General features: G+C 44.3%; 2 protein-coding genes across 2 annotated transcripts; one reads left to right on the top strand and one right to left on the bottom strand.

Annotated features, from left to right (window-relative positions):
* Positions 1 to 6,187: 6,187 nt before the first annotated feature.
* Positions 6,188 to 84,142, top strand: LOC121867494 (filaggrin-2-like). The gene is made up of 15 exons (XM_042367489.1): positions 6,188 to 6,212; positions 60,319 to 60,489; positions 63,167 to 63,261; positions 69,942 to 70,199; positions 74,414 to 74,521; positions 74,791 to 75,090; positions 75,437 to 76,586; positions 76,727 to 76,937; positions 77,189 to 77,344; positions 77,579 to 77,724; positions 78,196 to 78,377; positions 78,937 to 79,152; positions 81,086 to 81,190; positions 81,554 to 81,769; positions 82,527 to 84,142. The coding sequence occupies exons 1-15, from the start codon at positions 6,188 to 6,190 to the stop codon at positions 82,695 to 82,697; spliced, it is 3,510 nt and encodes a 1,169-aa protein (XP_042223423.1). The 3' UTR covers positions 82,698 to 84,142.
* Positions 84,143 to 89,147: 5,005 nt separating this feature from the next.
* On the bottom strand, positions 89,148 to 99,584 carry LOC121867562. The gene is made up of 8 exons (XM_042367604.1): positions 99,538 to 99,584; positions 95,654 to 97,224; positions 94,761 to 94,974; positions 94,388 to 94,466; positions 93,664 to 93,851; positions 91,961 to 92,135; positions 91,511 to 91,606; positions 89,148 to 91,047 (listed from the first exon to the last, which is right to left on the bottom strand). The coding sequence occupies exons 2-8, from the start codon at positions 97,178 to 97,180 to the stop codon at positions 90,309 to 90,311; spliced, it is 3,018 nt and encodes a 1,005-aa protein (XP_042223538.1). The 5' UTR covers positions 97,181 to 97,224; positions 99,538 to 99,584; the 3' UTR covers positions 89,148 to 90,308.
* Between the last annotated feature and the right edge of the window lie 6,834 nt (positions 99,585 to 106,418).

The raw sequence follows: 106,418 nt of genomic DNA on the forward strand, positions 1-106,418 counted from the left end.
GGTTGACAGTATGGAGTCGGTCTATTGTTATTATTTCATACCATCAATCACCTTGGCACTATAACATTCTATACCTTAGTGGTTGACAGTATCTCCTCAGTCTGTTATTGTTTCGTTATTGTTTACACCTTTGAGCAACTTAACAATAGACTGGAGTCCTCAAAAACAACAAACTGAAATAACCCCCCATAATGACGCCTTCATGTGTGATTTACCTGTAGTGTTTTGACTTTTGTTTTTCCTGTTCAGTTATTATCAATTTTTAGGATTCCTCAAGGTTAGGTACTGGTGTCCAAGCTCTTATTTATTGAGCTTTATTGATTTTATTTAACCCTTTGAGTCCTGGGGGTTAAATTACCGTCCTAAAGGGTTTAAATAATTGTCCTCAAAGGTTTAAATAATGGTTCTCATAGGGTTAAACCAATCGTCTTCAAAGGGTTAAACCAATCGCCTTCAAAAGGGTTGGTGATTCTATTACCCCTTTAGGGTGTTTATTTAACCTATAATGAAGCCTTTCAATCTCTCTCCCATAGTTTCGAAAGATGTTTTTTTAAATGGATATGCGGGGATGTGTTTCAGTGCTATTAAAACATGAATACGTAATAATAACAGGCGTATTATTTCACAGTTGGACATCAGTGTTGACAAGATTACCACGATACAACTGTAGTATTTGTTAACCATGGTCTTCACTTCCAATGTCTTATACCAGGATACACGTCATTAAGTCTGCTTGTAGCTTAAATACCTTCCCTGATGTTCGGAGTAATGTTCAGAGCCAGACTTTATTGTACCGACGGACAATTGACGACTATGTTCGTTCCTGGGTGACTATACGCCTGTTACCTGTGGTCCGGGTGTGGACCTTATCACCATTGTACATTCTCAGTAACATCTCTTCCGTTTACTTATTCAATTCTGTATCAGATTAGTGGAAAAAAAAGAATATACAGGTAGTCTGAAATTTGTAAAGTGATGATGAAGTCAACTACACAATATAAGAATTTCTTTTAACCAGTTTTACACACACACACACACCCCACAACACCCATAAGCAACACAACACGTTCTCCCTCCTCGTATATTTTTTCCCTCGTGACATAGAGAGGGACTGTGTGTCGGCTGATTATACGAATTCACCTCAAATGCTCAAGGAGTGTTACCACAGTTTGTGTACAGTCCGGCCAAGCACCATCATCAGGGGCCGGTCTTGGAGGCGAATCTTGAAGCCGCTCGACCACATAAACGATGATATTTTCCCCTTAGCGTGGACATGGGGGCGGTGTTAGTTAAGTGTGTTTACGTTTGTGTGTGTGTGTGTGTGTGTGTGTGTGTGTGTGTGTGTTTTGTAGTGGAATATACCTTCAAGGACACGGATACGTACATCGTGTAATCAAGCACTTATCACGTACAGCACAGTCGGTTGAATTATATGCGTGACACACACACACACACACACACACACACAAGCACACACTGGGGTGACATAGGTGACGCCCAGTACTTGACAGGATAGTGACCGGGTGGTAATCTCTAGTTACTTGCCAGTACAACCTTCCGTAGATGGCAGGGAGTGACCAGGTGATTCCCCCCCCCCCCCACCCCAGTACATCACCTCTGGTCCCTCCCGGATGTGCTCTTCCTCCCTCTCACCTCCTCCTTCTCTTCCCCACACATCTCTACCCCCCATTCACACCCTCACACTTGCCCCTTCCTCCTCCTCCCCCCACCCCCTGCTCACAGTGGTGGTGGTAGTTATGGTAGAAGAAGTAGTGGTAGTGGTGGTAGAAACAGTAGTAGTAGTAGTAGTGGTGGTAATAAATATAATATCGTTGGTAATACGGCAGGAGACTGTGGCGGTGCTACGAGTGTTAGGACTAATGGTGAGGGTGAGAGGAATGGAGGGAAAGAGGGACGGAGGAGGAAAGGGGGAGATAGGAGGGACAGGCGGAGGGAGGGAGGAGGGAAGGGAAGGAGTCTTTACAGCATTAACTCTTAAGCCATATTATTCCCTTTTTCCGCTAATCTGTTAACGAGTTTTTGTAATGCCTCTTAATAATTATTGATGTCAAGAATTTTATTGTTTATTTAGTAATGTTATATTATTGTGTTTTTTTGAAATTGATGATTATTAGTATTTTTGGTGTACTGATGTAGATGTTTTATTATTATTATTATTATTATTATTATTATATTATTATTATTATTATTATTATTATTATTATTATTATTATTAAACTTTCACCTGATGTACATTATCGTTTTTTACAGGTATGTGATGACCGGGATAGTAATCACTGTACCAGTGAGTCTTGATGTTTGGGTACGATAGTTAAGTCTCTGTTAGGCTTACGACATACGAAGAAGTTAAGTTAGGTTAGGTTGTGGTAGGTAAGGTTAGGTTAGGTTAGGATGTGGTAGGTTAGGTTAGCGTAGGGTAGGGTAGGTTAGGTAGGGTTGGGTTAGGGTAGGGTAGGGTAGGTTAAGGTAGGGTGGGGTAGGTTAAGGTAGGGTGGGGTGGGTCCTTTATTTCTTCTCTATTTTAATTATTCTTTTATTTCATCGTATTTATTTCTTCCTCTATTTCTTGACTTATATAGACACTTCTTTATCCAATTACACTTATTCTTAACTGTCGATACTCTTTCTTGCGTGTGTGTGTGTGTGTGTGTGTGTACTTTATGTGCGTTTGTTCTCACACACACACACACACCCTATATGTTGGCTCTCAGGTACCATCATTAAGGCTCAAAACTCCGCAAAAATATAAATCACCAAGTTTATACACCTAAATTTTATTTCACCCTAACCTAACCAAATCTAACCTAACCTAACCCGTACACATCCTAACCTAACCAACAACAACCTAACCTAACCTAACCTACCACAACCTAACCCAACCTAACCTTACCTACCACAACCTAACCTAACCTACCACATCCTAACCTAACCTACCACAACCTAACCTAACCTTACCTACCTACCTAACCTAACACCTGACCTACACATCCCTAACCAAACACTTCTACATCCCTAGCCTAACCTAGCCTACAACCTAACCTAACTTGACCTACCACATCCCTAACTAACTGCCTTACCTACACAACCTAGCCCTAACCTACCACAACCTAGCACAACCTCCATCCCTACTGCCTGCCTACCACCTTGCCTACCTACGCCAACCTACCCTACCCCTACCTACTAACCTGCCTACCTACCTAACCTACCTAACCTACCTACCACACCTACCCTACCCTAACCTAACCTGCCCCTACCTAACACCCTAACCTACCCCTACCCAATGCCTACCTACACTCTACCCTACCTACCTACCTAACCTACCCTACCCTCCCTACCTCCTTCCCTATCCTAACCTACCTTCCATGACCTACCTAACCTACCTACCTACCCCTAACCTACCTCCTACCTACCCCTACCTACCTACCTTAACCTACTCTACCTAACCTACCCCTACCCTAACCTACCTTACCCTACCTTAACCTACCCTACCCCTACCCCTGCCTACCTACCCTAACCTACCTACCCCTACCTACTACCTAACCTACTACCCTACCTACCTACCCCTACCCCTACCTTCCTGCCTTTCCTTAACCCTAACCTATCTCCCCAGGTAGCAGTAAGTGATCACCAGGTGAAATACGGTATACTGAAGTGTCTAATCTTCAGGTGATCCGAATAATTTACATATGACATGAACAAAACTGTAAAGAAATCCTGCTAGTTTAATATTGGAGTCCTCCCATAACAGTAGTGAGGGTGGAGTGTGTGTGTGTCAGAAAGGGTGTGTCGCAGTGTATATGTGTGTGTGTATGTCGACAGTATATGTGTGTGTATGTGAGTGCATGTGTGTATGAGTGAGTGCATGTGTGTAAAGTGTACGTGTGTGTGAGACAGTACATATGTGTGAGTGTAAATGTGTTTGTGAGTGTAAGTGTGTACATGTGAGTGTATGTGTGTGTGAGTGTGTGCATATGCGTTAGTGCATGTGTGTGTGTGTGTGTGTGTCAGGCTAGGGTGACGCACTCATTATCATGCACTTACTTCGATGAGGTCATGCGCGTGCCTTTGTTGAAGTCATTACGTGCTGGTGGTGTTGTCATGTGCGTCTGTTGTTCCTCCTGCTGGTGGTGTTGTCATGTGCGTCTGTTATTCCTCCTGCTGGTGTGTTGTCATATCTGTTGTTCCTCCTGCTGGTGGTGTTGTCATGTGCGTCTGTTATTCCTCCTGCTGGTGGTGTTGTCATGTGCGTCTCTATTCCTCCTGCTGGTGGTGTTGTCATGTGCGTCTGTTGTTCCTCCTGCTGGTGGTGTTGTCATGGCGTGTTGTTCCCTCCTGCTGGTGGTGTTGTCATGTGCGTCTACTATTCCTCCTGCTGGTGGTGTTGTCATGTGCGTCTGTTGTTCCTCCTGCTGGTGGTGTTGTCATGTGCGTCTGTTATACCTCCTGCTGGTGGTGTTGTCATAATGCGTCTGTTATTCCTCCTGCTGGTATTTGTTGTGCGTCTACTATTCCTCCTGCTGGTGGTGTTGTCATGTGCGTCTGTTATTCCTCCTGCTGGTGATTGTTGTCATGTGCGTCTGTTATTCCTCCTGCTGGTGGTGTTGTCATGTGCGTCTGTTATTCCTCCTGCTGGTGGTGTGTTGTCATGTGCGTCTATTATTCCTCCTGCTGGTGGTGTTGTCATGTGCGTCTATTATTCCTCCTGCTGGTGGTGTTGTCATGCGTCTGTTATTCCTCCTGCTGGTGGTGTTGTCATGTGCGTCTGTTATTCCTCCTGCTGGTGGTGTTGTCATGTGCGTCTGTTATTCCTCCTGGTGGTGTTGTTGTCATGTGCGTCTGTTATTCCTCCTGCTGGTGTCCTGCTGGTGGTGTTGTCATGCTTGTCTGTTATTCCTCCTGCTGGTGGTGTTGTCATGTTGTCTGTTATTCCTCCTGCTGGTGGTGTTGTCATATGTGCGTGTTATTCCTCCTGCTGGTGGTGTTGTCATGTGCGTCTGTATTCCTCCTGCTGGTGGTGTTGTCATGTTGTCTGTTATTCCTCCTGCTGGTGGTGTTGTCATGTTTGTCTGTTGTTTCCTCCTGCTGGTGGTGTTGCGTGTTTGTCTATTGTTCCTCCTCCTGGTGGTGTTGTCATCTTGTCTCTTGTTCCTCCTGCTGGTGGTGTTGTCGTGTGCGTCGACCCTTCATTACTAGGAGTCGTCATGTATTCACTGTTCACGGTGAAAAATGTATGGCCTTCCCTTCTGAGGTGAAAATACCATACCCTTCCCTTCTAAGGTCATATTATGCATACCTTTCCCTTCTGAGGCCAAAATATACATACCTTTCCTTTCTGAGGTAATATGCATACCTTTCCCTTCTGAGGTCAAAATACTGTATACACACCCTTCCCTTCTGAGGTCAAAATATGCGTACCTTTCCATTGAGGTCAAAATATGCGTACCTTTCCCTTCTAGTCAAAATATGCATACCCTTACCTTGTTGGGTGGTCATGCGGCTGCCCATCCTGTTGTGTACCCAGAGAACAAAAGGGAAACCGCCATGAGGTTCTGTAGTAGACCCTAGAGTAAGTACCCCTGTGAGCAACGGTAGAGGATGTCTCTCTGTTATATTACCGCTTGTTCCCAGAGGCTCCTTCCCACGGTCCACCGCATGTTCACGGCCATTCAAAATTCACCCGAAGGAAAGAGAAACGTTCTGATTGGCTGTGAGTCGGGCTGGGGGGCGGGGCAGGGGAGGCAGAACTGGAGTGAGGCGTGGAACACGGACAGTACACACACGGTCTTCAGATGGCGCCTGGCCACTGTCGAGTGAAGACGTGAGGGTGTTGTGGGGCGACGACAGACTATCTTGAGTGAAACTGGAAAAAAAACCACCTCGCACCGTAAAAACAAAATTCCAAAAAGTCACATCATCGCCAAACTTACAGATCGATTTACTCATACGAAGAGAAAGACTAAACAGGTGAATTGAATTACTTTATAACCTGTAATTTAACTTGAAGAGAACTTTGAAAATATTGAAAAGAGATAAATTTCGACTGTTGCGAAAGTTTTATAAAAATGACTACTGAGTGTTAGTCTGGAACTGGTGAGAATTGTACTAACGAGAGATGTGGTGAGTGTGGTGAGGTGTGTGGAGGACCCCAGAGGCCGTTCTGCTGGTTATGTCTGCCGTCCGCCGGGTGAAAGGTAAGTTGATTTTATTATTGATTACGATTCAGAATACTAGACTCGTGACCTGACTGAGGGGGAGGGTGACGCCATAAATGATATAGTGACGCGACGGTACGTAAAATAGATAGATTGATAGTCAGACAGATAGACATTGAAAGACAGGCAGGCAGATAGACACACAGACAGGTAGACGGATAGACAGAAAGCTAGATAAACAAGGTAGACAGACAGAAAGATAGACTGACAGAAATATATGGACAGATAGATTGACAGACAGACAAATATTCAGTAAAATCGTCATACAATCTACAAATGCTCAACCATCGTATGCCAACAAAAAACAGCCGCTTAGATGAATATAATTTAATAACTAATGAATGAAGACCTGGCGACGGAAAGGTATATTGGATTTTGATAATCTGGTGATTATTCGTTGTATAATTACCCGTTGGGTTTGTTTTGTTTTGTTTTGTTGTTTTGGGTTGTTTTTGTTGTGTTTGTTTGGGTTGTTGTTTTTTTTTTTTTTGTTATTTAATCTAACCTACGTCTTCTCAATCACAATCAGTTTTTTATTCACGAGGTTTGTTTAAGTTGATTTGTTTTTCATTTGCAAGCTGTTTGAAGTGAATTAGTTTAGTTAAGTTGATTTATGGGGTTGTAGGTGGTGGGCAGGGGATAGGTGGAAGGACTGGGTAGGTGATATGTGAAAAGGCAGGATAGGTGGAGGGATATGGTATGTAGTTCTGGCCAATACTTAGATGTTATTTAACTCTGTGTAGTCAACTTTTTCATGATACTAAATTGATATAAAAGACGTTAATATATAGAATTGAAACTTAATAAAATATAATTACACACAATAAATATAGTAAATAATAGAGTAAAATATTATAATGGATAAATATATAGTAAGCAATGAGTCAGGCAGTAGTAATGTGGTTTCCGCTTTGTGATTTATTTTAAACAGTGTAATCAGGATTCTGTCACCCAGCCGTTGTTGGAAAAATATATGACTAGATTTACCGAGACTTAACAACATCATCGTGAACTGGATTTTTAGATGTTCGTATTTTTTTTCTTTTTTTTTTTGGAGGATGAGTTTATGAGAACGGAGCATACTGTCTGGGTGAATTATGGCGTACATATAAGTTCTAAATTGGTGTGAAAACTGCCTTGAGATTTTAAGTTTGATTTATTTATGAGACGAAGTTATGTTGATAATGTTTTTGAGTTGTGACCCCTGTGTTGTATGTGTGTGTGAGGGGGGGGGGTGTCTTTCAGTCCGCCTAAGAGGAAAATTGAACCTTTGCGAATCCAGATACGTGTAAAGAACGAACTGAAATGAACTTTGAACCCACTTCCCTTGAGATAGACATTTTATATAAGAAATTCTGTCACCTTCTGGCTGTTGTATTGTGGGTTGGTATCTAGTGGGCGTTGAAGTCCTGGCGGAGGTGTCGTGTTGGTGCTCTACTGGGTCCTCCTTGTGTGTGTGTGTGTGTTGTTGTGTGTGTGTGTGTGTGTGTGTGTGTGTGTGTGCTTTCTCCTAGCAACAATAAGTGATGGATAGTACCCCTTATATACTGAGGGAGGTGGGAGTCAGACACACATCACCAGAATACATCACCCCAAACTCACTCAATGGTACACGCAGCCCACTACCACCACCACCCTACCTGCCACCACCACCACCCCTACCTGCCACTACCACCACCACCCCTACCTGCCACTACCACCACCCCTACCTGCCACTACCACCACCACCCCTACCTCCACTACCACCACCTACCTGCCACCACCACCACCCCTACCTGCCACACCTACCACCACCACCCCTTACCTGCCACTACCCACTCCCTACCCACCACCCTAACACCATTCCTATCACCTCCTACCACCACCCCTACCCACCTCTTCACCCCACCTGCCACTACACCCCCTGCCCACTACTACTACCACCCTACCCACCATTATTACCTCCCTACCCACCACTACCGGGGGCGTACCCACCCACCTACCCACCACTACTATCACCCTCTACCTACCACCACCCGTACCCACCACTACCACCACCCTACCCACCACTACCACCCACCTACCACTGCCACTCCCTACCCATCACCACTACACCTCTGCATACCATCACCACCCTCCCACCACATCACCACCATCACCCTCTGCCTACCACCACTACCCACCACCACTCCCTACCCATCTCCTACCCTCTGCAACCCATCACCACCCCTCACTCATCACCCATCACCCTCTTGCCTACCATCACCACCATCACCCTCTGCCTACCACCACCCCTACCCCCACTCCTCCCTACCCATCCCTACCCTCTGCATACCATCACCCACCCTCTACCATCACCACCATCACCCCCTCTACCACCACCCCTACCACCCACCTCACCACCCACCCACCCTGCTCCTCCCCATCACCACTACCACCCTCTGCATACCATCTCCACCCTCTACCTACCATCTCACCATCACCCTCTACTTACCTACCACCACCCACTGCCACTCCCCTACCCATCCCACTACCACCTCTGCATACATCACCACCTCTACCACTCCACCACCATCACCCTCTGCCTACTACCACTACCACCCACCCACCACTACCACTCCCTACCCATCACCACTACCACCCTCTACCTACCATCACCACCATCACCCTCTGCCTACTACCACTACCACCCACCTACCCACCACCTACCCACCACCGCCCACAGGGAAAGTACACCCTCCGTTAACACGCCACCATCACTCCTAACCTCCAGCTATGCCCGGCCACGCAACTGCCTCTCGATCACTGGAAAGATTCACACCAGAAATTTGAAAGGTGTATTGTGTGTGTGTGCTTTCAGGAGTCTGTAGTGGTATTAGGTATGTAAGGAATGTTGGGTCACCTGAAGATTAGACACCCCCCTCACCTGATTATTACAACAGCCTTACACTACATATTAACGTGATATAATTTTAACCTAACTTAATCTAACCTAACCTAATATAATGTAACCTAAAGTAACCTAACCTAACCTAATCTAACCTAATATAATGTAACCTAAAGTAACCTAACCTTACCTAATCTAACTTAACTTAACCTTCTTAACAACCCCTACGTAGCATTAGGGTGGTAAATGATAAGGTAACATAAGCCGGGGTGTCTAATCCTCAGGTGATTCGGAACGTTTTTAAGGGGATGTACAGTAGATTATTATTTTTTCGTTGATTTATACACCTGTGAATAATGTAAAGTCCTTTAGTTTTATTGTGAACTGGGGTTAAGTTGGGTTAGGTTAGGAAGGGTTAGGTTAAGTTGGGTTAGGTTAGGAAGGGTTAGGTTAAGTTGGGTTAGATTAGGAAGGGTTAGGTTGGTTAAGAAGTTAGGGGAAGGTTGGGTTGGTTGTTGTAGGATGGGTTAGTTAAGTTGTTGGGTTAGGTTAGAAGGGTTAGGTTGGTTGGGTTAGATTAGGAAGGGGTTGGGTTGTTGGGTTAGGTTAGAAGGGTTAGGTTGTTGGTAGGATAGGGATGGGTTGGGTTAGAAGGGTTAGGTTAAGTTGGAAGTTAGGATGGTTAGGTTAGATGTAGGTTGTTGCTAGGATAGATGGGTTAGGTTAGGGGGTTAGGTTTAGTTGGGTTAGGTTAGGATGGTAGGTTAAGTTGTGGGTTAGGAAGGGTTGTTGGTTAGGTTGGTTAGGAGGGTTGGGTTGTTGGGTTAGGTTAGGAAGGGTTAGTTAAGTTGGGTTAGGTTAGGATGGGTTAGGTTATGTTGGGAGGTTGTTGGGTAAAGTTAGAGATAGGGTTGGTTGGGTTGATGATAGGATGTTAGGTTGTTGGGTAAGGTTAGGAAGGGTTAGGTTAAGTTGGGTTAGGTTAGGTTAGGTGTGTAGTGACACGTTGACCCTTCCCTGCTTGACCTTCAACCCCTGACCATACCTGGAGTTCGTCTTCCCTCCCCTCTCCCCCCAGACGACTAGTATAAGTTTCTCCTTGCCCCTCCCTCCCTGACTTCTCCCTTCCTGTTTTCCACCCTTACCTCCCTCCCGACTTCTCCCCATTTTTCCTCCCTCCTTTCTCCCTATCACTCCTTTTCCCTTCCTTCTACCCTTCCCTCCCTACCTGATTTCTCCCCCCCTCCTTCTCAACTTCTCACCTTCTCCTTTCTCTCCCACACCTTGACATTCACTTGAACACATGAACCACCTACACCACCCTCTCCCCCTAACCCCTCATTCACCGCCACACGCCCACACCCTCACCACCCCCTGCCACACGCCCATTCCCTCACCACCCCGCCACACGCCCATTCCTCACCACCCCGCCACACGCCCACACACCCACCCACCCCGCCACACGCCCATAGCCCCCACTACCCCCGCCACGCCCATACCCCCACCACCCCCGCCACACGCCCACACACCCACCCCACCCCCACACACGCCCACACCTCCACCCACCCCGCCACACGCCCACACACCTCCACCCATCCCTGCCACACGCCCATTCCCCACCATCCCCTGCCACACGCCCATCCCTCACCACCCCCACACGCGCACACACCTCCACCCACCCCTGCCACACGCCCACACACTCCACCCATCCCCACACGCCCACCACCCCTCACCACCCGCCACAGCCCACACACCTCCACCCATCCCCGCCACACGCCCACACACCTCCACCCATCCCCACACGCCCATTCCCTCACCACCCCCGCCACACGCCCACACCTCCACCCACCCCGCCACACGCCCACACACCTCCACCCATCCCGCCACACGCCCACACACCTCCACCCATCCCTGCCACACGCCCACACCTCCACCCATCCCTGCCACACGCCCACACCTCACACCCCTGCCCGGTCGAAACAGGCCAGTAAACTTCCTCTCCCTAACACACACACACACACACACACACACACACACACACACACACACACACACCAGCCATTCCTTGCGCAAAATAAAGGCAGTCTTACTCTGCTCCCCTCCTCCTCCCCTCCCCTCCCCTCCTTCTTCCTGGACATTACCTTATACTTGTGACTTTGTCCTCCTCAGCCTTCTTCTCTCGTTCTTGACATTACCTGACGTATCAGTGACCTTCTAACCCCACCACCCCAGCCTACTACACCTGGCCTTCCCCAATACCCTGGACAAAGTACAACGCCCCCAGGAGAGGGATGGGACCGTTCTGCCTCGCCTCGCCGTTCCTTCCTCCTGCCCCCCCCTCCCCTTCTCCCTGCCCCCCCCTCCCCTGGTCCCTGTCTCTACCCTTCCTCCTCTCCTCTGCTTCACCCCTGCCTCCTTTACCTTGCCGCCTCCACCTCTGCCTCGTCCCTTCCTCCTCTCCCCTGCCTCCTCGTCCTGCTTCCTCGCCATGCCTCCTCGACCCTGTCTCGCCCTCTCCTCCTCACACCCCCCCACCAGGAAAACAGCTCGTCTGGCCAAGAAGGTCAGCTATCGAGGTGAGAGTGAGGTCAGCCGGCGGGGTCACTGCGGGTGGTCACGGTGGGGGAGGAGGGGTGTGTTGGCGCCTTATCACTGATGTTCTTAATGATTTAGTTATCGCTGACATCCATCACAAATGTTCCGTTTTCTTTTCCTGTTTTGCGGTTTTTTTTTTGGGGGGGGTTAACCTGTTTACGTCTTCGGATTACCAATAGAATTTCCACCCCAGCTTATTTCACCTAAAGATTAACCACCCAGACCTAACTTAACCTAACGTAACCTAACGTGTCCTAACCTGATCTAACTTGTTCTAACCTAACGTGTCCTAACCTATCCTGACCTAACCTAACCTAACCTAACATAACCTAACCAAACATAACTTAACATAACATAACATAATCTAACCAATGTGGACAAATGTAAAGTCCTCAGTATAGGAGATGTAAACAGGGAAACCAGATATCAGATGAACAACGATGTTATTGAGAAATCCGACTGCGAGAAAGATTTAGGAGCAATGATAAGTTGGAATCTTAAGCCAAGTAAACAATGTATATTTGCTCGAAACAAGGCTAATAAAGTACTTGGGTTCATACAAAGGAGTGTTAGTTACAAGACTAGCGAGGTCATCCTAAAACTATATCTTGCGCTTGTGAGACCTCACTTGGATTACGCTGTTCAATTCTGATCACCGTATTACAGATTGGATATAGAATCCTTCGAAAAAATTCAGAGGAGAATGACAAGACTAATCCCGGGCATTAGGAACCTTGAGTACAGAGACAGGTTAAAGCATCTTAATTTGCACTCCCTCGAGAGACGTAGAGCGAGGGGCGACCTGATAGAGGTGTATAAGTGGAAGTCAGGGCTAAACAAAGGGGACAATACAAAGGTACTCAAACTATCCAACCAGGAGCGAACTCGTAACGCTGGTTTTAAATTAGACAAATTTAGATTTAAGCACGAGATATGTAAACATTGGTTTGGAAACAGAGTAGTGGACGAGTGGAACAAGTTACCGAACATCATCATTAACTCGAATACGCTGGATAGCTTCAAACATAGGTTGGGCGGGTATATGAGCAATAGGGGTTGGGTGTAAATGGGACTGCCCAGTATGGGCCGGTAGGCCCGCTGCAGATTCCTCCATTCTTATGTTCTTATGTTCTGATCTAACCCTCTCAAATAGTGTTAGTGTGGTTAGTCTGAAGGTGTTATAATTGTTTATTGTAACTTATTAGTTTTAGATCTGTTGAATTTTCTCTCTCTCTCTCTCTCTCTCTCTTTTATATATATATATATATATATATATATTTTATTTATTTATTTATTTATTTGATTTTTTTCACTTCTCTGTCTGCTGTTTTTCTGCCTCCCCTATCAATCAACACCCTCGCCCACTTCTCCGTCTACCTATCGGTCTCTATCTCCCATCTCTTCTCTGTCAACCCCCACTTTCCGTCTATCTATCAATTTATACCATTTCCCCACCCCCTTTCGGTCCCTTCGGCGGGTGATCCAGGGCCGGTCAAACCCTTCCTTCCCCCATCCACACCAGGTGTCCTAGCCGGGCAGGGGGAGGGTAGAGCGGATGAACCTTTCCTGTCCCCGCCAGGTATCCCAGCCGGACAGTGGGGGAGGGGGGGGGCTTAAATGACCGGATGGGATGACTGGTTTTGTCTATGGTTGTTCTGAGTACTTTGGAGAACTGAGGGGGGGGTGGGGTCACTGTCTGTGTGTATGTTTCCTTTGTCTCTCGTTTCTTTTTGTTCTTTTTCATTTGATATTCTCTCTCCAGGCTGTGGGTGGTGTGGTGGTGGTCACTAAGAGAGAGGGGGGGTAAATTCTGTCTGAAGAACCTGTTAAGGGGAGGAGGAGGAGGAAGAAGGAAGAGAGGGATTGGTATTTCAGCCGAGTGTTGTTGGCTGGGAGGAGGAGGAGGAGGAAGAGGAAGAGGGTGATATTTAGGGGAGGAGGAGAGGAAGAAGACAGTGGTTGGATCTGTAGGTGGAGTGGAATGGGGAAGACGTGTTAACAGGGCGGAGGAAAGGATTTATAACAAGATGGGACAGATAGAGAGATAAGCCCTATGTCAATGTGTTTACTTATGCAGAGAGAGAGAGAGAGAGAGAGAGAGAGAGAGAGAGAGAGAGAGAGAGAGTATGCTCACTTAGGACAGATGGTTAAGGGAGATATGTTCAAGAGCACTATCTGTTCAGGCGCGGGTTGTGGAGGGCCTGTTGGGTGTGCTTGGAGAAACTCTGCCAGATCTCTTACCTGGGTCCTCTTGTGTATATCTGTGAGGGGAGAGGTGGGAGCAGGGTGGTGTATGTCCTGTTTACGTGTGTGTGTGGGGGGGTGTTGTTGGGGTCCTCTTGTTTATATCTTGGCGGGGGTATGGGCAAGGGTAGATGTTGGGGAGGAGGGGAAATGGAAGGTCGGCGTCAGGGCGGGATGCTGTGTCCTTCCTTACTACAGCGGAACAAATCTTTCGTTTAAGTGTTTTGTTCCAAAATGTCTCATGGTACTGATGGGAGTTACTCGGTAGAATGAACTCTTGGTGGATGATCCTGAGGGTACTGAAGCAATTACCCGACAGAACGAACCTACATTATGATCCTGAGGGTTCTAGCAAGTAAAACCGACAGTCGACAGATTGAAACCCACAATACTGCTGAGGTGAAATTCGATACCATGATAAAGTTACTATCATGAGGAGGTGAACCTAGAACTATTACACTAGTGGATGGAACTAGTCTTTTGTGTTTACTTTATCTACGGGGTGATGCTGATGTACGATGATGGCGTATTGGTAGAGGATAGGCATAAATGTAACCAAACAGGGTAAAGTAGGTTAGGTTAGGTGAGATAGGATATGGTTATTAGGTTAGGGACAGGATATGGTTAGGTTAGGTTGGGTGCTGGGATATGGTTAGGTTAGGTTAGGTTAGGGCTTGGTGATGTTGGGTTAGGCTAGACATGGTTGGGTTGGGTTGAGGATAGGATGTTGTGGGTTAGGGCTAGGATGTGGTTAGGTTAGGTTAGGTTACGGCTAGGATGTGGTTAGGTTAGTTAGCATTAGGTTAGATTCGTTACGATTAGGTTAGGTTAGATTCGTTACGATTAGGTTAGGCTAAATTAGATGAAAATTGTGATTAGATTAGGTTAGGTTATATAGTTGGGTTAGGTTAGGTTATAGTTGAGGGTATTTAATCATCACTTGAAATAAACTGGGGTGACTAATCTTCAGGTGACCCCCAACTAGTACTCTGATGAACAAGCTCATAGTGAAGATGATTGTATTGCTGGATATCTTGGGATTATTTCGGGTGAGTTAGCTACAGTGTGAACGAACCCATCATGATGTAGTGATTCTTGTGGAACATGTGGCGCGCTGTGTTTTGTGTTCCTGAGTGTCCGACTGTTACTGAGGACAAGGGCGCGTTATTTAGGACTCCCACGTTGATTCCGTTCATATCCTGTGGTTTCTAAGACATATTACACCCAAGGAAGGACTGCCACGTACTGTCCGTTCTTCATAGAGAAACCACAAGTACCTGGTGGGGTTTTTTTTCTACACGTTGAGTGGCCGTGAAAAGGTGTGTTTTAGTGGTGGCCATTTACCGCCTCCACACCCCATCGAGGACCTCCATCACCATCACCACCAACACCATCACCACAACACCATCATCCCACCACCACATGTAAACAAAGAGAGTGAAACCTCCAAATAACGGACGTCTCTCCCACATAATCCGTGAGATTGGGGGGGGATCATCAACGGACCTCAACTCTATATAATTCATTAGCTGAAGGTTTCACATCTATGGGCCCTCTCTCCTATAATGTGTGTACAGGGGGGGGGGGGGAGAGAGAGAGAGAGAGCCAAGTAGTGAAAATCGGTTTGTAATAAATATAATAACACACACACACACACGCACACACACACACACACACACACACACACACACACACACACACGACGCAGGGGGTCAATTCCCATATCAACTTTCTTTAGTCCTTCCTCTTCCCCTCTTTTTATCTGCCTCCCCCCACCCCCTTCTCCTCCCCCTCCTCCTCCTCCTTCTCTATTCAGTTCTTCTCCTTTCTTCTTCTTTCTTCCATCTACAGTAAAACTCTATTTAACGTACTATGTGGAGAGATCCGTTTTATCGAGGGTCTGTTAGATGTGGACCCCTATATAAAGGATTACATGGGGAGAGGTTCATATATGGGAAGTTTTACTCTATTGGCCTTTTATCATCCATCTAATCTTCTTCTTCCCCTTTCTTCTTCTTTCTTCTTGTTCTTCGTCCTCTCCTCCTCCTCCATCTCCCATTCTAGTCTTTCTTTTCATCTCATTCATCTTACTTTCATTCTTCCTTCTATTCTTCCTACCTCCCTCTCCTATTCTCTCCCCCCCATCTATCATTCTCTTCACTCTCCCTCACTTTCACACATCACACACACACACACACACACACATATATACCACTTATCTGTTACATTGCCACTGTGTCTTGTAACGTCGTAAGTGTCAAGTGCGTTTTAAGTATGTCATGTGTCGTGGTGTTTTGGTGTGTCAAGTGTGTATGTAGGGTGGTGGATGTCTAAGGACGGGCTGTGTGTGTGTGTGTGTGTGTGTCCCGCTATACCCCAGAGAAAGGGTTTTGATGTGTACTGTATGTGTGCACGTGTGTGTGGGCGTGTATGTGTGGGTGTGGGAAGGTTAATAAGTGGGTGGTGATGTAGTCTCTCTCTCTCTCTCTCTCTCTCAGGTAGTGACGGGGCAGTACACTCACCACACTATATTTCCCACATCGTCCATCATGACCAAAAAGTAGGAAAACAAAAACTGCTGGAAACATCAAGGCTGACACCACCTGGGAGTCTGTGGTGACCGGCCTATAATGTTGTTGGACCTTTACTTACCTCATACCTTTCACCTTACGTAACCTTCTTTTTACGTAACTTACCTTTCCTTATCTACCTTACGTAACCTTAACTCTAACAGTAACCTTACCTTATCTAATATAACCTTTTCCTAACCCAACGTATAACATAATTCTAAACATATCCTGATCTAACATAAAATCAACTACTTGTGTTGTTTTGGTTGGTTTAGTAAGATAGATGTAGGTTAGGTTAGAGATAGGCTTTGTTAGGGTTAGGTTAGGTTAGGCATATTGTGTTCGGCAAGAATCCATTAACGACACCAAATACTCCAGAACCAATCAACACTCTCCTTGCCCGCACAGGTGGATTATGTCTCTTCCTTCCCTCTCACCACCCCCTTGTCCTTCTCACTCTTTCCTCGTTCCCCCCTTCCTACCATTTTCCTTCCTTGTGACGGCCTTCTCCACAGATTACTCTGACCTGTATATAATGGCTAACCACCAGACGCTGTTCAACGATGGCAGTTTGATCACCTAAGAATAGCCTCCCGCAAGCATTATTTCACCTGTTGATTAAAACTCTCTAGTGCTTCCTGTGGGGGAGGGTACATTGGGTTTGGTTAGGTTAGATTTGGTTCGGTCTGCGTTAGTTTTAGGTTAGGTAGGTGATTGGGTTAGGTTGATTAGGGGATGATGCTGGTTTGGTTAGGTTAGGTTGAAGTTTGGGAAGAGCAAGTTCAAGAGGAGGGTGATGGGGGGAGGACGGTGGTGGGGAGGGGTGGCGGTGGTGGGGAGGGTGACGGTGGTGGAGGAGGTGACGGTGGTGGGTGAGGTAGGAGGAGGACGGTGGTGGGAGGAGGGTGACGGTGGGGAGGTGACGTGGGGAGGGGGATGGTGGTGGAGGGTGACGGTGGAGGAGGGGATGGTGGTGGTGAGGGGTGATGGTGATGGGGGAGGGAGGATGGTGGAGGAGGTGATGGTGGTGGAGGAGGTGACGGTGGTGGAGGAGGGTGATGGTGGTGGAGGAGGGTGACGGTGGGAGGGAGGGTGATGGGGGGGAGGGTGATGGGGTGGGGGGGTGATGTGGTGGGGAGGGGGATGGGGGTGGGGGAGGGTGATGGGGAGGGAGGGGTGTGTGGGAGGAGGGGTGGGATGTGGTGGGGGAGGGTGATGGTAGGAGGGTGATGGTGGGGAGAGATAGGGGAGGGGGGATGGGGGGGAGGTGAGGGTGGTGGGGAGGGTGATGGTGGTGGAGAGGATGTGGTGGGGAGGGGGAGATGGTGGTGGAGGGAGGGGTGGATGGGGAGGGAGGGTGATGGTAGGGGGGTGATGGTGGTGGAGGAGGTGAGCAGTGGGGAGGGTGACGTGGTGGGAGGAGGGGTGATGGTGGTGGAGGAGGGTGACGGTGGTGGAGGAGGGTGAGGTGGTGGGGGAGGTGACGGTGATGGGGAGGGTGACGGTGGTGGAGGGAGGTGATGGTGGTGGAGGGAGGTGGTGAGGTGGGGAGGGGTGGTGACGGTGGTGGGGGAGGGTGACGGTGGTGGAGGAGGGTGATGGTGGTGGAGGAGGGTGACGGTGGTGGAGGGAGGAGTGATGGTGGTGGGGAGGGTGACGGTGATGGGGAGGGTGAGCGGTGGTGGAGGGAGGGTGATGGTGGTGGAGGAGGTGACGGTGGTGGGAGGAGGGTGATAGTGGTGGAGGAGGGTGACGGTGGTGGGAGGAGGGTGACGGTGGTGGGGGGAGGGGGTGACGGTGGTGGAGGGAGGGTGATGGTGGTGGAGGGTGGCAGTGATGGGGGGGTGACGGTGGTGGAGGGAGGTGACAGTGGTGGAGGAGGTGTGGTGGTGGAGGAGGTGTGGTGGTGGGGGTGACGGTGGTGGGGGAGGGTGACGGTGATGGGGGAGGGTGACGGTGGTGGAGGAGGTGAGCAGTGGTGGGAGGAGGGTGACGGTGGTGGAGGGGGTGAGGTGATGGGGGGGTGACGTGGTGGTGGAGGGAGGGGTGACGGTGGTGGGGGTGACGGTGGTGGAGGGGCGTGATGGGGGGGAGGGTGACGGTGGTGGGGGAGGGTGAGCGAGGTGGTGGAGGGGGAGGGTGACGGTGGTGGGGAGGTGACAGTGGTGGAGGAGGAGGGTGGTGGAGGAGGGTGACGGTGGGGGAGGTGAGGTGGTGGGGGAGGTGAGGTGGTGGAGGAGGGTGAGGTGATGGGAGGTGACAGGTGGTGGGGGAGGTGACAGTGGTGGAGGAGGGTGACGTGGTGGAGGAGGTGACGCGGTGGTGGAGGAGGTGATGGTGGTGGGGAGTGGGTGATGGGGGAGGGTGACAGTGATGGGGGAGGGTGACGTGGTGGAGGAGGTGACAGTGGTGGAGGAGGGGTGACGGTGAGTGGAGGAGGGTGACGGTGGTGGAGGAGATGATGGGGTGGTGGAGGGTGAGGAGTGATGGGGGAGGGTGACGGTGGTGGGAGGAGGTGACGGTGGTGGAGGAGGTGACGGTGGTGGGAGGAGGTGAGGTGATGGGGGAGGTGATGCGGGTGGTGGAGGGTGACGGTGGTGGAGGAGGGTGAGCGGTGATGGGGGGAGGGTGACGGTGGTGGAGGGTGACGGTGGTGGAGGTGAGCGGTGATGGGGGGAGGGTGACGGTGGTGGGGGAGGTGGTGGTGGAGGAGGGTGGTCAGTGATGGGGAGGAGGTGATGGTGGTGGGGGGTGACGGTGGTGGAGGAGGTGACGGTGGTGGAGGAGGGTGACGGTGGTGGAGGGAGGTGACAGTGGTGGAGGAGGGTGACAGTGGTGGAGGAGGGTGATGGTGGTGGAGGAGGGTGACGGTGGGTGGAGGAGGGTTGACAGGTGTGGGTGAGGTGGTGGAGGTGACAGTGGAGGTGACAGGTTATGGGTGGAGGGTGATGATGGTGACGGTATTGGAGGGTGGCGGTGGGTGGAGGAAGGAAGACAGGTTGTGGGTGGAGGACTTCTCTTTGTTCATCTGTGTGTGTGTGTGTGTGTGTGTGTGTGTGCTTGCTAATCCACTGTATAGGTCCTCTTGACAGTCGATCCTCTCATAGGTGTTCCCAGGCGGCCTCTCTCTCTCAGGGGTTAACGATGGCTGCAAGACGACAGATGTTGGCTCTAAACCTCACTTGTGGTGTGTGTGTGTGGGGGGGTGTGGGGGAGAGGGGGGTGTGTGTGTGTGGGGAATGGAGAGGAAGGGTAGTGGGGTGGGGAATGGAGGAGGAAGGGTGAGTGGGGGTGGGGGGAATGGAGGAGGAAGGGGTAGTGGGGTGGGGGGGGAATGGAGGAGGAGAGGGGTAGTGGGGGTGGAATGGAGGAGGAGGAAGGGGTAGTGGGGGGTGGGGGGAATGGAGGAGGAAGGGGTAGAGTGGGGGTGGGGGGGGTAGATGCAGTCACAACACCATTATCACCATCATCTAAGGCTCAGAAAATAAATAAACACTTATTATAATGGATCTACTACTACTACTACTACTACTACGTGGCCTCAGCCTCCCCAATAACACCACCATTTATTTATAATATTAAATATCCTAATACATAAGAAACTATCCTATCTGTGTTAAATTAGTTGAGCCGCGGATCTATGCGGCATTCAGTGACTGTAGCCTCATAGTCAATATCTGCAGCAGTTGTCAGGTAGGGGCTCAGATTCCCCCTGAGGCAGAGCAAAGCTGGCAAGAAGGAGAGAGAGGACAGTCGACATCATCCAGGCTGTAACATAGCACTGGCTTGTAGCCTGTTCGGAGATCAGCTCCAGAGTCTGGTGTAGAAACATCTTGCACTTGGTCCCATCCACCAGAGGTTGTGAACACTAGAGAGTGAAGCTGCCTTGATCAACATTTTGAATTCTCTCCCCATATGCCTTCTCTTGTCGTTCTCGTTCCTCCTATGCCAGCATCGAGAGCTAGGTTACGGTGACAAACGGCCATGGGATCAAAATCCTGATGTCGAAGAAACTTGCTGTCCACGTCCAGAATCTCAGCACTGACGTCACTTCGTTAATGTGTTTGAAGTCCTGTGTTGGAAGATCTCATAGTGGAAGTCGGTTCTACCATGACGTCCCAGATTTCACTTCAACATATTTTCTGTGAGATCTCGTCATGCATGTAAGCCCCCTTGCAGACCATGATCGCCATCATAGGAAGAGCCACACGCATTGGGAGGCAAGCAAAATACTACTACTACTAAAAAACTGGTTTAAACACACACACACACACACACACACACACACACACACACACACACACACACACCTTATACCAACCTGGCAGAATTACTAACACCTGATGGACTTTTCTGACACTTTAATTTTTATATAAGACCTGATGGGCGTGTAAAGTGTCTGATGGGCGCTGTAAAAGTGTCTGATGGGCGCGTGTAAAGTGTCTGATGGGCGCGTGTAAATGTTTGTTTACCGCCACTGGCCCATCTGCTGTCCTCACTGCTGGAGACGTGAGGAGTTAGATGAGGTGGTGGTGGATGGATGGAAAATGACAGAGGTGGAGGAGGTGGGACTGGAAGAAGAGGAGAGGAGTACACGGAAGGAATACTATGGCACTAAACTAGATAATGGAATGGTGTGTGTGTGTGTGGGTGGTCAACTAAACGGAGATAATTACACCATCCAGAAGTGCAACTCATCCTCTTCTCTCTATCCACCTCCCTCCTATCCCTACCACCCTCTATCCTCTATCCCTCACCCGGAAGTTAAATAGAGGATAATACGTCATTTGAATGTACCTTTAACCCCGCGTCATCAGTGAGTAAACTGAAGTAAAGGGAATTGAAACAGTTCTAAGTGAGGTTTATTTGGTATAGTGATTTTCTTTGTTTTAGTGAAGAGAGGACAAAACTCACCATCTATATGTACAAGAGGACAAAAACTCATCATTTATATTCACAGGAGGACAAAATCACCATCTATATGTACAGGAGGACAAAAACTCACCATCTATATTTACAAGAGGACAAAACTCACCATCTATATGTACAGGAGGACAAAAACTCACGTATGGTATAATTCCTTCCATTTTTATCCCTTAACTCATACAAAACCAGTACGGTATTACCCCGAGTCGTTATTTCTGTCCGATAAGACCTATATATAGCGGTAAAGTCGGATAAATGGAGTATTTGAGTAGAATAAACAGTGAAAACCGACGTCACTTCATTCGGATAAAGACGTAAAAATGGCGGGATATTCGGATAAGTGGGTCATCATTCACACTTAATATCGGTTTCACTCCTGATTTTTATTCTCGTTCGATAAGACAAAATTATGGTAATATCGGATAATATCAACCATATTTCATTCCCATAAAAATAAATCGGCGTTATTTCGGTTTTCAGTTTATAGTAAGGCAGACAGACAGACAGACAGACAGACAGACAGACAGGCAGGCAGGCAGACAGACAGACAGACAGACACTATATATCCCATCATTACTGCGGTTTTCGGGGATACCTGTGTGTGGATAACAGGTGTAAGCGGTGACTAAAGCGGTGACTAGAGCAGTGACTAGAGCGGTGACTAGAGCAGTGACTAGAGTGGTGACTGTGGTGACTAGAGTGGTGACTAGAGCGGTGACTTGAGCAGTGACTAGAGCGGTGACTAGAGAGGTGACTAGAGTGGTGACTAAAGTGGTGACTAGAGCGGTGACTAGAGCGATGACTAGGTGACTAGAGCGGTGACCAGAGAGGTGACTAGAGTGGTGACTAAAGCGGTGACTAGAGCGGTGACTAGAGCGATGACTAGGAGCGGTGACTAGAGTGGTGACTAAAGTGGTGACTAGAGCGATGACTGGAGCGATGACTAGAGCGGTGACTAAAGCGGTGACTAAAGAGGTGACTGAAGCGGTGACTAGAGCGATTACTAGAACAGTGACTAAAGCGGTGACTGGAGCGGTGACTGAGCGGTGACTAAAGGATAACCACAGCTGTGACTAGAACGGTGACTAAAAGCGGTGACTAGAGCGGATGACCAAAGCGGTTTACTAGAGCGGTGACTAAAGCGGTGACTAGCACAGTGACTAAAGCGGTTACTAGAGCGGTGACTAAAGCAGTGACTAGAGCGGTGACTAAAGCAGTGACTGAAGCGGTAACTAGAGCGGTGACTAGAGCAGTGACTGAAGCGGCAACTAGAGCGGTGACTAGAGCGGTGACAAAAGCAGTGACTGAAGCGGTGACTAGAGCGGTGACTAGAGCAGTGACTGAAGCGGTGACTGAAGCGGTAACTAGAGTGGGTGACTAAAGCGGTGACTAGAGCGGTGATTAAAGCAGTGACTGAAGCGGTGACTAGAGCGGTGACTAAAGCAATGACTGAAGGGTAACTAGGAGCGGTGACTAAAGCGGTGACGAGAGCTGTGACTAAAGGGTGACTAGAGCGGTGACTGGGAGCGGTGACTAAAGCAGTGACTAAAGCGGTGATCATGGTGACTAGAGTTGTGACTAGAGCGGTGACTAGAGCGGTGACTAAAGCGGTGACTAAAGCGGTGACTAGAACAGTGACTAAAGCGGTGACTAGAACGGTGACTAGGGCGGTGACTAAAGCAGTGACTGAAGCGGTGACTAGAGCGGTGACTAGAGCGGTGACTAAAGCGGTGACTAAAGCGGTGACTAGAACAGTGACTAAAGCGGTGACTAGAACGGTGACTAGGGCGGTGACTAAAGAGGTGACCGAAGCGGTGACTAGAGCAGTGTTATATATGGTTCCTGTCTTACGCTGTGTAATATGAAGCGTTCACAGTCAATGTACACCTGTGATAAATAGCCCATACACTCTTCTTCTTCTTCTTCTTCTTCTTCTTCCTCTCCTTCCTCTTCTTCTTCTTCCTCTCCTTCTACTTCTACTTCTTCCTCTCCTTCTACTTCTTCTTCCTCCTCCTCTTCTTCTTCGTCCTCTATAAACTAGTAACCCCTTTCCTTCCCTTTCCTTCCTCCTTTGTTCCTCTCCCTATCCCATCTATCTTCTTCTCTTCTTCCTATTATCATTCCATCTCTCCACTTCCTCCTTTGGTTTCCTCGTTCTTACTCAGAAAACCTCTCGAGTGTGTGTGTTGTACAAGTCACCCTCAGTGGAAGGAGTCGATCCCGTATCCCCAGGTAAAAAAAAATAATGAAAAAGACCCCGTCAGCCACACCTGGGCTCGTAAATACAGGTAGGGAGGGAGGGGGGGGGTGGTGGAGGGAGGGTGGTGGTGAGGGTTGGCTGACTCCACACTGTTATTATTATTATTATTATTATTATTATTATTATTATTATTATTATTATTATTATTATTATTATTGTTATTATTTAATCTTATGTGATATATGTCAGCGTATGGTAGCAAACATCAGTCGAATTTCGTCATTTCCTGTAATATCAAGTTTTTCGGCGCTTAGTCAATGTAAAACAAAATACAATGATGAATAATACAAAAAAAGTTCTTAAAATAACTATAATTTTAAGTAAAAAAAAAGTCCAATAAAAGAGAAGACATGTGGTTAAATAATTGTGTTGTTGATAGTACGATATTTTCGCCCCCTCCGCCCACCGCCATTATCGTATATAGCCAACTCGTGCGCGCGATAATCACCTCCTCACTAAACTATCATTTTTATAAGTTTTCTCCAATTTTTTTTTTTAAAGTTCTGGCGGGAAGTTTTCATTATTACGGTACAAAAACAGGAAGATGAATTGGTTTATAATTCGTCTTGTCATTATTTTGATGTTTTTATTAATGGCGTTCGTTTGTTTACATTGAGTAGTGTTGCCGACGGACGGTACATGGCTGAGACAGAAGAAGAGGTTAAGAAAAATTGACAAAAACGAACAATTTGATGAGATTATAAGGATAACTGTGGTCATGGGTGTTTGTATGACATTCTTAGTGGGCAAAAAACCTGGTGAGGTGTATGTGTGTGTTGATGGTGGAGGTTGTGGTGGTGGTGGTGGTGAAGGTGTTGGTTCTTGAGGTAGATGGAAAAGGAGGAGGAAGAAGAAGAAAAGTTGGAGGAGGAGGCACTGCGTTACTATAGCCAGCCAGAGAGAGGGCGAGAGAGAGGCATTAAGAAACCTGTAAATAAAATCCCCACTTGGTCACAACGTTGTAGTTTGGACAGACCACACTCCCTCAGCCTTGCCTGTCCTAGCCATCACCGTCACCACCCCCCAGCCACCTCCCCCACCACCCCACCCCCCACCACCCCCCCACCACTTGCCCCCACCTCCCCCACCACCACCCCACACACCACCCTCCCCATCCCCCCCCAACCACAAGACCACACGTTATACTAATCCTACCTGTGATGGGTCATCCTTGCGTGGGGAGGGGGAGAATGTTCAAGGGAATCGATAATTATTCTTTTTGTCAGTCACCTTATTTTATTTGTCACTGTGAGGTGTAAGCTGATGACTCACTAACACGCCAGGTACTATTGAGAAGTTGTTGTTGTTGTTGTTGTTGTTGTTGTTGTTGTTGTTGTTGTTGTTGTTATAAGTCTTATTTTTATTATTATTGTTATTTTTGTTGTTGTTCTTCGTCCTGTTTATTATTATTATTATTATTATTATTATTATTATTATGTCACTCTGGATCAATCTTCTCAAAAAAAAATCCAAATTCTCGTATTTCCCACAAGTTAGGAGTCAGACAGTGTACTTGAAACTTCGGGTCACATTGCGACTCATTTCCGTATCTCAGGTGAACCAGGTGTATACATTCTCACGCCTCTTAATTAGTGAGGACATATTTACTGAGGGAAATGTTTAAGAATTCTCTCCTCGCTGTTGGACGTGACCAGGTGGGTGAGTCACGGGGTGGGTGAGTCACAGGGAGTTAGGTGAGTTCACAAGTGTGGGTGAGTCACGGGGTGGGTGAGTCACAGGGAGTTAGGTGAGTTCACAAGTGTGGGTGAGTCACGGGGTGGGTGAGTCACAGGGTGGGCAAATCACGGGGTGGGCGAGTCACAGGGTGGGCAAATAACCTCATATACCTGTCTCACGTTGTAACATCCCCCACCCCCACCCCCCCAGTCACCCCACTCCTCACCTCTCCCTTCACCCCAATCACCATCCATAACAGGTGAACGTGGGTGAGGTGTGACAGGTCGTCTTAAACCACCGTCTTGTGTCGCCATATCAGCGTAGCCAAAGAAAATCCCTGGACATCCTACCCCTCAGCTGTCACCTGTATACGGATTCCTGCTTTTAGAGTTCCAGTAAAGGAGGAATTTATCGTCCTTAAGTCCCTGGGATGGTGTGGGGGAGGGTGGGGGAAGGGGGGGAGTATTGTAGTGCTGGGGGAAGGGGGGTTGGGTAGGGGGAGGGAGGGAGATCGTTGATACTTTTAAACTGTAACCAAATTCCGCGTCTAATTTTGTTTGATGTTAATTTTGTAGTCGTCGTAGTAATAGGGGTGGTAGGTTAGGTTAGGTTAGGTTAGGTTAGGTTAGGTTAGGTTAGGTTAGGTTAGGTACAGGCCCAACAGGTGAGACTTGATCAACTTTATAAGTGGAGGGCGTGGTTAGTTTACACTCTTTGATTTTAATTACTTATGTAAATGTCAGTTTAAGAGTCAGCTCACAGGCGGTAATAATTCCTCTTCACTTCTCTTCTTACATGTGGTGTTGATAATAATGAGCGAGGCGGCGGCGGTACTGGGAATAGTTACGATTATATTATTATAAGTTTTGCGGGGCCATATCGTCTGGCGGCCGTCTTAGTGTCATCTGCCTGCATATAAACAAACTTAAAACTGTTACGTATATTCCTTTAGGTTTGGTTTACTTTAAGCTACAAATACATAACGATAAAGCTTATAACCTCAACAATATCTTAAAAGTATATGTATTTCCTAGGGTTATATATTGTTAAGGTGCAAATATATGATGGGAAAGCCAAGACGAGTATAGCGGTACATCAAGGAGCCGCCGATCACCTGATGGTGGTTGGTACAGACACCGGGACGAGAGAGAAAAACAAGATAGTATCGACCAGTGACCACTCTATTGCCCGGGGAGGCTATCAGATCCTTTTCATTATCAGCGTGGATACCGTTTGTTTTGTTTTCCTTGTTCGTTTATGTTTTTTGCTCTTTCGTGAACTGTTAAAATGACATAATGGTGAATATTATATAAGTATTTACGTATAATATTCTAGGTTAAATTGAAAAACTCCAAGCAAGTAGTCAAATGGATCAAATATGGTAAATAATGGGGTTTTTTTTCCGATGTCGTGCCACGTTTTCTACTGGCGACAAGAACCTGTAATAAATTCTATGACTGTTTTGAATCCTCGTCGAAATCGTTGTCTTTATCTCCGACGGTTGGTCATTTTATCGTCGTATTTGTGTTATTCTCTTGAAATAGATTCGTCATGGATATATTTCAGAAATAAACAAGTCTAGAGTAACGAAGCGGAAATTGGGAGAACACGGAGGCATTGTTTACTGTACCAACCTATACTTTCTCTTGTCCCCCCCACCCCCTTCTTTCCCTCCCTTTCCTTCCCCCCTTTCTCCCTTCCCCACCCCTTTCCTCTTCTTCTTCCCCCCTTCCATTCAACCTTCTCCCTTCCCCCCTTTCTCCCTTCCCCCCCTTCCCTCACCCCCCCCCTCTGTTTGTGTTGGAGCCGTCGCCGACCCCACACACACACACACACACATCTGCTGCATACTCTCACACCCTCAAACTGTCTCAGAGGGAGAGAGAAATGTTTCTTTATACATATAAAATTTACAGTTATACATATAATATACATGAATACATATACACACTCATACACACCAATTTGTTTGTTCACTGACCTGTATTTGTTCAGTAGTCCGGACACACACACACACACACACACACACACACACACACACACACACACACACACACACACACACACCCCTCTCCCTCCAGTTCTGCATATCCATACAGTACTGGTCGAGGATTTTTTTTTTTTAATTTATCACCGGCTATTTTGAATCAGGTGCTGGCTTTTGAATCGGGTGGCAGCTGGTTTTGAATCGGGTGTTGGCTATTTTTGAACTGATCGCCGGCACGTGCTACCTTTGTGATATTTTTTCTAGCGTGATTTTGCTTCCACAAGTGAGGCTTAACGAGCGTGGGGGGGTGCAGGAGGGCGTGTCGTGAGGGAGGTGGGGCTCGGGGCGTCGTGGCTCACCTGTTGTTAATGAGGGGCGGCCAGCTGTGAGGCTCTTTCCTCCTTACCGCCCTTCCTTCCTACATCAATTCCTCCAACAATTAATTCATCCATCCATCCATCAGTTCATACAGTCATCCTCTCCCTCCCTCCCTCCCTCCCTCCCTCAGTGTGATATGGAGTGTGGAGCGTGGTGGTGGTGGTGTGGATTGATGGTGATGTGGAGTTGGAAAGGGTGATAGTGGTGGTATTGGTTGTGGAGGAGAAAGCGAGTGTGGTGGTGTGAATTTGGAGTATGAGGGTGGAGGAGGAGGAAGAGGGAGGGAGTCAATGTTGAGGGTGGAGGGAGAGAGTGAGGGAGGGACTGTGGTGTGTGTGTGTGTGAAGGATGGAGATGGGAGGGAGGAAGAGATGGAAGGATGAAGAAAAGATGAAGATGTGTAGATGGATGGGAGGAAGAGGGGGGGGTGGAGGTAGGGAGGGAGGGAAGGTAGAGGGAGGGAAGGTAGAGGGAGGGAGAGAGGGTAGGTGACCTCAGCCAGTGTACCGCCACGGAATGAACTATTGTCTTAACCACTAATGAAGGAGAACAACTTCCCATGATCCCTCTGTGTGTGTGTGTGTCTGTCTGTCTGTCTGTCTGTCTGTGCAGGTAGAGGGAGGTGCCACCGTCACGTACACGAGTGATGACAGACAGCTTTGACACACACACACACACACACACACACACACACACACATCTTGTCACGTGTTCCTCCCCACGTGTTCCTCCCCTCGTGAAGGTCAACTGTGTTTTGAAATATCTCAACCAAAATTAAGTCTGTGTTGTAAGTCCTAAGTCAGTGTGAAAATCTTGAAAGTTTTGTGTTGTAAGTTGTAAGTCTATTGAAAGCTGTAAGTGTGTTGAGTGTGTATTGAAGGCTGTAAGTGTGTTGAGTGTGTATTGAAAGCTGTAAGTTTGTTGAGTGTGTATTGAAAGCTGTAAGGGTGCCGGATGAGCCTGACTGGGGGAGGTAGATACAGGGTGATTACCTTTGCCTTGTCACTCACCCGAACAGTCCTCTATACAAACTCAGTGAGGCAAAATCTTCTGCCATCTATATTACAGTGTGTGTGTGTGTGTGTGTGTGTGTGTGTGTGTGTGTGTGTGTGTGTGTGTGTGTGTGTGAAGGAGAGGGTCACCAGAATATGGAGCACCCTGATTATTTCGACTGATGGTTAAATATACTATACTATCTCTATACTAACCTAACTGAGGCTAATCTAACTACCTTAAGGAAAATTAACCTAACGCTAATTACAAGCCTAGCTGAGCACTGAGAGAGAGTGAGGAGAGTAGATAGTGACAGCCTGATAGGAAGCGAGAACACGGGAGAAGGGAAGAAGATCACCATGGCAACACAGTCAGCTGATCGAGTAAACACATCAACGTCACGTATGCAAGTTAAAACAATACGAGATGTGTTGTTGTTTATGGAGGTTGGTGATGGTGTGTCAGCTGTTGGGCGGAGGGGCTGTTGTGTTGGGTGGATGAGAGGGCTGGGTGGGTGGAGAGGGCTGGGTGGGTCAAGGAAAGGGATGAGTGGAAGAGAGGTTTGCGTGGGTGGAAGAGAAAGAGGTATGAGTGGAAGGGCTGGAGTGGATGGAAGAGAGGGGCTGGGTGGGTGGAGGAGAGGAGCTGGGTGGGTGGAAGAGGGCTGGGTGGGTGGAGGAGATGGCTGGAGTGGGTGGAGGGAGAGGGGCTGGGTGGAGTGGAGGAGATGGCTGGGTGGGTGGAGGGGAGAGGTCTGGGTGGGTGGAGGGAGAGGTCTGGATGGGTGGAGAGGGAGGGTCTGGTGGGTGGAGGGAGGGGTCTGGATGGGTGGGAGGGAGAGAGGGCTGGGTGGGTGGAGGAGAGGTCTGGGTTGGCTGGAGGAGAGGGCTGGGTGGGTGGAGGAGAGGGCTGGGTGGGTGGAGGAGTGGTATCGTCTCGTAAAAAAAAAGGTAAATAGACGCAGATGCTTGTAAATCTTATTTGTAAATCTTATGTTTGTTTTATGAACTGAGCGTGTCGGGGCAACGATTGGCGGGGCTCTTAAAAGGCGCTCACCAAATGGTCTTTACGGGCGTTTGAGGGCGTCGTTGCCATCACGCCCGTCGAGGGGAAAGCACGAAGGGGTGGGTTGGTGGGTGGGGCGTGAGGCTGTTGATCAGAGCAGGAAACCTCTCCTCTCCTTTCCTCTCCAAGTTGTGTTTAAGACCTACCTGTACACACACACCCATCCCTCCCCTGTACCCTTCTCCCCCTCCCCCCTCCCCTGCAGGTAATGACCCCCTCACCTGCACGCTGCTACAGGAGGAGGAACGAGTGCAGAGGTTCACACTGTTTAGAGTTATGGTGGCGTGTAAGACTACCTCATGCCAATTGAATTTATTTAATGGTGCGTGATGGCAGTCGGTGAGGTGGTTGGGGTGGGGAGTGGGTTGGGTGGGGTATGGAGAGGTGGGGGTGCGGCGGATCGGGGCATGGGGGAGATGGTGTGGGGTATTAGCGACGGGGTGGCATGGGGCGAGTTGTGGAGGGCGGGGCTTAAAGGGAAGAGGGTGGGGTGGAGATAGGGACTGGGTGTGGGCATGGACGGGAGCAAAAGAACGGGGTATAAGATTTTGGTAAGATAAGGCGGGGCAGAGACTCAGGCGGGCGGGGCAGGGCGAGGAGTCTCACCTGGTGACCTCCGGCTCCGGTGTGCCCAGTGATAGACAGGTGAGGTGAAGGGTGGCTGTGATACCTGGAGGGCCCTCTCACCCGGCCTGCACTCATGGTGGTGATAGTGGTGGTGGTGAGGGTGTTGGTGGTGGTGATGGTGTTTGTGGTGGTGGTGGGGTGGTGGTGGTGGTGAGGGTGATGGTGGTGATAGTGATGGTGGTGAGGTGGTGGTGGTGATAGTGGTGGTGGTGTGGGTGATGGTGGTGATAGTGATGGTGGTGAAGGAGATGGTGGTGATAGTGATGGTGGTGATAGTGGTGGTGGTGGGGGGTGATGGTGGTGATAGTGATGGTGGTGAGGGTGATGGTGGTGATAGTGGTGGTGGTGGTGGTGGTGGTGACAGTGTTTGTGTTGGTGAGGGGTGATGGTGGTGGTGGTGGTGATGGTGGTGGTGGTGGTGAGGGTGTTGGTCTTGCTGGTGAAGATGTTAGTGGTGGTGTAGAGGGTGACGATGATGATAGACAATAGATATAATGAACAAATAGACACCTAACTTAAGCCTAACCTAACCTAAACCTAAACCTAAACCTAACCTAACCTTTAAACTCAGTTGGCATCATAACAAAGAACCTGGGATTATCTGCTGAAAAAAATGCTTATATGACCAAGGTTAACGAGGTGATTTGTGACGTGTGTGTGTGTGTGTGTGTGTGTGTGTGTGTGTGTGTGTGTGTGTGTGTGTGTGTGTGTGGGTGAGTTCGTGGGAGGGAAGGGTGTGGTGTGAGAGGGATGTAATAGGGTTAAGGGATGGGAGGGAGGGGTGTGGGAGGGTGTGGGAGAGAGGGTGTGGGGGGGAGGTGTGGAGACAGGTGTGCGTGTAGGTGATCTGTACCAGGTGGCCTCTTGGGTCACGTCTCGTTAACACTTTATGATTGGGGGAGCCGCAAGTAGTGACCTCTGACCCGGGATGCTGACGAGGTCTTCCCCACCCACCTCATACCTCCTCCGCCTCCTCCTCCTCCTCCTACCTCTTCTTACTTTCTCCACCTCCTCCTCCTGTAGTGGAGAATGTGCCCTGCCCTAACCTCTCTCTCTCCCAACACACACACACACACACACACACACACACACACACACACACACACACACACACACACACACACACACACACACACCGAGGGAGAGGTACATAACAGACGCTTCATTACTCTGGTATTGACCTATGACCCCGCTGGCAAGAGAGGTCAGCTTAGGCCCTTGACTCTCACCACCACCTACCTACTGTGCCTAACTCTCATCACGTATCCTCCTTGGTTCCCACGTACAGTGAGAGAGAGAGAGAGAGACTCACTATATGACTACAATAGATCCGTTCTTTATCATCTACCTGGTGTGTGTGTGTGTGTGTGTGTGTGTGTGTGTGTGTGTGTGTGTGTGTGTGTGTATGGCCAGCATTAGGTACGGTTCATAATACAGGTATGTGCAGTGATCAGAGCAGTCACCTGTACACGTGGAGCATCTCTGTGCTGTACGTGGCCCCGGACACAGGTGAACAGCCTCCACCACACCTGTAGATCACACTGTGGTAGTGAAGTTTTATCAGGTGTTTTAAATGTGAGGCAATCTTTTCTTTCTTTCTTTCTTTCTTTCTTTCTCATTTATCTCTGTCTGTGAATCAGTTTTCTTCTCTTTTTTTCTCTCTCTCTCTCTCTCTCTCTCTCTCTCTCTCTCTCTCTCACCACGGGGGGCTGGGCTGGACACCCATCAACACTACCGTCATTACCTGTACTAATTACACCTTAGCTAACATATAACCGCTTGTACTGGGTCAAGGATTCTTAATTACGATACTGTCACCGCGTCTACAGGGTCGGTACAGCCAGTCTCCTGTACTTTTACTTACTGTAACTCTTGTCTGTACCTTTGACTGTGGGGCCCTCAAGTGTACAAACTGGTCTCTGTACTTGTATACCCCTGTGTGTGTGTGTGTGTGTGTGTGTGTGTGTGTGTGTGTGTGTGTTGTCTAGTTGATAGTTGGATTGATGTGTAATTGTGGTTGGTTGACGGAAATATTTTTGATTGTGTTGTCATGTTGGAGGACGTTTTGCTTCTCTCTCTCGTGTTTTTTCTTCTTCACTATCACCCATCTTCCTCAATCATCACTGTCAACCATTATCTATCATCATCACCATTCCTCCTTACCAACACCATCCCCTCCCCTCACCATCACCACCAATATTTCCATCCCTTACCATCACCACCAACACTCCTCTCTCCAACATCATCACCCTACTCTCTCTTCCAACACTCTCATCATAACCTCTCCTTCCACCACCATCACCCAACACTCGTCCATCACTCATCATCAACACCTCCTCCCCTCACCAACATCTCCTCCCATCACCAACACTCGTCCATCACTACACCATCCTCCTCCCTCACCATCACCAACACTCTGCTCCCTTACCACTATCACCAAGACTCTCCCTCACCATCACCAACACTCTGCTCCCTCACCATCACCACCATCACCAACACTCTCCTCACACCACCACTATCACCAACACCTCTCACCACCACTATCACTAAGACTCCTCCCTCACCACCACTATCACCACACTCTCCCTCACCACCACTATCACCAACACCTCACCACCACCTATCACCAAGACTCCCTCACCACCACTATCACCAACACTCTCCCCACCACCACCATCACCAACACTCCCTCCCTCACCACCACTATCACCAACACTCCCTCACCACCACCATCACCAACACTCTCCTCCCACCACCACTATCACCAACACCTCCTCCTCACCACCACTATCACCAACACTCTCTCCCCACCACCACTATCACCAACACTCTCACCACCACTATCACCAAGACTCTCTCCTTCACCATCACCACCACCATCACCACCACCACCACCAACACTCCTCACCACCACTATCACCAACACCTCACCACCACTATCACCAACACCTCCTCACCACCACTATCACCAACACCCCCCACCACCACTATCACCAACACTCTCCTCCTCACCACCACTATCACCAACACTTCACCACCACACTATCACCAACACTCTCCTCCTCACCACCACCATCACCAATTCCTCACCACCACTATCACCAACACCTCCTTCACCATCACCACCACCATCACCAACACTCTCCCTCACCACCACTATCACCAACACTCTCACCACCACCATCACCAACACTCTCCCACCACCACCATCACCAACACTACCCTCACCACCACTATCACCAACACTCTCCTCACCACCACTATCACCAACACTCCTCACCACCACTATCACCAACACCCCCTCACCACTATCACCAAGACCTCCTCCTCACCACCGCTATCACCAACACTCTCCTCCTCACCATCACCAACACCTCCTCACCATCACCAACACTCTCTCTCCCTCACCACAGTAAAATGGCCTCCTCCCTCCAGGTTCCTTCACTTAAATTACTGGAGAATTTTTGTTGTTTGTTTAATCTTCCTTTCGTTTGACCTTTCACACACACACACACACACACACACACACACACACACACACACACACACACACACACACACACACACACACACACAGCTGCCGTCGTGTGAGCCCTTTGAGTCCCACGCATTACTTTTTACACACACTAATAAGCTACAGATGTGAGAACGTACATCTTACCTGTTCATTATAACCTCAGGTAAACTCAGGTTAATTATTTATCCCCTCTATACATCTATCTTAACTACATCACTATAACTACGACACAGGTGATGTATTCTCAAATGGTCTTAGGTTAAGTTTGCGTCGCCAGGTAGAGGAGTGTTTTTACCTGGGTCTTAATTAGTGAGATATAAAGGTGTATTTGTGAAGGATTTTATGATGAATTTTGGGGTGCCTCAGATTAAAGGTGTATATATGTGTTTCTTTCTTTCCTTCTTTCTTTCTTTCTTTCTTTCTTTCTTTCTTTCTTTCTTTCTTTCTCCCTCCCTCGTATCATTCACCACCAGCTACCACTCTCTGAACGATTATTGTGACCTATAACTGTGATTATTGTGCTTGATTGTGACGCCAGTGTAATTATACCTCCAATCTCCTGCCTGGGATTGTCTTCATATAATTATCTTGGTGAATTATAGGGTCATTTGGTAATTGGGGGTGAATTATGGACTTATTTGATAATCGTGGTAAATAATTGTGGTGTGAGGATGGTATAATTTATGATGATTATATTACTGATAATATGATGGTAATTATGATGGTAATAATAGCCTGTTGATCTGTATAATGACCTCTTGATAATTACCATTATCATATTACCGTGATAATGGCGACGACTTTACCTGTGATAATTAAAGCTTGGTTACCTGTTGTAGGGTCTGTCTCTCTCTCTCTCTCTTTTCTCCTCTTTATTATATCTTTCCTTTTTTTTACTCTTGTGTTTTCTCTTCCCTCTTCCTTCCCATCCTATTTCCTTCTCTCCCCTAACCTCACTTCCCCTCCCCTTCTCCCTTTCCCCTCCCTTTCTCTCCTCCCCTTCCTTGCCCTTCTCTCCTCTCCCCCTCCCCATCCCTTAACCTAACCTAACCACCATGTTAAATAATTGACTCCACCTTAAGACAAATTTTGACCTGTTCAATCTTGTTCATTAATGACCAAAATGTTCATTGCTAAGGTACAATATTCCTGTCCATACACCTGTTGTTGTATGAATTATGTATTTTATGTATTATACTGTAGGATACATACTGTAGATGTATTTATTGTTTGTGGTTAATAAATGTCATATTATCCACGAGTATTAACCATTATCTTTTCTTTAACAGGTGAGTGTGTGTGTGTACGTCCGTCAGTCATGCCAGGTGATCACAGGTAGCTAAAGGTCACGCCAGGTCAGGTAAGGTCATCTTCCTCTGTGGGTAAGTTGTAGATCTCGATAACAGGTAAAGGATCACGTGAAGATTAGGCACCCTAGATTAGTTCACACGTTGATTAAACCTCACCTAACATACATACATACATACATACATACATACATACATACATACATACATACATACATACAATATACTTTTCAGCTTAGGGCAGTAATTAATGATGGTCGTCTGAGTTTCCAATTAGGGCTTCTTATCACAGTCATATATATACAGTAAATCAGAGGCGGTAAATTTGTGGTGTGGTGACGTTTTTGGTGGATGACGTGGATGAGGTGGATTAGCTACTGTTTATATGGATGAGGACGTGTGAGACAGAGGTGGATGACGTAAGGGGGGGGGGGAGAGGGAGGATTCATCTAAATCTCCTGCACCTACTGTACTTCCACCTGCATCCACCTACATCCACCCATATCCACCCACACTTACATCCACATTCATCACATAACCAGAAACTAAAGGAATTTGGACATTTATATTAACGTCAAGAGAGAGAGAGAGAGAGAGAGAGAGAGAGAGAGAGAGAGAGAGAGAGATGAAAAAGATTAAATTGTTGTTTCCAGATCCCGTACAGGTGATTAGGGCGGAGATGACTGGACAAGGGACGATTGGACACAGGTGATTGGGCGAAGATGTCTTACCGTTGTTTAGCTGTTCCAATCACACACACACACACGCACACACACACACACACACACACACCTGAGACCGACCTAGGCGTGTGTGTAGAGGTCAGCGGAAAGGTCATGCGTGTCATAACCGGGGTCAGGTAGGGTCATATCTTAACACAGTCGCTTTATCTAGATGTGGTTGGTGAAAATGGTTCCTCAGTGTGTGTTTGTGTGTGTGTGTGTGTGTTGTGGTTAGGTGTTTGTGTGTTTGTATGTGTCGTGATATATTCAAGGTGGATAATAAACGTCTTATGTTGTGGTATAATAAGTACACCTCTTTTCTCTTAATGGTTGCAGCCCTGATACCGTTATTCTGGCCAGGGAGGTAAGACTGTCACCCTCACCAACGAGACAGGAACTCGTTGGCGGAGCTCTGAGTCCTGACAGTGAAATAACGTGTCAAGAGAACTCGGGGTCTATGTGTAATTAATGCTGAGTGTAAGACGAGTGTTTCTGGGGGTGTTGGTGTAGGGAGGTGTAGTATGTGGTGTGGTATGTGGTGTGGTGGTGGTGGAGAGGGAGGGAAAGAGTGTGGTGGTGGGTTAGTGAGATAGGAATGTGGTGTGTGTGTGTGTGTGTGTGTGTGTGTCCAGTAGCTGTAATTGAATCAGTGTGAGGTAGTGGTATGTGACCCCAACCTGACCAATGGTGAGACTTGACCAAGATGAATCACTGTATAACGGAGAGGTAGGTGTAGTGAGGGGGGAGTGGTGGGTGTAGGTGAGGGAGGTGTGTGTGAGGGGGTGAGGGAGGGAGGTGTAGTGTGAGGTGTAGGAGGGAGGTAGGTGTAGTGGGAGGGAGTGGGGGAGGTGTGGTGGGGAGGGGGGGTGTAGTGAGGGAGGTAGGTGTAGTGAGGATGGGCAGGAAGGGTTATAACACCTATAAGGAAGCAGGAAGGCAGACAGGAAGACCAGATGTGGAGGAAGAGAAGACAGGAGGAGGAGGAGGAGGCAAGAGAATGTCGGAAGAATAGGGATGAGGAGGAGAAAGGAGGGTAGGGGAAGATGAAGGAGGAAAGGATGGTAGAGGAGGGCCCCAAACAAGAAGATAGGAATAGGAGGAGGAGGAGAAGAAGGCCCCAAACAGTATGAGAGAAGGAGCAGGAGGATATGGGAAGAGGAGGAGGTCCCCAACAGGAAGAACAGGAGGAGGAAGAGGACCACCTGGCAGCTGTTGACCAATCCTCCAGCAGGGGTTGAGATCACACAGTACAGTACCCAGGTCTTCCCTTCAGGTCAACACAGGATATCCCCCCAGTGTAGCTTCCTGTCCTCTCACGCCGGAAACCCTACATGCATGAGCTCTTCTCAGGCATAAGAGACGTAAAGCTTATTAGTGTACCGCTGTGTAGCTAATCTGAGGCATAAAGCTTATTGGTGTACCGTTGTGTAGCTAATCCGAGACATAAAGCTTATTGGAGTACCGTTGTGTAGCTAATCTGAGACATAAAGCTTATTGGTGTACCGTTGTGTAGCTAATCTGAGACATAAAGCTTATTGGAGTACCGCTGTGTAGCTAATCTGAGGCATAAAGCTTATTGGAGTACCGTTGTGTAGCTAATCTGAGACATAAAGCTTATTGGAGTACCGCTGTGTAGCTAATCTGAGGCATAAAGCTTATTGGAGTACCGTTGTGCAGCTGTTCTGAGGCATAAAGCTTATTGGAGTACCGCTGTTTAGCTAATCTGAGGCATAAAGCTTATTGGTGTACCGTTGTGCAGCTGTTCTGAGGCATAAAGAGACATAAAGCTTATTGGTGTACCGTCGTGAAGCTTTTCTAAGACATAATGTACCGTGTTATAAATATTGTGAGGCAGAGATAGAGAGAGAGAGGAAGAAGATAAAATATAGAAATAAGAATTGAATGATTTGCGGAAGAAAAAAAAACAGTTAATGATGAAGATGTAGAAGAATAACAAAGGCAGAGGGAAGGAGAAAAGAGGAAATTGTGAAGATTAAAGAGGAAGAGGAGGAGGGAAGGAAGATATATTAGGAAGAGAAGGAGAGGATGAGGAAGTAAGAGGGGGAGGAAAAGGATGAAGAGATGGAAAGAAGAGGAGTGTAGTACGGACGCCAGCTGACAGCATTAACACACTTGAGAGGCAAAAAAACTGTGCTTGGTTTTGTAGACTGTGTGTGTGTGTGTGTGTGTGTGTGTGTGTGTGTGTGTGTGTGTGTGTGTGTGTGTGAACTAGGCCAAAGTTCTTAAAAAATTCTTACGTAAAAAAAAAAATAATCCTCCTAACTCACTAACATAACAACTTAAATAAATAGAAGTCTCACTCCTCTTAACTCGGGGGAAGAGAAGACAGCCAGGTCCCGTCTCGCGTCTGTGTGTAATTTCTTCACTACTTTGGTCTCTCATCGTTGTTGTGCTCTGACCATCTCTAAAATGCAAGAGACCTGACTTACGAGCGAACCACAAAGAGACCTGATTGACGAACCATTAAGAGTTACTGTAGGTTTCAGATTTACGAACCAATGAGAGATACGGAAAGGAATCTTGACTTACGAACCATTAATAGACGCGTCATGATTCAGGGAGGATTCAGATTTACGAACCAATGAGAGATACGGAAAGGAATCTTGACTTACGAACCATTAATAGACCAGGAAAGAAAAACAAGGTATATCACTTCACACCTACCAGAAAACTCCTGTCATGTCCTGCTACTACTAACCACCACCAACCACACTCTCCCTACCACATCCCTACCCACATCCGCCACACTCCCCACACACACACACACACACACAACATTACACGGCCAATAACCACCTCAATCCCTACACACACACACACACACACACACACACACACACACACACACACACACACACACACATACACACACACACACACACACACACCACTAACCACCGTCTGTAAAAATATGCAGAAAAACCCTCCAATATGCAATAGCGACGTGATGACTAGGTTGTGTGTGAATTTACAGCACCCACCACCTGCCAATCTTTGTGTATATACTGCGACTCCTGAAGACAAACACGAGTAGGAGGACCTCGATTAATCCCTCCAGATGCCGGATGTGTGCCAGGAGTCACGTTCGACGCCTCCCCCCGTGTGTGTGTGACGGAGAGAGAGAGAGAGAGAGAGAGAGAAGCTTTTGTGTGAGGTTAAGCTATTGTGTATAAGATAGAGAGAGAGAGAGAGAGGCTATTGTGTATGTGAGAGAGAGAGAGAGAGAGAGAGAGAAAGAGCAGTGAGTCAGACGGGCGGGGTGGTGAACGGAAACAAACCAACGGTGTCTGAGATTAAGCAAAACAAACTCCAAGATTTAAGCACGCGCAACTACACGGTCACGTACGAGTATACATGAGAGAGAGAGAGAGAGAGAGAGAGAGAGAGAGAGAGAGAGCCTGAGCCTGCATGACTGGCTTTTACTTAAACTCATAACATAGCCCCAACAAAATCTTTAAAAACAATACCTCATCATTACATCATAAATAACAGTAATAACACCAGAATTACCAGTTACCGTCTCCTTCATAATATTTCCGAGTAGATCGATCCTAATTTAATAATGACTAACACAGATCACGTCCAGCTTTACACTACTGCTCCTTAAACACGACGAATGGCTCTATGTCACTGGGGGGAGTTACGTGTTTTAAAAGAATTTATGTGGAAGTAAACACGCCTCCAAGAGCTTGTTACCACATTGTTAACCTAATAATGCCGTGGTTTAGTGACAGGGAGATGTCTTGTTAAATGTAAGGCGCCGTGGTTTATTACCGGTACACAAGACACATCTTCCCACGCCACCAGGAATTATGAGATAGTTTTGGCGGGAACCAGAAAAATGGCGGGAAAATGAGCGTAATCAGATTAGATTAAAACAATGATGTTTCTTTTGATTACTATGACAGAAGTAGTCAGTGCCGGATTAAGCTTAATAGGGGCCTGAGGCTTGGGGGGCCCCCTACCCTAACTAAATTAATTGTTACTATTGTTTACTCAAAAATCAAAATGCACAACTATTGGTAACTTAAACAAACACTTTTTTTTATCTTTCTAGAAAATTCATCAGTTATATCATCAAAATTAAGCTTCTACAAAATATCAAATTCATTGTTCATAAGAGACAGAAATTGGAGACGTGGTTGGGACATTGCTGAACGAAGCTCATTTTTTATACGCTTCAACTTCGAGAATTAAACACCATTAATGACACAACATATGACATCAACACAGCTGACCAGGTGAACCATCCCGCCACATAATCCAATATAAATATACCCGTTCCTCATATTCCCCTTCCAAATTATCCATTATTTTGCACTTCACATAATTCTTTGATCATTCATTTCTTATTACTGAAGTTATCTACATCATTGTTTACCTGAACTGGTCCTCCACTACTTAAGTCTGGCACCGTACCGCCTCTACGTCACAATGGAGTCCCGACTAACAGTTACCACACGCCACTGCCGAGTCACTAAAATGTATATGTATGATCCAATTGGACACATTAAGAACGAAATAGTTAATGGCTTACTTACTAATTGACCATTTAATGCCCTATATAGCTAAATATTTTTATCCTTAGAATCTGGGGGCCCCTAAGAGTCTGGGGGCCAAGTGCCTCATGGTTAATCCGGCCCTGAGTACAGTAGACACCACGTGTGTTAGGTTGAAGCTACGAAGATGTTATGTAATATTGGTAGGTTAGACTTACTCGTTCTATTATAATTATATCAATAAATGACGAAATGAGGCAAGACTTAATGGCGGTATTTATATATTTTTTTATTTCTCCTTGGTTTCGAAATATCTTTCCGAATATAAACTAAATTAATTATGTTTTTTGTAGATACAAGAATAACTACGAGACATAATTTGTGACTATATACGAGGAATGGTAGAGGGACCAATAGACGCCGGTGCTCCCATCATGCCCCACCCTTCAAAAACAAAAGAACAGCGGATGTGAAGATGCCAACACTTCCTGCTTAATATTTACTACCCTATAAAAGGTTCACAGTCTTCTCACACATCACTTATAAACGAGAATGTCTTACACTTATAACAACATATATTTTTACGCACTACAATATTTTCTTAGTCAACATTACATAAACGAAACTTCTTTTTTATGTAGATTAGTATTGGAGTTAACGGACTATATGAAGAGTGAGGTCCGTAATATCGAGGCTCGTTGGATGTGAAGCCTCCATATAACGAGAGCAGTTTGAGGTCATACAACATACAGTGTATCAAACAAAAACATATACAGGGTGCCCCAGAAAAATTTATACCTGTACAAACAATCTTAAGGTTTTTTTTTTTCAGGTAGAGATCACGTGAATAAATATCTAACAATTATAACATCAACATTGTCCTTAATTATTGCTGTTTTAAAGTCTTCCTACGAGTGATGACAATATTGATATAAAATAAACTTTGACACGATCTGTTCCAAAAATGTATATGGTAGCGTGTATACATTTTCTGAGACACCCTGTTTAACTGTGACAAACCATATTTATTTTATTTTTTTTTCCTCAAGGGTCGAGTCTCCGTTAGCCTCATCACTGTCACCAAACTCCCATATCATTGGACCTTATTCGTGTTGTTTTACGTATGGTCCATATTTTAGCGTCACCTTCACCACCAGGCAAAATATTATACTCCAACATGCGATTGGTCGAGTCATAATGTAGCAACACAAGTAGGGAGTGGAGGAGGAGGTGTTTGTGTGTGGAAGGAGTGTGTTTGTGTGTATATTTATGTGTAGATGTGTGTGTGCGTTTATGTGGGTGTGTGAAGGAGGAGAGTGCGTGTTTATGTATGTAATGTATGATGTATATGTATGTGTATGATGACTTAAGAATTTATACTAATAATACATAATAACACACACACACACACACACACACACACACACACACACACTATATCCAGGGTGTGACTGTCCTCTCTACCATCCGGGGTTCACCAAGGCGTGTGACTGGCCCCGCCGTTAATATTCACGACACTTGGACAAACACTCAGACACTATAAAAACCGATATATAAATACTATATATCAGGATTAGGGATACAATTTACAATGTTTATTAAAATCTTTTTGTGTGTTTACTGTAGCCATTGGATATGGATAAGCATGTTTACAGTTACCCCAAGATATACATAGGAATAAACATGTAAACTGAGATCTCTTGAACTTAGGCACGACAAATCTCTCTTCTCTTCTCTTCTCTTCTCACAATTACTTGATGGTGGTTTTAGGGGTGGTAGAGATGGTAGTGGTGAAAATGGTGGTAGTGGTGGAGGTGCTGGTACTTGTGGTGGAGGTGATAGTGGTGAAAATGGTTGTAGTGGTGGTAAGTGGTGGTGGTGGAGGTGGTGGTAGTAGTGGAGCTAGTGCTTCAGGTGGTGAGGGTGGTAAGACAGTAAGTTTGTGGTGGTAGAGATTGTGGTAAGCTTGTGGTGGTAGAGATGGTGGTGGCAGGTGCTGGGTGTCATCACTGGCCTACATAACATGAAAATTGTGTCTTGCGGGTAGAGTCGTACTGTTAAGATACACTTTTTTTTTTAGTATTATCCACCTGCATCGTAAAGTCTCCTCTTGAAGGTGATTCTCGTCTCTATACAGGGGTCTCTTAGTGTCGTCACGAGCGGAACCTTTTTTGGTGTGTGTGTGTGTGTGTGTGTGTGTCAGTTGTTCTCAGTTATGACCACAAGTTCTCACCGAGATATCTGGAAAAAAAATAAGAATGTACTAAGTTTGATAAAAAAAATCATTCTGAGAGAGAGAGACGTTCATCATCTCAAGTATATTTCTCACCGTTCACACCACCAAAAGAACGTCTCTCACGCACTGATTATTTCACCCACCTGAATATTCATTACCTGTATGAGGAAGAAGAAGAGGGGGAGGAGGAAGAGAAAGAGGAGGAAAAGGGGGAAGTGGAAGAGGTGGATGAAGAAGAGGAGAGGGAGGAGGGAGAGTTAGATGTGCAAGGAGAGGAAGAGGAGGAGGTGTTGAGGTGAGTGATAGAAGCCCTCGGTACTGCTCTGGTTCGTCAAGTCATTCCGGACACCTGCCAAAAAATGATTACAGTGCTCGCTATGACGGATCACCTGAAGATTAGACACCCTAGCTTATTTTACCTGAAGATTAAAAGGTCCTAACGCTAACCCAACCTAACCCAACCCAACCTAACCCAACCCAACCTAACTAACAACCCAACCTACAACCCACAACCTAACCTAACCTAACCTAACCTAACCTAACCCAACCTAACCTAACCCAACCTAACCTAACCCAACCCAGCCCTAACCCAACCCAACCCAATCTAGCAACCCAATCTAACCTAACCAACTCAACCCAACCCAACCTAGCAACCCAGCCTAACCTCAATCTAACCTAACCTAACCTAACCCAACCTAACCTAACCTAACCTAACTTCTTAACCCAACTCTCCCAGCAACCCAACCCAACCTAATCTAACCTAACCTAACCTACAACAGCAACCCAACTTCTTAACCCAACCTAACTAACCCAATCTAACATAACCTAACCCAACCCAACTAACCTACAACCTAACCTAACCTAACCCCATCTAACTACAACCTAACCTAACCCCACCCTAACCCTAACCCAACCTAACCCTAACCACTCACATACACTCACTCTAAATGACTTCCCCAGCTATACCTCTTATACGCCTCGTCACTCTCCGTCACTCAGCCGTCACTCCGCCGTCACTCTCCGTTACTCGCTTGTAAGATGAAGTTACTTTAGAATGGCTTTAGAAGTTTCTTAATGGTTAAGGCATGTCAGATTAATTAAGAGGAGTTACAGGTGTGTGGTGAAGGTGTTGGTGTGCTGAGGTGTTTAGAGACAACAGCTAAGCCAAACAATATACGGAAGTGAGATGTCTGTGTAAGCCTCCTCCCCACCTCCCCCTCACCCTCCCCCCACCTCCTCACCCCACCTCCTACCTCCCCCACCTTCGTCCTCCCTCCCTTCATCCCCCCGCCTCCTCCCTCCCTTCCTTCGTTAAGGGGGGTGGTGGGAAGGTGGGGGAAGAAGGGAGGTAGTGGAACAAGGGGAAGGTAGGGGAGGAAAGGAGGAGGTGTTGGGAGGAAGGGGTGACCTCCTTTCACCTTCTTCCTCTCTCCTCTCCCCATCACCTCTCCCACCGCCACCCATCACCTCCCCCTTGCCCCCCTTCTAACCCAACCTCTTCCCCCTCACCCCACCTCTACCCCTCCTTTCTCCCCCGTTCTCCCCAGCTCCCCACAACAATGCTCCATCTCCCGGATTCTCTAAAGCTCGTAAGTGAAATTTTTTCCCCCGGATCTAAAGGTTAAAAGAAACGGCTTAAGTTACCATGTTCTCGAGGGGAAATTTGGATACGAGGTTAAGGGCTGTGTTGTGTTGTGTTGTGTTGTGGTGTGCTGTGCTGTGTTGTGCTTGTGTTGTTGTGTTGTGTTGTGCTGTGCTGTGTGTTGTGTTGTGCTGAGCTGTGCTGTGTTGCGTCGCGTCTTAAGTGGGTTAGTGTCGTTACATCACAGGTTAATGAGGAGAACTTTGGGACACACGATGATTAGCCTCTCCCTCACCTGCTTATTTAACCTGAACCCCAACCCAACTCAACCCAACCCAACTCAACCCAACTCAACCCAACTCAACCCAACTCACCACCAACCCATCCCAACAACAACCCAACTCAACTCATCCCAACTGAACACCCCAACCCAACCCAACTCAACCAACCCAACCAACCAACCAACTCATCCCAACCAGACAACCCAACCAACTCATCCCAACCCAACCCAACTCATCAACCATCCCATCCCATCCCAACAACCCAACCAACCCATCCCATCCCCAACCAACCGAACCCAACCCATCTCAACCCAACCAACGCAAGCAACCAACCAAAACGCTAATATGCAATATGGGGAGGAGGAGGAGGAAGGGGGGATGGGGTCGTGGACATACACTACAGTGACTACACCATATGGGAAAGAGGAACCTAATTTAGGAATGTCCAAACTGTAGTGGCAGACGTGGGGTCCTGTAGTATTGGTGGTTGACGGTAGGGGGGCCACATGGTGTATGGACAGGTGTGTACAGGTGTGTAAAGTGTGGGTTACAGGTGTGTATTGTTGTCCTGATGTACCGTTTGGGGGCTGGGTAATGATAATGTATCAGTCTCTGTCTGTCGCCTACCGTCTGGCTGTATTTCTGCCGTCTGTCTGTCTGTCTGTCTATATTACGATGTACTCGAGGTTGCTATTGTTATTATTGCTATTTTCATCGTCATCATCATCATCATCATCATCATCATCATCATCATCGTCGTCATCATCATCATCATCATCATCATCATCATCATCTGTCGTCATCATCATCATCATCATCATCATCATCATCGTCGTCATCATCATCATCATCATCATCATCATCATCATCATCATCATCATCATCATCGTCGTCGTTCCCCACAACACCCAAACACCACCGAGATTTACCTACGACATCCTCAAAACAACAAATTCTCCGTAGAAAAAAAAACATCGTAACTTTATCCACACACACACACACACACACACACACACACACACACACACCACAGGCTCTAAATCACATCAAACACCATCTTTAAATACTAACAACCTATTCCTGAAAGATATTCCCACGATCGTATCAAATTGAGGTAACTAGAATGATATATATTGAAGGTAAAGGTGTGTGTGTGTGTGTGTGTGTGTGTGTGTGTGTGTGTGTGTGTGTGTGTGTGTGTGTGTGTGTGTGTGTGTGTGAACCCCTGGTTAGTTAGTGTGTGTTGTGTATTGGACGGGACTGTATACTGTGTCTTAGTGGTGATGTAAGATGAGAGAGAGAGAGAAAAGAAAGAGAGAGAGAGAGGTATTGTTTAGTATTTTGTATTTTTGTTATTATTATTATTATTATTATTATTATTATTATTATTATTATTATTATTATTATTATATATTATTATTCCGACCCAACATCTTTCTTTGTTATGCCACAGGGTTATTTTACTGACCCCTCCTCCCCTCCCCTCCCCTCCCCCCCAGGGCAGATGGGTGGTAACGCCTGGGGACAGTGTAGGCAGGTGAGGGCAGGTGTATATACTACCTGGGAACCTTTCCATCTGGGGTACCTGTGGGGGAGGGCTCTGGCTTTCTCCTTCTTTCTACCACAATCACCACCACCACCACAATCCCACCACCTGCACCCCCACCACCTTCCCCACCCTCCCCTCCCCTCCCACCGCCTCCCACACCCCCATCCATAAGGGAGTTTTTGTGCACATAACTCCGCCATGACAGAGTGACTGTCTCTGGCAGTCTCCAACAATATTATATTATTTATGAATTTTCCCTCTATTATAACCCTGTGTGTGTGTGTGTGTGTGTGTGTGTGTGTGTGTGTGTGTGGAGGTCAGGAACGTCGTCACTCATCATAGGTATGCAAGTGAGCGACCTTGAAGAGGAGGAAGGAGAGGAAGAAGGAGGAAGAGAAGAAGAAGGAGGAGGAGGAGGAGGAGGTATGAGGAGGAGGAGGTATGAGGAGGTAGGTGACGACACTGACTTACAGTATGTGGTCGGTGCTTGGCCTGGGGGCTTGTCACACACACACACACACACACACACACATAATCTTTCCCAATATCAATTAAATATGTCCTCTCTCTCTCTCTCTCTCTCTCTCTCTCTCTCTTTTTTTCTCACGTAGACAGACCTCAAGTGTAAACAAGTAAACTCACTATTAAATAAATATATACAATAATATCACTCGTCAGATATTCCTTAATGGTGCAGTAAGATGTTGGCGCCACTAAGATTATAAATGTGGTGGTTGGCGCATAAATGTCTGTCTGCTTCTTATTGTTGGTTTTTGAGGGATGGAATTCTTTTGTTTGAGTATAAGCGATTGAATTCTTTTTTGTTTTTATAAATGATGAAATTCTTTTTTTTGAGTATAAGCGATTTAATTATTTTGTTTTTTATAAATGATGAAATTCTTTTGTTTTTATAAGTTTAATTATTTTGTTTTTATAAATGATGAAATTCTTTTTGTTTGAGTATAAGCGATTTAATTATTTTGTTTTTTATAAATGTGAAATTCTTTTTGTTTTGTATAAGCGATTTAATTATTTTTGTTTTATAAATGATGAAATTCTTTTGTTTGGTATAAGCGATTTAATTATTTTTGTTTTGTATATGATTGAATTCTTTTTGTTTTGTATAAGTGATGAAATTATTTTTGTTTAAGTATAAGCGATTTAATTCTTTTTGTTTTTGTATAGTGATTGAATTCTTTTTGTTTTTGTTTAAGTGATTGAATCCTATTGAGTATAAGTGATTGAATCCCTTTATTGGAATGTGAGATAACGATTAATTTACACATGCGTTTTTTTGACAGATAGATAGCTTGATAGTTAGGTGGATAGATAGATAGAGGGATGGATAGATAGATAGATATAGATATATAGATAGATAGATAGATAGGTGTAGACAACTTCTCTAGGTAAACATTTGGGTAGTTGAGGCGAGGTATAGACACCGTTGCCTCTGGCCAGGTTGGGTCGTCCGCTCGTGAAAGTGTATTACGTCGTTAGTGTGACTTTGGTAATGACTGTGTGTGTGTGTTGGGGAGTATGTACACACACACACAATGTTTGAATGATATGAGGAGAGGCTTTGTACTCAGGGTGCCTGCCTCCAGCCACCCCACCACACCACACCCACCTCCGCCCACACACACCCACATACCCATACGCACGCACACACGCTACCCATACGCACACACGCCGCCCACACACACATGCACATGACGCCCACCCACACGCCACCCATACAGGCGCAGTTACAATTACAGGTACATAAATATACAAATACAGGGAGAGATATTACAAAACTATATCTCTCTCTCTCTCTCTCTCTCTCTCTCTCTCTCTCTCTCTCTCTCTCTCACTTATACAGACGTTGTGTTAAGACAGGCCAAAACTCTCCCTCACTATTATTATATTCTTCCATTTACAACCGACCCAAACACCATTATTCTTAAGGGTGATTCTCCCATAGTAATTACCTGGGAGTGTCGTTCATTATGGTATGGGCGGCATAGAACTGTATTGGCCCAAGTCTGTTATTATATTCTCCCCCTACAAACACGGCCTAAATGACTCTGGTTTTAAGGGCTAAGATCCCATAGCTTATACTTGGCATTATCGTTCATTAAGGTAAGGGGAGGTTTAGCACTATCATAGCCCGTGTTTTGTGTGGTCGTTTGTGGTGGCGTGATGTGGGTGGGTGGCTATTGTAGGGGGTAGTGTGGTGGTGGGTGGCTATTGTAGGGGGGTAGTGTGGTGGTGGGTGGCTATTGTAGAGGGGGATAGTGTGGTGGTGGGTGGCTATTGTAGGGGGATAGTGTGGTGGTGGGTGGCTATTGTAGGGGTTAGTGTGGTGGTGGGTGGCTGTGTGCAGGGGTAGTGTAGTGGTGGGTGGCTATTGTGGAGGATAGTGTGGTGGTGGGTGTGTGGGGGGATAGTGTGGTGGTGGGTGGCTGTGCTTGGGGGATAGTGTGGTGGTGGGTGGCTATTGTAGGGGGTAGTGTGGTGGTGGGTGGTATTGTAGAGGGGTAGTGTGGTGGTGGGTGGCTATTGTAGGGGTGTAGTGTGGTGGTGGGTGGCTATTGTAGGGGGGCAGTGTGGTGGTGGGGGAGGGAGGTAGAATGAAAACCTTATCTACACCTAACCTAACCTAACACCAACCTAACCTAACACCAACCTAACCTAACACCAACCTAACCTAACACTAACCTAACACCAACCTAACCTAACACTAACCTATCACTATCTTGACCTAAGTTACTGTAGGGCATCTATCTTCACCTGTGCCCTATGTTAAGGTGCAGGGCTGTTATCACCTGGATCAACCTAGACGAGACTCCTTCCATATCAGGATAGGCTAAAGAAACTTAACTTGCATTCCCTAGAAAGGCGAAGAGTGCGGGGAGATATGATAGAAGCATTTAAGTGGGTGAAAGGAATCAATAAAGGGGATATAGATAAAGTTCTTATAATATCCGAGCAGGATAGGACTCGGAGCAACGGATTCAAGTTGGATAAGTTTAGGTTTAGGAGGGAGATAGGAAGGAACTGGTTCACAAATAGGGTGGTGGACGAGTGGAACAAGCTTAGCAGCTTTGTAGTAAGTGCGGGAACTCTGGAGGCTAGATAGATTCATGGATGATAGAGAGTGGTTATAACTCTCGACAGGAGCTGCCATGCAGAGGCCAACAGGCCTATTGCAGACTCCTTATTTTCTTATGTTCTTACTAGTGATATTCTATTTGATGATGTCTGTTTCTGTCTCTGTCTATATCTATATTTTCCTCTATCTATCTATCTATCTATTTTCCCTCTATCTATCTATCTATTTTTCCTCTATCTATCTATTTTCCCTCTATCTATCTATCTATTTTTACTCTATCTATCTATCTATCTATCTATCAAGTTATCTATCTATATTGCACACACACACACACACACACACACACACACACACACACACACACACACACACACACTGTACCTGTAGTGGTGAGGGAGGCAGATGAAGGCATTACCTGTCAGTGGCCAACAGACCTCCAAGACGGTGCTGGCTGGGTTGACCCCCCTTTGTCCCGTGGCTCTCAGGAGGTCTTTAGGTCGGCCTCTACCTCTTACCCCCCGCCCCCTCCTGTTAGTTACCAAGGTCCTCTCTCTCTCTCTCTCTCTTTCAACTTCTACCGTATTTCTTTTTATATTCATCACGTATTATTACATTTTCTCCTCTTCTGTGTTTACCAATATCAAGTTTGTTATCTATTTGCCCTTGTCTAGTTGTTTATTTTTTATTGTCCGTATCTCCACCTAATTCTCCTATGTCCAGATCTCCATATCCATTCCTCTATGATCCCCAATACCACCCAAACCCGTGTCTAAATTCTCCATGGGCATTTACTGTCAGCCCCATATCCATTACTCTATGTCCCTACCACCACCACCACCACCACCCATGTCTAATTCTCCATTACCATTCCTCTATGGTCTCATTACCACAAATCCATGTCTAATTCTCCTTGAACCTTTTACCTCTCAGCTCCTTATTCATTACATCCATGCTTAGGCCACCTCCTGTGTTCTCTCTCTCTCTCTCTCTCTCTCTCCAATTCATTTTTTATTCCGTCGTTATTTGATGGATTTCGTGTTGACTTTCATTAACCTAACCCCACAGGTAGGATTAGGGTATTAAATCATTAGGTGTATAAATGACGCTGAGAGAGGGGCTAATCCTCAGATATTCCTTTTAATTCAGTACTGAGAATGTACTATCTATATTTGGTGTGTTTTGATTGATCGTTCTTCAGCGCTAAACCCGGATCTATCTTCGTCATCTGATTCAATGCTTTTAGTTAATATCATCGCGGGCGGGTTTGTTTGGGTTTATATACACTCAATCCTTCTTGTATCCCATATTATACTTTAATATTTAATGAGGAGATTATTCTTTATGTTTTTTAAGATGCTTGTAGCGTGAGGAAGGCAGGGTTTAGGGTAATAGAGTAATAGAGTCGGTAAATCCGTCCGCCTCGCCAGACCACCAACAGCTAGGCTCTACTCGGTGGCCCCGCGTCCGATTTCGCGGTTGACTTGTGGTAATTGATCATCCCGAGTCACTCAAGAGTTGGATTTCATCGTTTAGGTCCAATTTATTTTTTAATGATATATATTACTTATTCGTAAGCAACTATAATTGAATCGTTGGGGGTTAAATAATACACACAAATCATCACGTTTGAGTATTTATTATTTTCCAAAGCCATTGTTGAGTGTTGAAATGTTTTGTTTTTAATTTTGCCCGGGGGTGGGGGGATGTGGGAGGTTCCTGCCCATACACAAACTATTCATTTATGAATTAATGGATTAAATCGATAATATATCAGATTATACCTTGACATAGTAGTATAATTATGTCTTTGACCGTAAAGATGTGGGATATTGGTTTATTTAGGATGTGTAAGACTGAGAATGTGTTGAGAAAGACATCGTCCACGAACTATCATTTAAGTTATTCGTATAAGTAGTTAAACACCACCTCACTAAATCCATTCACTTTTCCCACACCACAAATCACATTAGTGGCTGGGAACCTGACAATCACAGCTGAGGTGAATAACGGTGATTGGTCTAATGAAAGTTGATTGGCGTTATTTCACAAGGTATACTACCAGCGAAGTGATTTAGTAATATAATGAATGGTGTGTTACTGAGATTTAATACCTAACCGTACAGGTAGCATTAGGGTGTTTAATCACCATGTGAATTAAACTAAAGAGTGCCCACTACACCCACACTAACCTAACCTAACCTTAACGGAAACGTGTGTGTGTGTGTGTGTGTGATATATTTATTTATTATTATTATTGTGTGTGTGTGTGTGATATTTATTTATTATTATTATTATTTGTGTCTGTATATGTGTGTGTGTGTGTGTGTGTGTATATACATCTTTTCTCGGTATTCACAGTCACTAGAGAGAAAGAGCCTCACTGCACTGTACAATAGTGTGCAGGTAACTATTGTTTTGTTATCTGGGTCGATGAACTCTCCTCCTTCTTTTCTCCTTCCTTCCTTCCTCCCCTTCTCCTTCCTTCCTCTCCTTCCCTTCCTTTTTCCTTTCTTTCTTCCCTTCTTCCCTTCTCATCCTCCTCCTCCTCCTTCGCTTCCTCCCTTCATTCTTCCCTTTCCCTTCTTCCCTTCCTTCCTCCCTTCATTCTTCCCTTATTTCCTTCTCCTTCCCTCCTTCCTTTCTTCCCCCTTCCTCACCATTTTTCTTCCCTTCTTCCTCCTGCTCCTTCCTCTTTCCTCCATCCTTCCCCTCCCTCCCCCATCTTTCTCCCCTCCTCCTCCCCCCTTTTCCCCTCCTCCCCCACACCCTAAAGCTATACCCTAGGTTAATGAGGGCACTTGTCACTTAGCTTTCTCGTGAGTAATTCCTTAACAGTGGCTGAAGTAAGTGGAATCGTGTCTTGGTGAGCGTTTAGGAAGTCATTCAGTCGTGGTGTGTGTGTGTGTGTGTGTGTGTTGTGGTTTTGTCGTTAGCCTGTCTTACTGTCTTCTTATCCTTCCTTCCTTCCTTCATTCCTTTCTTTCTTTCTTTCTTCCTACCACCATTAACACCGCCTCTACCACCACTCTTCAAATCAGTCAACCTCACCAACCACTACCAATAACATTACCACCACCACCACCAACCACTACAGCACCACCACCACCAACTACTACTACTACCACCATCACTACCACTAACCAACCACTAACCACAACCTACCCACCCACCCACCCACCCACCCACCCATTCATCTCTATATGTAAATTAAATCAGCTGGGTCGACCTTGGGGGCCAGAGAGACGCCCAGAAAGTAAAAACACGAGACCGCCAACATCAGTACCTCACTTACCTGTCGCCCTACCTGAAGATTAGACACCCTGGCTTAGTCTACCTGAAGAGTAACCTAACCTGACCTAACCTAACCTAACCTGACCTAACCTAACCACGCTAACTTAACCTAACCTAATCGTAACGTAATTTATATTATTCTAAACCAAATGTAACCAAATCTGACGCTAACGTATTCTAACCTAACCTAACCAAACTTAACCTAACCTAACCAAACTTAACGCTCACCAAATCTAACCTAACCTAACCTAACGCTAACCTAACCAAACTTAACGCTAACCTAATCCAATCAAATGCTCTAAAAATATTACCTGACGATTCATTTGGTGATTGACTATGAGAAATCAATGTGTGGGTAATGAGAGAGAGAGAGAGAGAGAGAGAGAGAGAGAGAGAGAGAGAGAGAGAGAGAGAGAGAGAGAGTCCCACATACCCCCATTCACCCTCCATTAACACAACACAAAAACACCATTTGACTTATCACCACCCCCCCCCCTTAGTGACCCAGGAGGGGGGAGGGGGTGGACAAACAGGAGATGACCCTTCCCCCCTTTCCTTCTTTGTCTTCCATCTTCTCTATCTTCCCCCCCTCTTCCCCCCACCTCTTCCCCCCCTTCTCCTCCTCCTACTCCTCCTCAAGAAGATGTCAGCCATCTCACCTACCCTTCCCTAACTCTTACCTGTCGTGACCTTTGACACCTGAGGCTGACCAGTTAGCACAGTTAGGTTAGGTTAGTACAGGTAAGTTAAGTTAGGTTAGCACAATTAAGTTAGGTTAGTACAGTTAAGTTAACTTAGGTTAGCACAATTAAGTTAGGTTCGTACAGGTAAGTTAAGTTAGGTTATCGCAGTTAGGTTAGTACAGGTAAGTTAAGTTAGGTTAGGTTAGGTTAGTACAGTTAGGTTAACTTAGGTTAGGTTAGGTTAAGTAAGCCGAGGTTGACCTGGGCGGAACAATGTCAGATTTCATAACGTGGAAATCTTCAACATAGCTCTGTGTGTGTGTGTGTGTGTGTGTGTGAGTGTGAGTGTGTGTGTGTGTGTGTGTGTGTGTGGCAAGAGGGAGCCGTATCCTCACTGTGTCAGCCTTCACACTGCCGACACAGCCCTATATCTTTAACATTAATTATATGTATGTATCCTGTGTCATGTTAACCTAACCTAACCTAACCCTCCCCCAGGTACAGTAGCCTTAGGGTTGTCCAATCAACAGGTGAAATAAGCTTACGATGTCTAATCAACAGATGACCTTAATATACATTCTACCTGCCAGCTCTGAAGGTCACCAACACACACACACACACACACACACACACACACACACACACACACAGCTACTGGTGTTGTGGCGGTCACCTTAATAATATTACACCTATAACAAGTTCACCTGTAATAACCATGGGAAGTGCACAGGTAATGTTACCCCTGCAGCGCCTCCACACCCCCCCCACAACACCACACTCACCTGTCCCCCCACAACACCACCTCACCCGTCCCCCCACAACACCTCGCCCCCACCAGCCCCCCCACAACAACCCCCCACAAAACCCCCCCATCCAACCCACCACACCCTCACCCCCGTCACACTCCCTCCTACCACTGCCTCACACGTTACATGGACACTATACAACGCCTCCTCATCACCTGAACGATAAACACCCCAGTTTATATCATCTGATTATTTAACATCTTAACGCTACGTAAAGGGTTAGGTTAGGTTAGGTTAGGTTAGGTTTGACCATCAGGTGTAATAAGATAGGATGTCTAATTTTCAGGTGGACCCCTTCCTCCTCCTCCTCCTCCTCCTCCTCCTCTGTACAGGCGTGTTGTCATATATCAGGTGACATCAATTACCACATCAATAACGAGGCAATCACGTTCTCAATCACACACTCATTATAGATTCAATCACCAGGTCATTACATACTTGTTATTCCCACGTTATTATATCTGTCATTACTGGTTATTAGATTTCGCATGCATAGCTGAGTCGGGGTCGTGTGTGTGTGTGTGTGTGTGTGTGTGTGTGTGTGTGTGTGTGTGTGTTCCTCGCCACAAACAGACATCTCTATTAACGTCTTCAGATTAATTTCCTTACGTCTTAGAAGATGATGGACGTGGTGTAACATCTCTATCATGCTCCTTCCTTCCTTCTTCCTTCCTTCCTTCCTTCCTTCCTTCCTTCCTTCCTTCCTTCTTTCTCCTTAAATCCCTCATAGTCCTGTACTCTCCCTTATTCCACCTTTCCTTCCTCGCTTACCCTCTCTCCGTCAACAGCTGGCAACAGAGGGTCGTTCACTTCACCAGCTGGCAACAGAGGGTCGTTCACTTCACCAGCTGGCAACAGAGGGTCGTTCACTTCAGCTGGCAACAGAGGGTCGTTCACTTCACCAGCTGGCAACAGAGGGTCGTCCACATCACCAGCTGGCAACAGAGGGTCGTTCACTTCACCAGTTGGCACCACAGGGTCGTCCTCATCAACAGCTGGCAACAGAGGGTCGTCCACATCAACAGCTGGCAACAGAAGGTCGTTCACTTCACCAGCTGGCAACAGAGGGTCGTCCACATCACCAGCTGGCAACAGAGGGTCGTCCACATCACCAGCTGGCAACAGAGGGTCATTCACTTCACCAGTTGGCAACAGAGGGTCGTTCACTTCACCAGTTGGCAACACAGGGCCGTCTCATCAACAGTTGGCAACAGAAGGTCGTCCACATCACCAGCTGGCAACAGAGGGTCGTCACATCACCAGCTGGCAACAGAGGGTCGTCCACATCACCAGCTGGCAACAGAGGGTCGTTCACTTCACCAGTTGGCACCACAGGGTCGTCCTCATCAACAGCTGGCAACAGAGGGTCGTCCACATCAACAGCTGGCAACAGAAGGTCGTTCACTTCAGCTGGCAACAGAGGGTTGTTCACTTCACCAGCTGGCAAGAGAGGGTCATTCACTTCACCAGCTGGCAACAGAGGGTCATTCACTTCACCAGTTGGCAACACAGGGTCGTCCTCATCAACAGTTGGCAACAGAAGGTCGTCCACATCACCAGCTGGCAACAGAGGGTCGTCCACTTCACCCGTCATCAGCTGGGTGCTGGTGCCCGAGGTGTTCAACTCCCGGTATCAGATAGATTACAGGTGTTCACGTGGTCACCTGTCTGTCTTGCCTCACCTGCCCTGGCGAGGTTTTTGTCTCACCTAACAGTAAATTCTATAAGTGGAAAAAAATTAATGTCAATGCAACTCAAATCTAATCTAACCTAACCTAACCGAACCGAACCGAACCGAACCGAACCGAACCGAACCCAAACCTAAATCAAACCTAATCATGCCGCATACAGCCTCATAGGACCGTATATAACCGCACAAAACCGCACATAACCGCACAAAAAACGCACCTAACCGCACAGAAGCCGCATAACATATTACACAATCTCTTTAACATATATGAGTCTGACCTAATAACCGCACAGAAGCCGCAGGTGCAGTCGTGTTATACTTCATTGGCGGATTGAAATTTTTGGAGAACATTTTTGTGAGGTAATGTGGGAGTGCGTGTGTGTTAAGGCTGAGAACTTGTGTGTAATTGTTTATAACCTGGTGGGGGGAGGGAGACAGCTGTGCTTTAGACGCCCCCCTTTCCTCTTCCCTTCCCCCCCCTCTCTCTCACCCCTCATGCCTCACCCCTCCTCTCTTTTTCCTCCCTTCCTCCCTCTCCTCCTCCTCTCTCACGTTCTTCCTGGTGTTGGAGTCCTGTGTGTGTGTGTGTGTGTGTGTGTGTGTGTGTGTGTGTGTGTGTGTGTTAAGGTAAACAGAGTATAAAACATTCCAGTTATATATTTCAACATTAGCTCAATAGACGTTCAGGGTCATTAGGTGTGTTAGACTCTGTAATTAAGAGTTAAATATATAATGATAGTGTAGTGAGGATCTTGTCGTGGCTGGGTGTAGTGTGTCAAGGCTCTAGAGACTACTTACACTACAAACACTAGTGTATATTTCAGGTTTTATTTGCGTTTTGGTATGATCTGGGTGTATGGTATTGTATAAATGTATAATTCAGATGCCTAGTTGCTGAATAATTTGCTAGGGATTAATGCACAGTATTTATTAAGTGTTTTTTTCAAGAGAGCTGTAGTCATATCAGTGCTGTTGTTGTTGTTGTTGTTCACTTTGTATTATTCTGGTTAAATAAACTCAATTTTAATTTTTGCTTCGTGTTAGGTTAGGTTTGGTTTAGTGTCCGCTAGACTCCGGTAAATTCAACACAACACCTGGAAATCAGATTCTTGGACAGGTATAGACTTAATGTTGAATGCGAGGTCTTCTGCGGGGGTGTCGATTCGCCCTTCTGTTTCACCTATGGTCCAGCCTGTAGCAGTCCATCACTTGGATCATATACAGGACGGAGGGGGAGGGGGGTGGATAAATCAGAGTGCAGGACGGGGAGGAAGAAAGGGTGGGGGAGAGGAGGGGGGAGGGAGGGGGGTGTTGTGGCTGTAGGGAGTCAATGAGGGTGAAACAAGATTGATTACTCCTGTGGTAATGAAGTATTGCTCATATTTTCTGACCATTGTAATATTGTGGTGATTTGGCGATGGAGCGGACCAGTGTTTGGTTCTTGTGGACAGTGATGGTGTGAGGTCACGATACATGATGTAGTGTAGAGGATCCCCAGAGGCAGTTACTGGTGGAAATTGTTCAGCGATTTGCCGGTAAGTTATAGGAAACGTCGTGGGTAGGACAGTGGGGTGGGAGGAGGGAGAGGGAGTCAACAATATAGCTGTTTAGATGTGATCAAGTAGTCAGGAGGCGGTGACCAAGTGCACCCGGAACTAAGGTTAGGGATTGTCAAGCAGCGTCCTGACGTAGGGTGTCTGTTGGGTTGTGTTGTGTTGTGAGAGAGATCGTGAGGGAGGAGCGCTGTGTTGTGTGACCAGAGAAAGGCATCATATGGGAAGTACTCGTGAGAATATGACCAGATAATGATAGAGTCTGTTAACGTTTTTCCCCGTAGATGGCGCCACATAACCACCACACGCACACACACACACACACACACACACACACACACACACACACACACACACCTCACACTCCAACACCTTGACGATATAATGTGATAACCAGAACAACATCTTTGTTACGGTAACAGGAGATAATAACACAATCGGTATCTTTTTGGGAACATTTCGAGGACTAACTTAATGATATTGATAACGACCCGAGTCTGAGCGGAACACGTCACTTAATATAAATGTGTAGTCGAGTTTTGTTGTTGTGTTGGGTCAGCTATTGTGGCCGGAGAGAAACCTTTTTTTTTTCCCTGGTGGTGATTAATGTTGGGTAGACTTAAGGACGTCCCACCCTGAGAGAGTCTACTTAAACGAATAACTTTATGTAGGTTTCAGATAATTCAGTTTTACGTCAACTCCAAGGCAACTCCAGGTTCACTTTTGAATCGACTCTCGGTAGACTTCAGGTACTTCTTCCCAGGGACATCCGCCACGATCCTTAACAGACTTTAATACGTGTTCTTGTGCGTTAACCTCATGTAATTATGCTGTTGATGAGAGACGATGTCAAGCTTGTTGGTTTATCAGGTTGGCCGTAGGGAGAGTGTTGATCATAGGTATAGCCAAGGTCGGATCACCACTGGGGTCCTGTCTTGTTACTATCGATGCCTTGAAGAGAGTTGAGGTTCCTTAAATCCCGTGAGTTCGTTCACCACCCTGGCAGGAGTCGCCTTTGTGTCCTATGGTGGTGGTGAGGTGGTAGTGGTGGTGGTAGTGGGGTGGTGGTGTGCGTCCGGTCACTTCATCACGTTGTCCAGCCGCTGCCGACGTGAACCCCGGTGGCCCCCAACATACCTCCCCAGGGGGCACATCCACCATGACTAAGGCGCTGTGGTTAATCATATATTAACAGCAGTGAGCCGGCAAGAAATACACTAGTACAAATTAATTTCAACTGCGGTGCGAGGAACAGGTTGTAGCAGTGTGGTATGTAGCTTAAATTGGTGGTTAGGGACGCACTTGTAATGAAATATACGTTGTTATGTTCCACAATGATAAAGGAACTGGCAGGAAAACCAACATTCATTTCCAGTTAAACTAATAAAACTTGCCTCGTACAAATTACAAAGGTTATAAAGCAAGATATGTTATTTTTCTTTCCTTTCTTCTTCAACTTGAGTAATTACACGAATCATTCATCAAGAAACTCCTTCACTACAGCGTCATGGAGGAGCGGTAGGAGGTAGGGAGGGCAGGTGAGTGTGGCGGAGTGTGTTGTCGGCCCTACACACACACAGAGTGAAGTTTATTACTTGTGTCTTTTAATCATAGGACGGATCTGATCAGGTCTCTCTCTCTCTCTCTCTCTCTCTCTCTCTCTCTCTCTCTCTCTCTCTCTCTCTCTCTCAGATCGTAAGAATATTGACACAGGGGAAGCAGCCTTGTGTGAACTATTCCAATACCCATTTATAACACCACGTCCAACCTACCGTAAATCATGTTGAAAGTCTTATAATGATGATATAATTAAGACATATTGAGGCGCTACGGAATCACGAGTCGCACACCGCGAGCTGTCATCTTGTGGGGAGTTATAGTCAGATAGATGCGACAAATAACATGGCGTATTTGTTTTAGTTGAGTTACCCCTTCTTAATTTCGCGCCGCAAACACAGAAAACGATTTAAATTGTTGAATGGGTTTTGATCACATTATGCGTGTTTATATAGCGATAAAGACAATATATTACCTTTGTTTATATACGAATTAATGTTTATTTTTACCTCAGTAGAAGCAGGTGTTTCAGGGATGGGTCTAGAGGTATTACAGAAGAGAGTGAGGTGTAACGGAGGAAGATTGACCATGGCACTGTGTTTACTTTATACATTTGGTCACTCTCCCATCACGTGTGTTTTGTCGATAATGTTGATGGATGGTGGTAGTGGTGGTAGTGTTGATGATGGATGGTGGTAGTGGTGGTAGTGTTGATGATGGATGGTGGTAGGTAATAGTAATAGTGGTGGTAGTGTTGATGGATGGTGGTAGGTAATAGTAATAGTGGTGGTAGTGTTGATGATGGATGGTGGTAGTGGTGGTAGATAGTAGTAGTAATAGTTGTGCTGCTTCTGTTGTTAATGGTGGTAGTGGTGACAATAGTAATGATTAGTAATGATGGTGGCGATAATATTGGAATTAATGGTGTGGGTAATAATTTTGAAGGTGGTGTTGATGTTTAGTGATAGTGGTAGGTAATACTAGTAGTGGTGGTGGTGGTAGTAGTGGTGGTGATGGTGGTAGTAGTGAGTGTAAATAGTAATGGTAGGAGTGACAGCCATCTAGTGTTAGTTCTGAGTCCATAGGTTAGGTTTAGGTGAGATACGGTTTGGTTTAAGTTAGTTTAAATTTGGTTAATTTGGGTTAGATAAGGTTAGAGGTTAGTTTAGGTTGATTTAGGTTAGGTTAGAGGTTTTGGTTAGGCTAGGTTTAGGTTACGTTAGGGTTAGGTTAGGTTACCTTCCCCCTGACCTCCTCCACCATTACCTCCATAACTATTCCAATTTTATAAACTACCTCGCATCCATTACCTCTGTCTCTCTCTTTATTTCAAAATTATAAATTCTCTTATCTATTGCCCATTAAAAGTGAGAAGGAGGTTAGATTAGGTTAGGTTAGGCTAGGTTGGGTTAGGTTAGGTTAGATATAATATCGTGTTAACATTATTCAAACTCTTTCATCTTGTTATGTTGTGTTTAACGAAATTTGTGTTTATTTTTCTTGGTGCAGGTGGCAGCAGCGTGCACAGTGTTTATAAGCCCGTTCCTCCGCCCAAACCCTTCAGCGGCGCACCACCAGCAGCAGCAGCAGGTAACAGCAGTAACAGTGGTAATTCAGGCGAAGACCAACTACAGCAACAAGCAATACCCTCTCTCAAAGATCAGCTGGCTGCCATAACAGGTATACACACACACACACACACACACACACACACTCGTCTCTGAGTTACACTGAACGTACACCACAAAGTACCAGCTGAGGGTATCCTAGTAAACATAATTGTAGTGTATTAAAGAAACAACAACAAAAACCACAAATACAAAACTAATTAAACACATAAAATATCCTTAACATATCAATCACACTGACACTGTCCATACGAGGTCTGTCCGGAAAGTATCCAGCCATTTACTATGAAAAAAAATATTGCTTACCTAGGACAATGGAGCCTTAGTCCCCTTCAAAGTACTCCCCCTGGGACCTCACACACTTCTCCCAGCGTCCCTTCCACTTTTCAAAACAATTCTGCAAAGTCCTCTTTCAGGATCTCCATCAGCTGCCTCGTCTCATTCTCCTCCCTTTCAACGGCGATTTTAGCTTTGAGAAAAGCCAGAAGTCGGAGGGAGCCAAATCTGGGCTGTAGGGGGGCTGAGAGACCTGGGTGATGCTATGTTTTGCCAAAAAAAAAACCCTGCACGAGACGTGAAGAATGGGCAGGCGCGTTGTCATGTTGAAGCTGCCAGTCACCACTTGCCCACAGCTGCGGTCATTTTCTTCTTACCGCATCCCTCAGCCGGCGAAAAACTTCGATGTAGTACTCCTTCGTTATTGTTTGGCCTGGACGAGATCAAGGAGAATGCGACGAGGCAGCTGATGGAGATCCTGAAAGAGGACTTTGCAGAATTGTTTAGAAAAGTGGAAGGGACGCTGGGAGAAGTGTGTGAGGTCCCAGGGGGAGTACTTTGAAGGAGACTAAGGCTCCATTGTCCTAGGTAAGCAATATTTTTTTTCATAGCAAATGGCTGGATACTTTCCGGACAGATCTCGTACTTATCAAACACACTGACACTGTCCATACTTATCAAACACACTGACACTGTCCATACTTATCAAACACACTTAATTTTTGTGGACACTATCTGGCCACCACAAGTAAAGTGCTGTATATTAATATCTCACTTCAATCGACACTTTACGACAGTTTACAACACTTTATGACACTTTATGACACTTTACATCACTTTACGATATTTTACTGCACTTCCGGTCCATGGAAGCAATTTATAGGGTTAATAATATAGCGATGTTTTTTGTGTGTGTGTGTGTGTGTGTCGTGAACCAAATATTTCAGTAGGGTCTGTAGGTGTAGGATTGATTGTCTTTTGTTTGTGTACAGGTGTAGGATTGACTGTCTTTTGTTTGTGTACAGGTATAGGATTGATTGTCTTTTGTTTGTGTACAGGTGTAGGATTGATTGTCTTTTGTTTGTGTACAGGTGTAGGATTGATTGTCTTTTGTTTGTGTACAGATGTAGGATTGACTGTCATTTGTTTGTGTACAGGTGTAGGATTGACTGTCTTTTGTTTGTGTACAGGTGTAGGATTGACTGTCTTTTGTTTGTGTACAGGTGTAGGATTGACTGTCATTTGTTTGTGTACAGGTGTAGGATTGACTGTCTTTTGTTTGTGTACAGGTGTAGGATTGATTGTCTTTTGTTTGTGTACAGGTGTAGGATTGATTGTCTTTTGTTTGTGTACAGGTGTAGGATTGATTGTCTTTTGTTTGTGTTTTGTTTGTGTACAGGTGTAGGATTGATTGTCTTTTGTTTGTGTACAGGTGTAGGATTGACTCTGTTTTGTTTGTGTACAGGTGTAGGATTGACTGTCTTTTTGTTTGTGTACAGGTGTAGGATTGATTGTCTTTTGTTTGTGTACAGGTGTAGGATTGATTGTCTTTTGTTTGTGTACAGGTGTAGGATTGATTGTCTTTTGTTTGTGTACAGGTGTAGGATTGATTGTCTTTTGTTTGTGTACAGGTGTAGGATTGATTGTCTTTTGTTTGTGTACAGGTGTAGGATTGATTGTCTTTTTTTTACAGGTGTAGGATTGATGTGTCTTTTGTTTGTGTACAGGTGTAGGATTGATTGTCTTTTGTTTGTGTACAGGTGTAGGATTGACTGTCTTTTGTTTGTGTACAGGTGTAGGATTGATTGTCTGGATTGATTGTCTTTTGTTTGTGTACAGGTGTAGGATTGATTGTCTTTTGTTTGTGTTTTTGACTGTCTTTGTTTGTACAGGTGTAGGATTGATTGTCTTTTGTTTGTGTACAGGTGTAGGATTGACTGTCTTTTGTTTGTGTACAGGTGTAGGATTGACTGTCTTTTGTTTGTGTACAGGTGTAGGATTGACTGTCTTTTGTTTGTGTACAGGTGTAGGATTGACTGTCTTTTGTTTGTGTACAGGTGTAGGATTGATTGTCTTTTGTTTGTGTACAGGTGTAGGATTGATTGTCTTTTGTTTGTGTACAGGTGTAGGATTGATTGTCTTTTGTTTGTGTACAGGTGTAGGATTGATTGTCTTTTGTTTGTGTACAGGTGTAGGATTGATTGTCTTTTGTTTGTGTACAGGTGTAGGATTGATTGTCTTTTGTTTGTGTACAGGTGTAGGATTGATTGTCTTTTGTTTGTGTACAGGTGTAGGATTGATTGTCTTTTGTTTGTGTACAGGTGTAGGATTGATTGTCTTTTGTTTGTGTACAGGTGTAGGATTGATTGTCTTTTGTTTGTGTACAGGTGTAGGATTGATTGTCTTTTGTTTGTGTACAGGTGTAGGATTGATTGTCTTTTGTTTGTGTACAGGCGCCACGATACAGAGTGGTCCTCCTCCGCCCCTGCTGCCACACATCCTTGTCACTGACCAGGGACACTTTCACACCCATTCTACCAAGTTCCCTGTAAGTACTGTACTGCTTTGTTAAGTGTCATGTGTGTTTGTGTGTGTGTGTGGAAGGTGTCATTTTCTATGTGCGTGTATGTATACGTTGGCATTTTTCATGTCGGTGTACGCTTGTTGTTATGATTGTATACTCGCGCCAAAAAAATATCTTTCTAGAGGGACGTAATGAATTTTAAAATGAATACTGCTACTCCTGTTGCCTCGATAGTGTTGTCAAAAGCTTTCCTACGTATTGTCGTAAATTTTCTTTTACAAAATTGTAATCATACTTTTTTTTGGAGCGAGTGTATGTACAGTCCAAGCCAGTTACAGGACACAGACTGGTGGCCTCGCAATTCCTAACCGGCAACTTGGCTGGTTCCATCCTTCCTGCCACCTCCTGAAACACACAAACCAGGCAATTACTGTAATCGGTAGTCAGTCAAGGTCAGTCATGGCTTACCACCCCAAACACGTTAGTATGGATAGGTTTTAACAACAGAAAGAAAATACAATGTTTCTTTAATAACCTGTTACACTAGCAACAAGGAATAGTCAATGGGAAATAGTAAGAATTATGTGTTGACGATAATATTACTGAAATTAAATTATGCAAATCGGATTTTTTTAAGGATTATATCAATTGACACAACACAAAACGTATTTATGGAGGGAAATAGTAAGAATTATGTGTTGACGATAATATTACTGAAATTAAATTATGCAAATCGGATTTTTTTAAGGATTATATCAATTGACACAACACAAAACGTATTTATGGAGCAATAACCTAACCTAACCTTCAGTACCACACTATACCTTCACTACCACACTATATACCTTCACTACAACACTATACCTTTACTACCACACTATATATACCTTCACTACCACACTATACCTTCACTACAACACTATACCTTCACTACCACACTATATATACCTTCACTACCACACTATACCTTCACTACCACACTATACCTTCACTACCACACTATATATACCTTCACTACCACACTATATACCTTCACTACCACCTATACACTTCACCACACTACACTATACCACTACCACACTATATATACCTTCACTACCACACTATACCTTCACTACCACACTATATATAACTTCACTACCACCCTATATATACCTTCACTACCACACTATATATAACTTCACTACCACACTATAATTTTACTACCAAACTACAGTATAGCTTCACTATTACTATCACCCATATAACTACAATTACTATCACGACTGTAACTAGTACTACTACTACTCCTACTACCATTATAAGTACTACTACCACCACCACTATAATTGCTGCTGCTACCTCTTACTACATTATTTGTTAGTGGCATCTCTTAAACCTACAGGAGTTGTTCAACTGATTGATATTATATATTAAATTATGGTGAAGCAAAATATTAACCTTCTTCCTGTCTACGGACAAGGGAAAAAAATTTATAAGAAATATAGAAGACACGTAACAAAGCGCGATGGTCCGCTGGACGTTTGGGCCGCTTACCTGCACTACCCATGGGGATTTTACGTTTTTTTGGGTATTTTTGGGATAATTTTTAACGGTTTATATGTTGATAACCAAATAAAATGCACCAGCCAGGGAGGCGGTCTGAGGGAGGTGACTGGTGAAGATAAGAGGGAAGAAAACATTCTAGAAATTTGTATGTCATTTGGAACCGTCGAGCTGGAGGATGGCCAACACAAGGCCACCCTCAGTTATCGATGGATACCTCTTCTCCTCCTCGTTCTGGCGGCGATTAATTATATCCCGCAAATAACCAAAAAATTACTCCGACACGAGCGCTTGGAGGTCTTTTTGAAAAACGTCAACCACTATACTGATGAAGAAATCCGAAAATATGCCTTTGAAAACATCGGCTCCCACGCTGGTCAAATGGCAGCGGGGTTAAAAATTTCTTTTGTTTGTTTAATTTGTGATGTCGTATCGATTTTGCTTTTGGATGTGGCCGCCCATCATTCCTTTTCTCACGTCCTCACACACGGCCCCTACACCCGCTATACGGACTCCTTCTTTTCCCACAATACGGTGTTCCCCTCCTTTGTAAAATGCTCAATCACCCCCAAGATGGGGTTAGCTGTACTAAATACCGAGAACTATGGGTGTTTCTTGCCCCTGAATTTTTATTACGAAAAAATTGTGATCATGTTGCTCATTTATTTTATTTTTATGGTCATTTTTTCGTTCTTCTCCGTTGTTGTAAATTTCTGTAAAATCCTCCCCATCAACAGACGTAGGTGGGTCAGTATTGGCGGTCAGTATGTGGAGTGCGAAAAATTTATAAGTGAACGTTGGTCACCGGACGAGTTAATGGTTCTCAATGTCCTCAAAACGACGATACAAGGACACATATACCTTCAGATTCTCTTAGATGTCATGGACATCCAAGAGGATGATGTGGAGGCATTCTCTATGGTGTGAAAATGAATAAATAAAATGAATAAAATTAATAAAATTAAAAAACACTGTTTTTCTTCAAAACCTTTAATATGCAGAGTTCAAAATACACATTAGTTCAAGTGACAGACATATTAGTTCAAAATACACAAGGTCCAGGCTGCTCCTTTCCATGAAATAATGGAAGCCAGTCGTTCACTTTCTTCAATACAAATAATCAGACTTGATATAAATGATGTTTGTGAATACTTTTACTTAATTCCACAACTTATAATGGAGACAGACTATTACTGATGTTGTAATGTTCATTAAACCTAACATAACCAAACCAAAGTCTATTTTTTTGTTTTGTCTGTATGTGTACTATTAAGTTTTACTATGCGGATAATTATGTTTAGAGAAACCTCGATTTAACGGATTATGTAAAGATAAAAGTCCGTTATATCGGGGGTTTGAGATGTGAAAGCTCTAACGGTCTATACAGAGCAGTGGTTCTCAACCTTATTCACTCCATTCCCCCTTGAGGAATTTTCAACATCCTCGTGGCCTCCTTCATTTTTCTCCCCCCTACAAATAATATTGAAAAATAAAATGCAGATGAAGAGAATACCCTTATTTTATCTCAAGGTTGACAGTCATCATTATCTTATATTTTGATAGACTTACATGATTTACATAACTGACGTCACTAGACTAGAGTGACAACTAGACAAGCCTCACAGCAAACTTGAATTTGGTTGGGAAAAAGTTCATATGACCTCTGCAAATTTTGTCACAGCTCAATGGGAAGGCTGACATTGTTTCCTTTCAGTCAGGTGACTGATCCGAGGTTGTGTCACTGACAACGCACATCTCATGTCCGGGTCCACATCCAGTCGGTTCCGGCTTTTACTCTTTATATGTAGAAGGGTGGAGAAACCAGATTCGCATAAATAGGTAGTTGAAAAAGGCAAGAGGACGCGAAGTGCAATCTCGCTAACTTTTGGATATGACTGATACATTGAGCACCAGAATACAGTCAAGAGATCTTTCTTCATAGAGATCTTTGGCAGCAGAATCATTCTTGAGATCAAGAAATTAGTCCTGAACAACATTGGGAATGGTAGCAATATCAAGAGTGCCAGAGAAAGGATTCCTCACCAATTTCCCATCTTCCTCCTCGAATTCTGGGAAATATTTTTTGAGCTCACTTTCCAAGGATTTCAGGTGCTGAGTGATTTCAGTTTTGAGTGATGGGTCAAGCAGATGATCTTCATTTTTCTCATCAAGAACAGTTGAAAGATTCTCAACATGGCAACATTTCCTCCATTTACTTTCCTTTGTCAATTCTGGAGCTTGGCAAGAAATGCACGAAGACAATCCATGAGGTGAAACACATTTCTGTCCTTGCCCTGCAGCTTGAGATTCAGCCTGTTTAGCTGCTCAAATGTATCTGCTAAATATGCAAGACGTGGCTTCCACAACACCTCATTGAAGTGACTTAATAGATCATCCTTCCCTTGCACTTCCAGGAACAACTTAAGCTCTCCCCGAAGTTCAAACACTCGATTCACAACATTGCCCTTGGAAAGCCACCGCACTTTGGAGTAAAAGAGGAGGGCTTCATGCTCTGAATCCATGTCTCTATAAAGGTTCTGGAAAAAGCGAGAGTTCAGGTCTCCAGCTTTCACAAAGTTGACACATTTGACCACTGCCTCCAGGATCTTGCAAAGTTCTTCAGGGAGGGTTTTCGACGCCATGCAAAACGATGGATCATACAATGGATCCCCTTGGCATTCGGAGCTACTTCCTTGACACGCTTCTGGAACCCCGATTTTGATCCCATCATCGCCGGAGCCCCATCCGTACAGACTCCACAACAATTTTCCCAGCTGATCCTGTTAGCTGTGAAGAAAGAACACAGCTTTTCCATCACATCTACAGCTGTTGTGGTGGTCTCAAGCTGTGTACAGAACAGATATTCCTCCTTGATGTCACACAAGAAAACATACCTAACAAACACTAGTAGCTGTGCACAAGAACTCCGTCCGTTGACTCATCCAGCTGTGTTGCAAACACCAGTTGGAGATAATTTGATCTGTATCACTTTTTCCTTTATGTCATCTGACATTTCATTAATTCTCCGTTTCACTGTATCGTTTGACAAGGAAATTTGTTGAATTTTACGTTCACTTGCCTCTTCAAGAACCCGTTTGACCATTTTTAAAGCACATGGCTTAATTAAAGTTTCACCAATTGTATGGGGCTTCTTTTGCTTTGCTATTTCGAGGGAAACCTCGTATGATGCCTCAACTACACTTACGGTCTGTTGTTGGAAGGCACCACTCTCGTCCAGTTTCTGTTTTCCCAAACTCCGTTCATGGCGCCTGAAGAAATCGGTTTCTCTTTCCGCATACTGTGGATGAATCGTCATCAGATGATGCTTCAGCCTCATACAATCGTTCCCCGGCACTTTTGAAACAGCACACACTGAGGTTTCTCAATGCCATCAGCGAGGATTGACGTAAATCCGTAGTTAATGTATCCATCGATGTACTTCCGCTTCTTAGCATCACTAGTAGCCATCACAAATCTAGAGAATAAAGAAGACAGAATGTCAGAACAGACAAACAGACAAGTGATAAAGACTAAAGAATGATAAAGAAGGACAGATAAATAGGACAAGAGTTAGAATGGCAAACACACACACACACACACACACACATTCACATACATAACACGCCCATGCTCTCACACATAAAGCACACATACAGCCATACACAAACATGCACACAGGTAAACATTCACACTCAAGCTAGCAAGCTGAAGTGTACTTCCTGTAAGCAAGAACACGCCTCCTTTGACAAGCACTGCCCAACTTGGAAGAATGAGAAGAATAGTGAGTCATACCAATTTATCACTAAAAATGGTAGGATTATATAAGTAAAGAATGAGTATGAACAACAATGGCACCGATAAATAAGGAAATAATTAATAAAGGAAGTGTACAAATATTTCACCCACGTAAAGCAGCGACCACATGAATTATGAAACAAAATAAGTAACACCAATTACGGAGTATATTATGCTTGAGTCAAGCTCAAACACAATATATGGTTCAGAGACAATACACTCCACTGTTTTCGTGATGGTATCCCAGGCCAGACTGAGATCATTCGGTCCTATCACCACTTGCAAAGGGATGACACACGGACACGTACTGAACAAGTCAGTTCAGCAGCTCGGTCCAGCGCCTGTCACACAGACAGGGACTGGACCTGTGAAATCTTAAATAATCCGTAAAAATTAAAACAAATACCACCAGAGTCTGTAATATTAAAATTGTATTGTCGTTATGATTAAACAAAATGACAAAAAAAGAATGAAAATTCTCTTCTGCCAAGTCAAAATAAGTCATACAAATTTTGTTTAATTCAGATTCCCAACATTATTTGGAAACGCACAATTTATAACAGCTCGCCGTGGCTCCCCTAAATTCTTGCCGTGGCTCCCTTGGGGGCCATGGCCCCCAGGTTGAGAACCACTGATATAGAGGGACGTCCATTATATCGAGGGTTCGTTAGAATGTGAAATATTATTTTAACGAACTATATAGAGATGAAAGCTTGGTTAGGTTAAGTTCGGATTTATTCTTTACCTTGTTTGTTTTTTATATACCATGACTTGGTATAAAGCGTTTAAGGCTTTCTACTATTTTAATATATATTTACAATTTACATTATTCACAACATTAATTCCATCTTCCAGTATTGATAACTTTGACTCTCTCTCTCTCTCTCTCTCTCTCTCTCTCTCTCTCTCTCTCTCTCTCAATAATCTTGGATAAAAAACACAGCAGTATCACCAGTGTGGCAAATATTTTTTTTCTAAACCACGAAAACGGTTCATTGATAGTGTTAGTAGTAGTGGTGGTGGTAGTAGTGGCAGTGGTAGTAGTGGCAGTGGAAAGTGTGTAATCATCACTATACAGCATATAATTATCACCTGGGGATTAGACAACATAGTTTTTTTCTACCTGGTGTTGATTCAACATCCTAACGCTAACCTAACCTAACTTAACCTAACCTCACCTATAATCTGCAGTAGACACTTTATTTTCTGTGTATTTTCAGGTTATGACTTTCCTTTGAGATTAACCCCGTGTATATGTGTGTGTGTGTGTGTGTGTGTGTGTGTGTGTGTGTGTGTGTGTGTGTGTGTGTGTGTGTCTCTGTCTGTCTCTTCCACTAACCCACTAACACCCGCTGCTCCACCAGATTGAAATCAAGGAAGGAGGGATTAACTTACCCTCAACTTCGTCATCAATCCTCACTCCTTCGTCGGCCAGTCACGGTACCTCGGTGTTGGCCTCGTCAGTGGGACCACCAGCGTTCTCAGGTTCGGCCACGCTGGGTCGGGGGTCGAGAGGTGTTAGTGGATGGGCGGGTATGGGTGTGGCTAAGGGGAGTACATTACCACGGTCACGCCCTCCACCCCACACCACCCACACCCACCAAACCCACACCCACCACGCGGTATGTGTGTGTGTGAGACAGGTTATTGTCCACATTATGGTAGACTGTTGTAAACTGTGGGCATTTTGTGGTAGATTTGTAAACTGTCGACATTATGGTAGACTGCTGTAAACTGTCGACATTATGGTAGACTTGTAAACTCTCGGCATTATGGTAGACTGCTGTAAACTGTCGACATTATGGTAGACTTGTAAACTCTCGGCATTATGGTAGACTGCTGTAAACTGTTTGCATTTTGGTAGACTGCTGTAAACTGTTGACATAAGATAAGAATGGAGGAAACTGCAGCTGACCTGTTGGTCCAGTCTTAGTTTTCACATGACGTCACATACTCCCATAATGCAATGCGTTTATACCTACAAGATGGTGAACCGCGCAAAGGATTATGGGATTTGTGACATCAATGCAAACTAAGAATATTTGTATATTGTTTTGCGATATCTTTATTGACTATTCGTTTTACTAATTAGATTCCAAATAATACCAGCATCGTAAGCACAAAAACTTCGAGGCTAATACCACGAATATAATGTTAAAAATATTATACAAGCACGTTGGTATGGTCTGCTTACATTCGTGTCGGGACCACATCAGTAAATGACTTCTGTGGTTAGTCTCGTGCTCAAACAATCTTTAATTATGATGGAATTTTTAATTTATTTGTATGTAAGTTTCATTTTCCCAACCTTAACGGGTGTGTGTTCTGTCTAATAATTCTTAGTTTGCATTGACGTCACAATTCCCATAATCCTTTGCGCGGTCCACCATCATGTAGGTATAGATGTTTTGCATTATGGGAGTTGTGACGCTAATACAAACTAAGAATACAAGGCAGTCCCATTTACTCCCAATCCCTATCGCTCATATATCCGTCCAACCTATATTTGAAGCTACCCAGCGTGCTCGAGTTAATGAAGTTCAGTAACTTGTTCCACTCATCCACTATTCTATTTCCAAACTAATGTTTACCTGTCTCGCGCCTAACTCTTTTTTTTTCTTTCTAATTTAAAACCTTTGCTACGAGTCCGCTCCTGGTTGGATAATTTAAGTACCTTTGTTATTTCACCTTTGTTTAACCCTGACTTCCATTTATAAGAACATAAGAAAATAAGGAGTCTGCAATAGGCCTGTTGGCCTGTGCATGGCAGCTCCTGTCGAGAGTTATTACCACTCTCTATCATCCATGAATCTAGCTAGCCTCCAGTGTTCCAGCACTTACTACAAAGCTGCTAAGCTTGTTCCACTCGTCCACCACCCTATTTGTGAACCAGTTCCTTCCTATCTCCCTCCTAAACCTAAACTTATCTAACTTAAATCCGTTGCTACGAGTCCTATCCTGCTCGGATATTATAAGAACTTTATATGTATCGCCTTTATTGATTCTTTTCACCCACTTAAATACTTCTATCATATCTCCCGCACTCTTCGTCTTTCTAGGGAATGCAAATTTCGTTTCTTTAACCTATCTTGATATGGAAGATTTCTAAGTCCCGGAATCATTTTCGTCATTCTTCGCTGCACCGACTCCAGTGAATTGATATCCATTCTATAATAGGGGCACCAGAACTGAACAGCATAATCGAGGTGCGGCCTGACTAGCGCGAGATATAGTTGCAATAAGACCTCTGCACTCTTATTACTTCCACTTCTAGATATAAAACCTAATACTCTGTTTGCCTTATTTCGAACACTAACGCACTGTTTTCTAGGCCGTAGGTCCGGGCTTACAAGTACCCCTAAGTTTCTTTCACAAGTCGACTTCTCTAGGTTGATGTTGTTAAGGCTGTATACATTGACAGTATTTGTTCTTCCAATACTTGCTGGTGTTGAATTTCATTTGCCATTTTTCTGACCACTCGTGCAGTTTATTTAAATCCTCCTGTAGTGCATTTGCATCCTGCCCTGAATTAATCTGCCGCCCTATTTTGGTGTCATCCGCAAACTTGCTTATGTCACTGCTGATCCCAGTATCTAGATCGTTTATGTAGACTTTGAACAAGAGTGGGCCCAGTACTGACCCCTGGGGAACCCCACTGGTTACACAACCCCACTCAGATTTAACACTATCTACGCTGACCCTCTGTGTTCTATCGGTGAGCCATGATTTTATCCAATTTAAAACTTTCCCCTCGATACCACGAGCCTTAACTTTTCTCAGAAGCCTCTGATGCGGTACTCTGTCAAACGCTTTGCTAAAGTCTAAGTAAATAACATCGTAATTTTCGTCATTATCTACTACCTCGAAGACTTTCCTAAAACACGTCAGCAGATTTGTTAGACAAGATTTTCCCTTTGTAAACCCATGTTGAGAGTCGTAGATTAGTTTGTTTTTCTCTAAATGCGATCGGATGCTATTTGCTATAATTGATTCAAGAAATTTCCCCTCTACTGACGTCAAACTAATCGGCCGGTAATTTGACGCTGATGCTCTGTCTCCCTTTTTTAATATGGGTACTACATTTGCCTGTTTCCACAAGTCTGGTACAACTCCCGTGTCTAATGATTTTGTAAATAAATTTACGAGGGGTCCGCTAATCTGTTCCTTACACTCTTTCAAAACTCGAGGGAAAATTTCATCCGGCCCTGGGGATTTTGTCTTCTTTAATTTTTACACCCCGATCATATTGCCCCTCACTCTACGTCTCTCGAGGGAGTGCAAATTAAGATGCTTTAATCTGTCTCTGTACTCAAGGTTCCTGATGCCCAGGATTAGTCTTGTCATTCTCCCCTATATGCTTTCTAGGGATTCTATATCCATTCTGTAGTGCGGTGGCCAGAACTGAACCGCGTAATCAAGTGAGGTCTAACAAGCGCAAGATATAGTTTTAGGATAACCTCACTAGTCTTGTAACTTACACTCCTTTGTATGAACCCAAGTACTTTGTTAGCCTTGTTTCGAGCAAATACACATTGTTGTCTTGGTTTAAGATTCCTACTTATTATTACTCCTAAATCTTTCTCACAGTTGGATTTCTCTATAACAACGCTCATCTGATATCTGTTCACATTTCCTAGACAAATACTTTATTTTTGTCCACATTAAATTTTATCAGCCATTTTTCAGAACAAGCGAAATTTTTTTTAGATCTTCCTGTGCTTTAGCGGAGTCCTCGTCAGATTTAATTACACGCCCCATTTTAGTGTTGTTAGCAGTTTTACTTATGTTGCTGTCTACGCCTATATCTATGCCGTTTATGTGTATAATAAATAGTAACGGTCCAATTACTGAGCCTTGGGGCACCCACTAGTGACGTTACCCCAATCGGATTTAGTGCCGTTAATGCTTACTCACTGTTTCCTGTCCTGTAACCACGCCCTAATCCATTTTAGAATATCTCTTCCAATTCCATGAGCCTCCACTTTTCTTATTAGTCTCTCGTGGTAGACTGCTGTAAACTGTCGACATTATGGTAGAATGTTGTAAACTGTCGACATTATGGTAGACTGCTGTAAACTGTCGACATTATGGTAGACTTGTAAACTGTCGATATTATGGTAGACTTGTAAACTGTCGATATTTTGGTCGACCACTGTAAACTGTTGACATTATGGTAGAATGTTGTAAACTGTCGACATTATGGTAGACTGTTGTAAACTGTCGACATTATGGTAGACTGTTGTAAACTGTCGACATTATGGTAGACTGTTGTAAACTGTCGACATTATGGTAGACTGCTATAAACTGTCGACATTATGGTAGACTTGTAGGCTTATTGCCGACTGTATGTTAGACTTGATCGCTTTTATGGTTGTAGATGGTTATGTTGTTGTAATTGTGTTATTATGAGTAATATTATGTTGTGACTTCTCTCCCTGATAACTACTAGACGTGTTATTATTTATATTATTATTATTGTTATTATTCACTCGTATGACTGGGTTGTAGTTGATTAAAATATAACCATAGGGACGAGTTGGACCATGGGTGTTGTTATAACCTTGGCAGAAAACACTGTTGGTCTCGTCCCATGGTGAAATAGCGTTGTTATAGTTTCATGTAGTGGGTCTTGGTGCATGTAATTTACTAAGAAACACCTGAAGATTAACCACCCTAACCTAACCTAATCTATTCTTAATTCTTTAGATAATTTCTCAGGGGAAAATTTAAGATGGTTGTTTTTATTTTATCTATTTATTTTTCTCCAGAATGTTTTAAATCTCGTTTCTGTAAGATGGTTAGAGTATGTAGATGATGGTCTTGTTGTTGTTTACAGACTGGTGTGAACGGCGGCGAGGAGAAGGATCAGTTACTGTCAGGAGAACGTCACCAGCGTTATATTGATGGAATAGACAACCCCGCGCTGCTAGACGATACTCATATGGTAATCCGTGTATGATGGGTAGAAGGGGGGTATCTCAGGGTTAGGTTAGGCAAGGCAATAATTTCATAATCTAATGTAATCAGTATTTTTTTAGAGTTGGAATATATTATTTTTGTTGTTTTCAGTATAATTAAAGATATGATTTTTCTTATATATCTTTTATTCTTGGTTAATTATATGATATCTCTATATACTTATCTGTACGGTCTATCTATCTATATGTCTATCGGTCTAGCTAAGGATATGTTCATGTCATTTTTTATTTTCAGCCGAGCTACCGTGCACCTGGGGGCGGGGTCCACGCCTCTCACCCCAGCATCCCACCAGAGGGGACGTTGGCCGGGGTGCTGCCTTCCTCTCACCCCTCACAGCCACGACCCTACGAGTCTCCCTTCCTCTCACGTCACTCCTACCGTCCCTCCACACTCCAGCAGCACCAAAACACATCCCAGCAGCTCCCAGTTACATCCCAGCATCACCAGGTTACATCCCAGCATCACCCATCCTCAGCCCAGCAAGCGACCTTTTCCAGGGAAACATGGATGAGAGGATCACAGGGCCAGTTTGCGGTGAGTCAGTCATGGTTTTGATACATTTTCTCTCTCTCTCTCTCTCTCTCTCTCTCTCTCTCAAGGATGTTATAATTAAGTTACACAATTCAAATATAAAAGAGTTAATTTCCCTCAATCTTTAATTTTTTTCTTCAATTTTTCTGGCTGTTTTCATTGGTTTTCATTTATTGTCTCTCTGCAATAATCCATTTCTTTCACCAGGATGACACCGTAAGTTGGTAGTAAGTTGTGTTCAGGTGATACATTTCTGTCAGTGTCTATCGGCCATTTTCCACCTAAAGAGAGTGACTTTTTCAGTATTCATGTGGTTATGGTGATGTTGATTGAAGTGTTTGTCTTGCAGGGCATTGTGGAGATCCATCCGCCACAAGGTCATATCCACATGAATGGTCACGTCTCACAGCACCACTCAGCCACACCTGCAGGTCACATCCCTAATGGCAGCGCTCACAACCACGTTAACAACCATATGGAAGGTCCACACTCCCACACCAATGGTCACCACTCCCACCCTAACAGCCATCAGGATCCTGTTAACAGTTTCAACAGTCAGAGCAACAACAGGACAGCAGGCACCATAGATGAGAATCATGTCAACGATGCCCAGGAGCAACGGGACGACCCACGCAAGGATGAGAAGTGGGGCTCTCTAACCCGGGGCCTGGCGGCTCGTAAGTACCAACACTTGAAGGAAAAACTATCGAGTAAATTCTCTCGTGGGGACAAACCCGAGGACCGCACCATCACCCCTCAGGCTGATGGCAAGAACACGGCGTCTCAGGGAACAAACACATCATCTGGCAACACCAACAACAGTAGTGGCAACTCCCAACAAGAAACAAATGGTATCCAACCTGGGCCATCAAGGGACAGTGGACGTGTTAACAAACTTAACACTAGTTTTCGAAAAGCAATTCATCAGAGTTCCCAGAAGACCAACCTACAGGAAAACATTATGGAGACGAGCTTAAGTGCGAGCCAAGAGCTGGGAGGGTCAAGTCAACAGGTTAATGGCCTACCCCCTCACTACCCTCGCAGCTCCAGTCAGTACCATACACAGCAGCAGACTCACACAGCTGCTGCGTTATCACCCCCAACTCACCGGGCACCAGCACCACTGCCCATGTCTTCCCCACAGTTGGGTCGCCGGCACCAGCATGACCCAATGGGGCATGGGCTGGCCAACAGACGGTCAGGTTCATATCATCACTTAGCTCAACTTCGGCAGGAACCTCCCTCATGGCGCCCTCACCACTATTCTGTTGACAACTTAGTTGATGCCCACGCTCTGCCCTCTGACCATACTTACTCCGGTCCAGCGGTAAGCAGTGGGCGTGGACAGCCAGCAGGTGGGGAAGGTGTTGGCTCAGGTGGTTCAGACTCAGGGCGGGGTACAGCTGGTAGCGGAGGTGAGGGACGGGTACCAAACACTCTCGACACCAGCCTAGATTCTTCTGCATCTCAGCGGCAAAACAATCAAGGCCATTCCTCAGGTGAGAGACAAGTTTAATTACTGTCACGTTTTTATTTTACACCTTTTGAATATATGACTACTTTATTATTATTATGAACCTTTTTTTAGAATTTATAAAAAATGCTTAATAATAACAAAGCTATTTGTTGTCACTACCAGGTAATGACTCAGAATGGGTGGACATGACAGATGCTGAGCTACAGAGGATCATGAAGAAGGGTTCTGAGGGCAAGAGTAGCGGCGGCTGTTTAGTGAGAAGAGAGTCACTAGCTGCCACGCCCCCCTTACCACCACTCTCACCTGAGGCTACACCCCAACCCTCACCCCAACCCTCACCACCAAGGCATCGCAAATACAGTCTTTCCTACAGGTGTGGGTTACAGATATTTCTGAAGTATCTGTTGTTGTTTTTGTCTGTACTTGTAAAATAAAAGAGAGAACTTTTGTTAAACTGCCAATACATTCATCTATTTATTAAGCCCTTGTGTATGGTGTCACCTCTGTGCTGAATAAAATCCCCATAGTGAAGAGGTTAACATTCTCTAGGCCAAAGTACATGAACCTAATTTAACCTATCTTAACCTAAGCAGGCAGATTATAACCTATTGTTGATAACCGCAGTAATGGCCTCAATAAACCTGACCTTCTGGAGGCGGCAGGACGGGACGGGGGCAAGAGAGGAGGCCATGAGGGACGGACAGGCAACCATTCTCAAGAGAGCTCTCAGTCTACACCGAGGAGAGGAGGAACCTCTCACACTCAACATGTTCATGGCAGGTGAGATCATGAATCGGCTGAAGTACAAAACAAATACAGTACAGTGTGTTTATACTTAAGACCTTCAACTACCACTCACTCTTGTAGACTGTGATGACCAGACAGATTATCCTTACACAAGTTCAGTCCATTAAGAATGCATCACTCACTAATGTAATAAATATTTCAAATGCGATAATGATGTTTACTTTTTGTTCAGTACTGATACAAACTCCTGACTCCATCTTCCCACAGCAACAAAGTCACGTCCGCAGGTGGCAGCAGCAGTCATAGGTCACTGGGAGCTCTGGCCAGCGGCTGGTCACACAGGAAGGAGGATGAAAGGCAGAGGAACAATGCATTTGACCCTCTCAACAAGAACAAAAACAGAGTCAACATAGGTAAATTCCCCTCAATGATTATTATTTTTTTTACTTAGCACTAGTTTGGAGTCACTCATCACTACACACACCCAAAGCCTCTTGAGATAATTCCAACATCACTCACTCATTCCCTCATTACAACCTTCCCCTAAGAGTGACAGATCAGACCTCACAGTTTGCATTAAGACTTGAAAGTAGCAGCCCCTTATTGCAGTCACCACCTTCACTGATGAAAGGTCTATGAGTCTGACTTCTTTTCTTGTTTAAAGGTAAGCCAAGTACAGTACAGGCACTCCTTGGTAATAGAGTTAGGCTGTTGTATAAAGTAAGAGTGGATATTTTCTCTCTCTGTAGACCCTTGATTATTTACTTTTCGTTGGTTTTATGGCGATCAGCTAGTGGGGCGATCATCTGAAGTTGTCTGTCTCTACATGTATATCTATCTACAGAATATTGATATTGACCTTTCACCCCCCCTCCCCCCTCCAGGTCTTAGTGGAGGTGACCTGGATACCGGGGACATAACCTCAACCACTGATGCTTTAGACTTGGATTCCATGTTGGATGGTGTGACAGAGGCAACCACGGATGATGACGCCACCTCTGCCTATGACCCCGACGTCCACCTCATCAGGAAACAGCTGGAGGGTCTTGAGGGGATGTACTCTGAGGTGAGAGCTTCGGTATTGACCTGAAAATAAGTTGTGGTGAAAGTCTTTAAAAAGATAAGCTGGAATTAGTAGAAAGAGATGGAATGTTAAGAAAGATAAAAGGAAAATTTAAATAGATTTTAGTACTATTGGGACTGTAAAATGAAGTTGGTTTGAATATAATTTAGATTGGTTATCTATTTATGCTTTTCATTTTCAGTAATGGAGAGACATTAAGTAATTTCCCATACCGGAAGGTTATAATATTAGAATCAAGAGATGAAGTTTTATACAGTAGTATATTCCCCTTATTCTTGTATGTACAGTCACCCACAAAAGTTCTGTCGCCTCTCCTGCTGCTCCACAAACCCCGAGATTCAGACTCGCGAACCCAAAGCAATAGACACTTAATGCATTTTTCTGTCCATTATTGCTTTGGATTCACAAGTCTTGGGCCCAAGTTCGTGATTCAAACGAAGAGACAACAGGACTTTTGTGGGTAACTGTACAAATCTTAAATGTTACTAAAACCAAAATACTGTATCCGAAACTTTTTCCGAAATTCAAACTTTCCTTACAGGTCCTCAAACTACTTGGAGGAGGACGACGGGGAGGAGGTAGGCACATCCTAGGTCATGGAGGTGGTATGGGTGACTTGAAGACCTCCCGACGTAGGCTACACGGGTCACTGTCATCCCTGCCATCATCCATCGTGTCATCTCGGCCTGGCAGGGACAAACGTCACAGGGTTATTGACGACAGAGTGAGGAAGACTGCCAGGGATGGTGGTGGCAAGGTAAGGCAGGACTCAACAAGATTCTATTTCTTGTTTAGAGAGAAAGGTAGATTATTTTAGAAAGGGACACGATTAACTATTTACCATTGGCATTTGTTATTAATAATTTTATACAGTTTTGATACCCAACTGTTAAAAGATTTTGATTTTGTTAGTTAAGTGCTAAGGGAGCTGTGCAACGAGCTTGCAGAGCCCCTGATGATTCTGTTTTGTAAATGCCTGGATGAACAAATGGTCCCCAGTGAATGGAAAGTGGCTTATGTGAGTCCTATCTTCAAGAAGGGCGATAGGCACTCCACGAACAACTATAGACCGGTGAGCCTGACCAGCATAATATGTAAAGTACTTGAGAGTATTATCAGAGATGCAGCGATGGAACATCTACTACGAAACAACCTTGTAAAAGATTGCCAACACGGTTTTATGCCGGGGCGCTCTTGCTTGACACAATTGCTCAAGGTATTGGATATTTGGACCCATATTCTAGAACGGGGTGGTAATATCGACAATATTTACCTAGATTTTGCCAAGGCTTTCGACAGTGTACCCCACGAAAGGCTGAAAATCAAACTGGAAGGGTACGGAATTCGGGGAAATGTCCTAGCGTGGATAGAAGACTTTCTACATGACCGCAAGCAATGTGTGGTGATTAATGGCACGAAATCGTCATCTGTACCTGTAACAAGTGGGGTACCGCAGGGTAGTGTATTGGGCCCGCTGTTGTTTGTTTGTTTCATAAATGATATGCCTGACGTTGTACACTCCTCCATACAAATGTTTGCCGATGACGCCAAGTTATTTCGGGAAATTAAGAACCAAGCGGACTGTGAAGAGCTGCAGAAGGACCTCTGTGGGCTCCAGGAATGGTCGAAGGAATGGCTGCTGAGATTCAATGTCACGAAGTGTAAGAGGATGCACCTGGGGCGTACCAACGGTAAGGAGGCGTACCATATGTCCCAACGGGATGAAGAAAATGTACTAGTTGAGACTGTGTGTGAGAAGGACCTAGGTGTGTATGTTGACAATGAGCTGAAGTTCTCGGGCCATTGTGAGAAGAAGGTAAATCAGGCAAATAAATTATTGGGTCTTATAAGAAGGTCGTTCAGATATCTAGACGGTCCGTCCCTCGTGACGATCTTCAGGAGTGAAGTGCTTCCCCATCTGGAGTACTGTCACCCCATCTGGTCCCCGAGATATGCTAGGGACTGTCAGTTGGTTGAAAATGTTCAAAGGAGGGCCACCAAGCTGGTGCCTGCACTTCGGCATCTCAGCTACCCTGCGAGATTGGAGCGCCTGAACTTGCCTAGCTTATACTACAGACGGGCAAGGGGGGACCTAGTTGAGGTTTATAAGCATCTCAGGGGGCACTACTCAGTTGAGTGTCCTTACTTGGAGCTGGCGGACGCTCGCCCCACAAGGGGTCACAGCTCAAGATTGAAGAAGCCGCAAGTCCGGAAAACCGTGAGGGCAAACTTTTTCGGAGTGAGGGTTGTAAACTCTTGGAACAATCTACCAGAAAGTGTTGTGACGGCACCGAGTGTGAGCTCTTTCAAGAGAAGACTTGACCAACACTGGAGCGGGTTCAGGTACATTCAGGAGCCGGTGCATGCCCAGTATTTGCCAACAGTGCGTGACAGAGACGTGACCGATCGCCCGGGCGGCTAGCGAGCCGACCTTTTGGTGAAGAATATAAAGGAAAAGAGTCGTGACCGATCGCCCAAGCGGCTAACAAGCCGATCAGTGGCGAAGAGGATAAAAGTAAAAGTAAAGTAAAATCCAGTAGGATTTATTTACCATCACTAATCATCCCAGGTATTGCACGTACAGTATAGTTTGGCTATAATTCATATAAACAAGTGAAATTAGTTAATGGGGGTAGTAAAGAGACTATAATTCCATAACTAAAAAATAAAACACTTCATTTTGTTTACAGTCCATCCACAAGAGGTTTCAGCGGCTGGAGAGTCACGTGGTCACGCTGGCTCGTAGTGTAGCTCACCTTAGCTCGGAGATGAGGACGCAGCATCTAATGTTTCAGGTACTGTATACATCATATATTTAGCTACTGTTTGTTTGATGTACACTCACTCCAAAACGTATCTTTACAATTTTGTGTGATACAATATGACACAACGGATGAATAATTTTGGCAATTCTACCGAGACAACTCTTTGGAGCTAGTGTACACGCCAATTGTTATACATATTTGATGGTTATTGTTATGTAGAGATGCAGGGCTGATTTTCTTCAGTACAGAGGAGACCCCATACACAAGAGGTTAACAGTAGTACAGTATCAAAAGGTGTTAGAACATGTATACAGAAATTGAGTGTCTTTTCAAATTTTCTAAACCAAATATGAAAAACCAACATTAAATCAAGCCTTTATTCCATCTACACAGGAAATTGAAAGTATTCGTGGCGAGTTGGCAACACTGAAAGCTGGAGGTAGTGGAGGTGGAGGTAACAGTAACAGAAGTGGAGGTCACATCTCCTGGGAGTCTTTCAGGGCTGGTATTCCTGGTCTCTCCAACCCTGGCAGAGTGAAAAAACTGACTCAGTTCTTTGGTGACGAACCTCCACTGGTGAGAATCTTCCTCAGAAAGCTGGGTTATGAGGTATGTCCACTTTATGTATGGATATGTGTGTCTTTGTCAACTGCTGGTACAAAGTATTTTGGTGGTGAATACAGGTGAACCGTTCTTAATATTGCTGCATTTATATTCCTCAAATCAACTCCACTTTTATGCTTAAGGATATACAGGTATTTAATCTCCCCTTTATTAGTAAGTGAGTATAATAAAGTAAGTTTAAATCACCAGAAATAATAGAATTGTATCTATTATCACAGTAAAGCCTCACTATTACAATCTCTCTTAAGACAAAATGTCTATAAGTTGCAGTTGTTCTGGGTTGTGACCAAGAGGTGTTGTGGCTGAGTTAAGGCTCTGTACAGGTAACACTGCCACCCACATCTACCGTCACCACATTTAGTAATGATTGCACTAGAGAACATACTGTACATTAGGTGTATATAAGTGTTCCACAGATAGGTCTCCTGATGCTGTACCTTACTGTGACAACGCTCTGTAGTTTTTGTTCTGTGAATGTTTGGTCACAGAACTTGACTGTAGTAGCTACTTTGTGTATTGTTAATGTAATGCAGTTTTGTGTGTACTGTAGATATTTACCGTGCCAAAACATATTGAGAAATCTTCCTGGTGTAAAGGCTCAAACTTTATAAAGATCCCAACTAACTTGGCCATAATGAGGATAAACACGCACACACACACACACACACACCACAGTTGTTACACATAGTGATGATTTCTGGCATAAACAAAATGAGGAACATATTTTGATTTTCCTGTACAGAAATATGCTGGTTTGTTTGAGCAAGAGAAGATCGGGATGCTGGAGCTGCCATACCTAACAGAGGAACGCCTGCAGAAGATTGGCATCCCCATGGGGCCAAGACTCCGTATCCTGCAGGAGGCCCAGGGACCTATCAGAAAGGAAGGAAACCTCAGTGTTTATGTCGTCTGATGACACAAACTCTGTCGTTATATCTGTGCCAGTTTATAATTTTGTAGTGTAGGAGATAAGTTTTTCATGTGACCAACACAAGCCGAGGCTGACCGAAAGACTGAAGCCTAAATAAAAACCTGTGTCTGTTTATCAGTGAGTTAGAGAGGTCCTCTCACTCATACTGTACAAGACATCGTCACGTGGAAGTAATACATAGAATACTCTCATATTCATTCGAGAAAGATTCAGTCAGCTCACCTACAGTTAAGAATATTCATGAAGTATGTTCTCATAGCATGAGTTCATGAAATTATTATAATTTTCATGACAAGAACTCATGTTTGCTAGACTTGCCAAAGCTCATCTGTGTTCTGCACTACATTGGTGTAAAATACAGGGTAAGTATATTTAAGTGTGATTTCGCTCTAGTATTTAAGGTAACTTAACAAAAGCTACTTACCTACCTACTGTTTATGGAGTGATAATTTGCCAGCATAATGTACAGTGAAACCGCCATATAACGGACTCCTCTCTCCATATAGTACGTTAAATAAAGTTTTCACTGTACTGTACATAATACAATGGCTTAGGGAACTGTGGAGATTAATCTTTTTATTTACCGGGTTAAAGTGTCTTTCATGTGAGAAGTCTTATTACCCAAACAGAACTATGAGTCTGCACAGTACATTATCATGTCTCCCACACCGTGATATCTCCCATGACCTGTGTGAAGTGTTACGGTGGCCTTTGTAATGTTTTTTCCACGTTTTGTTTCACCTCCCATTCTGTTGGTCAGAGTGTGGAGAGTGACTTCCTGCTCTGGTTCTTGTCATACTTCATGCAAAATGGTGTCCACTACCCCAATCCCTCCCTCCTCTTCCTTCACTAGACTGCACTCGCTGCCAGACCAAAGTTTTTACAAGATTACTATTTAGTGCCTTGTTAAATCTTGCCATTTGTTTAGATACATTTTTTGTATATTGTTAGTTGGTGTTAACTGTAATGCAAAAATCTTTAATCATACTGCTAGTTCTGATTGATTGTACAATAGTATGTAATGTTCTCTTCTGAACTTGTTTTCTTTAGGATTTTGCATTAGCAGTCACACTAACGAAGAAAATATTACTTTGTTGGCATAAAGAATTTCATCCAAAATCGTTTCAAAATATTTTGTAATTGTTAAATGTTTGTCTTGATGTATTAGTGATGCAAAAAAAAATTACTCTCATAAGGATGATTAAGTTTCAAGTATTATGAGTGAATGTTTTTATACCTATTTAGAATGGTAGTAAGACAGTCCTTCAAGGTGTATTAGATACATTCATCAGTATTTGTAAAGTGTATAAATTGTATATAGTTTGTAGTTGATAAGGTTTTCTGCTGAAGTGTATATGATGGAGCAAAGACTCGACTTGCTGTTTGTAAAAAAAAATATTGTATGCTTGAAATAAAATAAGACATAGTTTATATCTTTAACTTGTACAGAGGTGCTGAGACTAACAGAGGTGCTGAGACTAACTAACAAAGATATTGGTTGATATGGTCTACTGATGACTATGTTAAATAAGCTATTCCTGGCATTAATTAACATCACAAACTACAGTATTTCTTTAAAACAATTTTTTTTTCATTGAGAGAATAGAGTAAAAAAAAAGATTGCCTTAGGAATAAAGAACTATTTCCTGTAATCATATACTGTACTAATGTTGTAGTGACAGTGATATAAAGTCATTCACTCAGGGACATCATTTCAGATTTAGCTTATGGGGGGCAACACCATTACCTGCAAAGAGTAGGGGTCAAAATCCTGCTCCACTGTGGTGCCGCGGGTGGTGCTGTAACAGATGGAACCCGTTCCAACACGTTTTGTATTTTAAATTTGCATCTGCCCGGTGTGTGACCGTGTGGCTGCTAGCAATAAGACTTACTTCCTTGCTGCTATTCAGTTTATAAATGATAAGCAATGGGAACGATGAAAATAGATGAATAGTTATCATTTTGGATAATTATGCATAGTAAAAATACCATTGAGATTTCCTCACCAAATCCAAATTCGTCTACTGTATATGAAAAAATGAATATAATTAAAATTTTTCTTGGAGAGCAAGACAGCCCTTGGGGGGGGGGGGGCTAAATGACCCCCCTGTATTCACTGGCGGATTCTCTAAACACTACAGTACTGTAATATCAGCATACTGTATTTAAATCTACCGCAAAAAGCTCTAGTACCAAGCTATCATGTATTTCAAGGACATGATAGATTTTTCCCTGTTCAAAAGAGCGGTTTGTTAAAACGAGTACAGTACAGTGGCCTACCTCAGTGTTACCATGTATCTGATAAAAAAACACTAAAGTTTTTGTAAACTTTTCAGGACGTCCATTGAGGTAGTTAATATAAGTAGGGGGGGAGAAATTATAAACGTGCCCCGTCTTCATTGCATATATTGACATGCACGAAATATGCCTCTAGACTGGAAAGGTCAATTGTGAGGTTATATGAATAATCAGTTGGGCTCAGTTGGCAAGTTCTGATAAATACCAGATCTGTGTATTACCGCCACTGCACCACCAAAACTATGTCTTAACTGAACTATAAATGTATTGTTTGTGTTACAACTGAGGTCCTGCACGCACCCTGAGTGGTTGGTATCACTGGTAGCAGACGATGTCAAAGGCGAAATTGTGAAGGGTTGGTCAGCTTGAGACACCATAACACATTGTACATCCAGCCCCATCTTTTGATTTCTATAAGGAATTTAGCATTTATTCACCCAATGGACAAGTTCAAAGGCTCCTGTCGGAATTCTTTACATCTCGAAGAAAGGTAAGATAGTGCGAAATGAGAGAATCATTAGTAAATAAGGAGAAATGGGGAATTTGTTTGGTAGGATCTTGAGCTCGGTGTATTAACAAGCACAAAAAGCTCTAAAGTTAGGATTCCGTATATGGGTTTGCATCGCATTTGCGGTATACGTTTGCAGTAATGCGTTTGCGTTAAATTGCCCTGAAAAACGGCATTGCACGTAGGTTAGATTAAGTTAGGTTAGGTTAGGTTTTTTCGTGCCTTTTTTTCTGCGACTTTTTCTTGTGACTTTTTTCCCTGGATTCGAATTTGCTACCAGAGTTTAATAGTTAATTCATGTATAAGATTAATGATAAACCTCCTATGTGCTCATGTTTGAAATAATGAATGTATGTATCTTTATATATTTTAGCGAAATATCTTCGTCAGAAACGGTCATCCCAACGATTATGAATAAACTCATTTAGAAATATATCATTACTTTAGGACGAAATTGGACAGATTTGCAACAGCCAATCTCAGTTGTAACTCTTGAGGAGGGGGCTGAGCATCTCTTCTCGGTTGTGAAAAATGCACTCGAGTGCATCGAACAGGATGATTTGCTATTAAATATACAGATTGTATAATATCATGCGTAAATCAATGGAAAAACGGACAAGGAAACATTGCTGCTGAATCGAACCAAATATGGAGCCTACAGTACTCTAGGTAAAAGACCTAAGCTTGGATGAAGAAAATTCAAAGAACATTTTCGTCTGAGCAGACAACAGTTCGCACATGCTCTTCCCCTGGTTGAGGAGGATTTAGTAAAACACTGCAGGAACAGAGAAATCATTTGCTCAAGGCAGCGACTCGCAATATGTATAAGGTGAGTCATGCTTATAAATAGGAAATAATAGGAACCGTAGATAAATATTAAGTGACACAAATATTAGTATTCCAGTGAACCCTTAATTGAGACCATGAACCATCATTTTCGAAGAGTTGTGTCAAAAATGTATGGATCGTAAAATTATGTATAAAGGTTTTTAAATGTATTATATAAATGCATTACAAAAAATAGGTTGGGATATTTTCTGGGTGAAATCAACTTGTCAGTCTCATCGACAGATTTTTTTTTCCTCGAGGCATTTAGCTGGGTGAGGAGAGCAAACACAGGTACTGTATAGGGACGTCATATTGTGGAATTCCTGAGTCCGTTTTCGCGTGGTTGCGTTTTCAATCGCCACAGGGAGCGATTGGCATGTACTGCAAACGCATAACTCTAACTCAACCGTGCCAATGGAAATAACAGTGTACAATTAAAGACTAGGTATGTTTTCACCAAATTTCACATCACGACTTCTGTCTTTCATAGTACATTTCAATGTTATCTATTTTTGGCGCTAACGCTACCACGTGAATGGAATCCTAGCTTCAGACTCTAACCATAATGATTTAAATTGCCACTTTAATCTGATACGACTCCAGGTAGAAAAAGAGTAGAGTGGTTGTAGTTTGTGGTGATACAGTGTCGGTTGTGGGGTTGATTTGATTACGAAGAAAAACAATAACAGGAATAAACTTTAATTAATCATTTAGATTAGCGCCATTCAAACTTTTCATATTTTGATAATTTTTAATTACCTGGCAGCCACACATTCTTTTGGTGTACAGTATTTATACATTTACTTTGAAAACGTTTAATTACACGACCCTCCTCCTTTCACCACTCAACCAGCTTCCACCACTGGTTACCAGCGGCTAGGGTCGTATGTACAGAGCAGTAGATATCTCACAAGAGTTGTCGAACTACCACGTGGCTGTCCGGCCGGTCTCTGGTAATTCCCCGACGATCGGTATAAGTGTACAGACGAACAACAGGCAGGTAGATTTCCAACAGGTCACAGACACACTTGTGCACTGTATGTAGTCTTCTTTAATGAACAGTAGTTCTTCCAAACACTGTAACAGGATAATGGCTTCACAGCTTGACTCCACACTTCGAATATATACTGCAGTTATCACACTGCCAGTTAACAATTCCTTAATCTTCTCACTTTATATTAATCACAACAGTTCCACAATACTTGTACACCAATTGTCTTCAGTTGTTCTGCTAGGCTTAGTCATTGCACTAGGTGAGGCGAGCAACTAACTGCCCCTAGGTGGTGGTGGAGTCATGAATTATGAGGTGAAAGAAGATTATTAGGGGTTGAAGAAAAAGTGGTGAAACTGATATACAGTAGGAGTAGAAAGAACCTGGGCTCAACCAGATCGCTTCATCTTTCCTATTGGTGTTTTATCTTTGTTTTTCTTCCTTGGGTCGTCAGACCTTTGTATTAATATTGGTTTAATTATATAGTGCTGCTTATTATATATATATATATATATATATATATATATATATATATATATATATATATATATATATATATATATATATATATATATATATATATATATATATATATATATATATATATATATATATATATATATATATATATATATATATTTTTTTTTACTGCGATGGAGTTAGTGATCCCGCCCAGGTACTTGTGTAGCTGGGAGGGTAGTCACATTTTTTATTTATTTTTGCTAAGGTGTTTGTTAAATGTTAGTTGTGTTAGTCTAAAGCAGGGGTTCTTAACCTGGGGTCCATGGATGGGCTTCACTGGGTCCGTGAAGGTCAGATAAAAATTTAACATTTATATTCACTTTATTTTTATATTAAGTTGTTCTATTTTTGTTAATATATACCAGATGTTATGTATGTATTTTTGGTTACTGAAGAAAACCAGTAAATCTGTAGGGTGGCATGGGATGCTGCTGTACACGGTCAGGTAACATACAGTCGTCATCGTCGTCAGAATGTTTACTTTATTCATACTTTGTGTATGTCATACACTGTATGAGGCAATGAATTTTCAATAAAATAAAGTATATTCATTGCATGCAAAGTTGTGTTCATGTGTTTATGTGCATTTTTCTAGAGAGGGGGTCCATAGCTTTCACCAGATTCTCAAAGGGGTCCGTGACTCATAAAAGGTTAAGAACCACTGGTCTAAAGGTACACTGAAGCAGCCCGCGCCAGCTAATATACGGTTCATCAGACACCTAGAACACTCTAGCGATGTCCAGACGCTGGAGGTCGTCTTGAGATCCGCCTGGAGAATTCTAGAATGATCTATGCTTACAATAAGAGGTAAATTGGAACAAAAATGATGCAATACATTCTAGAATATTCTTACATAATTAATACATCACTATATACACGAAAATTTAACAAAATTTGCTAAAATAACTGCTGCATGGGACAGAAAACAATTAAAACACCTAGTTTACAAGATTATATAACGAAATTGTGCCTCGGCATAATAATGTGAAGAAATGGTGAACAAATTGATGTCTATAAAAAAGAAACGCAGAATATTGGAACAAATCATATAGTTATAAAGAAAAATAGAAAAATCGCCCTGCAAATACTTTCTGAATGGTGTATCTTAAAATTCTGCTATAATTAAGGGGCGATTTGTTTCTGGCCGACATTAGTGATATTGATGGACTTATCACAAATCACTTTTATCAAATTTACATGATACTGATGTAAAAGCTTATAAAATATGCCTAGTTTGGGGTTAGACTTACCCCTGTTCACAAAGGAAAGTAAAACAAACTTAAAGTGAAGCAAACATACTGTACTTTTGTAGTTGTTTTATGTATTTAGAATTATATATACGATCAAGATTGCTATTTTAGATTACGTCACGGCATCCGGGTAGTCATATTCGGGCGTCATATTGGAGATAGACTAAAAGAAATAAGGACCATTGTTTTTTCCATTTCGTAGTATTTCACAACATTTAAATTTCAGGATTAGTTTTTTTGTTTTGAAATGCTCTAGGAAGACTTTTTAAAGTATTAGAGATTCGTGATAGCTTAGACGTAGAGAGGAGGTAAGATAGTTTTAGTCTCATTAGTAACACATGTTTATAAGATCGATTGAAGAACCGAATGATAAAATATTTTCCACAAGTGTTTGATCAGTCGATAACAACACAGCATATTATCATTATTCAAGGATTTAATTAAGTACTAATGAACAATAACCTCACTAACTAGTCTTCATCTCCAAAATGAGCGACACTTGATACTGTAAGTCACGTGACGTCACAGGAAACTCAATACAGTGTTGCCAAGAACCTAACAACCTTGACACAACACTACTACAGAACTATGACAACAGGGAAATTCAATACAGTAGATACAGTGAGTGTTGTATAAATCCAATAATGTATTCCTACATACAAAATTAATACAGTTCTTAATACATAAAATATTTTGATAAATTGATTGAAGACGAACATGACAAAGAAATCCTGAAGTGGACACACAGTAATATCGCATAGAACTGTACTGTAACACAAGGCTACATAGTGTACTATACCGTGTCATGGAGGCTCCGGGGTGACTACTATGCACTAGGCTGTGGTACAGTACAACATAAAGGTACTATTTCATACATCTAAAGTTCTAAACTACTGTGCTGTTGGCCTGTTGCTTCTCGTATACAGTGTGTTGTTGTTGTTAGTAAATGAAAATAAGTCTGTGTTGTTGGTTTATAAGTTAAAGAAGCAGCTCTTAAGACTGGAGGCTGCCATCACCCATCATACCTACAGTTGATCACCTTGTGGTAATGGAAATTTAAGAGAGTGTAATATGTATCTTTCAACTCTACCCAAGACACAGTGAAGTGAAAAATAAAAAGGTGCACCAGTCTTCAACGAAATGGAACGTGATCAATTTATCCTCATCTTGGAAGGAATGGACATACAAACTCTAGACTATTTCTTCCTGAAGGATTCTTTCCTTGTGAGGCCGTGACATACCACCTCGTTGCCAGCTGTCTGAGGTTCATCACCAGCAGCCAGAGTCAAGGAACCTGTCTTGTGTCGCAGGAGGCTCCAGTTGGCGAAGGTGGGGACCTGATCTAAGGCCGTGTTGGGAATACCCAACTCCTGCTCGTTGGTGGAGTACACGCTCACTGAGTCTGTGAAGTTCTCACACACGAGTTCCTCCCTCTGTACATTGCTCCTGCTGTGGTCGACGGTGCTAAGGACGTTGGGGAAGTAAGTATTAGACCAGGGAGACTTCCAGTGTGGCAGCGTCCAGATGGGACTGAAGCTCTTGTTGATGTGTTCTTCGCCACACACACTTCGCCTGGCGTCACTCTCCATGTCAGTCGAATCGTCCTCGTCAATCTCTTTATTAAAACCCTGAGAAGTCTGCATTTTACCCTTGAAGATGATGTTGTCGAGGACTTGTTTGCTTGTCAGATGTGATGTTCTACTCGATAACCTAGAACACCACCTGACGAAGGGCGCCAAGAAAGTGGAGTTCCTCAGCCGATGTAACACACGGCTGGGAGTGACGCTGGATGAGAGGCGTGGTGGTGTGCGGCGACCAATGGAACCAGACCAACGCGCCAGTGTCTCCTGCACCAGCCGACGCTTCTTGTTGCTCCTCAGAAACGTCATGAATATAAACACTCCTTGGAAGGTGTTGAGGGTGTCTGTCAGCGCCCTGCAAAATGGAGGCACGAATATCTGACTAAGACCATGTAGATAAATATACAGTAAATATAAAGTTAATTGATACACTTAACAATGAAGCATAATAACAATAAGCTTTCCACATAAATTTCGCAAATTATTTTCTCAAGGAACAGACTCCGTATCACAACGTCAGGAAAAGTAATCAAAACTTGTGCTTGATTTATCGTTTATGGAGGTGTGTCGAGTGTGATGATACTAGGGGGGGGGGGTCCTCGAGTCAGCCTTTAGGAGGGGGAGGGTTAGGTGACCGGAAAAAATATCCGACAAAAGGTCACATTTTTGGCTGTTAGGTAAAGTTTTTTTCTGTGATTATTTTTTTAATATATTTCTGTGACTTTTTTTTACTGATTTTTCTGTAACTTTTTTTTTTTTAGTTATTTTGTTGTGAATTTTTTTCTGTGACTTCTCAGAATCGAGAGTTCAATACTTACCAGAGTTCGGAGTCCGCGGGGCCGACCATCCACGACACAACCTCCATCACCCAACACACAACCATCAAGGCGAACAAGGTGAACCGCTGCCAGAACCTGTCACAAACATGTCTCAATTAAAGGTGAAGGTAGTTATTGCTTTACCGTGGCATGATGATGTTAATGATTTGTTGAACATTTATGTAGTTTAATGCTGATGGTGTACAAATAAAATCTCTCTCTCTCTCTCTCTCTCTCTCTCTCTCTCTCTCTCTCTCTGGTGCAGGAAAACAATCAGTCTGATACCAGGTTAGGTTAGTGATAGGTTAGGTTAAGTTAGGTTAGTGATAGGTTAGTTTAAGTTAGGTTAGTGATAGGTTAGGCTAAGTTAGGTTAGGTTAGGTTAAGTTAGGGGGGTACGAAGCTGACGGGTGAATAATGAGGTGTGGTGGATGGAAGGAGGAGACTCACTCAGCCATATGTGTACGGTAGAGTGTGTGATCAGGACTCCTGCACCTCCCGAAGATACAGTCACATTTCCTGTCGGCGCAGTAGAGGAGGAGACACGTGTGGGAGATGAAGAGGGTGTTGGCCAGGCACAGGATACCCATGGGACCGTAGAAGTAAGCCAGGATCTCTTTCCCTTCTGCCGGAGAGTTGATGACGTCAGTATAGATGTAAATAAGTTATGTGTTTCGGTGTATATGTTGCTAAGGTAAATAGATCTTCACGTTGTTTACAGTTTTCCCGATAGTCTGTAAATGAATCTTCTTCCCTGACGCTGTAAATGGACCAACTCTCTATTTACAGACATCCTAAGACTGTAAATGAATCTGCAGACTTCCTAACACCCTGTAAATTAGATCTCAACATTTACAGGTTACTTAACACCCTACATATATCTAACAAAACTCTAATATTCATGTGGGGGGTTTTTTTTTTTGGTCGTTGTGTCAGAGGTGTGTTGCATCACGACAGGTACATTACAGTAGGTTGTAATAACAGACCCTAGGGGAAGTTGTTGGGTAATGGTGTTAGGAAGTGGTGGTGGTGGTGGGCAGGAAGTGACGTAGTATTGTAACCTATAGCCTAGTAGCCCCTAGTGTATGCATGGCGGTGTTAAGTAAAAGGAATGAATTGAATTGTAACATGTGTAGCCTCGTGGACAATTAAACATAAAGACTGAAAACAAGTAAAATATTGAAGCTTTAAACTGTTGGAATTAAATGTTATATGATATATTTATAAACTTGAACGTACAGATGATGATGATAAAAAAAACATATGAACATCGTGGTAGCCCGGTAGGTAATTTTTTTTTATCAAGAGCCATGAAGCAACGGATAGAATTTAATGCCTATTACCATCACTATTATATTCTACCACCAATTATTATCACTATTATCTCCTATCTCCAATTATCACTATCTTCTTCACTGTAATTATAATCATACACAGAAGATTAAAATGTAAACAATGTAAACAGTATTATCGAACAATAGTCTTACCTATACAAAAAATACTATAGACGCTCATTTGATATTATTTACACTTGTCAATGGGTTCATGTGTTTTGTTTTGGTGCAGGTTAGCTTCATTGGTTCATAGTTCCCTATCTGGGTGTGTGGGGAGGTATCAAAATGGTTTGACTAACTTTGTAAACAAGTGATTGTCAGTATATCGTTTCACATTCAGTGATTGTGTTTATTTTTTTTCAACGGGGATTAGCCCACCCGGGCACAGGTCACTGACCCACATCGGGGCCTGGGAGGCGAAAAACCCAGATCAAGAGCGACTGACAATATTGTATTGTCAAAGTAAAAGAAACAATTGAGACCCTGCAATTGTGTGTAAATGGGGCAGAGAGTCAGTCAGATGAGGAACCTGGGACTTGGTCACAATTTTCGTGATGCCATATGGCAGCAGGGTCTACCATTAGACAACACATTATGCTTCCAACATCTTCCCTGGCAGAAGTACCTCCCTGCTTGATAGCTGCCCACTACCTACAGTACTACTACCTGTTTTGTGTTTGAGAAATCCGGGCCTCTGAATTTACCTCCGAGCCAGCTGTCTGAAAAATCTGGACCTTTGAGCCAGCTATTTGAAAAATCTGGACTCTGAATCGGACTTCTGAACCCGAAATTTGAGAAATCCGAACTTTTGAGCCTTACCTCTGAACCAACACCTGTTATGAACAAAGTCAGGTTTGAGAAGCCAGTCAATGTGCTGCGGGAGGGAGTGAATCACGACAGCCACGCCTCCAATGACCAGCGGCGACCCCCAGGCATAGACGGCGTAGGCGAAGAAGCGTCGGAAGTCGTCAGGGGAACGATATAAGGGCACCGCCTGCATCGTCAGCCTAGTGGGGGGGGCAGAGATACTTGAGTTAGGTCGATTTAATGTTTTATTGGTTTTGTGACGGGTTGTAGTGTTGGTTTCGATTAATAGTGTGTTTTAATGTGTTTGGACCTATGACGGGGGTGTTGTATTGGAAACAGTGAGACTCCTTTTAACGAACTACCTTTACCATCTGTAGTCCCTTTAATGGAGGTTAGGTTAGGCTGGTTTAGGTAAGGTTAGCCTAACCTCACCTAAACCAGCCTCGTGTTGTAATCTTCAGGTGAAATATGCATGGGATATGTTAAATTAGGTTAAGTTAGATTAGGTTGGGATTAAGTCTTTTTATCCGCAGGTGAAATGATCATAGGTTAGGTTATGTTAGGGTAGCTTAGCTTAGCTTAGCTTAAAGGTGTTTTAATTCTTAGGTGAAATACGCATGCGTTCCTAATCTACATAATATCCTAATGTTTTTATTTACATCACAACAAGTATTAAAGTTAGTTATTTCCACCAAGAACATCAACACAGGGACCCAAGCTGGATTTAAAGACTCACCCCACATACTTCCAGACGTCGTAGCAGATGACGTTGAGCCAAAAGAAGGTGGAGAGGAAGGCCACGTGTAGGATAACAGCTGTGGAGAGAGAGATGGTGAGAGGTATTGTGAGATGATTACAGAGAGATGGAGGGAGTGTGAGGGAAAGGGAAGGGTGGGGAGGGGGGCGAATGTTGAGTGGCACGAACTTCACCATCCTCATCCACTAACTATCCACTTCAACCCTCATCCACTAGCTATCCACGTCCTTTAACCGTTAAACCACTTCAATTTTCATGCACTACTCCTCCAACCACACACTCCATCCCACCCACCTATATCCACATGCACACAAGCACACTACGCCCATCCCCCTTCCTTCCTCTTCCTCACCGACGGAAACGCAGGCGGAGGGAGGCAGGTACTGAGAGAAGGCCTGCGTCAGGAAGAGCGTCGCATCGGCCACCAGGAGAGCGGCGACGTAGGCAGCGAGACAGAGGCCGTGTAGGTCTCTCAGGGGCGCCACACACAGATGACACAACAACGTCGCCGCTAGGAACACACACGACACCACCAACCCGGCAGGTATCAGGACCCCGCGTACCACCTGAAGGAGAGAAGGACCCAGATACAGTAATTAAAACCACCCCATATAACGGACTTCGATTTAACGGACTATTACCTCTCACCTGTAGTCCGTTAAATAGAGGTTTCAATGACCCAGATACAGTAATTAAAACCACCCCATATAACGGACTTCGATTTAACGGACTATTACCCCTCACCTGTAGTCCGTTAAATAGAGGTTTCAATGTACCATATTGAGTGGGCTGGAGAGGACTGTGGGAGAGGGGGAGAGGAATGAAGGGGTGGCAGAGGAGAGGAAGGATGAGAGAGGAGAAGAAGGGTGAGAAAGGAGAGGAAGGACGGAAGAGAAATGAAAATGGAAGAGTGAGAAAAAGCAGCAAATGAGTGAGGGAACAGCGACAGAAGAGAGAAAGAATAAGAATAGGGGAAAGACAAGGAAGACAGTGAGAGGAAGAATTCAAGAGACATCAAAACAATCTGGTAGGTTCCTTTAAGCATGCAGTAAAACTCATACATTACAATGTGGTTAATATTTTACTCTTCTGCCCAGACAACTATTGTACTAACATACGTCTTTCTCTATTATCCAAAGTTCATTTTTAATTCTCTCTCTCTCTCTCTCTCTCTCTCTCTCTCTCTCTCTCTCTCTCTCTCTCTCTCTCTCTCTCTCTCGTACAGTACAAAGGTGTCTTTCTTACCGTCCACGTCGACTGCTGCTGAGGTGGTTGACTCTCGCACACCATAACTAAGGTCCTTGTAAATTGGCTCCTTCCTCTCTCCTCCTCGTCCTCCTCCTCCAGGTACTCGTCGACGCAGTAGTCAAGGTCAGGGTTGGGATCCATCATGATCAAAGAATTGTTCGCAAGAAATCTGACGTCACTTGTGGAGACGGAGACGTTGTGTGCTGTGATGACCTCAGGGTTGGGACAGTGTGGGAGACCAAACTGTACCTGTCTTTGTGTATTTTCGTCCCTTGATGATTGGTTATTTTCTCCCAAAAGTTCGTGAATAGTCTCGGAGATCGGTGATGACGCCTCGTGACAAACACATAAACCATTATAAAGAACATGACCCTCTGGACAGCACTTTTTGAAACACGCCGCTCCAGTGCAACGCTCAGTCACTGTCACTGACGGGCGGGTGTAGCAAAACACAGCCCAAAGATCACTACTATTCCCAGAACTACTTTCAACACAGAAATTTTTTACTGTCACATGATCCCACGAAAAATACAACTGATTTCCTGTATACACTATTTTCCTGTTGTTGGTAAATGTAAGTTTCATGATGCTCTCGGATTCACACGTTATATTTACAGTAATACCATAAACGACTGCTTGTAGCTGTGGTTCACTGCACCTGCCAGTAGCGAGGGGAAGGTAGGCAGCAGAAGACTGTCGGGGGTGTGTGAGGACCGAGGTTTTATTGCGACTCTGTGGGTGACACAAAGGGATCCTTGGTTTCGGCAGCTCTGGCGTTGTGCTCTCCGGTGACCACACAGTTTGGCTTCCTGTACTCGTGGCTGCATGGGAGGTGGTCACTAAGCTGCTACTAGAGGAAGGATCAGACACTTGTGAAGAGTCCGTGACGGGTCCTTCGGTAAGTAGATGAATCGTTTGGCTTACATCCGGTGTTGTCGGGGCCCCGGAGATGATGTTATGGGCACTCGTAGTATTCTCCTGAGTTTTGTTCTCAAACTCCTGATGATCCTCTCCATGATAATCCTTCAGTTTATCAGTAAATTCTAAGTCATTCTCGTCTTCCTCCTCTTCTGGTTTGAGATCAACTTGCGTCACACTGAGCTTGATATCTTCAGCAGCATTGGGAACCCTTATGATATTGACCTTCGTTGTTCTGAAGCTATCCCAGGAAAAATTCATCCCAGGGTCGTTTCTCCCAGTACCTCTATACACCAACACCTCCTGGCCGTCAATTTCCTTGGGGTGAAATGTTGAACCTACTGAGGCCCCCGCGTCCCCTCCTGCGGTAGCCTCACTGCTTGTATCAAATTCATACTCTCTATAATTGACGTCATCGTCCCGGTAGGATGTAAATGACGCTTCTGGGGTTGAGAAAGAAGGCGTGGGTGTCGTTGTGGATTTGGGGAAAGGCGTATGTGTCCTCGGTGGCAGGGAGAAGGGCGTGGAAAGGGGTTTGTAGGCAGGGGCGGGCCGCGGGAGGGTGAGGATGGCTGCCACTAGCCACGTCCACCACCTTCCTGTCATGGTGACGCCGCTGCTCTACCCCGCTCATTGTCCTTCATCCTGACCTGGAAATAAGGAATTGTAGTTTTGATTATATAAACGTTTATAAGCAACCAAGCAACCACAACCCAAGCAACCAACAACCACAACCCCAGAAACCAACAATCAACCACCTCAATAACCAACAATCACCCCTATTAACAATCCCGCCCCAACCAACAACCACCTCACAACAACCCCAAGAGTCATCCTACAACCCCAGCAACCACCCCACAACCCCAGCAACCACCCCACAACCCCAGCAACCACCCCACAACCCCAGCAACCATTCCCACAACCCCAGCAACCACCCCACAACCCAAACCACCCACAAACTTAAAACCACCCCATTAACCCAACAACCAATTCCCACAACCCCAACAACCACCACACAACCCCAACAACCAATTCTACAACTCCACCGCTAACCACCTGAACTCACCAATCCAATCAGCAACTCCAACAACCACCCCACAACCCAACAACCACCCCACAACCCCATCAACCACCGCACAACCAACAACCAATTCCCCACAACCTCAACAACCAATTCCCACAACTCCACCAACCAATTCCCCACAACCCAACAACCAATTCTACAACTCCAACAACCACCCCACACCCCAACAACCAATTCTAATAACTCCAACAACCACCCCTGACACCCAACCAAATTTAATAACCCAACAACCAATTTCACAACCTCAACAACCAATTCTTAATAACCCCAACAACCAATTTAATAACCCCCAACAACCACACCTTAATAACCCAACAACCACCCCACAATCCCCAACAACCAATTTAATAACCCCAACAACCACCCCATCAACCCAACAACCACCCCAATAACCCCAGCAAATCAATTTCATTAAATCACCGCACCCAACAATCCAATGTTCCACCAAAATTCTCCCAACACCTCATTAACAACCACACTCATAAGCGTTAGACCACGGACGTGCCAGTCCAGTAGCGCTAAAGGAGTTAATATGACAATAGTGAGGTTGAGGTACACACACACACACACACACACACACACGCACAACACACACACACACACACACACACACACACACGAACAACACACACACACACACACACACACACACACACACACACACACACACACACACACAACACACACACACACACACACACAACACCACGAGAGAAGGCCCAAGTCCTGAATATCCGCGTATAAATAATGCTTAATATGACCTAAAAACACGAAAGTATAGAGATGAGGAGATTATATTAAAACTGATATTATCTAGCACTTCCATGATGACACAAACACATGTTATTGTGTGTTAATTAACCACCACCACCACCACCATTATCAATATCACACTATCATCACCACCACCATAACCACCACCACACCACCATAACCACCACCACCACACCTCCATAACCACCACCACCACCATTACCATTATTACTATCATCACCACCACCATTATTACTATCATCACCACCACCACACCATCATCATCTCACCATTACGAACCAACAACACCACACCTCACCACTTAAGTACACCACAGGTAAATTTTGTCCCACCCACCTTCATTTCCACGTGTCTGTAACCTAACCTAACTTAACCATATATTACTATTAAACATGACTCCCAAAATTAATACGACACCTCCAAATTCTTCCCCATTATTATGATCCATTAAGACAACATCTCTTATTTGCATCCCATATCACTATAGTATATTATCAAACTTTGCATCATTTTCCATTTTACTTTTCTCTCATCTTTCCTACTATTCTTTCTACCCTCTCTACTCCACCCCACGGACACACACACACACACACACACACACACACACACACACACACACACACACAGTAACTGGAATTTGAGTCGCTTTATAAAGGCTTCACCACCCAGGTTCGTTCCGAGTATTAGAACATGTAAACACACAACCAAAAAATTAATCTTTGCTGAGGGATCCGATAAATTTCACTGTAAACACTAATATGACGCCTGTTGTCTCGGTAGGGTTGTCAAAATTCCTCGTTCGTTGTGTCATATTGTCGAACATAAAATTGTACAGGTACTTTTTCGGGGCGTATGAATACTTTGGGTGATAATTGGGGGCATTCTGTAGAGCATATTGGGATGATGAGGACGTGGCGTATGGAAATTGGTCCCTCCCGACTAATAAAAAAAAAAACAGCAACGTCATGAACAAACTATAATACACAAATATCAAAGACAATTTACCGTTCATATAAAATCCATAAAGATATTTTTTTAGTAAATGACACAATACTGGAATATATTAATTAAATGGTAAGGGAAATGAAATGAAATTAACACTCACCAGCTAGCGAGGAAGCGACGCGTACACACACTACGAAGTCTGGACGGGAACTGAACAATGTGATGATAACTAGTGCCTGTTATACCACCGTGAGAGATGAGTGGCTCACGAGTAAGTCAGGAAGAGAGATGAGTGGCACATGAGTAAGTCAGGAAGAGAGATGAGTGGCTCATGAGTAAGTTAGGAAGAGAGATGAGTGGCTCACGGGTAAGTCAGGAAGAGAGATGAGTGGCTCACGAGTAAATCAGGAAGAGAGATGAGTGGCTCACGGGTAAGTCAGGAAGAGAGATGAGTGGCTCACGAGTAAGTCAGGAAGAGAGATGAGTGGCTCACGGGTAAGTCAGGAAGAGAGATGAGTGGCTCACGAGTAAATCAGGAAGAGAGATGAGTGGCTCACGGGTAAGTCAGGAAGAGAGATGAGTGGCTCACGGGTAAGTCAGGAAGAGAGATGAGTGGCTCACGAGTAAATCAGGAAGAGAGGAGGAGTGGCTCACGAGTAAGTCAGGAAGAGAGATGAGTGGCTCACGGTAAGTCAGGAAGAGATGAGGGCTCACAGGGAGAAGAGAGATGAGTGGCGGCAAGTCAGGAAGAGAGATGACCGGCTCACAGTCAGAGAAGAGAAGAGAGATGAGTGGCTCACGGGTAAGTCAGGAGAGAGATGAGTGGCTCACGAGTAAGTCAGGAAGAGAGATGAGTGGCTCACGAGTAAGTCAGGAAGAGAGATGAGTGGCTGAGATGGCTCGGGTAAGTCAGGAAGAGAGATGAGTGGTGTAAGTCAGGAAGAGAGATGAGTGGCTCACGAGTCAGGAGAGAGATGAGTCATAAATCAGGAAGAGATGAGTGGCTCACGGGTAAGTCAGGAAGAGAGATGAGGGCTCAGTGGATAAGTCAGGAAGAGAGATGAGTGGCTCACGAGTAAATCAGGAAGAGAGATGAGTGGCTCACGAGTAAGTCAGGAAGAGAGATGAGTGGCTCACAAGTAAATCAGGAAGAGAGATGAGTGGCTCATCAGGAAGAGAGATGAGTGGGTAACTCACGGTAAGTCAGAGAGAGAGAGGACAGACAAGGTAAGTCAGGAAGAGATGAGTGGCTCACGAGTAAGTCAGGAAGAGAGAGGAGTGGCTCACGAGTAAGTCAGGAAGAGATGAGTGGTCACGAGTAAATCAGGAAGAGAGATGAGTGGCTCACGGGAGAGAGATGAGTGGCTCACGGGTAAAGAAGAGAGATGAGTGGCTCACATCAGGAAGAGAGATGAGTGGTAAATCAGGAAGAGAGATGGCTCACGGGGTCAGGAAGAGATGAGAAGTCAGGAAGAGAGATGAGGGCTCACGAGTAAATCAGGAAGAGAGATGAGTGGCTCACAGTAAGTCCTCACGAGTAAATCAGGAAGAGAGATGAGTGGCTCACGAGCAAATCAGGAAGAGATGAGTGGCTCACGAGTAAATCAGGAAGAGAGATGAACGAGTAAGTCTGAGATGGCTCACGAGTAAGTCAGGAAGAGAGATGAGTGGCTCCATGAGAGTTAGAAGAGAGATGAGTGGCTCACGAGTAAATCAGGAAGAGAGATGAGAGGCTCACGGGTAAGTCTGGGAAGAGAGATGAGTGGCTCACGGGTAAGTCAGAAGAGAGATGAGTGGCTCACGAGTAAATCAGGAAGAGAGATGAGTCACGAAATCAAGAAGAGAGAGGAGTCAAGTAAGAAGAGAGATGAGTGGCTCACGAGTAAATCAGGAAGAGAGATGAGAGGCTCACGGGTAAATCAAGAAGAGAGATGAGTGGCTCACGAGTAAATCAGGAAGAGAGATGAGTGGCTCATGGGTAAGTCAGGAAGAGAGATGAGTGGCTCACGAGTAAATCAGGAAGAGAGATGAGTGGCTCACGGGTAAATCAGGAAGAGAGATGAGTGGGTTATGAGTAAGATGATTTAAATTGAATATTATCTTAGGAATATTAGACTCCCTAGCTTATTTCACTAAAAGATGAGACACCCCTGTACATGTTCTGGGTACTCAATTCTAACTACAGCATCCCCAGCTTATTTCACCAGAATATTAGACATCCCCAGCTTATTTCACCAGAATATTAGACATCCCCAGCTTATTTCACCAGAATATTAGACATCCCCAGCTTATTTCACCAGAATATTAGACATCCCCAGCTTATTTCACTATACTTATACGTTTCATAATTCTTGGGGGGTGTATCCCTGAGACATACACAAGGTTATAATGACTCCATAGTTACAAAACATGACAGTTGGGGTTGGACTGCGATAAAATCTAAGGAGTATAAATGAAATATCCAGTGTTACTAGTACAACTTATTTACAATCATATGCAATCTGATATGTTCAAAGTTCAGGCCCTCTTCCGGAATGCAAGCTGTAGTCCGTCGTAAAAGTGAATGCCGTACATGTTCTGAAGGGTGTTGTGAATCCTTGGGGTTCTGTCTTGCACTCGGCGCCATAATTCGTCACGAGTCGGGCATAAACTTTGCTTTTATCTTGACCTCACCAATTGAATACCTCACAAGCACCATTGCGTCACTCCAATAAATTTAAACCAACATCTGGTTACACATATTTACATCAGGAGAAGGGGGTACAGTACGTGATCTTTGTAAATTATTTTGTCCGTGACTGTAAATAGTTATTCAGCAGTTAAGTAAATTATTAACAAATACAACACAGCAGTAAGTATTAATATCATCAAATTTTGACAGCTAAAGTTTTTTCTTTATTCAGCAAAATCATTATACAAGTTTACATTGATTGACCATGTAGATAGTGCAAGTACATAATTCAGCATGCATATACATAATCCAGGTATACAGTTCACACACACATTACAGGTATACAGTTGTAGTAAATGTACAAAACAAATATGGAAATTTAATTATCTATTATTATATACCTGTAGTGTTTGAACACTTTTTTTTTCATTTTTTATCCTCTTCACTGATCAACACGTTAGCCGCTTGGGCGATCGGTCACGTCTCTGTTACGTTTGTTGGCAAGTACTGGGCATGCACCGGCTCCTGAATGTACCTGAACCTGCTCCAGTATTGGTCAAATCTGGTCTTGCAATAGCCTTCACTCGGTGCCGTCACAACACTTTCTGGCAGATTGTTCCAAGAGTTCACAACTCTCTTTCCGAAAAAGTTTGCTCTCACAGTTTTCTGGACCTGCGGCTTCGTCAATCTTGAGCTGTGACCCCTTGTGGGGCGAGCGTCCGCCAGCTCCAAGTAAGGACACTCGACTGAGTAGTGCCCCTTGAGATGCCTATACAGTACACCAATCTCTCGGGGTAGTTAAGGTGCCGAAGCGCAGGCATCAGTCTGGTGGCCCTCCTTTGAACATTTTCAACCAACTGACAGTCCCTAGCATATCTCAGGGACCAGACGGGGTGACAGTACTCCAGATGGGGAAGCACTTCACTCTTGAAGATCGTTACGAGGGACGGACCGTCTAGATATCTGAACGACCTTCTTATAAAACCTATTAATTTATTTGCCCGATTTACCTTCTTCTCATTACTTCAGCTCATTGTCAACATACACACCTTGGTCCTCAAATTCAGTCTCAAATAGTGCAGTTTCTTCATCCCGTTGGGACATATGATACTCCTTACCGTTGGTACGCCCCAGGTGCATCCTCTTACACTTCGTGATATTGAATATCAGCAGCCATTTCTTCGACCATTCTTGGAGCTCACAGAGATCCTTCTGCAGCTCTTCACAGTCCGCTTGGTTCTTGATTTTCTGAAATAACTTGGCGTCATCCGCAAGCATTAGTATGGAGGAGTATATAACGTCAGGCATGTCATTTATGAAACAAACAAACAACAGCGGGTCCAATACACTGCCCTGTGGTACACCGTTTGTGACAGATACAGATGATGATTTCGTGCCATTAATCACCACACACTGCTTGCGGTCATGTAGAAAGTCTTCCATCCACGCGAGGACATTTCCCCGAATTCCGTACCCTTCCAGTTTGATTTTCAGCCTTTCATGGGGTACACTGTCGAAAGCCTTGGCAAAATCTAGGTATACAGTATATTGTCGACATTACCACCCCGTTCCAGAATATGGGTTCAAATATCCAATACCTTGAGCAATTGTGTTAAGCAGGGGCGCCCCGGCATAAAACCGTGTTGGCAATCCTTTACAAGGTTGTTTTGCAGTATATGCTTCATTGCGGCATCTCTGAGAATATATTGGAAGCATAATGTGTTGTCGAATGGTGGACCCTGCTGCTGTGTGGCATCACGAAAATTGTGACAAGTCCCAGGCTGCTCATCTGACTTTCTGCCTCATTTACACACAATTGCAGGGTCTCGATTCTTTCTTACTTTGACAACACAACGTACATATATTGTTTCTCACGATTGATTTTTTTAATTTTTGCATTTCTTTATGGTTCTTTATCATTATTATTATTATTATTATTATTATTATTATTATTATTATTATTATTATTATTATTATTAGTGTTACTATTATTATTGTTATCATTATTATTTTATTTTTAATTTTGTATTTTGTATTATAATTTTTATTTACTATGAATTATTATATTTTATTTTTAATTTTGTATTTGTATTATAAATTTTATTTAATATGAATTATTAATATTATTATTACATTTTCGCCCCCCGGGCCCTGATGTGGGTTAGTGACCTGTGCCCGGGTGGGCTAATCCCCATAAAAAAAAGTACTTTACAAATATATTATACTGGTCAGGCTCACCGGTCTATAGTTGTTCGTGGAGTGACGATCGCCCTTCTTAAAGATAGGACTCACCTAAGCCATTTTCCAATCACTCGGGACCTTTTGTTCATACAGGCATTTACCGAACAGGATCTTCAGGGGCTTGGCAAGCTCGTTGCACAACTCCTTTAGCACTCTGGGATGCATCATGTCAGGGCCGGGACTCTTATGGACCTGTGTGTACAATGAAAGACAAAAGTGTCGTGAAATTTGGTGAAAACATATGCCAAAGGAGGGGGGGGGGGCGGTGGTAGAAGCGGTACCGCTCTTGCCTCGCAAGCAACTTGTCACGGTTTCGATTCCCGGGCCGGTGGAAGTTGTTTGGACATACTTCCTAGCCCTCATTAGTCCCTGCTCACCTGTTGAAAGTTGCGAATTCATATTCAGGGAGTTGTTGGAGCTTCCAATAACTTGATGACATAAACCATTGACTCTTCAGGCTTCTACCCTCTTGACTCTTCTGGCTTCTACGCTCTTAACTCATGAGACATAAAGGCAAGCATGGACATTCTTGCTGTTTATCCCAAATTTGCTAGCCCACACTGATTAGTCTTCAATTAGAATATGACTCCAATGTATGCGAACCACTGACCTATATGTACTGCTAATGAATATGATGTGTTTCTTTGTGTACGAACCTCTGTCCTGCATGGCAGTGAACAGTGACATTACCCACATGAATATGACCTATATATATATGTATATATATATATATATATATATATATATATATATATATATATATATATATATATATATATATATATATATATATATATATATATATATATATATATATATATATATATATATATATATATATGCAAGTAAATTGTAGGTGCTTCGTGATCATATATATATGACTGTGTGTTTTACTTAGGCCAGAGGTAAAAGATCTTGTAACTAGACTTAAACAACATAAATATAGTGTTAGGACAGGCCAGGAACCCAATGCTCTGTTTGTTCAGTTGAAGGATAATAAGATGACTGGGATAATGCCTCCTCATTACCTTGTAATTCAATTGACAGTAGGAACATACCGAATCCGTCAACATGAATTTGAGTAATGGTATGTACAAACTGGTTAATTTCGTAATTAAGAAGATTGTAAACCAGGTGAGAAGGTTGGGTCATCTTACCCTCTGACCTGACTACCGACTGCTGCGGTGCTTTTTGAAGATTAGTAGTGTTGTGGGGTATGGGATGTTTGGATTCACACTCAGGATGGGATGGAGAAAGGAAACTCACAATGTGCTCTCTATATACATGTTGTATTGGATGTACAATGCAGCTTGGTGCTGGGAAGGCAGCATGGTTACAAGCGTGATGTAGAGAGAGCTGGTGGGTGAGGGTGCTCAGAGGAGGACCAGCTTGTGGGTCGCCATGCTCTCCGGCGGGAGCGAGGTCCGCCAAGCAGGTGGAGGAGGAGGAGGTGTTGCTGGCTGGTTGGTGTAGGTAGAAAGAGCCAGGTCACCACGAGGTCAGGTCTTAAATAGCGGGGGGGGGGGAGTAGGCGCGGCTTAGCAGTTGACCCCCGCTCTGTGATGTATGGCGGCGCTGGTTGACCCAGACCACGAGGCATACACTGGGGTCGGCTACTCAGCGACAAACAGCGTTTGTAGGGGAGAAATCCACTACAGTGTCACTACCTAATAACCTGACTATTGTGGACTTGATCTCACCTTCCTCTACTGTATATATATTTGCCTTGTTTTGTATTTCTCCTTAGTCTGTACTCGCCCCTGAAGATGTGAATTACACGAAAGCGCTTGAGAACTTCGTGTTTTCTTTTTCCTTGTGGTTATCAGCATATACCTGGATCACGCGCACCTACAGTGATTTACTTGCATATATATGTGTATGTATGTATATATATATATACTGTCAATGAATATGATGCATCTCATGGTGTACGAACCTCTGTCCTGCATGGCAGTGAACAGTGACATTACCCACATGAATCTGACCTCTATACATATATAGCTGTTAATGAATATGATATATTTCTTTGTGTATGAACCTCTGTCCTGCGTGGCAGTGAGAAGTGATACCACCCTCAGTGTCAAGACCTGACTGAATTACTCAGAATAGGCAAACTGTACTACAAGCTT

This window comes from Homarus americanus, unplaced genomic scaffold (assembly GCF_018991925.1).
Source record: "Homarus americanus isolate GMGI-L3 unplaced genomic scaffold, GMGI_Hamer_2.0 scaffold51859, whole genome shotgun sequence".
NCBI lineage: Eukaryota > Metazoa > Arthropoda > Malacostraca > Decapoda > Nephropidae > Homarus > Homarus americanus.

What these genes read in the sequence shown, in the direction of transcription:
- LOC121867494 (XM_042367489.1), top strand. Translation starts at nt 6,188, where the DNA reads ATGTCTGCCGTCCGCCGGGTGAAAG. An exon ending in TGCCGTCCGCCGGGTGAAAG is followed by an intron (nt 6,213 to 60,318) that starts GTAAGTTGATTT and finishes TTCTTGGTGCAG; the next exon opens with GTGGCAGCAGCGTGCACAGT. An exon ending in ACTCAACATGTTCATGGCAG is followed by an intron (nt 77,345 to 77,578) that starts GTGAGATCATGA and finishes ATCTTCCCACAG; the next exon opens with CAACAAAGTCACGTCCGCAG.
- LOC121867562 (XM_042367604.1), bottom strand. Translation starts at nt 97,180, where the DNA reads ATGACAGGAAGGTGGTGGACGTGGCTAGTGGCAGCCATCCTCACCCTC. An exon ending in CTCCGCCTGCGTTTCCGTCG is followed by an intron (nt 94,467 to 94,760) that starts GTGAGGAAGAGG and finishes CTCTCTCCACAG; the next exon opens with CTGTTATCCTACACGTGGCC. An exon ending in TAACAGGTGTTGGTTCAGAG is followed by an intron (nt 92,136 to 93,663) that starts GTAAGGCTCAAA and finishes ACTCTCCGGCAG; the next exon opens with AAGGGAAAGAGATCCTGGCT.